The 144,179-nt window shown below is 36.2% G+C and overlaps 1 protein-coding gene across 3 annotated transcripts; it reads left to right on the forward strand.

The window, feature by feature from the left end:
- The first annotated feature begins 19,129 nt into the window (after positions 1-19,129).
- NETO1 (neuropilin and tolloid like 1) lies at positions 19,130-82,212 on the forward strand. Of its 3 annotated transcripts, none has more exons than XM_066561153.1 (11): positions 19,197-20,258; positions 23,841-23,894; positions 25,474-25,611; positions 33,615-33,863; positions 53,631-53,672; positions 53,786-53,913; positions 65,261-65,489; positions 76,259-76,372; positions 78,685-79,243; positions 80,412-80,462; positions 81,696-82,212. In XM_066561153.1, exons 1-10 carry the CDS (start codon positions 20,231-20,233, stop codon positions 80,446-80,448), a joined length of 1,578 nt encoding a protein of 525 aa, XP_066417250.1. In that variant the 5' UTR covers positions 19,197-20,230; the 3' UTR covers positions 80,449-80,462; positions 81,696-82,212. The 3 variants fall into 3 exon arrangements, with proteins under 3 accessions (XP_066417257.1, XP_066417250.1, XP_066417243.1); XM_066561146.1 differs by having other exon boundaries at positions 19,200-20,258; positions 80,388-80,462; XM_066561160.1 differs by lacking the exons at positions 65,261-65,489; positions 76,259-76,372; positions 78,685-79,243; positions 80,412-80,462; positions 81,696-82,212 and having other exon boundaries at positions 19,130-20,258; positions 53,755-53,851.
- Positions 82,213-144,179: the final 61,967 nt, after the last annotated feature.

Below are 144,179 nucleotides of genomic sequence, written 5' to 3' on the forward strand. Positions count from 1 at the left end.
AGGACTTCTTTTGTGTTTCAACTCACCTTGCACAATATCATGAAATAATTTTTGCAATTACTGCAGTGCATCTGGAAATAGGATACTGAATTCTTACAGGCTGAAAATCTGCTAAAACAAAATGCATTGAAATTGCAGTGAAACTAAGCAATACATCAAATATATATTTGGGTAATTGAACTTTGAATGCTCATGGCAGATGATTTGTCTGGATATTAGAAACCTGTTCCACATAGCACTGAGACAATTTTTCTCATTCCCCTTTGCAATCAAAAAATTCCTGCCTGCCTACAATTTAAGGAATTGACTTGTCTGTCTTGTCTATTTAAGTATGCTCTCTGGAAAATCTTAACGAAAGGTTTATTCTTTCTATGTATTTAATGGCTTATGAGTCATTTTCAGGTGTCCAATCTGCATGCAATTGTTGGGAAGATATTAGTTCTGCTTTTCTAACACCATAATTTGGACATCCCTAACTGGGAGACCGTAAGGTCACAAATGTACTTGGAATTTTGAAGAAAAGGGTCACTGTGGATAAACATGGTAAAATGAAAAAATTAGGATAGTGAGGCGAAGAAAGGCTTTATTTTAGTGCCTTTTTATATATTTCTGTTCATGTAAGAACTTCATTCATTCACTTCTCTGAACCTGTGATGTTGAGACCTGCTGATAAGTTCAGAAATCCACTTTGTCACTGAAAAATTACTGGACATTGTCTTGGACATAATCCCTATTCATTCTTCCAGTCTGTCATGGAACAGACATAGTAAGATAGCTCAATAATTTCTTTTAGGGCCTCAACATGAATATTTGCACAACCTTGTATCTTTCTGAAACTAGAAAAACTACCATAAAATGTTAAACAACTTCTAGGGATGTATTTCTTTAGCAGGATAATCATCTGCCTTGAATTAATACCGATTTTACCTTGAGAATTCAATTATCCAGATGGTAAATACAGAATTGTCTCTTTAGTTATTCCTCAGCTTAAATGTATAGAGATTCTTCCAAATGGTCTGTGATTATTCACAAGTCTGAGAAAATTGAGTTTTGGAAGATCAGAGAGAAGATAACTCCTAATGTATCCACCTGTTATCTCTCAAAGTGTTTCAAAATAGAACCTCATGCATGGGTAATAATTCTTATATGAGTGCAAATGGTGCACAGAGCAATGCAAGGTGGGTGTGCTGATATTGCCTGGTAGCTTGAGCTCCTGCAGGAAATTTTTGTGTTCAGATTTGCTGTGCTATAATTTGCTCATGTAAGACATTTTTCTGGTCATAAGCACATATGATCATAAATGTTTCAGTAAATGTTTTGAGAATATGAGTAAGGTAGATTATATAGCTGTTTCTTGGATCGTAACAAGTTTAATTTATGTACTTATGCAATTCAGTGTACTGATTGTCTAAAATTGAAATGAATGGAAATGTAACACCCTGCTGACAGTAAATATGATCAGACTTTTTTCTCTATGGACTATTAAACCATATGACAAAGAACTCTTGCTTTAATGCATTTGAAAGAAAAAACGTCTGGCTGTAACTTTTAGAGGTCTTCTGAAAGTGTTTTGATAAAAATAGATCAGAGTGGAGACTGAGACAAAAATGTGCTCAGAAAGAAGTAACTGTGACCTCATCTTATGTCAGAACATTTTTGTTGTATTGCATTGTTTCCCTGTGTTGGTGAAAACATTATCACAGGCTGATTGCTCAAGGTCATGACCTGAAGTTAAAAGGTATTTTGAGTGAGATTTTTTCAGTGCAGACAACAAACAGTTTTGAATCTTATCATCCAAGTGAATATCCTAAACTTTACTCTTAAAAGCACACACGTAAAGTGAACAAAGTTTTCTATTTTATTTTCATCAAAAAATAAAATAAATTGTAATAAGAATCAGATTATTATCTTCTGCTGTTCTGTTTACAGATCTTGTAGCTTAAGGCAAGGATCTATATCAGCTTTACAGAGGATTACAGCAGTCACTTGGTAGTTCATAAGACACCAGAAGCTCAAGTGGTTGCTTATTTTCAACTTGCAACAAGAAAAGGGCCAAGGACTTGCTATTAATATCACTTTATCATTCATGTCACTATTACTAGGCTGCCTTTATCAACATTCTAAGTGCCATTTACCCATGAACTGGTACTTGAACAGCTTGTGTAGTGAATCTCTCAAAAATAAATCACTATCAAAGCTTTCATATCCCCAGAGACATGACCATACTCTTAGGAATATCTGTTTTCCTTCATGATATTTTTTGATATTTTCAGAATTGTCTTATTATTCTCTGCCATCAGCACTTGACACCATTTGAAAAACCCCAAAATGAGTGTATGCAGGTGTAAATGCTAAATGAAATCTTGTTTGACTTTTCATTACCTTCTGAAGGAGCTATGTTCTCTTTTTGCTATGACTATCCTCTGGAAATAGTAGAATATCTGTTCAAGGGTATTTTGCAGAGAGAAAGGCATTTTTTGCACAGAGTACTTTTACATTATGGAATACCCTGCTGATTTTGAAACACTAATGTTATGCTAATTTATCTGACAATGTAAGACACCCTTGTGAACACATGAACTCTAGTCAAAACCCTAAATATATCTGATCACCTAATTTTTTCAAGCTACTAAAGATTGCAGAGATGAATTTTCACACATTGCCACAAGGACAGTCAAAGGTAGGTGCCAAAGCAGAGAAGACTAATTAGTCACCTTTCAGCACTTCAGGGCCAGAAGAATAGGTTTCTGTAGCTTGCATAAATGGATCATCTACGCTTTCTTATGACAGACTGTCCCTCTCTGTTTTCCCCACCCATTAACCTTTTTAAGGGAACCCATGGGCAAAAGACTGAGATACTGAGAACTTATTTTTGCAAAGTGCTTTGTTCATCATCAAATCTTTGTGTAATACATTATTTTCTTCATGGGATCAATTGACCTTGGCTGTATTTTGGTAAGTGTGTAGCCTGCTATTTAAGTCTGTTTATCCTCACATGTATAGACATGTATTTTACATCTTTTTAATGCATGTCAGGATTCTGAAATTTTAAAGCTTAAAACCATCTTTTACTTTTATATGTTTAATGTACATGTGTTGTAAATGACTGTCCATCCTCGTTCAAACTTTCTTCTTATGATGTCTTTGAAATAGCTTAACGCTACATGAATGCAGAAGATAAATTCTTCATAGTTCTAACACAGTGAGTTGATTGTTCATTAATAGCTGTTTGGAATTTCGCTGAGTGTAAGCCAGTCAAAATTATTTTCTATAAAGTATACTATCACATTTTTAATAATTCATTATTTATTTAGCCATTGCTATTACTCAAGTGAAGAATTCACAATTTAATAAATTTTGAAAAATCTCACTATACTCTTGTAACTGGTAACACACAATTGCAATGCAGAGGCATAAATTCTTTTCTAAATAAGTTTATTTTATTTGTGAAAGTAACACAATTCTTCAAGCCCAGCCATTCAAATCAGATCCTTCACATCCATAGTATACTTTGAGAAGGGCATATTATATGGATATGATAGATTTTCAAGAGAGTTTTTCTTTTGTGTTGTAGGAGAATGAAAGCAAAGTTGCAACAGATGCTCCAGAAAGACTTCTGCTTATTCTGAAATATGGCCAAATCTTATTAATGCAGTTCTTAAAAATGTTGGGTTCATCAAGAAGCAAACACTCTCTTTCATCTATGACATCCATAGGGCACATAATAGAATAAACTTATGAGCTGATGTCCTCATCATGCTTTTATTTTGATTTTCATTATGATCTCTCTTCATTTAGTCAGTCATAAAAAATCAGAATACTTGCTCCCCTGAACAGCCGTTTCCAAACCTAAAGCTGCTTAAAGATGAATCCAGTTAGTCTGTAATTAAACACGGGGGAAAATATGAACATCAGTTATGGGTCCATGTTAAATTAGGAAAATAAAGGAAATTCTGAGTGTGATTAAGGATGAGAGACTGACTTTGAAATGAAGAATTTAAATAGGATTTTTTTTTTTCCTAACATATAGCTTAGAGTATTGGATTGTATGTTGTAGCTATAGCAAGATTTTGGGAGTAGCATTCATTCAATGCATTCATAATACATTTAAATGCAGAGTACATTGAGGACTAAGGAACAGCAAAACTTATGAATGATTTGCATTTCTTTCCTTTCACACATTGAGTCATACTAAGCAAGAGAATTTCATTCTTTCTCCTTTAAATGTGCTATTAAATGTGGCATTATGAAAAAAAGACAAAAAATAAGCAAGCTCTAGTTTACTTAGAATTATGAAATGCAGAAAAGATTTGATTCAAGGCGCAACTTTTATTATAGCCAAGCTGCTAACTTTTCTGTAAAGTTCTGTTAAATGAATGTTGATCTGTTGGGTTCTATGGGTTCTGTTTGGTTGGCTAAGTTTCTTTTGTTCTTCACAACAGTATGTAACACACCTGAGTAGTTGAACTAACAGTTTGATCTGTATATTGATGAAATTTAAGCTGAGATTTTGTCCCTGGGAATGTAAATGAATCAGAACAAATAACAGAGTGTATATTTCAAGGACTAAAGTCGTGTATCCCACTACAGGCTTTTACTCAAACTGTAGAATAAGCATAGGCTGTGGGATGTTACTGGTGTATTGACAGTTAGTCTGGAAGTCAGGATTTCCAGACTCTGTAGATACTCAGTGTTAAAACAGGGACTCCAGAAATCCCAGGAAGGGTGTTTGGCCAAGAAAAACCTTCCTGCTAACTCTGGAGTAAGAAGAAAACTGAAAACTCCAGACTCTTAAGCTCACTCCAGGAAGACAAGGAGCCCTCGGGACTTAAGAAGGCGAAGAGCCCTTGAGACTCCGAAGAGTCTCAGGGAGCCTTGAATATTACAAGAGCTTTTTGGTCACCAAGGTAGGAGATTGCTTGTCAAGACTCCCTTGGAGCTTAAGAATCTGAGTATCTTCAAGCCCTTTTGAGCTCGTTGAGGGAACAGAGAGGAAAAAAGAATAATTCAGGTCTTTTATATGAGTTTGTTCAACTTAACAGACAGAAAAACAGCTTTGAAAGAGCCAGGATCACCCAAGGGAAGTGCAGTACTTGGACAGTGATACGCAATATGAACAGGTCCAGGTAAAAATTTCCTTCTTTTTAAGGTTTTTTATAGACATTGCAAATAATATTTTGGTGTTCTTTAATTTATTTTTTTTAAACAGCACATGAAAAGCGTGCTAATAAGAGAATTTTAAAATATTATGCATTGCATCAAACCAACATCTCATTCAATGTCTTGTCCCTCACAATCATCAAGAACACATTATTAAAAAAAAAGAAATAGGAATCGTACTCTAGATTTCCCAATTCACCCACTTAATTTCACTAATAATTCTGTGGGCCGTCCATCTTCTGTCAGTAACCTCTCTCCAAATCTATAGAAGGTATTCCATTTCTCTCAACACACTTTCTGTATTTTGATCCATATTTTTTTAAAGTTGTTTTTTTTAAATGGAATGAACAGGAATGCAGGCAGCACGGAAGAATATGCATTCTAACCAAGTTCTTATTTGTTCTTTTTTTATATTCCTGAATAGTTAACATTTATTTTGCCTTTTTGACAGCTGAAAATTCTATATGATATTTTAAAGAGCTACCTGCAGAAATATTAGGAGCTCTTTCACATCATAAAAAAGCAGAATCTTTTATTTTGTCACTGGTTGACTTTTTAAAAATTAATTACCTTGTATTATTTCATTTGAGTTAATTTGCCACTTTATCTTCCATTATTTTGATGCTTCATTCAAATATTATAAGGTCCTTTTGTTATGCTTCACATTCAGCTTTGACCCTTCTGCCTGATTTTGTATTCATAGAGAACTATATGACATCATTGCTCCAATAATTTTCAGGTTTATTTGTAAACATATTTGACAACAGAGAAAAACCAAAAATGTCTCTCTGACAAGTCCCTGTAGTTGTGAAAATTGACCATTAATTCCCATGTTTTCCTTATTACCATGACTGAATCTTCAATTGTATTTCTGACAGTTTATTTAGAAACTTTAGTTCAGAATGTACTGAAAAGCCAAGAATACTTTATTAACCAAATTGCCTTTCATTTTCTCATTTATTGCTGTCTTGGAGAACTCTTGTGGATGTGTCAGACATGGTTTTTCTCTACAAAAGCTGTGTTGATTCTTTGTAGCACCAGTATTTATCCTCTTGTTTCTACCATTTGTCCACTGTGGATAATGGTGCTGATCTATGGTTATCCAGATCATTATCCAGCTCTCTTTCACAAGCTGGAATTGCTACAGCCACAATTTATTCTCCTAACACCAACTCCAGTTTAAGCAGTACTTTGAACTCACCCATAAAGAATAGTTCCAGAGAGACAAAATATTCATCTCCTTTGTAAGCAAAACCAATAAATGGGATTCATCGTCTTCTTTTTCTGATAAAACTTTAGTGTTCTCACATATTCTATTTATTGCCTGTATCTGCCTTATATATCTGATTTGTCAGGTTTTCATTAAACTATGAAGCAACGAAAACTGAATGAACATATTCCCTTTTCCTCTACATCATGTATTTCACATTTTGAAAGCAGTGTGAAATCCAATATTAATCCTATTAAAATTTTCATCTTGTAACTCAGAATGTGAATGTGACTCGTGGTGGCTTATTTTGGGAAATGCAGCATTTCATTAAGTGAAATGAGTGAGATTATGATTTCATTCAGACCTACTGTGGAAATTAAACCTCTTCAGTAGGACTTTTAAAATTGAAATAATTTATTTTGCAAGGGTAAAGACAACGTAGTGATGAATTTAGGTTCACTTTTTAAAATGCATTTCCAAGAGCATTTAAGGGCAGTATACAGATATAATGTGGAAAAAAAACCAAAACAACCAACCAACCAAAAAAAAAACCAAAAAAAAAACCAAAAAAAAAAACAAACAAGAAAACCCACCAGCACTCTATGACTTAAATTATTCTTAAATTATTTCTAAATCATCTCAGAAATTGTATCACCTGTAATATCCCATCCACAAACAGCATAAGTGGTGTAACTTAGCTAAAACTAAAATACTTTTCATAGACCACTGAGAAATCACTTAGAGTATCCCACACAGAAGCTTGCAGAGGCAGTAGTTTGAAAACTGTTCATCTGCAGGTAATTTAGAGGGAAGGACTGAGTGTTAAACCTGCAGTTGATGTCTTGGGATACCTCTGTTTTTGTACTTTTCTTTTGTGATCTCAGAGCCAAATACTAGACTGATCGTAATGTTAAAGTGCAAAATCCAGTTCCCTTCATGGAAAAGTAAGCTTCAACTGATCAGCGTCACTACACCCTGAGTAATGTGAACCTGGAGTCTCTTGTTGCTTAAACATGTCCAGCTGACCTGTGTCATTTTGTCAGTATGTGGTGGATTTGCATCAGAAAGATTCAGTCAAATATTAGCAATGATAGGGTTACTGAAGCATGGAAAGAAACCACCCATTGAGACTTTGTTATCTCCTTCAATAGAGAATTTAAGGACAGGCTACATAAGCATGTATCAGGAACGACAAATATATAACTCATCAAGCCTTGTGCCAGAGAACTTAGTGACCTCCTAAAGGCTCTTTCATTTTTATTTCCCTATGATTCCATGAAGATTTGAAAATAAATACAATAAAAGCTTTGAGATGCAGTAAAGGAGCAATATAATGTTTTGAATAGATGACACCAAGGCTGTCTTCCTGGGACTTTTGCCAGGTAAGTGATTTTAAACAACAGCTTTTCTGAACACTTATACTACTGAATCCCTCAATTTATTTTCATTGAAGTCTTCATTCTTAAATCCACATAAAGAAATTAGGCATCTGAACAGAGGGGAAACACATTCTGATTTTTTAGAACTGAGCAGTATGCTACAAATATTAATAAATGTAAATACCTGTATAAAGAACATTTCTGTAATAAATATCTTTTTCTATTCTCAATTTGATCTGGTGAGCAGGTCATCTGATTAGTAGTATGTACTTGCAAGTCTCAGGGACTTTTATGAGTCTTTCAAGCCTTTTAATACTGCCAGCAGAAAAATGGTAGTTTTCTGTGGGCAAATTCTCATTTTGGTATAAATATTAAAGATAAAATCAAGCGATACTATTAATTGATGCAGTGTAATTCAGATATGACAATATATACAAAATTGAAAATTACCTTGAAAGGTACTTGAAAACATAAATATATCATACACTTAGAAGTTAGGGATGCCAATGTGTGAGATTATTTTATATCCTGATAATGTCTCTCACTTGTACAACAATAATATAGATCTTAATTAATTTATCAAAATCTATTTTCTTCTAAAAAGATTTTTTTCACACAAGAGCAAAGCAATAGCACCATCTAGAAGAATCCTACTTTCAGTTATTTGTTAGTCCTTTCATATCTAACTTTTTTCCTCCTTCTTTTTTTACTGGCTAGAAGAGCCCTTTTGTATTTCCAATTTGGTGAAATTTATATAGCGTTTTAATACTGTAATTATTTGCATGAAGTATTAAAAATTTAAATAAATTTTCTTCTGTGTAAAGAAAGGTCTCTAAAAACATTTCAGATAAAGAATTAATTAGCAGAATTTTATTTCTTTATATTAGACTGAGAAATTATTCAACCATTCTTGAAATTTTTACAAAGTATAAAGACAGAATCAGATACTTGACAGAGAAAAAGCTTATACAGGTGGATAAAACTTATAAAAGTATAAGAAACTGAGAATAGAACATAAAACCAAAAATGTTAAAACATTTGAGATAAGCCTTAATAGTTGATACTCCTTCCAGAATTTTTTCTCATATTGATAATACTGGACCAATATTAATGTGCCATGTGGCCATAGTGCAGATGAAAAAAAAAAAATTGTCTCATATAATGCCATGATAATTCAGATTAAATTTTCTGCCACAAGAAAAAAAAACCACAAAAACCCCCCAAAACAAACAAACAAACAAACAAAAAAAACACCAAAAAAAACCCACCAAAAAAAAAGCCCCAAAAAACCCCAAAAAAACCAATACTGACATAAAATTTTTGTCTGGAGGCAGCAAAGAACAGTGGCTCAAGTGTTGAGAGCACCAAAAGGATTCTGATATCCAGCACTCAATTTTCCAGGAAATTTAAATATATAATACAAAACCCCATGGTCAACCTCTCGATAATTATTTAGAATGCAGCACCTCTAATTTAAATCAGTAGACTAAATCAGAAAAAGAAAAACCAAAAACGCTTGAATCAGAATTTCACAGATTTCAGATACAGCTTTTCTTTCCAAATCTTTAAAAGTTTAAGAGAAGGTAAGGTCAAAATGCTGAACCTTGTAGCTGGGAAGAAAGGGGAGTATTTTTTTGTCATTTCCTTCACAGTGATGACAAAATTTTGCATCGGTTACTTAAATTTTACAAGATGCTCTTGCAGGCTAGACATATAATCTGTGATAAAATTTTAGGTTTTGTTTTGGGTAAGTTTTTTCTGTTTTGTTTTGTGGAGGTTTTTTGTTTGTTTGTTTTGCTTTTTTTGTTTTGTTTTTAACTAGATGATTAAGCTTGTAGTCTGTGTCTTCCTTACCAACATTTGAATTGATCTTTTAGTTTTCTTGGGTTCCTGGCCATAAAGTAACAACTTAATAAGAAATTATAGAGAAAGTCAAGTATTGTGGAGAGGGAAGGACAAACATAGTCTGTCTTTGTCAATCATCTTGCACAAGCTGGAATTTTCTCCACATGTCATTGTGGTGACAAGTATTGCATCACTGCAGTTAAGCTCTGAGGCGAGATAAGCATCATAAGCAATGGAAAATTAGTGAAATAAGAATTAGTTGAACTTTCCAATTAACCCTTCTAAGATTCCTCACTACAGACACAAGCAGTGAGGCAGAATTGTGTTGAGCAAAGATCTGTGCATGGATGTCTGAGCTAGCCCCAGGCCATGCTGGCACCACCATGCGGTACACACAGCACTCATGTGGAACTCTTCTGTTCCAGACAATCAACCCTGATTGCATGGGTGCCTTGTAGCTCAAGCTTCTTCAGGCCATGGTGATGATGATCCTGATGGAGATTTCTGTCAGGCAGTGAAGGAATCAGTGCTAGTTTAGGACCAGCCACGCTGTGCTCTGTGGCAAACTGCAGACATGCCTGCAGAGTTCAACTGCTCCATGAGGAGAGAGGCCCACCAAAGATGTGAGACTGTAAAGTTGTAGTAAAAACCAAACCGCCTAAAAGTCTTATTTCACAGAATCACAAAATTACGAGGGTTGGAAGGGACCTCTGAAGGTCATCTGAGCCCACTGCTAAAGCAGGTTCACCTGCAGCACATTGCACAGGATCACATCCAGGAGGGATTTGAATATTTCCAGAGGAGGAGAGCTCACCACCTCTCTGTGCAGCCTGTACTAGTGCTCTGAACAGTGCTTCTTCTCATGCAAATTGCCTTCCCTGTGTATAATTTAAAGACTGCACAAGATGGAAGTTGTGAATCTGCAGGGCATAGAAAGCACTTCATGGCTTCAAAAGAGAACCTCGCATCTTCTGTGTTTTGGAGCTCACATCTTCTGTGGGCTTATAGGTGGCAATAGTCACAGCTGCACAGCTGAGGTCTGGCATCCTACACTGTGCAAATATGGTGCAACTGTTGATATTCCTACTCAGCACAGACTGGAAGAGAATCAATAAAAAAATGGCACAACATAACCAATAAATACGGCATATAATCTTTTTTGAGTCAGCTTATAAGGAGCAGGAACAGGACATGTGCCTTTCATGTATTTCAACTTGCATTTAAAATGTATTAAATGTAAGTGATTTAGACTTTTTTATTTCATGTTCTAAATACAAAGAATCAGGACATTAGTATTTAGTGTTCTTTTAATTAAAATAGCAGTTTACTCTAAGCCCTGGAATTAATTACTTTTTGAACTGCTTCTCTGCTCTGCTAATAATGTTTGACAGTTTTAAAATAGAGTAGCTAGACTTGAGGCTATTCAGTTTAGTAGGCTGATGCAGAATACACTGAGAAAGATGAACTTTAATTTAAAAAACTGTCATGTGCAAGATCATACTATTCATTTAATGATGAAGACCTCTGTCAAAATTTGCATATGCACACTGTGAATAAAAGGCCATTCAGAAGATGGAAACTGAAAGTAATTTTAGCATTATTGACTTAATGATACTAAATTTTGTCCTAGCTATGACTTTAAAAAGAGCTATGACGTTAAAAATGCTGGGTTCAACATATTTTTGTTAATTATGAAAAAGTGTTACAGGACCTAAATGACAGGACATGCATTTTAAACTAGAAACAGAAAATTTTTAACCTGTAAAATCTTGTTCATGTAAATAATAGTCAAAGAAGGACTCCATATTTTTAGTTACCTTCTTGGAAAAATTGCAACTTTAGTGCTTACTAACATATTGCCCCAAAGCATAATGCAATCATTTTGTCTTATTTAGAATATTTTGATGCCAGTTCCCTGAAAGCACAACCCCATGTATACAGATTCCTATGTCTGTTAGTGTTTGTAATGAATCAATTTTACCTGAGAAAAGTCTTCAGTATTATCCATTAATATCCAAGTGTCTCCATTAGGGCTATACCTACTCGCCTTTTGTATGTACTCTTTCCATCTTCTGCCAACCTTCCCCTTTGTCCCCCATCTCAAGATTAAGAGAAAGAAAATACAATAAATGTCTAAATTATGTGTTAGTCTTGAAGCTAATCTTTTAAAATAAGACTTTACTTGGACTGACAAATATGTATCCAGCATCTTCAGTGAAATTTTATTGATTTACAACTGCCGATCAAGCCAGGCTTTTCCTTCTAATTCAGTGCTCCCAAATAACTCTTCCCACACTGCCTTCATCTCAGTCTAGTTTGGAGTCCATTATTTATTTACTTGTAGCTTTGCTGCTTGCACTATGTGTATAACTCATGTGCTGGATGTAGCAAAGATGCTGACTTGGAAATTAGAAACTTGCATGGAGCTTTCAAATTCCTTTCCCACAAGAGATTATAAATAAATGCTTTTTTTGAACCAGGTCTACAGTAATTAGTAATTTCATAGTATCTTGCAATAACTAATTTAAATTCAAAATATATGATTTGCCACCACCTCTGCTACTTTCTTGCAAGAATGAAATGTTTGGCAAGACAGCAAGATTCATCCACTTCTTTCCATGGCACAATATTATAAGTGTTCCACTTAAATAATAAATATGACTCACCCTGCCTCCCTAGTGTAAAAATGACTATTTGTCTTAAATGGTATAGTGAGCCCTATTAACAATTCCCTGGAAAAATACATTTAATTACAGCATTCCAATGGGACATTAATGAAATAAGAATTAGTTGAACTTTCCAATTAACCCTTCCAAGATTCCTCACTACTATGTAGGAGAAATGGTGCTGCTTCATCTTATTAAGGAGGTAATTTCTTTTGTCAGTACTAAAGAGAATATTTCAGGAAAACATCCAGATATCTATATAACTGAATTATACTTTCTCTTAAGTACTCTTCTTCATTCTTACAATGAAAAAGAGGTTCATACAGTCCATATATATGTCACATTATTTCTAAATACAGTTTTCAGATGGGACCCCCATTGAGTATTTGGGTTTATTTACCCTAAATAGAGATATAGGAAAAAAGAGTGCAGTAAAAGCTGCAATGGAATGGCTCAGAGGTAAGTGCAGATGAATTAGCTAATAAAAAACTAGTAATTTTTTGTTAATTTTTTATTATGTAGTAATCATAGTAGTTTTGTAAGGAACTAATTATCTATTTTAAAGCTAATTTTAACTTCTACGATTTCAGGTTTTAGTTTTAAATTGTGCAGATTCCCATGGTTTACCTTCCACTGTTGTCTTCAAATTCTTAACCTGTGATAGATGACTCAGAATAAAATCTTGGGAAGATTTGCCATGAGTCTCATGTGCTTTTACAGTTGTTTCTTTGAAAAATGATTATTTATAATTTTTTTCTCATTCTTTTGCTTATTTTTGGGAGGTTTTATTTGATGTTAGTTATTTTAGCCAGAGAGTAGTAATCACAAAATTCTTACTAGATGACTTGGAAAAGTGAAAATTTTTTTTAGTCTTCCTGTCCAACAGCTTTCTTCCAGACTTTGCCAATAACATGTATGGAATTTCTTGAGCTCTTTTATATAGCAACATGTCTGTGTTTAATTCATAAACCAAATCATCAACGTGTGAATGAAAAAAAAAAAACAATACAGCTAACAAAACAAACCCAAACAACCCCCCAGCCCACCCCACCTTCTGAACTGCCCTTGCTCTGGAAATGGTAGAATTAAAAGTTCTTGAAAACCTTAATTCAAGTGACAAATTTATCTCTTAAATGTGGAATCTGAGCTAGCACTTTTGCAAATGCCATTTGCTTCAGAGGGGATAGCTGGCAGAACTTTAGTTTTCTTCAAACTTTTTCTGGTAGGAAACCCCTATTAGTAAGAAATTGAAACTCCTATTAGTAAGAAATTTTTAAGCATGTGGCCCAATACATGTTTATTTATTTATTTATAAAATACAAAAATACAAACACTGACTACTGTACTAATTCATTGTATTTATTAAACCACATACAAAAAACAAAAATTAAGAAGGATGAGATAAGGATGAGCTAACAAACATTTTTTAAAAAATAGTTTTGTTTTGTTTTATTTCATTTATTAATGATGTAAAAAAAAAGTTCTTTCTGCACCCTAAAAGGTTGTATTATACACTCTACTAGTCCACAATTTCCCTCCATTTTGGAGACCACTGTTCTAAATAAAGAAAGAGAACTGAGTACAGTAGGCAACCTTGCCAATTCCTGTATGACCCCAAATAATTACTTTTTTATTCATTCCATTTCAGAGTTACACTAGTCAAACAGGATAAAAGAAAAAAAAAAAGAAGAAGAAACAAAAGTGTCCTGTAGAAGAGAAGTCTTTTATCCATTGAAATTGTGTGGTGTCATGTAAATCCAAGTTGCACTTATTAAATGCAAGAATTATGAAAATTATGAAAAACTGCAGTTGAAAAGTGTCAGATTTTTCTTCATTCCTTGTTTAAACTGCTTTCTTCTTATATTTAAGCGTTATCCCCCAGACTGGTTTGCAGAACAGAAAAGCACTTCAATTTTCAAGAAAACTGTGTCAGAAGAGATGTTCTAAATGTGTCATATTCAGGAGCACGTTTGTTGGAAGAGTGCAGACCCAAAGTCCTTCTGCACTTACAAGAGACAGTCTGTGAATGACCAGGAAATGGATAAGAGGAAAGATGTTATTTTAAGGGACTAAAAGGTTCCATTATCGTGATATCACACAGGAAGGTATATGTTATGCCTCTCTGTAAGTATTTCATCACAAAAGAATGGAATATATTTCAGTTTTTCGTGTTTCAGCCGCTGGCACTGAAAGCAATACTGACTAAGTCCATATTAATGTGCAATTCAGGGAAAAAAGGAGCCTGTCTGGAAGGTGAAATGGTTGGTACTGAGCTCTCCATGCCTGCTCTGTCCCTGTATTTATTTAGCACTAGTTTTACTCTGCTCCTGTGGGGCTGCATGCCCTTTAGAAGTTGGAAAACAGACTGCTCTAGGAACACATCACTCAGCTCAGTTTCATCTGTAAGAAAAACAGCTCACACACTCAGAGTCTGCTCCAATTTGCAATCCAAAATGCAGTAAGTGAGGGCAATTGGGAGATCCATTTTAGAACCACACTTTTTATCTGAGCTAAACCATGAATGTAGATGTGCTGATCAGCTTGATGATTCATTTCAGTGTTTCCAAATGTCACACTGTGTATGTTATACTGAGCCTGTAGTTTGGATTTGCTACATACTCGCAAAAAAATAAAAAATCATTCACAAAGAAATTGTGGCAAACAGTGCGTCTGTGATTACACATGACAGCATAGAATCCAAAATGTTTTTAAAGAAGGCATAAAGAAGAGAAATACTACTCTTGTATTTCTTCCTTCCCACTCTCAGAAGCATAGATTGCTTTCCATAAATAAGGAAGCCGGTGCCTTCTCCATTTCATAACTGTGCTGTTTCTTCCAGTTCAAGGAATGTTTGGTTGAAAATGTGGGAGAAACTGGTGGCAATTTTGAATCCTTTCAGTCTTTTGTCTACACAAAGAGGAATTAATTCCCTTAGTTTTTATAGGCTATAGTTAGAACAGTTATCAATGGCAGAGTTGGGGTAAGACAAGACTATTCAAAGCAGCCAAGAAAGGATGGACAAATGCTGGACAGGTTTTGTTTTCACAAGAAAGAATTTAATTGAGAAAGGTATGGAGTAATTTACCTAAGATTCCTCCGTGCTGGGGAATTTTTAAGTGTGAATAACTTACCATTTTAACAGAGATTGAATAATCTCTGGTTCAAGGAGAAAATAATGGAGATATATTATCTTACACACTAAACTGAAAGTAAGCCAAGTCTGTGCTGAATGTTAAGGAGTTTCTTTTTCTCTCTGAAACTGTTCCCCCACTTTATGATCCATTGTCACCCACTGTTTACAGACTCAAAGCATCACAGAGTGTTTGAGGTGGGAAGGGACTTCTGGAGATTGTCTTTTCCAACCCCCTGCCTGGACAGGGCCACTTAGAGCCAGTTGCCCAGGACTTCTGCTTTTGACATACATATAGGCTAACCACAGAAGGGAAGGACAGCAAAGCAGAATTTTTATTTTCTTTTCCTGACATTGAAACACCAGCATAACACAATTCAGAGGCAAAAGCTTTTTTTTCTATCTGTTGAAGAAAACTGTCCAGTGCTTCACATAGATCTCAATAGGAGATTGTACACTACTGTTGCGGACAAAACTGTGAGATATTTTCATGCTTATTTACCTTTTTCCATCTTGTAATCTCAATTTGGAAATGTTTCACAGTGCTTAAACTGGTCTATAAATGAGTGATCTCCTTTCTACCAAACCAACCATCTTCAAGCTGATCAGTGTCTTAAGTTTGCCCAAAGATGTCAGACAACAGGAAGGAAGTGCTTCATGTCTTGCTGAATAAAATATTCTGAGTTCAAACATATTGCTCTAAAAATCAATAGAAAAATTCAGCTGTGAATGTGAAAGAGAGAGGCCAACAAAATGCACCATATAAAGAGATTGCAGTGTTTAAAACTACAAAGAATAGCATTGTATGTACTGAATCAAGGAACATAATTGTGTTGGGTTTTCTTGCTTATTTTTAAAAACAAGATTCAGCTGACAACCAATATAGAACTAATAAAAGTACATTTCTAATCTAAAAGTGTAGTTGTCATTCCATATAATAAAATAAGCCAATGTTGTTACTCTAAGAAAAATGCAAAATCTAAAAAAACCCTTAAACTCATTTAAAAATCAATAGGACTTTTACCAAGCAAATCCAAAGACTTCCTAACACTACTAAGATGCCATTTGACACAATTGATTTTGGTTGTTAGGCTTTCCCATTTTTTTAAAACATTTCATGTTTTATTAAATGTCAGTCCTTTTCTTCCTTTTTAAATTTACTGCCTAGTAGAAATGTGAGGTTCTGGCAATTGTCTAGTTAGAGATGTAAAAATACATGCTAATTTTATAAAAGTTTAGCTGTAGAATTCCATAGTAATGGAAGATGTGCCCCCCTAAGAGCATGAGCTACTAGTTTACTGGTAGGAGCATTTACCAAAACTCACATAAAGAGATTTTGCAACAAAATGAGACATAAAGCCAAAAAAAGATGGTGGTGAACATTTCAGTAGTTGTATGAAGTTCAAAATTTCAAACTCTCTACAGAAGTGATATCTACTGGAGCAGAAAGCAATTTTGAACAATCTCTAAATTGCAAACCCTGGGTACTTGCTCATAAACACTTGCATAAGCTTTTTACATTCAATGGTGTAGATCCTGAGATATCTCCTTAAGGTCTCATTGCTAATGAGAACACTCAGTGGCCATTTTGGTCATGCCTCATTTATTTTGTGGATGTCTCCCTCCATAATGATGGTTACTGATTACATTTTGGCATAAACACACTTGGTATGTTCTACTTTCTGTTTCTCCATACTATTGCATTGGTGTCCTTAAAATTATGAGTGACAATAAAAGATCTAGGAATTTTAAAACTGGAAACATCCTATTTCAGAAAAGGAAAAATGTAAAGCTCACTGTTATATTATGTGACACAGCACATTTCCCAGAACAGCAAAATCAGCTGTTTTGTGCCTACTTGTTCTATTACCTTTTTTTTAAGTAACTATAACTTGAAACTTAGCCATATGGATGTCTGCATCATCCTGCAGAAGAAACATCTGACTGTCTGTAAACATTTGTATGACTATTTTCAACACAACCCTTTTTCTCTTACTCTACTGTTCCCTAAGATAGACTGCACATCTGTATAGAAGTTGATCCTATGGATAAATCAGCTGTCTTTCAATTACTCTACGAATAAAGTTCTGTAACTCATTGTGGATGAGAATAAGGAAGGTCAGAGAAAGTGCTGAGAGGGTTAGAAAGCAGAGTAGGGACAGTTTATTGAGATTAACAGCTGCAAACTTGATATTGCTCATGGCAAGATGGATTACACAAAACACGTGAATGCCTTCACAAAGTCTTACATCTTCTATATTCCTTATTATAAGGAGCTTACTCACAGCCCTGTAGCAGAACCCTGCGCCCTGCTCACCCTGCAGGATTTTTAAGAGCTCAGTCAGGCTGGCTGGGCTGATGGCTGGCTGGCTGGTTGAGTGGGTGAATCCTGCTAGCCAAGATCACCTCTGACTTACCCTAATGTGTACGCTGTTATTGCTGACTGCCTGCAGTCCTAAACATTGATAACAGATACAGTCTTCATTCCAGAGTATGGGGCAGACCATCCACAGGCTGAAAAAAAACCAAAAAACGCCGAGGCTTTTTATTAAAACATGGCTTTTTACTGGGAAAAATAAATAAATAAATACATGCATAAATAAATATCCAGGCTTCCTCATCATGCATCTTCCAGAATAGCTGCTGTGCTGCTCAGTGCTGTCCCAAAGGCAGCAAGGGTACCCACCTCATTAAAAGGTGCCTTGAAGACAGCAGGCCTCCCGCCTACGCTAACACAGCCCCAGCCCGCCGGCAGACCCCGGGATGCGGGACAGACCCGTCCGCCCTCAGCGGGCAGCCCGGCTCCGCGGAGCCGCGGGCACGCAGCCACCGCTGCCCTCCGACCTGCGCTCACCCCCCTCCTCCGTGCTTCTCCGCACCCGCGCAAAGCAGGATGCCGGGCTGTATTTCATGTGTAGTTGACTTACAGCCTCCTTCCCAACACCCCCCCTCCTCTCCCTGCCCCGGCTGCTCTTCCAGACACACTTTTCTTGTTGCAAACGGCGTGAGCATCAGGTGCGGGCAAGGAGGAGCGGCGCCGACCCCGCCTCCGAGATGCTGCTGCGGCGTGGGGAGCCCGGGGCAGGGACTGCGGGTATCCCGGGTGCCCTGGCTCTGCCCCCATCCCCGCGGGGGTCGGCGGCGTTCCCGCAGCCTGGCCGCCGCAACAGCGGTGCAGAGGAGCCGGAGGATGCCATCCTGTTCCCCTTGCACTTCTGTGACACAAATCTTCCCTTCTCCTCGTGCCTCCCCGCCGCCCCAGCCGTGCGCTTCGCTCCCTGTCCTTTCTTGGCGCCCTCTCCTCTCCCGGGCCGGGAGCGCCGGGGCCGCGGCGCTGCGGGAGTCAGAGGTGCGGGCTGCCGCGGCTCTGCAGGGCCGGCTCCCGGGGCCGAGAGGGGACACAGCCCTTTCTGCTCATCCGCTCGTCCTCCCCTCTTGTTTTCCATTGAGACCATTTCAGGCCCTCTCAATACTCTTATTATTAATATGTTTTCTCTACTAGATTCTGCCCCCTGTCCCTCCCGCCCTGACCACTAGCGCTCCGCAATCTCGTCAAAAGGATGGGTGTTTGGGGTGGGTTGTAGCTGGGGAGGAAGATAAGTCCTAGATGCGGGGGGAGGGCGGGAGAGAAAGGGAGAGATTTTGCAGTCGTCTCTGGGCTGATTGGAAGAGGTAATCATTGTATCTGCGGCCGGAGGATTAGCAGATAAACTTTTATTGCTCCCTTTTGTGCGTGTGTGTGCGTGTCTTTGTGCGTGCGTGGGTGTGGGTGTGTAGAGGAAGAAGTCTCTCAAAGGGGAAAATCTTTTCAATTTCCCTTTGGCAGGTGCAGGTCAAGGAGGAACTCATGAGCATTTTGTCTGATCCATGAACTGATTAGGAGAGGGGAAGCGATCCCTCTCCTCTTACCCTTCCTTTCCCAGTTTTGAAATCATTCCTTCCCCACCACTGCCGCCCTCCCGTCCTTCCCCTCCTCTTTCCCTTCCCCTTCCCCTCCACTGAATGAATGCAAGAGTCTCCACGGTTTTCTTCTGTTTCTCACCCTGGACTGGAGAAGTGAGGGGGCATCTATCTATCTTCATCCATCTCTTTCTCGCTCCATCCATTCTCAAGGGGATTTCAGACCGTGCAATGTGTTTTCAGCCTCTTGCCGCTGCTACCACTTGATACTGTGTTATGCGCAGGGAGAGGGTTTTGCAAAAATGGATTTATTCTATTTTAAAGGATTTCTTCTCTAATAAGGTTCTCATTGCACACAAATATGACTAAATCCCCTATTTGGTAAATCTTTCTCTACCCCACCCCTCCTCTTTGGGTTCCCTCCCGCCCGCCCCCACCCCTTCAGAGGAGCAAGCACAGGGAGCTGATGACGGACCCATTAATCCCTTCTTCAATGCATCAAAAGAAGCCGAAGGGCTGGAAGTCGCTGGGCTCGGAGTCCTGCAGGAAATGCTTCGATCTGCTTTTGGTTCTGTATGAAACTGGTGACTAGGGGCTCGGCTCGCTCCGCCGCCGCCGCCCGCCGGCACCTGGATGCGCGGGCCGCCGCCGCCGCCTTGCCCGCCGCCGCCGCCGCCGCCGCGATGCACCGCTCGTGGCGGTGCTGGTGATCGCTCGGGTGTGATGGGATTGAGCCGGCGGTGATCATTTGAAGGCGGTGAGGGAGAGCGAGGGTGAGGAAAGGCTGCTCGGCTCTGCTGTGTGTGTGGGCTTTTTTTTTTTCTCCTTTTTTTTCTTCTTCTTCTTCTTTTCCTACTTCCATCCTCTCCCCGCCACTGGAAGTCCTCCCGTATCTAAATGGAATTAGTGGAGACCGAAGCCCCTTGTGTAAGGAACAGACATGACCCATGGGCGCAGCTTCTTTCGCAGTGAGTATCAATCTCCCCCTTCCCACCCCCGACCGAGCTCCGCTGCCGCGCACGGGCTCCTGCCCTCCGCTGCTCCACACCTGGCTGGCTAACGGGACGCCCAGGCTCCCTGGGCCAAGGGGCGAACTCCCCCCACGCACACACAGCATCCTCTCCCCCACCACGCTGCGGAGCACCGGAGGAGAGCCGGTGTCTGCCAGCGCCGTGGGGCGGGCGGCGGGGCACGCTCCCGGGGCTGGAGGCTTTCACCTGGGCACGACAGGTTTGGTGGCTTTTGCCGCGCCGGCAGAGAGCGGGGGGAGCTGCCGCCGCCGTGGGGCCCCGGCCGTGGCTCGAAGCGGCCGCCGAGGGTGAGGGGGCGCGGGGCAGCGGCGGGGGCGGGGGCGGCCGCACCGGGCACGGATCCCGGAGAGCTGCGGGGCGGGGGCGGCGCTTTCGGCTGAAATCCACCAGGATTAGCAAGGAGGCACCGAAAGATATCACCTACTCTTCCAAGACCTTAGGGGCCTCAAGGCGCGAGGTGGGACTCCCTCTCCCGCCTCTGCTTTGCGGAGGGTCCGCTGTTCTGAAGGGGCTTGACTGGCCCCAGTTCCTCCCAGCACTTCTCTGTGCGCCCACACCTGTACAATAGCGCTATGACCAGGTATTGCTTGTCCAACAACTCTTCGCCAGGCTAAGCCACGTCTGTGCCAAATCACAGCCTCCTAAATGCCTGGCCAAGAGATAAATCACTTAATGTACAGCTTGTAATGAAAAAAATGCACAGATCCAAAAAAGATGGAAAGATGCGTAATCAGAGTGGCACTAGAAAGCACGATTATAATTACACCCGTGATTAAGAGGGAAAGGGGGAGGAGGAAGACCGTGAGAATGCAACAAGAAATTCTGTGGAAACTTCTTTAAAATAATTCCAAAACCGAGATAATGACAATATTGTTGCTATGCTGCCAACACTTCCCAAGTGACAATTTTCAAAGAGTGAAGGTTCCATGGTTGGTCCCTTTGGGGTCTTGTTTTTTCTCCCCCCTCTCTGAAAAGCACTGTTATTTTTCTGTGGCTTGAGAAAGAAAAAGGCATGAGAAATTCAAACCTGAAATTGGGTATCAGGGGTGCATTTGTGCAGAGGGATCATAGAATAAAATGGTCTGCCTTGTCTGCTTGAATAATATGTATTTGTGTTGGCTTTTCCCAAGAAGATCACAATTTTAATTACTTTCTGGCAACTTGCATATTTTGGTGCTGCTGTTAATAACACTAAAACAAGAGCCTTTTTCTTTTTTCTTTTTTCTTTTTTTTTTTAACATGGGAGAAGTGTTTCACTTTATCTATCCAAATGTTAGATATTAGATGTGTAGAATAAAGCCAAAACCCTCAAACACCTAGTTTCTACGTCTCTGCTTGTCTATTAGATTTATTATCAAGATTATTTTGACTGCTTATCACTAGCAAATACTGATATAATGACATTTAAGTAAAGCTCTATGCTTTAGGAAAACAGCTTGGTTTGGAAACCTCTTTTCTAGCAGTTACAGCTGGAACTGAAAAGATCTGTGGGGCTTTTGTCATCTTGATAATGATATATCTGTGACTTGGACCAACTTTCTTTACTTCTCTGAACTTCACTTTTTTCTGTATAGAAAATGAGGGGAGATCTAATAGATAAAGATGTTTGAAACGAACATGTAAGAATCATATATGCATTGTTATTAATTGCCTAAAAGAAACTCTTCTCACATGGAGTTTGGTTATCGTGTGTCCTATTCTGGCTTCCACAAATTTATGGGCAGAAGGAACACTGGCAGCTGATTCCACATTTGAACACCAATCCACTTTACACTATTGAGAAATTAGGTGTAGGCTGGTGAAGATTACAAGTGTAGATGCATTATGACCACTGCATGAAACACAGCTATAGGAAATGAGCAACTCAGTAAAGGGGTGACTCCTGCCTTGCCTTTGGATTTTGACAGAGTTGGCAGGCAGAGTCCGAGCTGGCCTGTATTTCCAGAATTCATCCCTGAGGAGAGTAAAGGCATGAATGGCTAGGTAGCATTCAGATGTGAGCAGAAGGTGTAGTGTTCTCACTGAATGCCTGTGACACACAAGAGTTTTAACTATCAGTGCTGCCAACATCTATCCCTAGGGGCTGTGAGCCTGACCAAGAAATAGTGAATTTGCTGCCAAGCCTTCATTTTCCCAGAATTTCAATCTTACCCTGCTTAATAGGGCAGCCATCATCCATGCCTCAAACCCTCTGTCACATGGGAAAGGTCAAAGACATAGAAAAAAGGATCTCAATGCCATCAGAATACTGGAAATATGGATACTGCCTTCTTTTGGAGTGAAAATTGCACATCAATTGTGATAAAAAAGGTGAAAATGTTGAAAGCACCATCTTGGAATGGATCATAGTTACTAGCCCATGGTGGCTTTTAGTGTCTCTTAGGGAAAATAAGAAGAAAGTATGCCATTCAATTACTTTTATTAATTGATCAGTTCCTCGTCATAGTCATCAACAAAATGGTAGCTGACTGATCCAAAATGCTCTGAATAAGCATGCAGCTACATTTCCACCTTAAGGTCAGTGCAGCCTGGGCACTGTGTTTGGGCCTAATGCCAAGCTAGTCGGGGCAAAGCCCTAAGCACTCCAAGAACCGATGGATCTGTTCTCTTCTGCACTTGCTATTCCACTTTCTCTGAGAGCCAAAGAAGATATGAATGATGACAAGAAAATCAGTGTGTGATTTCTTCATCAGGTAGCTAGCTAGTGACTTTGATCTTCCAAATGAGTCTCATTATGACTCTACAAAGTGTTTGCCTCTTATCCTTTTCTAGTCAAACTGTTACATTTGGAAATTCCCAGAAGCCCAGTCATTATCTTCAGGTCAAAGTCCCTTTCAGAAAGGTTGCATTTGTTTCCAAGAGGCATAGTTGTCCTATCACAGTTGGAGACAGCAGATACCTGTTTACAAAGTGGGCTGCAGATTCACTGCAGCAAAAAGCAACACCCTCTCAACAAGTCAAACTAGATTAATGAGATTGTTAAGCACACACAATAATTTACTTCACTAGAGATTTGCAAATGCTTGATGGATGTGAAGAACCCAACCTCTAACTTCTTTCCTACTCCCAGTACTCATTTTCAAATTTTATTATGCCACAGTGAGAGACATTTAGTACATACAGTGGCACTGAAATTTAGTCTCCCTCTGTTAAAAGCAGCCACTTTTCCACTACTGACATGAACTATTATTATATAAATAGGTATTGGTAAAAATGTTTTTCTCTAATATTAAAGAAAAAGGAAAAAAAAAGGATGAGAACATCAGTGCCTGTGGATTTTGTTTTAAACCCAAAGATTTCCTCTTTATTTGCATACATTTGCAAAGATAAGTACTTACAAGAACAGGCCATGAAGAAACTTGCTTATACAATATGTGCAATTAAAAGATGCAAGTAAAAATGAAACTTTTTCTTTACAGCAATGCTATTTCATTTGTATTCTTGTGAGATATATGAGTACAAGTCATTTGATTGCAGAAACTATCACTCTGTGATATTTAATGCATATTTCTCTTTCAGTTGTAGCAAGTCTAATCATCCTACATTTGTCTGGGGCAACCAAAAAAGGAACAGGTATGTAAACATGAAACATTTTTGTTAGACAATTTATTAGAGACCAAAATATGGATTTGAGTTTTAGTTTAGTTTTTGAAATTTTCATAGCCCATTTACTTCCAGTGTCTGCCCTTTGTCCATTTGTTTGGAGTATTCACATGGCTGTACACACACAAAAAATGCAGGGGTGCTCATCAGGTTCAGCCTGACTCTAACTAAAGACGATAAAATACTCCCACTTTCAAATTGGGAAGTCCAGTTTGGGCACTCAGCTACCTACACTTAAAACTTTTTTCTTGTTGAAGTATAATTAAAAACCTGAAATTTGGTATCATGGGTGCATTTGTACAGGGGGAGTAGAGAAAGAGATTCTTGAAAGCCTTGGATTCTCAGTGTGAGGAGAGCCTAGCAGGGAATGCTGCTAAGCACATGTGTGTCTGAACCTGTGTCTGAATGCACAGTCCTTGCAGGCTGGAATTCATTGCAGGAAATTAGGTTCCATGTCATACTCTGCCTGGATATGCACCAGGGTGAAAAAGAAATGTAAAGAAAATACGTAGTATATAAAGAAAAACAGAGTGTAAGTCGGATCTCAGATGGTTATTATCATCCTTGGAAAGTGCTTGTTTTCATCCATTGATCCTAAGAGGGAGCCTCAAACACCTTTACTCTATGCAAAAGGGGCTTAAGCTATAGGGACAACTCATTGATTATTAAATACCTCATTCAGAGCAACATCAGTCTAGAACCTACTATCTTTCCTTTTAATAGCAGCCTAGATATATTTCCTTCTGAAGAATCCATCTCATTTTAGCCTACTTGTCAAAGCAAGATGCTTAGGAAAGGATCCCTGATTTTCTGCAGCTTGAGCTGGCCCAAACCTTTGACTCCAGTCTCTCTGCCAGAGAGCAGAAAGAAATGCAAGAGATTCAGGGCTAGGAAGAAAGCAGACAAGACTCTTGCTCTCTGAAGATTCACTTAGGAGGAGGAAAGTTCTGGACTGTGATTCCTGGCCTCAGAGCTAGGAATTTATTAATTTTACAGCAAACAGTGAGATAAAAATAATCCATGAACCGGATTCCAGGAATTCCCCTGTCTACCTCTGTCCAGTGAATATAGACAAAATATGCTGCAGATTTAAAACAACTTATATATATTATCATAATTTTCTGGGTTATTTCCTCAATTTTGTGGCTGATATATTCCTGTATTATGGCATGAAGATTGCTGACAGAGCACATGCTTGAGCTTTTTGAGAGATATGAGTGGGAAATTCATGCCTTCCAATTCTCAAGCATGTGCTTTCCTTAGACTGTTATTATTTTAAAAGCAATGCAAATTTATTTTCCCCTGGACACTCAAACCTCTCATCTGCTTTGAAAAACATATTTTGAGTAAGAATTTTATGTTTGTACCCCTAAAAAACAGACTTCTTTTCCCCTAGATCAATTATCATACTCAGACTCAACAGATAAAAGTCTGAGGCCACTGACAGAAAAGAGGCTGTTGTATTTATCCTGTTAGAGAGTTCTAAGTGTCACATGTACATGATAATTTTGGGGCTAATTATATAATGCTTAATGTCATCATTTCACAGAAAAGCAAACTGTTTCCGAAGGACAGAGACCAGTGCAGTGTGGAACTTGGACAAAATATGCAGAAGGAGGCATCTTCACTTCTCCAAATTACCCCAACAAGTATCCTCCGGACAGAGAGTGTGTCTACATTATAGAAGGTGACCAAAAGAAGAATCTTTATATTTTACCATCACTTGTATTGAAAAGAATACTTTTTATTATATGTGAAGAGTAGGTGAAGTCGTGATAACAAATACTTTCAAGACAAAAGATTCAGAGAACTTCTTGATTTCTGTTTTGATATAACTCATAAATTAGTTAAGCTGGTACATATGTAAGACTCAGTAATAAACAGTACTTCAGGAATTTATTTCAGGATATTTCAAAAATGAATAGAACCTAAAATGCAATGTAACAGAAGAAAGGACATTTTAAAATGAGAAGTAAAAGTAAACATGGGAAACAAAAATGCTTTTTACTTTCATGCAGACATTTTAAACTTACTGTAACTGAACCAGGGATGACAAGCTTAGTACAGTAAAAGAAGTCATACAGAAAATATCCATGTAGTGAGTGTTAAAGTTATTTTCCATCCAGTTGTTCATAAGAAATGAAAATGAAACAAACAACCTACAAAATAAAACTAGAGGAGACAAAGCATCTCTAAAACTTAATTTTTAAAAAGTATACAATTGCAGGCATGGAAGTGATTTAGGAAAGGCTAAAGGTGTATTACAAACTATGTGGTTTCTTTTCATTAGTCTTAGTACAATGCATGTTGGAGAGATTGTTGTGATAATGAATCTGTGGAAGGTAATAGAGGTTAGATCCTCTCAGAGCTCAGAAAAGATGAATCATGTACTGTGTAGTAAATCCCTGGAATCAAAAAAAATCTTTCATGAGTTGTGAATGCATGTAGAATAAAACAGTTATGGTCTTCTATCCATGCTTCATTTAGAAAATTATTAATGAATTAATGATGGAGTGAGGAACTACAGAAATCATTATTTTACAAAAGACGCAGGTAGCACCAAGATATATTTCCAAAGATATATAGCTGATTTAAATTGAATGAACTGTTCTAGACCCACACACACTCTGTACTTTTAGAAAGTCAAAAGTCACAACAAAATGACTGACTTTCACTTTGGTGCTAGATTACTTGACTGAGGTAAGTCAGAAGAGGTGATTATAAATAATGTAGACAAACTCTTAAAATAAAATTTAAGGTAGTCTGTACATGTCTGAAATTTAAACAGACATATGTTAAATATTTAAATTCCTACATAGTTTAGTAATTGGTTTAAAATACTAAGTTTTTTTAAGAAGAAAAACGTATAGGTTCAAAATGTACAACTTAGCACTATTTTTTTTCCAATTACACTTATGTTGCTAGAACTGGGTCTTTTTGCATCTATTGATCAAATTATCTAACACACCTGTGAGACTGGGGAAAACTAAGCCTGTTTTATTTTCAAAGATATGAAACACAGGATGTTTTGTCATTAAAGTGAAGTGTGTAGAAAATAACCCACCATTTTTGTAAAATTTAGTCCCACGCCTCAGGTTATGAGATGCTCTTCCTCACAGTAAGAAGGTGCTTGAAAGTCCAATATAGTAAAAACTTTTATCTTTATAATAGTAATTAAGTACTTACAAAAACATATATGCTGAAGGACTGCAAAAATACACTGTTGAAATTTTGTGATCTAATATATCTAAAAACGGAAATGCCAAAGAACAATTTAAGAAAGAAAGATTTAATCAACCAACTTCTATGACACAGATGAAATTCCACATTGACAAGTTTAGAGCAATGTATAAGGAAAAGAGTAAACTCAACAGACATCTTCTTATAATCTATCAGAAAGCTCAATCTTGTAAAGTCCAGTTGAAAACAATTTTTCTATGTCATGGGTATTTTCTTCTTCCCATCCAGCCTAATAGCAGCTTGGATTGCAGCTGGTCATTTTAAAACCCACAATGAACCATAGGCATTGCACAACATTTTCAGCTCTGATCTCCCCATGTCTATTTCTGCCTTCTATAAAAAATCAGAAGTAGTCATGTCTGTCTGGAAAATATCACCAAAATACGCAGAGATATAGGAAGATATCTGAGCAATAATACTTTAAAATGTGTCAGATTTCAAAAAAAAGGCAAAAGAACTACTGAAGGTCAACAAAAAACTTTTTTGTAATTAGAATAAATAATTTGTCCATATTTATTCTTTTTGCAAAATAACAGAAAATGATAAAGAAGTCTAGCAAGTATCAAATTTTCCCCACATCTTTTATATTCCATGAAACTCATTGTCATAAGACACTGATATTAAAGGATTTATAAAACACTTATAGCAATGTATTTGAAATCAGATAACAATCTACAGAAATTGTCGATAATCCTGACTAATGGAGGAAATAAATATTTTAGAGTAAGACAGAAACATCTCTTTATGCATTTCATTTCTATATTTAGAATTGAAATTTCCATATGCTTGAACAGCTTCTGAATCTTGTTGAATGCCAAGTACCAAACTAGGGGGACTGTTGATATGGTCTATAATATCATCCCCCTCATCACTATCTCCCTGTTGTATGTTTCAGGGAATTCAGCCTACCAGGACTGTATATAACATACTGAAAGCTGTATGATGTGAGCATAAATGCATATATGAATCACTAAGTTCTTTCCTGGATGCTTGCATTCATTCCTTCATTTAGTCTTGGGGCAAATTCAAACACAGTTCTTCGTGCCTTTAGTGGTCTTTACTGAGTACTCCGGCTTGTAGTGTGTTGCAAACAGTTGAATTTCATCTCAATTTTTTTCTTCCCCATTGTAGCTCAATGGGGAGGAAAACATCCTTTTGTCATGTCAAAATTATTTTGGTGATGCTGGCAAAAGTTGCCATGATCATAGACTGTGAATTTCTGAAAGAAAAGGAGATTCCTGACTGCAGATGCTTTTATCCTAGCAAAGACATAAGCAAGTCTAACAGTTGGAAGTTTCTTAGATTATTCTGCTTTTTCTTTTTTTTTTTTTTTTTTTTTTTTTTAATTCTGATTTAGTAATAGTGATAATGAACTCTTAGAACAACTAAGAGTTGTTCCAAGAGTTCATTATCACTGGAATTTTAAAGTCCAGGTTGAATGCCTTTTTAAAGGAAATCCTTTAAGTCATCTAGAAATCATGGCCTCTGTACAAAAATTGTTATGCTACAGAGAAGTGTCATAAGTGAGGCTTGGAGGAGGGCTGATACAACTCCCCAAGGAGCTTCTGATGAATCCCATCTGCCTTTCAAAATACAGTGAGAATTTTTTCTTTTTGTTTGGTTTTTTTCTTTTTTTCTTTCTTTTTTTTCTTTCAATCTTAGTTGGCATATAGAAAACATAGAAAATGAGCTGAGAAAATTGGCCAAATTTCACCCTTATTTTGCATATTCATGATTCTAACCTGACAAAATTCACAGCTGCCCAGAACAATCACAGCAGTGACAGCAATAGCCTTTGCCAGACTGCAGAACATTTGGCATGTGTGCTATAAAAAGAAATTTGCACAGGAGATTTTGCAGGAGCAAAGGCTTTTTTTATTTGTGTTAAAATATTTGGGGAGTGGGATAGTCATACTATACACATTATAACTTAAGAATGGGTTTAACAATCCCATAAGTGAAAAACCTGTAAAATTGTAACCACTCTTCTGCTTTTAATAATTAAGTGCTTGTTTATAAATACAGCTATGGACCAGAATTGCTCTATGGAGATATAAAATATATCTTCCACTATACAAGTTTGTGAGCATACAGAGTTCTCAATCTCGAAAATTTCATGTCTTCACAAAAGACCATTAAACTCTTTCATGATATTTCACAAGTGTTAGAAAATTGTCATGTTATCACCAAGTGAAAAACCTCTGCTCAAAGTCCTTTTGTATTTCACAGTGATTTTTGTGTTGAAAAAATTTTCACCAAAACAATGGAAGAACCCTATTTTCAAATGAAGATAAATGTGGTTTCCTTATCAATAATAGCAGGATAACTGGAAGGAATGAAGATTATTGAAACTATTAGTAGGGTAACAGCTCATAGAGACGGCAGTAGGTGTTGAGTTGTTTCTCATTTCCATAAAGTGTGGCAAATTGAAACAGATTTTTTCACTTAACTTCAGCTGTCACTACACAGACTTAGAGGTTGATCAGAATTAAAACCTTAATTGTGCACTTTTGCTGCAACTGTTCTACTGCAAGCTGGAACCCAATGACTCTTTTTTTCCATTGGATTTAAAATCTTAAGACAGCACTTGTGTAAGATAATTAGATGAAAAATATGACAAGACATGCAAGCATTAAGTAGGCCTTTCCATGGTTCTAAACATTTTTTGAAGAAATATAATTGGAAATTAAATATGGAAGTTGTATCATTTGAAATCAAGTCATTTTATGATACATTATTCAATATATTTCATTTGGAGAGGGCAACAACTGCCTGACATCATAGACACAGAAGAAGGTCTGAAGACATGAATGGACTTTACCTGTTAATTAGGATACCAGAAATAACCACTCCATCCCTCCTTTTCTGATTAGATGGCTAGTCTGGAAGATTTGCATATTCTGGATTTTTTTTTTGTTTGTTTTATTTTTCTGTAGGAACACATACACTATTATTAGTAACTATTCTGGACTTGTCCCCAGTTTATTTCTGTGACCTCATTTACACACACTTTGTTGCAAAGGGTGTGGCACAAGATGTGTGTTTAAACAATAGCTGCTTCTTCTGCCTTGTGTTGGGTAAAGAAACCCGTCATTAAAGCCAGAGCATAAATGTGAAATTATACCATTTTTACTTAAAAGAACTTAAGGTGGAGAATTTGAATTATGTGTTTTCATCACTTATGGTCATATCTAGCAAGTTTTGATTAATTTATATATAGATTACTGCAAACAAAACATTTTACCATTAACTAAATATGAAGCACAAGAAGAAAAACAAAAGTGCTTTTAAAAACACCTCATGAAAAGGTCATGGATGTGTGTTTTGTACCCTGGAGTTATACAAAGTTACAGAAATATGAAGTGTTCCTAGTGGCATGGCCAAAATGGTGCCAGAACATGACTTTACATTTAAGGAGTGTGAACTGGGCAGTGATCCAACCCTCAAACTCAATCCCCAGCTTTGTTTTATCCCCAGTGGAGAAGTGCTGCTAATGAATATTCAATGCTCCATTCTTAAAGTGAAGTAGCCTCTACTCACAGGGCCTTCAGGGAAAAGTGGAAACCTGAGCTCTCCTTGAGCTGATGTGATTCTCTCTGATCCTATAGCAAGATCTGAGCTTCACTAGGAAAAGCCTCATCTTGACTTTGTCAAAAAATAGATAAAAGCAGAATTGTGTAAACTATAGCAATATTCTCGTCATAAAACTGGTTAGCAGTGAGTTATCTCTATCTGGTGAGATTCAGAAAGCTACATGGAGATTGGGTTTGGAAATTTTTTTTTTCTCAGGTCATTCATTCACCCAGCCAATAGCACTCATGTGTAACTCTGTAGGCCTGTTTTTTATTTATCTACAATCTCTCCTTTTACTTCAGAGCCTCCTATAAGGAGGCTGTAGTTGGGTCTAGGGTTCCTTTTCAACACCAAAAATCATGTCAAATGACTGAATTTGTTGTGGCCATTTTTGACGTTACATGAGTCTTGGATACAGAGAAGACTTGTTAAGGATTTAGCTATGGGCCAGCCCTTGTAACCCTCTCCTTGGTATCAAACAAGGCAGCAGAAAAGAAAGTTTTTAAAGGATAAATGTGTTATGATAATGGCATGAGCCATTTTTGAAGCAATCACTTTGTGGCTATGGGAAGCACAGCAGCTATGCTGCTGTATGTCAGCATATCTGACAGTCAGTAGTAGGAGAATCGATCTTCATATCTAGTTTGTGACATTAAAACATAATAATACAGCTCTAGACAGGTTAATAGCATAATATTGGAGTCATGAATGTGTAAGATTTTCAAGCCATGATGAGCATTCTTAAGATTACCTAAAGTGTTTTCAAGATAGTTTCTGATACCTGACTCTGTGGTCCTTAGATGGATGATGAACAGCTCTCAACAAATCTCCTTAAATGGAATAAGAACATGCAGCATATGATCCCAAATTGAAAGTCACTGATTGCTCTCTTCTGTCCTAGTATTGCTTAGTTGAGTTTAAATCAGTAATTTTTATAAAAGTGTAAAGTCAAGGATAGAAACTTCTGAATAAAATTAATCTATGATGTCTTCCAGGTATTTAATCTTTTACTATAATCTAAAAAGATTTACTTTGGTTTTCAAACCTCACCAAGGATAACATCATTATGATCTCCTTTACAAGCTTTATCATCTGACCTTACTTTTATAAACTTTTTGTACTTTCAAAGTAACTTCTTTCTCATAGACTGTGAATTTGGTGCAATTATATGTAAAACACAGACCTCTGCTTTTTCTATTGAATTTGTATGGGCATGAAGATCACAAATTTCCCGTAAATTGATATAAATAATGACAAGTCACTACTATTTCCCTGAATGTGAATGTCTTCAGATTGAGAACAGTAGAAAATGTTTCTTTCTTATGTTAAATTAAATGTTTCAGTAAATATCAATCATCCAATTATATTAACATTTTAAGTAAAGCTGTTAAAATAATCTTCCTTTTCTAATAAGATGTTTTATTAACTTACTTCTTAAATGTTTCTTATAAAATGAGGCTGTATTTATCTACATGAATAGTTGTAAGAGGGATCTGACTATGTGCTGTTATGTAAAGATTTCAAAATTTACCTGATATCTTCTTACTCAATTAATTTTAAACAATCTCTCGTCTTATGTGAGTAATGAGTTCATATCAAAAGATTAAAATTTAAAAGCATTTCAGAATCCAAACAAGATCTTTGTTCTTGTAACACTGACAGTTTTCTTATTATTCTTGAGGAAATAAATGTAGAGATACTGACTCCTGGAGTGGCAGCAGTTTCCATGCTAATAACTCGGCATGCAGTTTGCTCTTGCATATTTTCATGTGAAAAGAATGGTAACTCTGGCAAAACTCATGGTAATACAAACCTCTTTTGATATGTGTAAAGTGTAGGACATGATCCCATGAGAGGCACAGCAGGCAATGACACAACAAATCCTTGTCTTAGCAGAAGGCTTTGTCAGCAAAAGGCTCCAATGCACCATGCTCTAGACACAGAAGGCGGACAGTTTTTGCTATGGCCAGGACTGAGCATAGAAAACAGTGCACCTCTAAAAGGTTGCCTCTGATAGAATGTATCAATTAAACCATGATTTTTGCCCTCCTTATAAGAATATACTATATTTCTACCAGTTACTTTTTTTTTGCTTTATACAGGAGATCCCAGGAAATATTTGTTTCAGAAATAATTCAGAATGTCTCAAGACTTAAGACCTATCATTAAAGATGGATTTTTTTAAAATGTCTAATTAAATTGCCACTATGAATTTCCTTCAAGGTTTTCAGTATATCATTTGCTCTTCTATTATCATCCTTATCCAGGATCCTTATCATTCTTTCTTAAGTGAGAATTCACTGCATTTGTTCTTATGTTTCCAATGAGAAGTAATTCTGAGTATAAGCAATTACACTCCAGTTTGTCATTGACTGCAATACATGTAGGAAGATAATCTGTCTTTACTGTAGCACAGTTCTGATCAGCCTTTTTTTATCATCTTTCTCAGTACTAGGTATAAAAAAAAGTATTCTGATTAACACCCCTCCCCAAAATATAAGAGAAAAAATAAATTCTTCTAAATATGTAAGTTTCTTAGAAACATTTTATATTTTACATTTGAAGAAATTGTTCCTGGCTATATTTTTCTGTTCATCATGGATATTTCTCTCTTAGCTTTACTAAGCACTGCTGTCAAAACTACTTTTTTTAAAAGGAGAACAGCAGACAAATAATCTGACAGTGTGAAATCTATAAAAATATAGATGTACTAATTTCTAATTAAAAAAATATAGATGTTCCAATTTTTGCACAAGTTTTTAAACAAAATTTTAGAATCCATACAAAATTATAAATTTGATTTTCTTCAGTTTTGCTTTAGTTTTGAAAGGGTCTTGGGTTATAAAATAATAAGATAACTTTCTTTTTTGTCTCTAGCTGCTCCTAGACAATGCATTGAACTACACTTTGATGAAAAATATTCCATAGAGCCTTCTTGGGAGTGTAAATTTGACCACATAGAAGTACGAGATGGACCTTTTGGCTTTTCCCCAATCCTTGGACGTTTCTGTGGACAGCAAAATCCACCTATGATAAAATCCAGTGGCAGATTCCTGTGGATTAAATTTTTTGCTGATGCTGAACTGGAATCTATTGGGTTTTCTGCTCGGTATAATTTTACACCTGGTAAGTCCAAACCATCACATTTTTAATAGAAAAAGCTTATCATTGTAACTTTTCTAATGATGTATAATCTTGCTGTTGAATAATATCTTTAGCTGGGGCTTAGTTTATTGTCAAGGAAGGTATTAATAGGTAGGAAATTGATAAAAGTCATACGTATCTTTTGCATAACAAGTGATGCTTATTCAAGGGAAAGATTTTCAGATTCTGCAGTTTTTAAAAGTATTATTTTCAAGTGAATGCTACTACAGAAGGTCATTCAAAATGTTTCATGGGAAGTTTAGTGTTTTATGCTTGGCTGTTACGCTGGACAGCTTTTCTTTCAAAAAGATCATTGATAAAGTATTCTAATAAAAAATGTAATTATCTCAGAAAATTCCATCATTGCTTTTCCACTTCACCAATCATTTCCCCAGATGAGAAGTGGAATAGTTCTCCTTCCTCAATAAAGCAAACTATTACAAGTATTACCAGAGGATGTGTGAGGTTCAAATAGTAACATGTATTAAATATTTTTCTTCAAAGGCTGTAAATCTTAATTGCAATTGTACCAGTATTCCTTGTCTCTGTTTAATTTATTAAAGTAAAACAAAATTTATAGTCATACTTTCCATTAAATCCCCCACTCCCCCACTTGTTAACAAAAGATTGCTGATTTTAAATTTCTTCTTTGGCAGCAGCTCCACTATACTGCACTGCAACTGCACTGCTGGATGTGACGTAGTTCTGTGACTTCTTATGTATTGAGTGATGAGTCATGCTTTAGTATAGCTGACTCTAAAGCACTGTAATTATTATGTAATTTTGTCAATTATGTCACTATTTTTTCCGCTAAATTGTTGTATTAGGTTGAACAATGTTCTCTAGAGTACTGCCTAAAATTAGCAGACCCAAAATTCTTCCTTAATTATTCCAGTAGCATCATAGAAGATGGCAGGTCTACAGGCTCTGTGCTCTTCTTCTTTCTGGTTTTCTTTCATTAATTCAAAGAAAATACTTATAAAACTAACCAGCACAGTAAAATTTTCTTTCAAGTCCATGATACTGTTTTTCACTGGCTAAAAATATCTAGAAGGTTCAGACTTGAACAGTAGGGAGAATTTCTGTAGCAAATAATCTGATAGCCAGGTATATGTATCTGCTGTAAATTCAAAGACAATAGACAAAATTTTGTTACAACCATGCATATGCACTCTGAAAAGAGAGTTAAATTTTTATCTCTCATTTAACATGGGTCTGTGGGCTTTTGCCATTTCCTTCCCCTGTGCCATAAGTCCTTTTCTTTAGATTTCTTTGCTTTTTTTTCCAAATGTATGTGCATTCTAGTTGAAAAGATATTAATAGCAAAATCTGCAACTTAGTCTGTCTAAAAACTCTGATGTAAAAGACAATTTCATGGACCATGTTTTATTGTTATTCCTTTTCTACTGATGTAAGGAGAATTTCTACACAAAGATCAATGCTGGTAAATTAGTACAGCAGCATAAATTATTCTAGACTTCAGATGGAATAGCTATATCTTTTTTCTTCCTTGATTCTTTCCTTTTTCCCCCTCCATACATTTCAAAAGAAGCTCTACAAGCAGTGGAGAATTTCTAGGAATATTGGCCAAAATGAGAATATGATTAATCTGACAATTGCAAAACAGCACTGCTGCCTCCTTGATCCCTGCTAAGAGGAAGAACTTCACATTCCACATTATTACTTGGACAGTCTTTTATCATGCAGACATGGATAAGGCATGACATTTTGAGATCTATTGTCCATAGGTGTGCACTGGGAGGGGTTCCTGCCAACTCATAAAGCAGAATTATGGCTTTTGAGATTGTATAAGAGAGTAACAGAGAGAGGATTCCACTCCAGAGTATAACAGAGTAGCATAGAGAGGACTTCAATACAGAAATGATCACCTGAACCACCTAGAACCAGCTTCGGTAGTGACAACTTAAAAAATTAAATTATGAGCAATGGACAGATCAGAAGAAAATTTTCAGCTAACTTCTCTTTAAAGAACTTGAAGAAAGTGATCCAAAGCAAAGACTCATTTGGAAGCTGTTGCTGTCTCAAGCAGCTGAAAGCTCATGGGAGATGTGGTTTTTGTTGCCACTTATCTCACTTGTCAAAAGCAGGACACTCTTCCTAACTGCCAACCTGCTGAGGAGGCTTTTTTCATCCAGACACAATGCAGTTATTTCTTGAGTATCAGCAATCTTTGAGGGTCCCCACCCCTGGCCCTGACGTGTTTCTCATCTGCCTCTTTTGCATTTGAGATCTTAATGGAGAATAAAGAGACGTGGTGTTAAACATGTGGGTGTGTGCCAGGATTTAAAAAATAGAAAGTAAATTTGGCTAAATTGAAGCTGCAACTGTTTATTGTTATTTGAATGGTACCTGGAGAAACAGGGAAAGAAATTATTTACTATGTCTCCAGGGTGTATAAAAACAGATAACTGGATGAAGTTGAAAAAAAGATCAGTTAGGATATAATGAAAAATGCTGAAATGAATATCTATTAGTTTGTGCAAATGGAAAGAGTCCTGCACCTAAGGCATTTAAAATCTAGTTTGGACTAAGTCCTATAAAGAGAAATTAAATATAAAAATCCTAAGGGATAGACTAATAATTTATGATTATGGCAACTTTTCAGTTCAATAGTTTCTTTGACTCCTTGGTACTGAAATGGTTGGAAATCCATCCACCAAGACAAAAGTCCAGTAGGAACTGTGTTTCAGAAACAAATGTAACTCTTTTGCCATACATTCTTTTCCTTTTAAATAAACCTTTTTTCAGAGGTCTTTTCAGTACTCTAAAAAGAGAGATCTTGCAGAAGAAAAAACTTTAGCAACAAAACCAGAGATACACACATAGCCAAAATGAACACACTCAGAAACTGGTAAAACTACTAAAGGTTTTGCAAAAAGTTCCTTATTAAGAGAATAATTTAGGCTTTTGTTTTTGTCATTCCTAAATTATAGTGTTAAGCGACACTATAATGAAGTGGATGAATGAAGTTGTGCGTACAGTATAATAAACTATTTTCAATGTCAAAACTCTAAACTAAGGGAAAAAGTATTCATCTTTTGCATAATTACAGCTAATATCAGTAATAATCAGATGCATTTGAAGGTAAATTTTCAACCATTTTGCATACATGAGAGTTTATAAACAAATGAAAGCTTCTTTAATTTTGATGTACTATTATAATTTAACCATGTTCATTTCAAAATGGAACTATTGAACCTATTGAAACTTCATAAATGTATAGAAACTTTTTTGTTGTGTTACTTCTTTTTCAGGAAATCTGATGTATAAGAGAAACACATATCAGGTTGCAATATTTTCAGGTCCTGCTAGTTCATTTTGAATACAATATTGATTGGCTAGGGAAAAAACCATGACACAAGGACATTTCATGCTTGCTTTTGTTTTGTCATTCTTTGAGCCACTGGAAGGCCTACACCTGAAATTTCATTTCACAGCTCTGGGTTCTTTGACTCAATCTATTGCATTTATTTTTTCTAAAAAGTTTCATCTCAAGACTGTCTTCCAAAGTGGTGTTGAATCACTGTTTTGTGTAGAAAAATTCGAGTACTACTTCAAACTATTGACAATTCTTCTTTAAAAAGAATCTTTTTTTTCTTTTTTTTAGTACAGAGAAGAATTCAGGCAGAGAGAGGCTGTGTTTATCTGGGCTTTCTTGCTCAGCTAAAATAATCAGATTTCTGTTTATCCTGGTCCCTGATTTTGCAGGACAGTGGCTTAAGATAGCACATCATTACTTTCAGTTCCTTCACTTAGTAGAAGCCATCTGTGTTTTTATTTAGCCTCATTAATATAAACGTCAGTCAGTAACGTTTTCTATTCAACTGCCTGGTAATGGAAAACAAAAAAAGATCTATACTCTTGTGTCCCAAAAAGTGGAATATGAAACACTTTCTAACTGGAGTAAAAGTACTTTTACATTCCCATTACAGTGAATGTCAGAGTAATAGAATAATTATGTTAGCTATCTTGAGGGAAAAAAATAAAAAACAACCCAAATTCCTCCTAGTTGGGGAATTTGTATATTTTAGAACTCATGAAAAATTTAATGAGAATTTATTAAATTCAATCACAATTCTAAAAAAACTTAGCTAAAATATTATCAAATTATTTTGCCATCTAACATCAATCTTCTGCCTTGAATTGCAAGGGATATTTCCCAGGCATCTGGAATAGCTGAATATCCATGTGAGCTAGGTCACTTGTACTTTTTTGTTTACTCTTCTGAACCTGGTCTGATTACTTCTGATTTAGTATCAGCAATGACAATCACTTTTTAGCAACTTGAAATCCAGTTAAGCTTTTTGAGAACAAACAAACAATGCCAGAGTCATGTAACTTTAAACCAGACAATGTTTTTCTTTTGGATTCAGAGTTGGTTTGGAAGATGAGAAATGACTCATTATAACTTCATTTAAACTTTTGAGACAGAACCATGTGATGTCAAAAAAGCCTGGAAAGTGTGAATCTGTTTTATTTATTGAGATATAACTTCCCAGCACTTCAAATTGCAATAAGCAGCTTCCTGGTGTTATGAACTTTTATTGTGTTTCTACAAGTGCACTTTATAAGAGTCAGACACTTCAATGCTGTTTACAACGCATTAGGGCATCTGGTCTTGGGAAAGGGAAGGAATTTCTCTCAAGTAGGATGATGCATTACATTGAAAATCATGATCACAGGTTTCTATTAAATTTCAAGTGAAAAATAATACCTTATGTGGAGCAAATGAGTATCTAAAAAGTCTCATGGGGTTCTCAGATCCCATATTATGTCTTGCCATCACATAGTTATATGTTTCTTTCAACAATACGCAAAAGGCAAATACAGAACTTCCTAGTTTAGAAAGCTCTGTGTGCTGGGAGTTTCATATTACCAACAGAAGGAAGTTGAACACTGAAATCCCAACACCATTGAACTTTGATGTAAAAACAGAGCAAGAGAAATATAAGATACAGTTTTAAGTATTTCTAGCACTGGAGTAAAGAAAAGTGCCAACTAAACTAGGACACTTACTGCTTCCCCTGCCATCAGTGCACCCTGTTCTCTACAAAAATCCCTTGCCTGTATTCATTCCATAATAAGCTGGACATGGACTTCTAGAGAAGGTTTACTAGGATACTCTACAGCAGTACAGATACAAATAATTCTATTCCACTATTCCACCTCCACAGGAAATACCTTTCTTCATTTGTAGGTGACCTCACCAATAATGGTGATTATGGTGTTGCAATGATAGATATTCTTTTCAGAGGAGCCTCATTTCTCTGACAAGACATCAGTGTTTTTTGAGTACCTGTGAGGGATCTTCAGGAAGCCTAGATGTACATTAAAAATTAGTCCTAGAACACTAACATTTTTAGAGTTAGCTGCATTTTTATAATACCGTTGTCATTCTATAAATAGTTTATATTATTACTTGTTACAAAACAATTAAATCTAAATCTTAGAAGCATCAGAGGATTTTCCTTAAATGTGGTCTTTTTCTTATCCTCTTTTCCCTAAGGATAAACTTTTGACTTTATGTAAATACTATGCTGAGTTAGCCTAACCTTAGGTCTGATATAAAGTGACTACCCTTTGCTTTGAACACTTACAAAATGAGGAACTAACCAGTGGGCCCTGAAAATTTGTTTTCCCTATTAATCCTTGATTTCTCTGCAACGTTTGTAAAGCACTTGGAAATGGCAGATCAGGGAGGATAATATGGAATTTGTGCTGAACAGAAAGTCTGGGTAGTTGTCTTCCACGAGTGTTTAATCCAACTTATTTACAATGAAAATTTTCACTACCCACATTCAGCACCTCCAAAGCCTGTTGTTGTGTTACTTGGTAGTTCTCTTTCAAACATTATAGCACTTACTTCTTCAGGGGAAAAATTGGAAACTTCTTGTCTCATATGTAATGAATAAGAAATTTTTGATTACTCTTCAAAGGTTTTCCAGGTCATCTGATTTTCTCATCTGGCAGATTTTCTAATATCTCATATTGGGATGCACTCCAGGGTGGTTGTATTGTGGTCTCCTCCTGACAACTCTGTTGTCTGTAATAGTTTCTCTTAGGGACCTTGGAAGTGTGGATATCTGGAGACAGTCTGCTGACATTGAAGGAATTCTTTTTCTTCACTAATACTTTTCCTAATTTGTTCAAATTTCATCTTTATGCATTGTATCTACAGGTTTATAAGATATTACTGGTATAGCCAATAAATCTTAGCAATCACCCCAGAGCTTTTGTCTAATCAGTCTGAGAATGCCCCATCTGTCGGGTCAGAAAAACTTTTTTAGTATGGCCATTCAGTTGTGACAGGTTTGATTCTTTAGCTGTCAGTATATATTAGGTAAAACCCATGTTTATTTAATTTCTTTTCAGTCATATTTTTGCATAGGTTCAAGCAACTGTGATTGTAGATAGTTCTAGCTATTGTCTAATTTATTTCATGGACTGTTTCTCAATTCTAGCAGCAAAAAATAGTGATCTTTATTGAGATATTTATCTTTCCTTAACAGATTTTTTTACTGTTTGTATAGTGCTTCTAGCTAATTGTCCTTAAAGAAATATACACAAACTGTTAGAAGTCACTCAGTTCCCTATAACTAATAAACAGGCTTCTTGCCCCATAATTAGTAGCTTTGCAAACTTAAGTCTTTGTAAAACTGAATCATGTTTCTTTTTCTAGAACTGAATATTTTGGCAGTATGCAATGTTTTAGTAAATGATGAAATGTGTCAGAAGTAAAGAAACAAGGAAGCAAATCCTCTGTCACCATTTGTTATGTACACTCATCTATTGTCTAGTATTGGCTCATTTTCAGAGGGTAGTACTCATATTTTTTTAAAGAGGGCAATCCAGAGAATCTCTTTTGCCTACCAGTACTGAGGTGACTGCCATTGAATATTATTTGCATATTTGTAGTTCTAGTAGGTGTTTGTTGTCATCTTAATATCTTTTTCCATATTGATGGCTGAGACCTATCTTGATTTGTTTATTGTCTTGTTGAGTAATGCAGGCTGTGTAATATATTTATTTCAGATATCACATTTGAGCTTCTTTGATGATCAGATCTAAAAATCATGCTTCATTCAACTTTGACACAAATTTTGTTTTTAATATTTTGCAAATAAAGTTACCTTGCCCATTAGAACATCTATGCCTCTCATCCATCTTCTCTTTTTCCCCTATTATGCACTAAGATTTTGAAGAGCCTGTGATATTTAGTATCATACTTCTGTCAGGGGGTAGGGAAATAATATAATGTAAAGTCTTTTTCATGTGAGAAACAGATCATACAATGATTTCTGTGAGAAGTAGGTGTCATGTCTATGGTTAAATCTGACCAATATATCTATTGCTAGACACAAAACTCCTGGAAAATCAGGACTGTGAATCAAGCTTATGAACATTCTGACTTAGTCTGATTTGTTTTTTCCTCTTTTTTTTTTACTTTCTCTCTCTTTCTGTACAATTATAGTCTATCTCAACCTTCTGACAACTTCCTTTCACCATATATACTTTTATCCTATACATACACTGAGGAGATACAAACAAACCTCCTATCAAAACACTGACTGATGACATCTGTACAACAAGGTGTGCTGTCCTAAAAACGATCATGACAAATTGAGGTAGAGAGGAGCTAATTTTTTTAAAGTCTTATTTTAAAAGGATTCAATTTTCACTATAGTTGGGTTCATGCAAGAGCCACCTGCTCATTTGTGGGTGTTGTTTAATATTTGTGAATACTGAATAGATTAGGCAAGTTTTTTGTTTTTTTTCCTTATACTACTAATTCACATTGGATAGAGATATACTTAATCTTTTGTTTGCGAAAATCAACATTTTTTTTTTTCTGTGACAAATCCAAATGCTAGGTGTCCTGATTTTTTTCTCTGCAAAACCTGTTCATTTCATAAAGGTCCTCAGGCCAAATAAAAATAACAGCTACCATAATTTAACACTGTAATCCATCAAAAATCTCTGAAATTACTTTCTGATATGCCCAAGGATAATTCCAAAGAACAGTTGCTTAAGCTTACTATACTCAAATGCTGCACTGACAAGCCACTAAATCTAGTCTCAATTTAGCAAAGAATTTCAGGAAGCCTACATATAAGCATGTGCCTAAATCCAGGCAATCTCTAGGTTTGGGTTCTTACTTAAAAGTAAGTATGTTTAAAGACTGTCCTCTACCTTTCTATCCAGGGAAATAAGTAAAAATTAAATATCTGTTGGTTTTGGAGAGCAAAACTACCATTTCTTCAACTCTTTTAATGAATTAAAACTAGTTTTCTACCTTCACACAAATTATGTGGTAGATCTATATCAATTCAGCATTTCTCCATTTGATCAGTATCAAATTAATATAGCCTTAAATAGGTTCAACTTACTCACTCAGTTTTTCTTTTCTTTTTTTTTTTTAATATTCTGTTACAGTAAGCTGAGCTTTTGTTGGAATTAGAAAACGATGATTAATGATTTTTCTGTCTTCCTGTACTATTCTTCCTCTAGATACCCTTGTCCCTAAAAAAGCTACCCTGGAATTGTCTGAAATGAAATTATTTTCTTCAATTATCTTCTGCTTAGAACATAATTAATTCAGATAAGCTTTTTTGGTTCAGTTCAGTTGGTCAGTCAGATTTACAAGTTGTAAAATGAAGTGATACAACTTCTGCAATCATTTGCAGTGAGTACTGGTTTCACTCCTTGGATTTAAAATTTGAAACATAAAATAAATTTCCATTGCATTTTTTACCACATTTCCACTACAACTTTAGTTCATGCACCCACTGTCAAAGGGTCTTTTTAAAATAAAAATGGAGCAGTACTTATGGAGAGTTTTTAGAAAGAGAAAATAATATTATTATATAATAATAATAATAATAATCATACTATTATTCTTTCTCTGAAAAATCTTCTTGATTATTTCAAATGCATTTTTAAAATATTTTTAAATTTTAAAATTTACATGATCACAGCATAGTCTGCAATTCACTAGGGAGATGAATGCTTGAAATTGTGGTTTCCTCAATTAGGTTTGTTGAGGTGGTTTTAACTTCAGTGACAAAAAAAATGTTTTGGAATACACATTGTAAAATGTATTTCAAATTAATCTTTGTCTTTTAATATATAGGGTGATGAGATTTACCAAATAATTGAGGATGCCATTGAAAGAAATAAATTCATTTATTCCTTTCAATTCATTGTAAAATTGTGAAAATAAGTAAGCAAATACTTTTGATCAACACTTCAAAAATATTGCTCCAGAGGTCACTACAAATTAGAGATGCAAAAAGTTTATTTGAATACTTGGATGTCAAAAGTCTACGTAATATCCAGCAATTTCTGTCAAGAAAGTTTTTTTGAGTCATGAATAAGATGATAAAAAAGGAATTGCAAAATATTTTTTGAGAATTCATAAATAAATAAACTCGTTTTTGTGACACATCCATTGTTAAAATTTTGTGCTAGCATGACTGAAGCAGGCAGTGTGAAATGTGTTATTCCAGTCACATATCAGTCCCCTAGATGACACTGAGAAGCCAGAAGATGTTGTGTAACAGGACTTACATACATCATTTGCCAGATGTTATCTGATAGTTGAAGCTCAAGAGACAATGTTATCAAATCTGCTGGTTGCAGTATGTGGGTTAACAAAAGTTTGTATTATACTCCTCTTGTTTCCTTTTGGGTTTTTTTTCTCTTTCTTTTCTTTTCCTGTAGCTCATTTCTCAAGTCTATGTGAAAACTAATATTAAAAGAGAATGCAGAAAATACTTCCTAAAAAGATTTTATTCCTAAATGTTTATTTCATTATGAAGTTTAGACAATTGGTTATTAACTGCTACTAACTATGAATTCCATACTGAAATTCTACAAAATAATTTTATAATTTTTTTAAACAAATAACATACTGGCCTAGGATTTTAAAAATCAGATTTGGTAGTTCGGATCTCTTTAATTTTATGTGCATCCTCCATACAAATCATTTTTAGCAATAAAACAGTTATTTGTATTCTAGAATGTTGCATATTAGTGATATTTCAGTACAAATATAGATCAATTATTTACCAAGTACTTTTAAGTGAAAGATTTAATTTATATTTTACTTTTTTTTTTTATTTTTATCTCTAGAACTTTAAATGACTCTTTTAAATCAAGCTAGGAAAAATCCTGCTGTTTGGCAGTCAAAAACTTGATCTGGTCAAATGAAATTTAATTATTGTCTACTTGTTGGGTAAGCGGCTGACCCCTACTTAACAATCCTGAGAGCTGTGACTGGCCATCATGTTTTGACCTGCTTCTGCTGCAAGTCAAAACTCTCTTGAGACCTCATTCCTGCTAAATATTACCACATCAATGGTAGAACTAGACAATCTCTAATCAGCACCCACTTTGCAGTTCTTTTCCCTGTCTCTTCAGCCACTTACATAGCAATATGGGGTATTGTGTAAAGCAGATGTGAGGACTTATGAACACTGCCTTTCTAAAATGTGATTCAATGAATCACAAAGTCTTTTTCATTAATGTGATGCAGAGGATCACTATTTGTTCTCTATATTAGGCTGAACCAGTCAGTTAGTGTAGGACTCAATCAATTGCTAAATTCAGTTCAGATTGAGGGCCTCAACTGGCTTCTTTTAGAATCAGTATTAAAATTAGGAATAAATCCAGTGAAAAGAAAATTACTTCCTCAGACCAGTAGATATTGATCAGAGGAGGAAAAAATGTAAATCAGTTAAATTCCATGTAAACAATAATTTTTACACCTAAAAATCTAAAGTCATGATAATAGAACTAAAAATTTACTAATCTATACTTAAGATAATCACAGCTTAGGGATAGCAGAATCTGGAGTTTCTGGGGTAAGGAAAAGTCAGAGGCAAAAGAGTTTTATAGACATGAATGTAACTCTGCTCAAATTCTAGGCTGCAAATCTCCACTTACTCACAGACTCACTTGTTTGTGATGTTCTTGACAAACCATTTTGAGGTCATTTTGTGAACACAGAGCATGTGGCATAAATGCTACTTAGAGAGGACTGAGGATCCACTGGAAGAATGTTAAAAGAAAAAGTAAAAAAGATTGAAGACAATATCCCCTGGTTTAGAATTTATTTCCATGTTGAATTTTTCCTACAGGCATGCAGTAAAACATATGTTAGTGTTGTTTATGAGAAACAATCTTTAGTTGTTAATTTCAGTGGAAAAGTTTGGGGCTAGAGTTGGTATGAATTGTGCTTGGTTTACATAGTAAAGCATACATTAGGACTTTTCTCATCAAAATAATAGCAGTCACAGTTGACCTCTGTCTTGTTTCTAACAGTTTATGTCAACTCTAGGTCAGTATAAGAAATTAAGTGTGGTTTGAACTTTCTCTGGCACTTTTAATTGCATGAAATTGGAGAAAAAGTATCAATTTGAACAAAATTGAATGTTGTTTTCATGAAGTTGTAACCAACAGGAAACAAATTAACTGAAAGCCAAAAAAAACTGTCTGTAAAGTCTAGATTAGCCAAAAATTGTCTAAACTTTTTCCTCCCATAACCTCTGGGGAAGCCGAATGGCATAATGCTGGAAAAGGGGGAGTGATTATTGCTTACATCCAATGTATTATTTATGTCCTTTTAATATCTGAATGCTACCTTGTATAATAAAATGTAAAATTCATGTTTGTGGGTAATGTGAGTGGGTAATTATGTAGGGAATTCACAGTTAACACAGAGCTATGTTCTTTCTGAAACATTTCCTCAGAGAGAGCTGCTGCCCTATGCAGTTAAAAAGATGAAGAAGCAAAAGTGTTAGAATGTCTCCGAAGATCCTCCCCAATATATTCTGTGGCTAAAGTTCTTAAAAACATATCTTCTCATTCTGTGCAGGGGAAACTGCTGAGGTCAACAGCTCAGTGTTCCCTAAAAGGACAGTTTCTAGCCAGAAAACCTCCTAAGAGTAGCAGAAGAAAAAGGAAAGATCTGGTGTCACTGAAATTTGTACTGCTATGAATTCTAAAATGAGAGGACAGAAAACTTACTCTTTCCACAGTTGTTTTTGGGACTTGGTGTTAATATGCTTTTCTCAGCAACTCACTGAGCTGTGTGGCTTTTATAATTCCCCTTCTTGTTCACTGAAAGTGTCTGTGGTGAGCATATATAATTACAATTGGAGGTGACAATTTGGTTTCAAAAATGAATTTCACTTTTCCTTTGATATATGCTACTTTTTCATTCTAATTTTTTCCTTTAGAAAGAGAACATTCAGGTTCCAGTGGGGATGAAAACCTAGATTTTTTCCCTTTGATCCTAAAGATTTCTACTGTGGATACAGAATATATTTTAAAAGCATCCTGTGACATTGACTTTTTGAATCATACAATGACTTTGTTACAGGAGAGTAGTAGAATATAATTCATTCAACAACTTTCAAAAATCTAGCAGTTGCACAGTAAACTAATGAATGGGGTTTTTTCAGTCTATGGCTATTTCACTTTTTTCTACTCTAAGAATCCTATTTTCTGTAGCATTTTGTCTGTTTCATCTCTTTCTGATATATGGTGAAACAATTAAGAAAGTAGTTGTTTTTACAAACACAATTCAGCTCCCTTTGGTGCTCTTTAACACAATTCCTCACTTTAGCAAAAGATCACCTGGTGCTTTGCTTGTCTGTAATGGAAAAAAATGGAGGCAGTGTCTGAATTTGCTTGTTAAAGTGGAAAGTGAGTTATTACACATGGAAACTATAGGAGATATTTGAGTTTCTCATGTGAGAGGCAGTTATCTTCAAAAAGATGCCATCACTGGCAAGGCCAGCTACAGCAGGAGAATATTAGTAGGTGTAAACACTGTGTTGTATTTCTTTTTTAATTGGAAATGTGCCAAAATGTGCAGTGAACAACAGGTTATATAGTGCTACTTGAAGCAGCCCAAGTAGTATATTCTGTTAACTATAAGAGGTCTAAAATATGTAGCTATTCAAAAGAACACTACAGTGAATGCATTCATTCTGTTAAATGTTCTGAGGTAAAACTAGGAGAAAACATTTCTCCTATGAAAACAACAAAGGCTATTTTAAATCACAAAGTTATTCTCATAAGATCCTTCTGTCCTGAGAAATTCACCCAGCAGACTGGTACGGCATAAATATCCTGAAAAGGATGTGCAGATTCTGCATTCAGTGGTAGCAAGAAATAACCATGTGTAAATAGGTTCAATCTGCAGAAGTAATGCCTGGTACTCAGTTGTGGCTAAACATTTGGGCTCATTTTTTCCCCTAGTCATCTGACATGAACTTAAAGTGTTATTTCCTTGGACTGGGCCAGGAGTCATCTATTAAAAAAATGATGAGACAAATCCTGAGCCTTTAGTAGTATCCTGCTGAAATTGCATGACTAGGAATCCTCAGAATTTCACATTATTCAGGAAAACCACTATAGCGTTGCACATCTCTCTTCCTAGTCCAGTTAAGAGGCCATTAGTCAATTACAGGAAGCCTCCAGGATATTATCTTGGGGAGACACAGACAAGGTGCTGCCCTTGACTGATAGTCGGTCCTGGCGGTCAAGTCAGCTGCACTGTCACAGCAAGGCTGCATTACTCAGATAAAGTGGACTCCTGAGCTCTTTCAGTCTTGTTTCAATATTTTCAGGCAACCAGCAGGTGAAGGTATATGCAGCCCTTGAAATATTCATCATGGCATCATTTTTTCCCTGCATTTCCACACAGAGTGTGCTGCATAAAGGGAATATAATGACTAAACAGAGTGCTCAGCTGCTTGTGTAAATATTGAACATAATAAAAATGATCCCACACACAGCAAGGCTCCAGGACCTCCTCTTTCCACTCATCAGCCTGAGTATGACATTGTTGCTAATTCTTGCTCTCCTTTGTCACTAGGACAGTTCCAAAAAGCGCTTCTCACTTCTGGGATTTTGGAGCACATATTGAAGGGTTGAAACACCCTTTCAGGATGAGACCTGGAATCTCATGTGACTTTTTGTTTTCTGACATCCATAACAAAATTTACACAGGAGAAAGGCCCTATTTTTTAAAGGGTTTGCAGAAAAGACAACAGAGACAAGCAGGCTAAAATCTCAAAGCCTGCCATTGTGTGCATGAAAACAGAAATTTAACAGCAACTTCTGTTATCATGTGCTCTGCTCCAGTGGAATTTATTCAGGTGCTTCTTGTCCGCTCAGTTTGACCAATCTTAGCAAAAAGTTACTCAAAAAGTCATGGATTTTGTTTTAATTTTTTCTTTCCAGTGTTGTCTTTTTTATTTCTAAATAGATTGCAATGAAACACAGAAACCCCTAATTTTGGCATAGAAATGTGCAACTATTGCTAACACTTGCAGTATAGCTTGTTTTACTGAGGTCACCATAGCAATACAATATATATTAATTACACTAAACAAATACTTTGTAGGTATGAGGTGAGAGTAGTAAATTGACAAATGAAAAAAAATAAAAAAGAAAGTAAGTATTGTAGAAATCAAACTTTTGGATAATAGTTTGTGTTATTTCAACAATATTGGCCTTCATATGACTTTTTACTGATTTAATGATAGGTAGATATTCAAGGTGAAGTAGCAGGAGTTATATTCATTGCTACATTTGCACTTATAAGCTTTCTGTTCTTTCATCACTATGTTAATAAAGGAAAAAATTTGAGAAGCATTATTTTAAGTTACAAATATGTATTTTTCAAAAGAGCTGCAATTGATCACAATATTGTTCTCAAAAAGAAAACATAAAAATAGAGAGCAAATACAGATCATAATATTGCCAACTATAATTACTACAGAACTTTCCACAGTGTCTAGCAAACTAGAGGCTTTCTTTGAACACCTTTTGGTATCATTAGTACAAATATAGAAATATATATGGAAGTTTCAAGAAGACTACAAATATGAAAGGAGCCATCAGAACAAATTTCATTTTAGGCTAATAAGAAATAATTTATGGGGTTTTGCATAGCAATTTAGCTTCATTTTTTTTTTCTTACTACTTTTTCTTTACTCTCCCCAGCAGAATAGCAAAATTTCCTTTCAACACCACAAAAAAAATGTTTGTGTACAGAAATTATTTTCTATTTTAGAACTATATTAGTGATTCCTTGAGAAGATTTTTATGTTTTTAAAATCTTTTGGCCATATTCTTCCATTACTTTTACCCTATCATCAAATACTATGAGGCAATGACATAAAATACCTTAGAATAATCATGTTTTTCTGTAATGAGCTGTGCAAGTTCTGCTTTTATAGAGAACTATACCTCACCCCCAAGAGGACAAGGCTGGTTTAGGCTCCCAGAAATCACTGTAAAACAACTTGACTTAGTAAACTTACAGATAAATAAGTAGTGGCTTGCTGTATAGTGCAATTCTCTTTACTTTTCTATGAGTATTTACATGTCAAATCAGGTCTCTAATAAGTTATCTGACAGACAAGCATGTGCACGTGCTAAAATTACTTAAATATTGATGGATAGGAGTTGAATACCTATTTCTAGTCAGAGACAGAAGTGAAAAGATATATGTACAGCTGTCTGATCATTGAATAAAAGCGGACAGCTTCCCTACTTCTGATTAGGAAATAGGGATTCAAACTATTGTGACTACTTTCTGTATGTATCCATTTAAAAGGAGGTTTTTGTATTCACAAATGGCAAAAACCTCCTTAGGTTTTAAACATCAACTCTTTGTAATGTATTGATTATTCAAATAGTTCAAATAATTCTTCCACATGTCATTTATGGAAGAAAAGAGAAAAATACTTCAAAAGTTATTCAGCACCAGAATTTTTGTATTGCACATTTCCTTCCTCTTGACTTTTAACTGTACAGCAATTGCTCGTGTTCTTTACTGTATGTATTTCACTTCAGATATTAAAAAGTAAAATTGTATAATTAAGTATACTGTAGTCCAGACATGATCAGGAACACATAAACTCAATCTTCCATTTTTAAAAGAGATATTAAAATTTTGACTTGTATCTTTTGACTTCCAGAGTGAGATATCTATTATTTTTTATCAGTGAAAGCAGCGGGTTTGAAGTTTTCTGGGTAAGAAAGTGCCCAGATGAATTTTACATGAAAAGCTAAGGAAAGATGAATAAAATGTGAGAGATGTACTTGGAAATTTTGCCTTTTTAACAGTAAAAATACTCTAATTTTTCTGTATTACAACATTACTTTTAAAAGCATTGTGCCATCTCTCTTTGAAGACAAGTTGAATGATCTTTTTATGTGTGGGATTTTTAATTCGACATATGATCTTTTAGAATTGATTTACAATAATACTTACCAGCAGAACATCATGTTGCTAGTAATTAGTTGGAACTTTATGCATTTCTCCTATGTCTTACAGAAATTATTCAAGCAATATAATTTTAAACAATTTCACTTTCTGTGTAAGTAAGTGACATGGCGTGAGGTGTTGCATGTGTATGTGCATGCATGGATGGGTAAATGTATTTCTGTGTGGATATGCCTCAGCTGGGCAATCCCATAAGATGCTGCAGTGTACTTGTAAACAAGGTCATTTACATACTTTTTGAAGACTTAATTGAGTTGATGTGCAATGCCTTTCTACTTTACAATTTTCTTCATTTCATAAGATTTTTGAGCAATCAGGTACCTTAACTCCTTACAATTGGCCTCCTGTTTTTCTATTTAAATTCCATGTTTGCCAGCTGCTTAGAAGAGCCAGACTTCCTGCATAGAAACAGTGAAATGACAAATAAAGATATGTAGAAAGTATATATGTAGAAGTATGGAAAGTATAGATTCCAAAGCTAGCATCTGAAATCTTGTTAGCCTCCCATGAAGAACTAGTGAGCTTTTTTAAACCAGGCCTGTATATGTTCCTGCACCTCAGAGCAAAGTCCACAAAACTAAATCTGCATTGTGATAGAGATTTGTGTAACTTCTGCTGCTACCTCAGAGAACAGGTCTAGACTTTTGATTGGCTATTTCACTATTATCCAATTCTATTGTTTAGTTATTGCAAAATCAGAGGATCAGAAGATGGCTGGTCTCAGAAGGTATCTCTGGAGGTTGACTTGTCCAACCCCCTTTTCAAGCAGGGTCACCTCAAGCCATTTGCCTAGGATCGTGTCTAGACAGCAATGAATATCCTTGAATATCTCCAAGGATAGAGACTCCACAACCTCTTGGCTACCTTGCTAGTCCTGAGTCACCTCATACTGGAGAAGTGTTTCCTGATATTCAGATGGAGCCTCCTGTGATTCAATGTGTGCTCATTGCATCTTGTTCTGTCACCACAAACCACTGAAAAGAGCCTGACTTCAATCACTTTGTGCCCCTCCATTAGGTTTTTGTACACATTAGTGGGATCACCTCTTACCTTTCCCTTCTCCAGACTGACCTATCCCAACTCTATCAGCCTCTCCTTATATGTCCCTTAAAAAAATTAATGACCCTCTGTTGGATTGTCTCTAGCAGCTCCATATTACTTCTTATTTTTTTTTCCTCTGTTTTTTTTTTCCTCTACTTATAGGTGATCCATCTTATTTTTCACAGAAAAGTTTTCCAGTCTTGTGTGTTTTCCTCACAGGAGCATGATTTTGATCTATTGGAAAATCTGGCCAGTCAGTGTTTATATAACATTAATGTTTTGACCCAGCCAGACTGAGAATAACAATTTGATTGAATTACATACAGAGGAGCTTCTAAAATCTAATCCATTTAATGGGACACTATTTGAAAAGCAAATATTTGCTAGTTAAATATGCTCATACATGGGTGAATTTTAAGCATGTGTGATAATACCTTATTTACAGATTTTGTTTTTATTACAGTAGTGTTGGTATAATAGCAATATTTAATGAAGGGTTATCACCTCAGATGTCATAGATTTTATTTCCCTTTCAGTCTTGAAACTCTTGCAAGTTGAGAACTTGCAAAAATTTATATTTTAAAACTGAGCAGGTCTATCATATTTCTAGAATGTTAACAGAATGTGCATTTCTGTACGTGTTGTTCCAATGTTACTCTATTGTTAAATGATAACATATTTTCAGAGATGTTTTGTGGGTGAAATGATATGGTCTAGATTGTACTTCAGCCTGGATTCCTGATACTAACATTGTTTTATATGAAGACTCTCATATGGGGAAAATTCTGGCAAGACAGTTTTTGCTTTCTTTCCTCATATGTACTTTACTAATGTGGTGGAGTGTTTTCAGTAAATCAGAGTAATCTTTGCAAACTCAGTAAAAGGAAGAAATGCAATAGTTACATGAGATATTGGGATGGTAATTCAAACCATAAGTAAAAGTAGATTTCCTTTCAGTATCTCACTTTCAGAGCTAGATATAAGTATCCAAAGTACATTAGCTGAAATATTTTATTACCTTTAGTGTTGTTGGTAATCATATCTATCAACTGATCTCTAAAAATATGCAACAATTATTACTAATTGCCTACTCAGCTAGATTTGCAGTCCTGTAAGTTCAAGAGTATTTACTCATGATTTATGTTGTGCAACTGTAAAAGAAATTTGGGAAGAACAGCAGCCTGGTTGTAGAGGGGCAATCTAAAAAGCAGTCTTACAACTCTAGTTTTTTAAGTCAACTCATTTTGACCGTTTAGATTAAAATGGCTGATCTTGCTTATATAGTACTAAATTACTTTGTTATATTATCTGGTTATGATTCTTACTGTTCCTAATTGACTAAGGCTAGAGGGAAAGAGCAGTTCTTGTGGCTTGGTTGTGAATTTAATTTTTTTTCATTTGATATATCTCCTTCTTCCAAAGCTTCTCTTCATTTTTTGTATTGGTAATTCTTTCTACACTGACCCAGTTCTGAAACAAGATCAGTTTCATGTGTAAATGAGAAAAGCAGTGCACAACATTAATTTTAGGTAGAAAAGCAGTGCGAGTGATAAAAATTTCCCAGATAAGACCAGTCTATTTTAAGACATCACTTTTTGAGTTGCTTTAGCCTCCCATATTTCTGGTTTTGGGCAGTATCTTCAAACCGAGCCAAATTTTGTGAAATGATGATTTGTCTGTGGATGGTTGTCTGTTGAAACACATCCATCTAAGACCAACTCATTTCATCTCTGTATTACACCTGACTCTAAAGGCATGATACAAGCTCTCTCAGATAGTAAATATAATAATATTTATCTGATGGAAAATAGCACACATATTAGACTTATTAACTTGTTCATACAATGACTTCTAATGGTAATTCTTATGGTATTTTTTTTCCAGTAAGACCAAAAGGATGCTTCTGACAAAAAAAGTGTCTCCTTTTGGTCAGTAGGGATGGCAGAGTACTCATAAACACAGAATTAAGTTTGGATTTCTCCAATTAAGTTGAGTGTTATTTGTCAAAATGCAAAATAGGCAAAAAGATTCTGAATGGATCTGTAAATATATCTTCTTTCACTACACTGATGTATTAAAATGTCATGTGGTTAGCTATGTGATGTTCTCACTTGCTAATATATGCAGAAATATTTTTGTACCCTTCTGAAACAGAGAGACAGAAAAAAGCAGGATTTCATAACAGAAAAAAATGACTTGATATGATGGTATCAATAATTTCTGCATTAATAATTATTGTGTTGCCATAGTTTTGAAACAGTTCCCATTTCCAATAAGTATATGTATAATTATATAACTAAAGTACATTATAAAATTTGAACATATTAGCATAACATCCTAGATATTGAATAAAACTAACTTTGTCTTTCTCTATTTTTAAGATCCAGATTTTAAGGACCTTGGCGTTTTGAAGCCATTGCCAGGTTGGTATGATGTTTTTGGGGTTTTTTCTAACTTGGAGGGCTTTATACTCTGCTGTAGAAAACATTTTTGTTTGCTGTTCAGGTTTCATTTTTTCTGGTGTTTTGTTATTCAGTTTGTGAGTTTGAGATGGGAGGACCTGAAGGAATTGTGGAATCTGTACAAATTGTTAAAGAAGGAAAAGCTTCTGAAACTGAAGCAGTAGACTGTAAATGGTACATCCGAGCACCACCCCGATCCAAGGTCAGTCCTTCATCCACTTGCTGATTTGCCATTTAATTTAAGAAATTGCCTTTTCTAATATATTGTGCATTTCTTAGTACAGTCAGATCTTGTTTAATAACTTTACAGCTTGAACTGTAAACTATTTTTTCCTTCTCCTGTGGAAGGGTAATTTGTCATCTCAGCCAAAATAACCACCTTTCTTCATAAATGATTATTTGGGCAATACTAATGTGTTTTTTGTGCCATATGTAATTTTCTTAAATTAATCTTTAATTTTGCTCATATTTTTAAAGAATCAATATATGTTTTAAAGTGGGAAGTAATCTTATAATTTTAATTTTCATTGTATTTCAAACACCTAACATAGAGAACAACTAAGGGGGCACTGCTGGCTCCCTGAGGTCATCATTGTTTCTCATCTGGGACTGTGAAAATGGACATAAAGTAAATTAATGTTTCTCCATATGAAGCCTTTAGTTCCTTTGGTTTAGAGACACAGACAAAAAGAGTATTCTCATTTCTTTTCCTCCACAGTCAGCAAGCCAGGGCTTTGTAAGAAACATGAGAGGGCTGCAATGAATTCAAAAATACTTTTCTTGGATTCCCCTTGATTTTCTCTCTTATCCATAACTTATCAGTTATGATATGCATTAATTATTGCTGGCTACACTACCACTTCTCCCCTCTCTGCAACAGGAACAGCTTTATGCCTCCCACCTTCTCGCATTCACTGTGTAAAAGACACCCCACAGTATATTTTTTCTAGATGTATTTTATTGGACAGGAAAGGTTTTAGAAAGTAGGATTTATATATGCACTACTCTCTGCTGCCTTTAAACTGATAAGGGCTTTTTTTGTATAACCTCAGTGAGGAGACTGTACTGAATATGTAATTGTTTCATCATCAGAATGACACATGGATGAATGTTGAAGGGTTCTCTTCAGGAAAGATTTTCAGAAGAGAAAAAATCATTAGTATCAGCATTTTTCTGTTGGGAAAGTATAGGAAAGGAGTTGGCTCATAAAGACGACAGATAAATGATTTCCAGAATATACTTTCATTTTATAACATTTTTTTTTTACTTTTGGATAAAATTAATATTGATAGAGGCTTTCAATTAAGTAGATGAGCTTCCCATTTCGCTGCACTAAGTAGTGATATGAAATTATTGGACTGATGAATGATTATTCCATGTGTTATAGGCAGTTTATATTCATTCAGCGCAAATCCCAGTATCGATGCAAACTTCAGGAAGAACAGATGGAGGGCAGCCCTGTTGATAAGGTTTTGGGGATTCTGGTGGATAAGAGGCTGAACATGCCCCACAAATGTACACATCCAGCCCAGAAAGCCAATTGTGTCCTGGGCTGCATCAAAAGCAACATGGCCAGCAGGGTAAGGAAGGAGATTCTGCGCTTCTGCTCTGGTGAGACCCCCCCCTGCAGTGCTGCATCCAGCTCTGGGGTCCTCAGCACAAAAATACATTGACCTCTTGGCCAATGTCTCCAGAGGAGAGCCACAAAAATAGTCAGAGCAATGGAGAACCTCTCCTGTGAGGAAAAGCTAAGAGATGAGAGTTTGTTCTGTCCAAAGAAGAGAAGACTGGGAAGACCTTATAGCAGCCTTCCAGTACTAAGGGGGAGCCTGTAAGGAAAAAGAGGACAAGTATTTTATCAGTAGTGGTAAGACAAGGTGTTTTAACCTAGAAGAGGGGAGATTTGGACTAGATATGAGGGAGACATTTTTACAATGAGGGTTGTGAAATGCTGGATCATGTTGCTCTGGGAGTTGGTCGATGACCATCCCTGGAAATATTCAAAGCCAGGTTGGATGGGGCTCTGAGTAACTGGATTTAGTTGAAAACATCCTTACTTATGACAGGGAAGTTGGACCAGTTGATCTTTATACAACCCTACAAATTTAAACTGTTCTATGATGTATTTAGGTATTAGTAGAAGGAAAGCAGATAAACACAGAATTATTGTTAAAATCAGCACAGTTAATTAAGCCAATAGCATTTCCATTTCCCTATAGTCTAAATTCAAGTTTATGGTTGATTATATAATGTAATTGTGATATTCTTACTTGGTCTGACTCTGAACTTCTATATGATTCAAAGCCCTGCTAAAAATCTCAATTTTACCTACCTGTAGTATTTATTCATACTTCAGTTCTGATGTAAAACTCCAAACTAGGTATTTATGTAACTGAAAATACATTGTGTATCAGAAGAATACTAAACTACTACTCTGAGTAGAGGGCTAAAAATTAAAGTTCATTAATTCTTCATAAACTTCCATATCTGCATTTAGTTTTGTTGCATTCTAAGAAGTGTATCCTAGCTGAAGGGCATCTGGAATGGAGAGCAACAAGAAAGTTTTAGAAAAATGAAGTAATACTGAATGTTATTTAATGTCATCTAGAAAATTGTGTGAAGGAGAGTTATACAATGCAATAACAGGCTCTTACAAGGAGGAAGGAATGCTGTGATGCCCATGACTGTATAACTTAGAGTCCCACACTCTGGAAGAAAGTTTCAGGTTAAATATGAAGGAAGAAAATTCGAACATCAGGGAGGGCTGATTGGTTCAGCTGCCATTGTTAGTGGTCTGAAAGTGCAGGTTAGATAACAACCTGTGAAAAATGAGAGAAACATTAATAATCCTACCTTTAGGCAGAGGGCTGGACTGGGTCATCTCTTGATGGATCCTGCTTTTCCCATCTTACAGAATTACCTGCTTAGAGAGATTGAGCAATATAAAAGTATATAAATCAGTATATCCTAATGTGGAGTTGAAAGGTTTCACAGCAAGCTAGGATAAAAAAAAAGATTTTTTAAGGCTATATCCATCTTTGGAGGGTAAGTCCAATTCAGCATTTGAACTTAGTGTGGTTTTTCAAACAGATATATTTATGTACACACAGACAAGTATATACATGCATAGATGCACACATAGTTGTGGTTTCATCACACTGGGAAAAGTTGAAAAATATACAGATATTGAGGAAGGAGGGACAAGTGGAAAAATTTTTAAGAACTTTGTATGAAGTAAGGATTATGATAAGATTGTTTATGGGTCTGATTCAATTGAATTAGAATCTACTGTCCATTTTTTACAGTCAGCTTCCTTTGTCCCTATCCAACCTTGAATTAATGGCATATTCAGTACAGTGACTTAATGACATCATTTTAATTTATGTCAGATTGCACCTATGAAAACAAGCTCTCCTGCTAAGAACAGTGAGAACTACGCAGACATTTTTAAACCCACATGTTCCTGTACTCTGGGCTGCACAGTTTGTTACTGGGAATTATGCCTAAAAGGCAAGAGTTTCTCAGAGAGAATTTGCGTTGGATTTTTTCATCTTTAGTTTCTTAATTAAACTGTGCCAGAATGTGAGTTGCTTGCAATTTCATTTGGCGTAAGCTCATCCAGTCTAAACTGTCTGCAGAAGCAAGATGCAAGTGCTTCCCTTGGTTTCCAATTCCAGATTCCAGCCAAGTCTGAGCTCAATATATGAGCAATGAGATCAGCCAGGAAGTGTGTACTTGAGGTCTCCAAGCCTGAGCTTCAAACTGGCAGTCTGGGTCAAATGCTTCTATCCTCAGTGCTCTGGAATGGGACAGAGAGCAGAAAATTTGTTGCACACACTTAAAATAGAGACATCATTGATTACCTTATATCACACATGCACACACATACACCCTGACACAGACACACACACAGCAAAAAATAAATCTGAAATGCATGCAGAACCCAAACATTCTCTAAGTGCAGAAGGCAGTCTGAACACAACTTTTATGCAGAGGTAGAGTCTCATACAGTGAAAGTGACTAGTTGTAAAGTCTGTGTTTCTTGTAATCATTCAAAGTCAGTTCCTGCTGAGTAAGATAGCTGTGAGTTTTGAGTGGAGTAACATTGCGATTCTGCACTTCATGTAGAATGTGACTGCAATTTGTATTCAGAGCAAGAATGGGAAATTAAGAAGAGAGCTGCTGACTGAAAGTGATAACCAATCCAGAACAATAAAGTTCTGGAGGGATCTCCTGATCTGAAAATTCTTCAGTGTAGAACAAAGCCCAAAGAAGGAGGTGTATAAGCTCATTGCACAGTGATTTGAAAAATTTCTGGGACATCATTCGCTGCAAACAGTGGATGCACAAAGATTTTTTATTTAGAACTAGAAAATAAGAAAATGAATAGAATTGTAGTTTTCTTACCTTCTGTTAAGGGCAAAGTATTGGAGGATAATATCAACAAGTGTTTTTCTATGTTGTATGGGTCAGCATAGTTTGACAAAGCCCCCAGGAAGACAGAACCACGTTTGTGCTCGCTTTGGTGGGCAACCTTCCTAGCAAGGTACTTTTGTGCCATGCCTGTTTTTTGAGATGCTCGGTAGAAAAAACAACACAGCAGAACTTGATAGTTAGAGTAATAAAATATTTACAAATACGATATTCCTATGCTGGGAATAAAACAGTAAGAAGTGACACCATTTAGAAACACCATTTATTATCAGATGGTCTGGGCACCTCAGGAAACAGCATCAAAACAGGAATTAATTTGAATGTAGTCTAGTGAAAATAATCTGCTCTGGAGGAGTAAACAATAAGTACATTTAGGCTGAACAAATAGTGGGAGTAGCCTCTTTATTTGCACCATGAGAAATAAAACAAAGTTACAAGGTAGTTAGGCAAAATGACGTCTAATTCTCTTGCCCAACCTAAACAGGATACTGGACAAAGGTTATAGCACACAAGACTTAACACAAGACATTAAGGAAACCCAAAGCATCAATTAATGAGTGTCTAGATTTGGCACATCATGGCAGCATCCTTAACCCTGAGCTGCCAGGGAGTGGTGGTATCTGTTTCAAGCAGAGCCATTGGAGCAGTGGGAAGGGGATACCCAGCACATGGGAGGGGGCCAGGATGAGGGAGGCCATAGTGCCAGGACATGACAAATGAGACTGGGACAGGCCTGGCCATGGTGGCTGGGTTTGCCCAGGCAGTGGGGCTGGCCCAAGCACAAGCTGGCCAATAGCTTGGCAGGGCTGGGAAGGAATGAGGCTGGGAGTGGGGCAGTGGGACCCAGTGTGATCAAGACACTTGCATGTTTACTAAGGGTTTGCGCTGCTGCCGGGCATGCTCCTGACCAAATGGAGGAATGACTCTTTGATTCCAGGTGCCTGCCTTCATAGGGAGTGCAGTCTGGAGAGAGACTGGGCTGTTGTACGGGCATTTCCTAGGCAGTCAGGAAGAAACATCGGTGAAGAAAATTGCAGAGCTCTGAATGAGTCTGTTTGAACTGATCTGACTAAACCAAAACATTTTCTGCTCTCCCATGTGAAGTGGAAATTTGTGCTCTTAGATGAGGCTAGTAAGAAAAGCAGTTTAAGCTGTTGGCACTGGAAGACTAAGATGCACTAATTTTTTGGAGGCTTCTTAATCAGTTATAGAACAGAAGCTTTAAGTGGTGCACTAAAACTTAATAGGAGCGATTTGAGTGGTGATTCTTGAAATGTTAGAGAAAAATAAAATTTAAAGGCTGAATAACCTAACAGCCAGAGATACTTTCGCAATCTTCAGATGATCTACTTCTTTGAAGAAGCTCTGAAGCTTACTAGCATACAGATAATGCAAAAAATATTATAATAATAACTTTAAAAAGTACAGCATATGTACTTTTGTCCAATATGGTGAGTACAAGGTGAACAAATTATGTTTAAACAAGTAGAAAATATTGTTTACCTACATTAAACTAATAAAATCTCTTATGTGAAATAGTTTTCTGAGATGAAGGTGCAAGACAAGTACATGTTTGGAATCATGTATATATCTCTACTATGAAGGCATGTCAATTCACATGCCAGAGTAACACTGTCAAAAGCCCCACTTTTAAGTTACCATTAATCTATTCCATTCAGGTATAGAAATATAATGAAACTCAGCATCCTCAAACCAAATAGCCATTAATAAATGCAATTTAAAAAAGCTATTAAAGAAAGTAATAAAATGTCTGTCAAAGAGAACAGCAGAATCAGGATGTGATTTCCAGTTTTCAGTGTTAAAAAGCAGGATAGTACCAAGGAGTTGTAAATATTGCTCACTTGGGAGCATTTTTGGACTGTAAAAGAAAAAAAATGAGGATGACTTGACAGAGTAAGTGTCAACTATTGGATAGTCAGAGAAGTTTGAAGAAACAAATAGGACAAAGCAAAGAAATCCAGAGTTTTACCTGTCTAGAAAAACTGGTGTTCCAATATGTGAGCCTTGGCTGTGAATCACAGTATCTTAGAAGTACCATATAAAATTGTCATCTTTGACAGACAATATTCTCCAAGCTCCAGAACAGAAGAAAATACGAAGTATGGAGCTCTCTGTTTGCACAACATTGTCCCAGACTAGTAACAGAAAGACCAAAAATGTAGAATAATCCCCCAAAATAACAAACAAAAATGCAACAGATTTGTTATTAACACTTTTGCATTGAAGTAATGCTGATTGAAAAAAAAAAAAGATAACATCCGAGCAAGAGGACAGAGCATTTCAGATGACAAATACAAGCCTCATTGGTAACATGCTTTTTAGACTGGTGTACTTGGTGTCTGGTTTCCTTGAAGGAGTTCAATTAGTGTTGCACAATCTGCTTTAAAAAAACTGGGTTTCCCAGGCCTAAATACTGGAGGCATCATCTTGAAAGTACTGTGTTAATCACACAGAGCTGAAAAAGATGTAGAATAAAACAGGTGCTGTAACTTATCACTGAGGAACAGGACAACTTAACCCAGTCCTGTGATTACAAGTGAATTAACTGAACCCAGAAGGAGAGTATGTGAAATCTGGACATTACACTTGGATGAAGAGGAGGTTTTTCTCTTATGTTTAAATTACTTTTGGCAGCTGAATGATGGCTTTTTGTTTGGTTTGGTTTAAGGCAACCGAGTGTCTCTGCAAATATATTAAGTCTGATATGCTGGGATATGGTTTGAAGCTTTTCCTGACTGGCCTGATCAATCATGTTGTCATCCCTAACCTTCAGTGATTGATTAAAAAGCAGAACTCATCAGAAGTGATTCACTATGAGGAGATTATAATCTGACTATTTTACTGAGGTGATATATTATTCGTAGTTTACAATAATTTTGCGGGATTTTTTTCTAGTATGTTCAGTCAAAGATTTTTGTTGTTTTCAAATTTAAATCAAAAGAAATAGCAAAACTTTCCAATCATTTCCTTTTTTAATTACTATTTATGGTGGCCATACTTACAGGTGACAAGAGAATTATTTAAAATATTATGTGACTGAGTGTAATATGCTACAGTTGCAGTGAAGCTTTATCAGTTTTGTTGCTAATGACATTGGCATTTGCAGTGACATCTCAAAACTCAGTTAATCTAATACTTGAGCAGCCCCCTCTCCTAAGTAATGTGGAGCTGATGACTTGACAAAAGTGACTTATTAAAACTTTGCAGTAAAAATGTGAAAGAAGAAGATATGGCAGTTATGCTTCTTTCAAATAAGATGTTCTCTTCAGCAAGAATGCCTCGACTATGCTAATATACTGTGTCAGTATCTATGGAAATGTTCATTCCAAAAGCTCCTATTGGCATCAATGAAAAATGGTTAATGAAGGCAGATGATGGTGTTTGAGTCTGTGACCTCTGCTTTAGTTCATTTTCTTTCAGGGGAACAAAGTTTCTTATCCACTGATGGCAGAAGTAGTGGCTAAAATCTCTGTAAATGAAATAACCAGTAATATTGATAATTTTTCTCTTACTTTCTGATACATTTGTTTTAGTGACATCCACATATCAGCAAAAGCAATGAGAATATTTCCCTGATTTCAAAAAAGCTATGTACAGGGAACATTTTGCATTAAATAAGGGTTTGTCATAAAATCAGTTTTATTCTTTCCCTGGGGAACTCAATTTATTATTAGTCATTTTCTTCTGCCAGTGTGGGTCTTACAGCCAGTGACAGGAACAATGGCAAATATATAGCAATGAAACCATACAAGTTGGCAGAGGCGTGCAGATGCAATTAAATTATTCCAGCTCTTTAAAATAAAATCTGATCCAATATCAGGTTGTCTGTTCGTGTAATCAGTTTCCAGTTTTTAAAAATACACTGCAGTCTTAAGCTAAAGGTCTGATTCAAAAAAATAGATTGAAATAAACCCCCTGATTTCAGGGTGTGTTGTACAAAGTCCTCAATATTTTATATAAAATTCTGGGAGTAGTCATCTCCAAAGACAATTACGAAAATGAAGCTCCAACTCACCTCAGAATATCAGCAGCTTATTTTATCTAATTTATGAAACTTCATGGCACTGGAGAAAGTGGCATCTTTCTTCTACAGGATAGACATAGATTTCTAAGTCAAAATTCTTCTAGTGGTTCCATTACCTATCAGGTCTATATAATTACAGTGTGGGCTGAATTTCCCACACAGAGGAATGAACAGGTATGACTGACAGCAGAATTCAGGCTTGGGAAAAACTGAAGGTTTTGGCTTCTTCCCCTGGAAGACTCAAAACAAAATGCTGAGTTTTTATTCTCTTGATTCCTTTTCAGTATTTATGACTGCTACTCTAAGAAATATTTTACTATTTTATAAGGCTGGTATGCCTCCAGAAGCTAAAGAATGTCAAATGATAAGCCCATAGAAATAAGATTTTGTCTGTGCTGCTATATGAACAGTGTCTTTGAACAGATCAGGAATAATTGATGAATGCTGGAAATTGCTGGGAGAGCTGATATTTTGTAACCACAGTGAGGATTAGTGCACATTTCTTGTAAGAATGAAAACTCATAAAAATTACATCTCCATACTGAAATGGGATACCCTTTAAAAGAAATACATATATATATGCACATGCAATTGTACATATAAATGCATATAAAAAAGGAAGCAGGATAGAAATAGAGAACATGTGAACAGGTTTGCTAGGCCTTTCACCCAGTAGGTATAGTTTTATGATTGTTCTGCCATCAGATTAATGCAATCTTTTTTCTGGAGTAAATATGAGCTTTTTTGAAGAGGGGAATAGACAAAAATGTGATGTGGTATATTGCATTATAACTTTGTGGTCTATCATATATATATATATATGTATATATATGGCATATAAATATAAATGGTGTACATATAATAGGCATATGCAGACAGTAAAAGTAATGATTCATGACAAAGCATGTTGCAAGCCCTCTGTTCTTTGTGAACCATCTATCTGACACATTTCTCTTCCTGGGAAACAGTCACATGTATGCAATATTGCCTATAATCATCTGCAGGAAAATTTCATTGCATTTCCTGTGGCAAGGCTGGCAGGCACTGGGACACCCATCTGAAGCAGAGTTAAGTGAGAAAAGAAAATCAAGGGGCACGCTTAGTTCCCTAAGTAATGCAGAGATGTATTATGGACTGTCTCAGCAGCTTCCCAGGAGAGGCTGGGTGCCAGGGCTGCACAGCGCCTGTTGCACCCTTCCTTGAGAAGCAGCTCTCTGGTGTGTCCCAAATGTGGTCAGTTGCTGGGTGTTTGTATCATGGCTCTGCCTCTTCCCATACCTCCCTCCCCCAAGTGGGATCCCCCCATGTGGGATCTCTCTCTGTCAGCACAGTAGTGTGGATCATGTCACTGTTTTACTGAACGACCAGTAAAGGAAGTGAAAAACACTGTAAAGACTATACCTTGATATAAGATATTTCCATCTCAATATGTCTTTGTATATTTCTGTTAGTTGCTCCATTAAGGAATCTGCTGTTGGTCTCAGTAGAGACCAATAGCAGATTCCTTAATTTTTGGTATGTAAACTCCAGGATATATGGTGAAATTAAAGTACACTTAACTGCACTTTAATTGAAATATATTCCTATGAACTCTTCAGAAAGATGGAAATGATGGAGTATGAGTAAGAGTCACTGTAAGAATGACAGATTATAAAAAAGATATGCCTTTGGTATACCTAATTTCATTTGCTAGTAAAAATTTTTCACAAATATTCTTTTCAGAGGGACACTCATGCAAATCATAACAAGAAATGAAAATATACAATAACACAATACCTGAAAAGGCCCATTAAAAAATCTGAGCTATTATTAAACTGTAGCAGAGTGCTTGAGAGTACATAATTCTAAAACCATAAGAATTTTAATATATTAATGAGGTGAAATTATGAGGCTTGTTGCTACTAGGATATGCACTGCTTGTGAACTTTTTGCAAAAGCAGAAGAGCTTATAAAACATTTGTTCTGTGCATAAAAAAAATACCTGAAGTCAATAACATTGTTTGGAAATAAGTATATTTGATGTCTAATACAGTGGGGTTTCTTTTTTTTAGTAATTTTTTCAAGTGAAGATGCATACAGCTCTATGCTGTGTATGCTGACTGCCTTTTTATAAAATTTCTGTCCTAATTCACCTTTCTGTATCATTCTCCTGAAATCTCAGGAGTCCCGTTGGCAGTTTGATTATGTATCATCTATTGAAAATAGTACTTGCATTCTCTGTGAATTGAATATTTGATGTTGCTTTTATAATCAATTGCTTTTAAAATTGGTGGTTTACCCTAAAGTCCTTATACACTTGAATATGAAATAACAGTCTTTTATCCTCACCCCTCCTTCTTTTTAAGTAGATTTTAAGAGTTCTTTGCAAAGGGCAATGTATCTTTTACATTGTGAGACAATTAACTTGTATGCAAGAGACATAGGTTACTAGGAGTTTACACAAAATCTGCTTGATTTCAAGCCACTTAAATTATAAAATGTATACCACAATGCTTTGTTTAGAAGAGCTGAGATGGTGGCCAGATCCTTGAGGAAACATAAAAAGATTAATGATGGTGTTCTGCCTGGCTCTTAGAGTCTCACTTCCTGAATCAGTGTAGCAGAAACGTATAAGATGACACATTGACTCTGGGGAGGGAGCAGCAATGATTTGCCTTATTATTTCACATGTCAGTCATGTAATAGAGCAATATTATGCCAAGCAGTAAAAAAAGAAATTTCTATCTTATCTGTCCTTCAGCTTGAAGAATCATTGCACATACTTCTGAAAAAAAAAGTATGTATTTCCAAATTAGGACCTTACTGTAGGTAAGAACAAATAAATATCTAGATCCTCTGAGACATTCTACTTGGAAGCAAGACAAAATACCAGGAAGTAGAAACAGTGCTCAGTTTGCACATTAATGGCCTTCTGAGGAAGTGCCCTATGGATCACCAGCTCCAGAAAAAATGTTTTGATGGAATTGCTGTGTACTCTTTCTCCCGCAATGTAGAGAAAAGTTGCTTGATGTTTTTTCAGTCATTCTCAAATGTCTGTACATGCTCCCTTTGTTGTTTGATTAATTTATAGATCTATTTGCGATTTTTGGACTACGAGATGCAGAATTCCAACGAATGCAAAAGGAATTTTGTAGCAGTGTATGATGGAAGCAGCTCGGTGGAAGATTTGAAGGCAAAGTTTTGCAGCACAGTTGCTAATGATGTGATGCTGAGGACAGGCCTGGGTGTAATCCGCATGTGGGCAGATGAAGGCAGTCGAAACAGCCGATTCCAGATGCTCTTCACATCTTTCCAAGAACGTAAGACCCTAATCAATGCACCTTCCTTTAAGTTTATTCAATGATACAAGTTCCAGAATCTGTTAATATTTTCTTCATGCAGAGCAATCACTGAAGTATGTTGCCAAACAAGCTATATAAATATTCAACCAGTTTTTATTCCAAGCATTTGTAGTGAGTAATATTTTTAATGCAGCAGACAGACCACAAGATTCAAAACCAAGAAAGCAGGTACAAGTGGTCATGACCTGTCCAGTCATATAACTGTGACTTTTGTCTGATCCCCAAGCTACATGAAAGTTTTTCCTTACACAACATGGAAAATAATACAACTCTGAAAGTTTTTATCAAGTCAGATCATTTTCTCTGAATTTGGTTTTTTAGATCTCATTATGATATGCATTTGAAGAATACCTTATGATTATTTTAGCACAAGTAGTGGGTGTGTGCGTATAACAGTGAACATATGTGTCAGATATTGTTAAGCAAAGAGTTTAGGCTTTTTTTGTAGCAACAAAAGCTTTCTAAAATCCTTTCATATTTTGGTTAATATTCTCTTTATGTGCCTTACTTGTGTTTATATTTTGTATGACATCTGGACTCAGATAATAAGCAATATAGCCTGTAAAAGAAACAAAATATAGTTCTAGCCAGTTTAAGAAAAGAAACAATCAAAAACATCACAAAAATCCCTCAACAAAACCCAGTAGCTCAAATCACTGAAAACTATTGACCCAGATAATCCTGTGAAAGACCTGTGAAAGATATCTATTTGTGTTCTTTGATAGGAATAATACATATTTGGCCTCTTTAGAAAAGTGCATTTATTTTCATGTGCTGGTTCATGTTAATTTTTTATGTGTTTTTGGTTTCTGTATCGTGTGTCTGACAGAAAGAAAGATTTCTTTGTGACTCTCAGTGGTTGGAATGAAGGCTCAACCCACCAAACACATTCTTCATCTGTATTCTGTGTGTGTGTACCCTGCAATGAGGCAAAGAGTCTCTGTTGAGAACAGCCTCCGTAATTCCTTAATTATGGCTCTGATTAAAAAATTTCTGACATTTTACATGCCTGAAACTGCATGCACCGCTGTACTCTCACACTCACAGCCTTAGGGTGGATTATATTATTCTTGCCTGCAAACCAGGCTAGGGTCTAAAAGACATTGAGAACCTTTGGTTGAGATGATATTGCCCTTTTCTCATCTCTGCAACTGGAGATGTCTTGAATATTCAAGGTCTGATTCATTTTTTTCACAAGGCATCTTGATCTGTTACCTTAGAAACAACTGCATAGACACTGGAGGTTCACAGCATATAAAGAGCTGGAGAGTGAAGCACTATGATGACTAACTTGAAATGAAGGTTTGAATAAGTGTATGCTTGCAAAGCTCTCATATTTTAAAGGATAATAAGGAAAAATGTGGTGGTTTTTTATCTCTTACAATATTCCTAATATATTTACCTGGCATGCTACATCTTATAAGCTACTCCTTTCTTGTAAGCAGATGATAGTTTATACTGAAAAATATTCTGACTGAGAAATTCAAAATACTAACAAAATGTGCTTTCTGTAAATTTGCTCTGAAGAGTCATTGCTCACTAAAAGCAGAAAGTTTATTAAAGGCTAAATAATACTTTGAAATATGTCTACATAGCCTGCTCATAAATAGTAGAAGATAATGCATCTGTGATTTTTATGCTGGGAATTACCTTTAAAGATTTAAAGGTGATGCAGATGGTATTTTCTGTGTCTTGTCAGTTGTCCCTAAGTGCTTCCCTATGCCACACACTGGTGCTGGCTGTCAGGAGCTGGCTAGAGCAGATGTCAGTGAGACACACTGAGACACAGCTCGTGGCATGTAAACTGCAACGCCTTTCAGCAGCGTGTGGGAATAATTAGATCATCTGCATGGAAGAGAAGGAATGTCAGATCTCATTCAGTGAGATGTGCATCAGGGAACAGACACCTGTGTGTCTATTCAGGGACAAAGAAAGAGGAAAAAAAATTTCTATTTTGTTCATATAGAGCTGAGAAAGGAACAAAACAGAAGATTACATTTATGTTGCAGTAATGTGCATGGTAAAGAGTGGCGAAGTATTTTCTGTTCCTGTGGGAATGACCAGGAGGTGTTGTGATCTGTTGTTCCTATAGTTCCTCTCCTCATTGTGGAGTTAGGCTGTTGAGACTGTGAGTTTTCCCTTACAGAAGGCTCTGTGTACTGGAAGTGGTATCTTGTGGAAACAAGCTACTAAAGCCTGAACATTGTTTTCTTTCAGTGTAAGTCTATTCAGTGTTTATTCCAGTTGCAGACCCATTTCTTGGGAACTTGACATTTGTACAGAACAGAGAAATTTTAAAGAGATTTCTTCTATGATTGTTTTTATATGTTTCAATTAGTGCGTTCCAAATCCATTTTAAATATGTATGCATTTTTTGTTGGCATCTAAAAAGTGCTCTTACAAGTTCCCAAACCTCTCACAGTGATGCTTTCAGAGCAGCAGTGCTGTAAATATGTCTTAAGGAAAGGCATACAATGCATGAGGTGGTTGAATTTCCTGCACCAGAAAATCAGGAATGATTCTCATCGTCATCAAAATAGTAGTTAGCTCTAAGTAACTCTTAATAACTGATTAATTCTTAATAGATGATAATTTATAGTGATGCTCTGATATTTCTTGTCAGCATTATTATATATTCCAACTGTCATTTTGGGGTTTGACTCTTTTTGTGTCCTTATTTTTTTATTTTTTAAGATATCTTCTAACCATGATCATATTTTTGTGCATGGGATTCACTATTATACTAGATTTTAAATATCCAACACATTAATATAAAAATCAGTAAAAGGTAAACAAAAATCTGATATAATCAGAAGGTGTCTGTTCATCTGATAAGAAGACTTGACAAATGAGTCTTTGTTTTCTCACCCACTGACTAAATGTTCATTTCATTTTCCATGATTGAAGAGTGATCTCCAGCCTGATTAATGACAGACATGCTACACCTACAGCTTCTTCAAAGAGCTGCTCCTCAGCAGACACACCTACGCTTTAGCCTAAAAGCAGATTTGTAGAACCAGGGCATATGGCATAAGAGAAAAACCCTCTGTATGCACAGCAGACAAGATGTTCACTTTCTCACCTCTGACTGCCCTTTGGTAGCACGACTTCTGTGCCCAAAAACCTGCACCAGAAACCCCAGACCAGAAAGACTTCATTCCTTCTCTTATTGTCCCTTCGAGCTCAAAGTCTGTTTTTAGAGCCCTGTCACACACAACTTTCCTGATGAAGCACAAGTTCTATCATTCTTATTTTGTTGTTATGAACAAAACTCATATTTGGACAGAAGTCTAAGGCCATGCTTAGAAGAATAGTGCCCAGTTTGATCAACTAACAGCACCTAAGTCCTTGTTTACAGACTTGCAGAGGATCACCCAGCATGGGCAGCATTTAATGAGGAAGAGGGACTGCAGGTATGCAGTGCTAGAGACTGTGTTTTTGTGGCAAATCTAAGGGAAGTACTGAAAAAGTGAACAGCAAGCTGTTTAGTGAAACCTGTGAAGAAGCAGTTTCTCTTTGCAAGGACTTAGACATGTAAACAGATTGCAGCTTTGCTGGTTTTGCTCTCTGCTTCCACACTAATATTTTGAAAGGAAACCATTGGGATTGCCTTGTTACTGGTGAGCACTCATCTGTGGTTTTCTTCCCTTCTGTGCTATTTGCAGCTATCTCTAGTGAAAAGCCCTCACTGGCTAAGCATCCCAGTGACTCTCTGACCCTGAACAAAATAATTCTTTGTGGTGCCCAGAGTGTATTAACAGAACACAGGCTGGAGCTCTGAGCACAGGCTCCTAACCTGCCATTCTCTGGTGTGTTTGTTTGTCAAAAAAAAAAAAAAATCCTGAACAAAAAACCATGAAACCACATATAGGTGTTTTTGAAAGACTAGATCATTGATCTGCATATGGTATCAACTACCTGTAAAAGTTACATTTATCTTTCACAGAGCTGTCTGAAGGTGACTGAGAAAGCATCAGTATTAAGCCCATCTCATTTTCAAGTTTCTAATAGCTGTATTTTAACAAGCCTTTTGTTTTATTAGTGGCAAATCATATTCTTGTAGTGCACAGTACTATAACACTAATTTTATAATTTTAATAAGGCAAGTGAAACTGTCTCTCAATAAATATTTTTCCTTGAAGAGACTGATAGAAAACTTCTTTTTCTGTTTCAAAGATGGTTCAAGGAACATTTGAAGAATTTAAATTTTCCTTCTCTTATGGAGGAAAGAAAGTCTTATTTTTCATTTAAGAACAATGGGAAAATCCAAATGATCTGTACTTAAAGAATTTGTGTGTGCAGAGCATGATGCAATGAGCTATCTTGAGGAGAGGAGGAGTAGGTGTGAAATTTCCAACAACTTCAGAGTAAAATGTTTCTCACATCTAACCATTGTTAAGATTTCAGAGTTTTCCCATTCACCCTTAGGAGGAAGCGAGACCTTTCAAAGATGTTATGACAAGAAAGGAAAGGGAGAAAGGAGGGAGAGAGATAGACCTAAAAATAACAAGTAGGGTAGGACATTTGTCTAAGATTATCCCATCCTGGCCTGAAATCCCTGCCTTGAAACAGGCCCAAAGGGTAAATCCACACAGTTCAATGAAGTACAGCATAGACACCCAAGCTGCCTGGCTCAGCTATTTCTCACCCTAGAAGCAAAGGAGCTGCACTAACTGTGGATGGTGCTGAGGAATAGTGAGAAATACACAGGAGAAAGCACTGCACTGAAGAGGAGCAGCCAGGCTGCACACCAGTTCCATAACAGATCTGCTTTTAGCTCCATCAAAAAATATTTTGGCCTGCCCATGACTGCAGTTGATATCCAGAGTATCCTGTAATGCCCAACACAATGATTCTTAATGCACAGATGTAGTGTGTTTTCTTACTTATGTAATAATATCACAATGATATAATAATTATTAATAACATGGAATATTTAATTTCTGTGCTGCTTTACAAATTCTGTAATTTAAAGTATAAATTGGAATGCCTTACTTGTGACTATTTTGTTGTCTGAGTGAAACTACTATAACTTTTTTAAAATATAAATTATGACTGCTTTTATTTCATGTATCTTTGTACAAATGGAATATGGAAGAACTATTAATAAATTTTATATTTCTCTGTCTTAGGGCTATTCAGGATTGCAATATAAGGTTTTTTTTATTAAAAGTGTAGATTACATGCATTTCTAAAACCTTCCTATAGTAAGAAAATATAGGCTACTACATTGTTTCAGTTTTTAAGAATTTTGAAAGCAGTAGTAGGAATTTAAGAATTTTTGAAAGCTTCATATACGAAACAGAAGCTTTTTTGAATACTGTGGTGGAAACCTTCTGGAAATATGAATAATATAACAGTATCCTAATTTGTGTTAGAAACAGAAGATATTTACATTCTTGGTAACAGAGATAGAGTTATTATTGTTACAGTTGAGGTTTTTAAACATAGGTTTCCTATACCTGAAAAAGACGGATAGCATGTCTATTCCTGTTAACATACTTGCTTATATATCTTCTAGGATAAGAGCACCCTCTTGTGTTCAGTGTAAAGAGCTGTTGCAAAGCAGGAAATGTTGCATTATAATGAATTCAAGAACTATAAAATTTGTTTGTATATTAAGATACAGGGTATTCTTACACATAGCACTCACATCCATAAAAAGAAAATATAATCATTAAAATAATGCAGAATGAATTTTTTTATATTTTTAATACTGTATATATTATTTTATAAAAAACTATTATTTTATAAAAAATAATTATTGGTTCAATTACAAATTAGAAAAAGAACCTTTCATAACATTTTTCTTTAATTAGTTATTTATTTAGAATATAGTATTTTCGTGCTGTAAAAATCAAAGAATTTATTAGAGACTTTATCAAAATATATCAAGTATAATTATATGTGTAGTTCTAATTTTCTCAGTTGTTTTAAAATTATTGCAAATTGTTCATCGTGCTGAATATGCTATCTCACTTCTAGGCCAGTACCTTGGTAGAGCTTGACTTAACGCAGCTTTGAGACACAGGAGAAATAAGACAATTGTGTATTCCCAGCTGTTACTTTTAATCTAAATATGAAGTCAGGGCTTTTTTAAAGAGCCATGGAAGGACTGGAAGGGACTCCAGGATATGGTCTAGTCCAATCCTTTTGCCCTAAGCAGGGTCAGCTACAGCAGGTGGTTCAGGGCTGTGCCCAGCTGGGTTTTGAATATCTTTAGTGATGGAATCACCACAACCTCACTTGGCAAACCAGCTCTTGCACAGTGTTTGACCAGCCTCAAAGTAAAAATTATTTCCTGCGTTTAAAGGGAATTTTCTATATTTCTTTTAATGCTCATAGCTTCCTGTCTTGTCACTGGGCATTGCTGAGAAGAGCCTGGCTCTGTGTTCTTCACTCCCTCCCAGTGGGTGTTTGGATGCATTGACAAGAGCCTGCTCAAAACAGTCCCAGCTTTCTCAGCCTCTCCTCTCACCTCCAATATCTCAAGCCTTTAAAGGCCTTCATGGCCTCTTGCTGGGCTCACTGCAGATATCTGTGTCCCTTGTGTGCAGAGGAGTCCAGAACCTGACACAACACTGCAGATGTGGTCTGTACAGTGCTAAATAGAAGGGAAGCATCAAACCTCTCAGCCTGCTGACAATTCTGTTCTTAATGCAGCCCAGGAGAATGGTGGCTTTCTTGGCCACCAGGGCACATTGCTGGCTCAAGGTGATTTTCAAGGTGACCTTATTGCATATCAAAACCTTTTCTGCAACCTTGCTTTCTAGTCAGTCAGTCCCCAGCACGTACCAGTGCATGAAATTTTCCTCCCAAGGCACAGGACTTTACCTTTCCTTTTGTTGATCTGCTTGAAGATCCTGTTTGCCCAGCCCACTGAGGCCTCAATCAGTGGGACTTTTCAGAGTTAGTCAAGAGTGGCTTCACAGTGATGTGAGTCACCTACTGGGGGCATCACAATAGAACCTGGGAGTTCATGTCTGTCCAGTTGACTGAACCTTCCCTAACCTCAGCTCCTTCCACTCAGAGAAGTCATATTTCTGCTGGGATCATGTTGCCCTCCAGATATTCAACTGCTGAACTTGGAGGAGAAGATCTTACAGAATCAACCAACTCTCCTTGAACTTGTATCTTTCCAGGACCACCTCCCATGGCCTTTGTCCCCCCCATACCCCTCAACAGTGAACTTTTGCTCTTCTGAGGCCCAGAATTACGGTTGTGCTTTTTGGTTTGTTCCTTCTTTGAAGCATCCCAAACTCCATCATCTCGTGCTCCTGACATTCACCTTCCCAACTGATTCTTGCTTATAAAAGTATGAGGAACAGCAGAGCTACCCTCATCAACTCTGTGATTAGCTGTGTCAGGAAGTTATCAATTCACTCTGGAAACTTCCTGGCTTGTTTGTACCCTGCTGTGTTGCCCTCCACAGATATCACATGGTTCAAATCCCCATTAGGACCAGGGCCTGTGATTGTGAGGCTTCTTCCATCTGCCTGAAGAAGATTTCATTGACTGCTTGTTGCTCATCAAGTAGTCCAGACACAAATTACAATATTGGTAGCTTTCCACTGGGCTTTCCACTAATCATGACCAAAAAATTACTAATTTCCTCACCTGGGTGAGCTCTCTGCATTCCTGCTCTCCTCTCTTATAAAGGGGAGCATTTATATAGTGATGGGGAAGACCATGGAATGATAGAGGACAGCTTCTGGTGTGTGGAGAGGTTTGTGCTGCTTTATCTAGTTGAAGTTAATGATAGTAGTAATTTCCTTTTGTGAAAACATCTCCAAGCTTGATGTCACATACTTCTTGATTCCACTGTCATGCTGGGTTCTGTAACAGCTTTAAGACTGCATAAGGACCAGATCCATCTTGCTGTGAAAGAATCTGGTTTACCATCAATTCATTTATCTTTTTTGTATTACTAGAATGTCCTTGATGTAGCATCCCAAGACTCTTTTGCTGAGCCTTTTTTTTGGGCAAGAAAGCAAATTTTTCCAATGTGTAACAGGACTGACAAGTTTTCAGTTACCCTTTATACTTTTATTCATTTCGACAAAATACCTTAATTAGAGTAGGGAAAACATATTGACTTCTTGTCCAGTTTAATCACTCTGCGTTCATGAGACCACAGAGAGAACCTGGCTATTTTAATTTTACAAACATGAACAAGGGGGGGCTGTTTGTCATTAGTTTTCTGAATCTTACATTTGGGTTTTTCTCATGCTAAGTTTGCTGTACTGGTTCTGAAATTGCTTTGCTTCTCTATTCATCTTGTTTTGACATTTATTCACATGCCATTTTTTTTTCCTCCACCATTCAATAGCACAATTTAAGAAGACTTAAATTTTCATTCTTTTTTCCTCCTTTCTCTTGCTTTTTGTTTCCAGATGTCCCTGTCACCTTTTTGCAATTATTAATTCTTAAATCTGAAAAAAGGTCTTTTTTATTCCTCTTTATTTTTCTCTCATCTATGAAACATTTTCTAATATTTTTTCATTTGATAGAAAATCTCGCTATTTCTTTTAGTGCAGAATAAAATAACCAATTTACATTGTTTTTTCCGGTTGATGCCTCTCTTTCTTTGTCTTATTTTCACTTCCTTTAGTTCTTCTTTTCCACTTATCACCACTATACTTCTGAATTTAGACAGCACTATGTCCTTCTGACTTCACTTTTAAGATTCTTCATTCCACTCTGAAGGTTTTTTGGCATTTTCGTCGGGGTTTTTTTTGTTTGTTTGCTTGGTTGTTTGGTTTTTTTTCTTTGTGGGCTTTATTGTATAACCTATCTTAGTCCTGCAAATGTTTATTTGTTTGTTTTTGTTTTTAATATTTCCCCATTTTTCCGGTGTCACTCCTTAAAGTTTCTGTTTGATATTTGGGTCTTTTTTTTTTGGTACACTTTGTATTTTGAATGGATGCCTCTTTAGATCATCTTAGGTTTCTCACTTCTTTTTACTCAGAGTAGGCAGTGAGACTGTTTCTGCATGTGGGAAACATCCTAAAAGATCCTCACCTTGCCTGGAAACAGGGACTGCAGCTAGAGTGTGAAAGGACAATTATGCCTTTGATGTGTTATCTACGTGATGTGTCACATCAGGATGTGGCACAGCATCCTCCAGGCTCAGCCTTCATTGTCCCCATATGACAGCAACAGATAGATAAGGACTGGCCCTAAATATCCTCCCTTTCTAACATTCACATTGCTCTTCTGATCTGCCCAGCATAAAGTAGAATCCTTTCTGTAACAAACTTAAAATGTGATCAGGCTCCCTGCACTTCAAGAGATGGTATACCAGATTTGAAAACAAAAACTGAACAGTGGACAGGCTGCTTGATGTTTTCTGGCTAAGAGATACAGTATATGTATAGTGTTTTATCTGAGTGAGTGGTTGCATATTTGGGGTGTGCTTTTTGATTTTGATGGCATTTATTCTTTGCTTAACACATCATAACTGCTCCAAATATGCCAGTTATGGATATCGTAACTTAAACACTTATTGGTAAGTAGATTTATTGACATGATCTATTGAGTCATACAAATCCTTTGTTTTGTCCTTCGTTTGCAAGCCATTAAACGATTCTCTCTGCTATTCATTTATGTTGTCATAGGAACTGCTTCTAAAGTTGCAGAGGAGAGCAATTTCCATGAAGTATCAAACTCGAAGTATCAGTAATATCAGTAATAGGAGCATCATAACTGCTTTCTGATTAGCTAGGATCTTAATTTATTATTTATCTCTCCCTTAAAAATAATTATAATAACACTTTTGGGTTGTTTGAAATAAAAAAAAAAAAAGGAGTTCGTTTTTGATAATTTAACACTGACAAAGTTTGTAGCTCTTCTAAGTTACAGAAGTCTTTCTTGTTTAAAGAGAGATATGAGGAGTAATTTATCTCTACTATATTATGCACTTTTGGATCAATAGCTGCACAGCCCCAACACCTAATGATATCCCAATACTTCCATAAACATCACAGTTTAGCAGCATCTTCAGTACCTTCCAAAGGCTTTCAGGCAGCTTCTTCACAGTAATAATACATGGCTATCAGTAACACCATTTTTCTGCATCTTTAATCTGCATGATTCTTCTAGGCCATGGGCTTCAGGGACACTGAAGACTGTTGTGCTTCTTTATCTTCATACTTGTGATCAAAAAGGTGCTTCTTAACTGTAGCCTTTTTTATGACTAAAAGGTTTTTAAAATAATTTTACTTTCTCTGTGTATAAATGGTCAGACACCATTGATATGTGCCGTCAAGTACATCTCTTCTTTGAGTCACAAAAGTTTTCTTATAAAATTGAGGTTTCAGCAAAAACTTTAGAAGATGTCACTCATTGGATCAGTCTGGGGTACAGTTAACTCTTTTCATAGCAGCCCATAGGATGATATGTTTTGGATTTGTGGTTAAAAACTGTTGATAACACATCGGTGACTTCCCAACAATATTTAGAATCCAGCCTGCTACATGCAGGAGAGTCATATTAGGGGAATGTTCAGTCATTTTAGGCAAAACTGAGAACCTCCTGCCACAGAATAATAAAGAGTTTATGGCTTGACTGCTCTACATGCTGCATGTCAAATATTTAATATACACAAGGAATACATGTTGTATAGCTTTGTCCTATTATAGAATATGTGTCCACTCCTAGATATGTTTGTAGAGGAAAGCTGAATGGTTTACTAATTTAATATCATTTATAATTTATTTCATTTTTAGCCCCTTGTGAAGCCAACACATTCTTTTGCCACAGTAATATGTGTATAAATAATACACTGGTCTGCAATGGACTCCAGAATTGTGTGTATCCCTGGGATGAAAACCACTGCAAAGGTAACATGTAAAATTGAAAAAGTTGTCATTTGCACTGCATGAGATACAGCATATAATCTTCAGTTTCTTGTTAAGTATGTGCCAAATGGGTGAAGTCTCAGAAGAGTAATTCGGAGAGAGCATATATTAAGCAATAGAGGAAATGAAGGAAGGTAAAAAATGCCAGTGGATTTTACTTTCAGTGTTTTCATTTTTTTTTCTCTGATGTTGCATTGGTTGTGTCCTGCTGTTGGTTTATGGACTTCTGGGAGGCTTTCTGATCATTTGGTCTCTGCTTTCCATACAATCTAAAGTATAATTAAATGTAATATTTTGGTCCCTGTGCCATAGTTGCCTTTGTAGTGGAGTAATATATGACTAGCAGGTGTCTTTTAGCTGCATGCTATGCCCATAATAGTAGTCTTATAAAGGAAGGTGAAATTAACACTGTAAGAAAGCAACCAAATCTACCTATAATCTAGTGACATTGAAGTGTAAGGAACAAGCTTGTAAATACTACATCTGGGAATCAGATGTAATTTCTATTTCATAGGCAGGGAGTGATGTTCCTATCCATGTACTGACAATGGTTTCTAAATATTTCTGTGGTTCTGTTACAAAAAACACACAAACAAGCCCCAAAACAGCATCTGTGTTGTCTTCAGGGAAAAGAGCTTAGCAAACTTATATTGCAGGCTAGGGAGACAGTTCACTTCTGTCTTGTATCGCCCTGTCTCCCCCCTACTGCAGATTTGTTCCTGAAAGCATGGGATATGCCAAATTTAGGAACCAATCAAGAAAAAAATTCAGAATGAAGTGGATTAGCAGTCAGCCCATAAATCTACTGAAGCCTGTAGAATCCTGACAAGTAGTGAAATAGGGTAAAACACAAATGAAAACACACACTTCAAAAGAACACAGCTAAACTGTGGCATAGCGTAATATTCTTCAAAGAAACTAAACAGACAATTGGGAAATTATTATTCATTCTCTTCACAATAGAGGAAAACAGAAAACCTTCATCACTCTTCAATTTCCAGAATGATTTTTATCTTTCCTTTGTCAAGTATCTTTTATCAGGTCTTGTGCATTTATCCTCTCTTGTTTTTCTGACTACAAAAAAGAGGTTTGCTGATTCCAGCAAAAATGTTGTTTGCTGCAGTGTTGCTTTTCCTAACTCTGCTTTTTCTCCAGAGTCTGTGTCAGTCAATTAGAGAAACACTGAGTGAATCTGCAAGCTTAGACAATGATCTACTGAAGAGTTAAGTTTTGGTAACTAGGAGATTTTGAAGAGATGAATGCTACTGTTTTGGTGCCAATAATTTCCATTTCAAAGGCTTTTTCTTAATTCCTTTTATATGTCTTGGGTTGCCAGGAAAAATTACACTAAACTGGTTGTTGAAACTTAACCACAGTTGTCTTGCCATGCCTGAGAGAGACTGACGCTCTTTCAACTTGAACAACACTTTCAACTTGAATTTCTACAAGGCTCAGTCACCATCTTGTACCTGCAGCCTGGTGAAAGCCAATCACAGAGAAAGATGCACAAGAGGAGGGGGAAACTGGTTTTATTTTATTATTTTACTGCATTTTTCTGCCTTATTCACAATGCAGAATTTGCTGACTAACTTATTAGAGGCTCCTGAGCAAAGGGTAGTAGATATGATCTACTACCTATGATCTTTTGGATTTTTATGCCTATTTAGAAAGGTTTTGGTAATTAATGGGGGAGGGGGGAACAGAAGTAACTTGCACAAATTTGTTTTTTTTTTCCTTTCTGAAATCTAAATTTGAATAACTTTTCTATTTTCTCCTGATTTAGCTTTTTCATTGATTGCTGCCAAAATTCCCACTCAGCTCACAAATATTAGACTTAAATCCTGTAAAATCTTGTTCTTTCATGGGATCTAATGTCCTAGCTGCATATATTTACTGGGAGAGAGAGAAAATAATGAAGAGAACATCTGTAAAAGTCTTGGGGGCTTTAGCAGCCAAATGGAGTTCAGAGGTGACACTGAAGCCATCTGCTTGTTATGGTGGCTGTTTTTTATAAAAAATTAAAAGAATTATTTTGTTTGATTAAACTTGCAAGATACCCTGCATAAATAAGTTTCCAAGAGAATAGGCACATAAAGGATTTATGTATTGCTTATTTGGCTTTCACAAATATCTGATTTCTTCCCCTTTTCTTTTTTGTTGGTGAGATTGATTAAGTGAGCTCAGAAATAGACTAAGCTCAGCCTTGCAATAATCTGTGAAACCATCATAGTTGTTTTTATTCTTGAACTGCAATTAATGCCGTGCTTTTTTTTTTTTTATTCCCTGTCGCACAGAAAAAAGAAAAGCAAACCTATTGGACCAACTTACCAATACCAGTGGGACTATAATTGGGGTGACTTCTTGCATTGTGATCATCCTCATTGTTATCTCTATTATAGTACAGATCAAGCAGCCTCGTAAAAAATTTGTCCAAAGGAAAGCAGACTTTGATCAAACAGTTTTCCAGGAGGTGTTTGAGCCTCCTCATTATGAGTTATGCACCCTTAGAGGGACAGGGACTACAGCTGACCTTGCTGACGTTGCAGATGACTTTGAAAATTATCATAAACTGCGGAGATCCTCTTCAAAATGCATTCATGACCATCACTGTGGATCACAAGTGTCTAGTATTAAGGGCAGCCGTAGTAACCTCAGCACAAGAGATGCTTCTGTCTTGACAGAAATACAACCCCAGCCTGTAAAACCACTTGTTCAGCCCATGAACAGGAGAAACATCCTTGTCATGAAGCATAGCTACTCACAAGATGCTGCTGATGCGTGCGAGATAGACGAAATTGAAGAGGTGCCAACCACAAGTCACAGGCTGTCCAGACATGATAAAGCTGTTCAGCGGTCAGTATCAATAGATTTTTGATGAAGACTAACTATTGTGTAAGGACTTGATTGCCCAAACATACTCACTCTTTGATCATTAAAGACATATTTTCTTTCTTCTTTATTTATTGTTTAAATTTCTGTTCCCTGATAGCACATGCCATTATATTATCTCTTTCTGTCTCTCTTTCTCATCTCTGCTCCTCTTTCCTGAAGAATTCTGTATCTCTGTTTTACCGTTCAACTTTCTTTCTTTCTTTTTCTTTTACTGTTTTACATATAACTCTAAGCATACACACACAGGTCAACAGAGAGCAGGTACCATTTTTAAAAACCAAAGAAGATTGTGTGAATTTATATTTTTGGAACAGCCACATTATATTTCCTTGTAACTGAGGTGGCCTTGAATATCACCCACTGTTGGTCTAACCATCTTTAAATAAATTCATCAATAAATAAAAGATACTTGTATCCATTTTAATGCATGACACAAGAATGAGGAACATAGTCCTGGGGCAAGGAAACCCCTTTCCTCATGGCACATTATCTTTTCTATAATGAATGACAGTGTTTCCAAAACTTTACTGTATCTGTTCCATTACTGATCACAGTATTTTTGTTTGTCAAATAAACATGGATAGACAGATTAGAACATGAGACAACATAATGAACACATATATATTTACATATAAAAATGAATTAAAGGGATATTTCTAATCAATAAAAAAGAAAAATCAAGCATAATATTTTTAATGAAAGAGCTATTTCTTCTGTATATTGCAATTTGAATCACTGTAAATATGAATGATTAAAAGTTTACAAGTAAAAGAAAAAGAAAACCAAAAAATTTATGAACAATTTATTTGAAAAAGAATGCATAACTCTTTTTTAATATATTTGTGTTTTCTCTTGCATGCATTATTTATGCATTTCTTGTTTTAGTTTACATGCCCTCCATATTTTCTTTGCACATTAAGGCATTTCTTTAAAAAAAAAAGACAGATTTTCGGTTATTTTAATCCAATTGCATGTCTATGTAAGTTACTTCCTGAATATCTATCAGATTATCAAAGTGTACTGTTTATAAAGTATCTATATGCATATATTTCTTTTCTTCTATGCAAACACTATTATTTTGAATGAAATAGCCATAACATTCCAGGTTCTGCCTCATTGGGTCTCTAAGCAAACATGAGTCTGAGTACAACACAACTAGGGTCTAAGAGAAAAACCTGAGGTAAGTAAACATATCTATACAGCAATTGAACCATCTGTTGCTTTCCATTTTATTTGTTACATTGCTAAAATGCATATTAGGTCTCAAATTCTATGTCATCTTGTATGGAAACAGGTTTGAATTTTAAAATACTGAAAGCCAGATGACCACTTTAGCATTGCAAATGAAACAAAATCTGCTAATTCCTTATTCTTGACAGAATTGCAGTCAACCCCTAGCAAGAACTGTCTTAATTCCAGCTTCATAATAGAGTCATGTGCTTTGCATGGCTTTTGCATTTCATTTATTTATTTCTTAATTATTATTTATGGAAATAAAAGGTAGAGCCTCAGCATGTGAAATAGAATGTAAAACCTGGCCATTTAATTCAAGTCAGTAAGATGTGGAACTACGTGTTTTCAATTAATTTTTTTTCATCCCATCTTGTGAAGTGTTGGGGGAAGAGTGTGTGTTAGTACTGATAAATTTAGAGGTTCTGTAGCACTACGGTTAATGTTTCAAATTAAACTTACTTTCTGGAGTATTTTCTTAGACTTTTCATTTTGCATAATTTTTATCAGCACTTAATAAACATAATTTCAGATGTTTATAATGGAGTTATGGATAACTGCTAGTCTGGCAGTTTATATATGTGTATATATAAACATAGATATGTGTATATACATTTTTATGTGTATATATGTATAAAGAAATTTTATAGTGAAATAATCCATTAATGGTTTTATTGCCTGTAGATAGTTTAGGTAAATATTTTCCTGCATTTATTTTTCTTCAGAGAGAGCATATTTTAACTTAGTTTTGATTTCAGAAAACTATTCATGCAGTCATGCAAACTCTGAATGGAAAAATCTATAATGAGCAATCTCAGCTCTCTGAAAGAGTGGACAATTTTCCAATTTAATTTAATTGCCTTCATGCAAACCTAAGAAGTATAGACATATCTGACCTCCTTAGCAAGACATTCCCATTGCACAAAAATATATTTCTTTTTATAATTCGGTTTCTGGCCACAAAGTGCTCCTTAGTTATTGAATATATTTGCAGATATGCTGGAAACTTGAGGAAGAAATTAGTTCCTGAGATTGTCCTTTTGTTTATTTATCTATTTATTTATTTAAAGTCATAGTTTTCTTTAAGTTGATCTCTGTCTGTTATTTACTTCTATGTTGTGTGATATGTGGAAGAAGATTTACATTGAACTTTTGTTATATGTACGTTGTTTTCATTATGTAGACTGCTTGAGAATAGTGCGCTCCTGGGTGATTTTGAACATGCTACAGTGAAATGTGAAACTATCGTCCTTGGAAACACCAGCTAGAGGTTTTATGGACTCTGACCAGCTATTCTGAAAAAATTCAGCAGTGTTGAGTAAAATTACTAGAAGGCAATAAGACTTTGGTTATTATGCTTATCAGTCATTTATCTTTTTGTTTTTCTCTCTTCTTTTTGTTGCAAGTAAAATTCCCAATTTCAGGAACAATTTATTGAAATCAGGTATTTAGCCATTCATAATCACTTCAATAGAAACGTTTGTTGGATGAGCATCTAGCAATATGACTGAATTTGACATTGAGAAATTAATCTGCATGTATGTTACTGAATATTTGAGTTGGCAAAAATCCCTTTATTAGATACATTGCAAAAAGCATGCATTCACAGTTATTGCTGTTACTGTTCCATTTCTGTGTCATATGCTTGCTACTTGTAACTTTTATATAAAATACATAAAATAATGTATAATAATTTCGTACCTTGAGTTTAATGCAATGTTTTCTTTTACCTAATTTACCAATCCTCAGGAGATTATGCTCAAAGTGTAGTTTCTAGGAAGTTGAAACACAGAGCAGAGAAACAACTGTCTCTCATCCCTCAATTACTGAACAGAATACATTAATTTTTAAAGATTTAAATGAATTCATAATATGTTGATCACCTAATTTCAGTTAAAAGGTTTGTGATAATCTATGTATTCCATTCTGTACTCTTAACTAATTTATTTCCATGGCAATTATTAGGAAGTTTGCTTCAGTACAGTAGAGTAGCAGATTTTTATCAGTTACACAAATCTTATGGTTGGGTTCCAACTTTAGAAATACAGTCATAAACCGTTTCCTTATGCAAGATGAAATTATGTTTGTAATTCAAGCTGTAAGTATTAATAACCAACACCAAAATCAAAATTGAGAGGTTACTTTTTTATAGAATTACTATAGGTGGAAGAGCCGCTAGGATGTAAAGTTGAGAGCCTCCTCATCTAAGAACTCAATAGCCATGCACAAAATCATCGTTTCATTATCTATTTAAAGTCCATCTTTCAAGTTCTCTTCCAAAACAAAGCTCAGCTCCTTCTGAATTATCTTGTGTCACTCATGGTTGTTAGGTTTTTCTGCATAAAAATATTGCTAGATTTACTAGAAAAATTATAAAGAATTCCATCTATGTTCCTAAACTATAAGTACATGGGGAAAAAAGAAAACCTAAAAGACTGACATAAAAAAAAGATGATCTATATGAGCTATTTAAACATATTATATAATACATAATTTGCATAATTAAAATACAGAAAATCTGATTTCTAAAACTGTGACATGATAGTGACATGAGAAGAAGGGTTTCAGGTATTTGACTACTTTTATATTTACAAGGTATTTTACAACTATTTTTTTACCTTGAATGATTTGTTTGTTTTCACATATTAGCTGAAAAACAGTCCTCGGTCTTCTGCAGTCTTTGAGAGTCATTGAGTCATCCCTCAGTTACATGGGTTTGCAGCATGCACTAATAGTTCATTTCCAGAGCAGTATCTCTTCACAAGTTCATACGATTTATCACTGTTTTTTTCCTTAACCTTTCCAAGTCCTAGCTTATCATCCCTTTTTTAAGTATACATTAAGATATCTGCCACATCCATGATTAAAATGGATGCACCCATGCATCCCTTATAAAATAAAAGTAGAATTAAAGGCTTGCTAAAAGAAATCCAAATACATGCAGACACTTGTATGTACATTTATAGATATTTAGTATTGGAGATAGTGTATAGAATAAGGAAAAATCTAAATATTAATTTAGTTTTGAGTGAATTATATTGTTCACACATAAAAATGCTGAACTTGTTTTTTAAAGTTGCTGTATTATTATATCTAAGTGCCTAAGTCTCACTGTAACACAGAGTTTGTCTAGTCCCTCCTAGACAAGTACACAATAAAATTAATTTTAAGATTTTTCCGGTGAAGTGTTAACTGAAAGAACTGAACTGGACTGGAGAAGACATGGATATTAATAATTATATAGCATGCACACCCTTGCTTTCTTTTTAAAATATCTAATTGTGCCACAGAAAAAGGAGGGAGAAACATAAAATGCTGTGTAAATGGAACAAGTCAAGCAAAGTGAGAATGTTAATTCTTGATCCTGGAAACTGCTTTAGAAACATAGTGCCTAATAGCTAGGTATATCCTAAAACAAAAAACATTGTAAGTGCAAAATACATGTATATTGGTGTAACAGGGTCAAATTATATCTATTAAAATATAAACAAGAATGAATTCAAACACAGATAAAATGCTATAATTAAAATATTTAATTTACAGTAATTGAATTCTTTGTATAGTCAGTGTGAAGAATAGCCTAGTCCACTATATGGCAAACAGTAAAGATAATATTTGCTTCTTATCACACAATAGTAGGATATCTTAATGTGATCTATGAAACTCAAAATATTAATATAAAAGGGGTTGTTGCTGGGAGTAAACAGTTTTCCTTTCCTATCAGTATTTTTCATTATTATAAATCCACTTGTTTAAAACCAGAAGGAAGTTCAAACAAGTTTTAAATTTTATGGAAAGGAAGTTTGGGTTAAATTTATGCAGCTGTATGTGTTAATATGGTATAACCCAGTAAATTACTGTGGATTAGCTGAGCTGCTAGTCCTAGCTTCACGCATTTTACCTCATGTTTGCCTTAAACTAAAACAAAGAATTATATTTTCTAGATATTTTTGGTTTGACTGGTGCAATGAGTGTGATCTACAGCTATGTTGACAGTATGGTTATTTCTTACATACTTTTTAAAAATGAGGTTTTGTTATCATAGTGCATTGAAATATTGTTTATAGTTTTGTGGTCTGTTTTTTTTTTTCCTCTCCATGGATACAGTATTATGGATATACTTTTCTTTTTGCATGATAGTTGAACAGCCACATCCAACCTTTTTTCTCTGCTCTGGGAAATATGGTCTTTGCAATTTTTCAAGGACTCTCTGCAGCATCATTTAAAAAACTCAGGAAGTTCATATTGTAAGTCATCCTCACTTAAACTTTTTCTTTCTTCAAAATTCTAAAACAGCTTGGAAAAAAAATACTCTGATAAATGTTTGCACCTCATCCTTCAATTTTTCTCAAGTTTTATGCTGGAGATATTCTCTTGAACTTATCAACAATGTAGCCAGTGAGAGAGAATAAGAGAAAGTAGGAAGATTTCTTGTTAAAGAGAAATTGTTAGCCCCCACACCCTCCCACACCCCTCAAAAAAATCAGACAAAGAAAAGAAACACAGAAAGGTAGTATAATTAGAAGAAGAATATAAAGGACTTTTGCTCATACCTATTCCCAAATTTGCAAATATTTTTAGGAGAGATAAATTCTTTAACCACCAAATAAAAGCATTCTGTTCATGTCCAGGTCTAAAAGACATAATTAATACTTCACAGAACACTGTCCTACAAACAAAATTTGGGTTTTTTTGGTGTGTCTTCTACTTTATGTGTTAATCTCCCTGATACCACAAAGATATTTTAGCTGAGAGAGCACAGCTGAAGTATACAGGCTTATACAAAGGATAAAAGCTGCACCATTCAAAACTCTTTTGAACATAGAAGTCTATATCTGATCTGAAAATATCTCCTCATTTGTGGCTCAGCATTTGATGTGAAGTCTTACATTCACAACTCCACTGCTCCTCATCATTACCTTAGGATCATCTCTCTACTCTTTGATGATCACTTTACATCTTTATCACTTGCTGCCTTTCATTTCTGTCCACAGTGAGTTAAGTTCCAGTTTAGTTCTGTTCCCATCTCACCTCAAAATTCACTGAAAATGCTGGAGTCCTACCAGTTCTCTGCCTTTGTGTTACCCTTGAATCCACCACTTCTTTTCCCATCTGTCACTTTAGAGCCATCTTAATCGTACCTTGTCTGCAAACAGCAAAACAAAAACATGAGATCTCAGCATATCCTAATCACCCTCACTTTATGTAAAACCAGAAAAGCTATGAGGGTGCACTGGAATGGACAGGAGGGTGGGCTCATTAGGGTGTACTGGGTCTGCATTTTAATGACTGTGCATCAGTGTTGTCTGGGCTGTCTACTTCCATGTGTTGGCATGACTGCTCCTGTGATAGCCATACCTCAGTTTTCATCCACCATTTTTCTTCTCCCAGTTAACACCATTGTCAAACCATGTCCAGCACTTCTAATTTTTCTTCTGTGCTGTATTTATATTAGTATGTATCTCCACACAACATAAATCTATGTCCTTGCCTCCTTCACATACCTATTAAAACAGTGCACAGCCTGGCAAACACCTGCCGATGGTGTGGCAGAGGTAAGGTAAGAACAGCAAGGTAAGAACATCAGCTACCAGAAGAAGCAGGAGTTGCTGCTTCCATCCATTTTCTTTCCCAGGAAAAAGAATTGTGCTGATCCACAATCTCCAAACAAGGTCACTATGGGAAAAAAAGGGAAGCTGCTATCCCCTTCAAGCAATGGATCCTAGCTGGGAGAAGAGACCTAATTTAAGATGCCCATGATGAAAAAATGGAAAGAATAAGACTGCTTAGATTTCTCAACCAAAGTAACAGGCCTGATCAACTCTGTGCAGCATCATTTCACCCCTTCATTCTCAGATAAAGGAAAACTGTGTTTCAAGTCTTTATCCCAAGGAGAAGGATGCTACAACTGTGAGTACCAATCATATTCAGACCTCTGGAAGGACTTAAAGGCTTCTTTCATAAATGTAGGCAGACAAAGACTTACTGGGCCTATGAGGGTAGTCTTGTGCTGCTACATGCAGCATCTGTAACATCGAGTTATTTAGATCTTTTAAGTATTCCATTCTTCAGTCAGTCCCGCAGAAAGGTACACAATAAACAGACTAAGCTACTTAAAAAATGTTGGCTTTACAGGAAAGCAATTACTTGGTATTTAGTTTAGTTGGATGTAAAAATACTTGTGTGAAAAAGGTCAGCAGCTATTGTGAAAAAAATAGGTGCTTTTCTTTTTCAAAGATGCTAGATTAATGTATCTGGTTAAATGAACCATTCAGTTGGATCAACTGCATCACTAAATGAAAACCCTTTTCATCTGAGATTTTAATTGTAAAACTGCAGTGTCTGATTCATACTTTAGTCATATCCTTCTTCTAGATCCAGTTTTTTTCTGAGTTCAGTGAAAGTTTTAGTTAGGAAAAATCAGTTTGCTGAAAGTTAATGATTTCCACTATCTTTAGTGAAGACAAAAATTTGATTTATACTGGGTAAGGAGAGCTGCATTCTCATTTCTCTGTGCTAGAGGAGTTTTTAATACAAGTCATCTACTCTTTCTCTTTGTTTTAAAAATCAGTAATTTAAAGAAAATTTAATGTTCCATACTTAGGCTACCCATATAAGTTTGAAAAGAGAAGTAAACAATGAAAGGGAAGATTAGAAATATAAAGTAAGCCTATTTTCCCAATGATCAAAGCAAAAATAATATTTTCAGAAGTTACAGTTGAACCCTTGGTTCAACTGTATATACAAGCCCAATCCTAGCTTTCATTTTTAAAATAAATTTCATATAATCATAAGATAAAATTCAGCTCAGGAATATGAGTGATTTTATATTTGTATACCAATTTAAAATTAAAAATTTAACATTTAAAAATATGTAAGGTACTGATATCCTTTATTTTAAGCACAACTTATTTTGCTGGTCAGAAAGAATTACTGTCTTTCTTTTTTTTTCAGGGACAAGTCTCTGCATTTTGAGTTTTCCTTGCCAAATGGAAGACATTTTTAATTTCTTTCCAACATTTTCACTCCCACCTTCCACTGACTAGTTTTGGTGCAGAAAACACCCATGGGGTGATTTTGTTTGATATTCTGAGCATATCTGGCACCACTTTAGTAATGAAACAGTACATTGCAGCTCTGCCTGCAGGAAGAATTTCTTCAACTGTTATCTAAGTTTCATGGCCAAGATCCAGGCCCAGAGACTTGTGCTGTCATTTGAGAATAACTTCAGTGACATAAAGTATCTTGTTAACTTTTAGTATCTTGGTAGAAAGTCTACACTAATCTTGGCAAATATTATTTCACTGGAAATAATTTAAATCTTACATTTTTAAAATGTCAACATGAAATCTCCATTTGTTCATATCACCAGCTCTTTGATGATTGAAAAAGAGAGTGATGTTAACATGGAAAACTTTTAGTTCATAGCAGAAGGCAGCAAGGATTTTGTGACATTTTTATTAAATATGCAACAGTTTTCAGATTTAGGATTTTTTTTTCCTTTAATTCAGCTAGGATTCTTAGTTTTACTTCTCACTTTTGTGATGCAAACTTCGTAGCCTTTATGTGTCTATCAGATTATCATCTCTTTTGCAATTCAGTAGCTTACAGGGACTCAAAAAGAAAAAAATTCCTATGCTGGCATATAGTATACAGATTTATAAAAAAGTCTATCAAATGTCATTAGAGTTTATCTGGATCACAATGTGCTGCTAGAAAATTATTAGATTAGAGATGCATAAAAATAAAAATAGGAAACTACTCTAGAAGTTCTGCACAATTTTAGTTTTGTAAGATTTTATTATTCAACTGGATTTGGTCAAAAGAGAAATCTCAACAGGCATAAACTTTTATGGAAATCTCAACAGGGACATAAGCTTTATATAGCATGAAGTTTTAAACACACATCTGTTTGGAGTATATGGAGTAAAAAGTAAGAGAACATTTAGAAACTTTTTTAATGCTTGAGAAAATGAGTCCTTCTTCCATCTCAGTATTAATCAAACAGATTTTCCAAAAGCTCCTTTCTATACAGTCTGTGCATGGTGATGAAAAATCCATTTAAATGGGAGGTATAAAAAGCAATATTTAAGAAGGAACAGAAGTAGATCATGGCAGGGAAAATGTTTAGAAGTATGGTGTGTGATTCTGAACCTAGCAAATACACCTTGAAATACTGCAAAATTAATCCCTTTGGTTTCCTTACTATAAGGTATACGATTTAAAGCTGTGACATACCAAGGGCATAAAGCCAATTAAGTAAATAGGAAATTTCTCTCTTAGAGTTCCTGAATCAGAATCTTGTCATTCGGCCTCTGAGGCTCAGCACCCTCTGCTGCTGGTGGCACTAAATGAGCTGATAGTTCAAAAGGCTCTTTCTGACAGACTCTTGTCATTTTTGTTAGGACTATAAAACCCACCTCCAGCTATGATGGTGATAACAGAAGTTAGTGGGTGATGAAAAATTTGGTTCAGATAACCTTTAGCATAGCTGTATTGCATTTTATTTGTCTTTACATTTTACCTAATTAAAGTCGAAATGAGAGGGTAGCTAATTTAATTTGAAATACATTCTATCACTCTGGATTTTCTTTAGTATTCTTGAAATCTGTTCACTTGATAAACACCTATTAAATGTTTCTTATTTTATTCCATGGCTCAAATGACATTTCGCTTGAGAATTAAGTTCTGAAGATTTAAATTTTGTTGTCTCACCTCGCCTCTTGACATTTATTAACATTTCAAAGCTCTCCAGCCTCTCAGGATCTGCTATCCAGTTTGAAGCTGATTTTTGTCAGTGCTGAATACCAGCCGTATCAGAAGAAAGGAGAAAAACTTTTCATCAGAAGATTACCAATCCATTTTCTCAATGAGAAGAACAATCTGCGTACTAGAGCCATGTGGGGCCTTCTACTGCTAGGTGGAAAAAACCCCTAACATTTCAATTCACCAGACTGTATTTTTGCTATGTGAAAACAGTCTTTCTCTTCAATTTCAAAGCTTATTGAGGACAAAGTAGAAGTCAAAGAGGATGATAAGGGGAAAAAAAAAAAGCAAAACCCCAGCAATGGTAAGTAAATAAATAATTGTACACTTGCGCTTAAAATTAATGTACAACATAAAATTGGAGTGGAGCCACTTCTGTTTCTTTTGGATAATTTGCAAATCTTCTAATGAGTTTATGGGGAGTGTTTTTTGACCTGGATCAGGCATTGTCTGCTAACACTTTAGTTATGTTGTCTTCATCTACTTCTAAGATTTATGGACTCTCTACATTCCTAAATGCTGTTTAAAGGTGTTAGAAAGACAGTTCTGACAATTTCCACTACTTCACTTATTTTATAAATCATATCTAGATCATATATAGATCACAGGAACTACGATATGGGACTCCTGTTGAGCCTGGAAAAACATTACATAGCTATGGCATCTAGTCAGTATTGTAATCATAGAGCATTGTTTCAAAAATGGGGCAAAATACAACGCTGTTTTATAATGTCACATTCAAGGATGCAATCCACAAAACACTAGAAAAGGACCTTTTAGAGAAAAGGCAGTACAGAGTCACCTCTAAGGAGCTTTCCTTTGTCCTTTTTCATATGCTGATTTCTACAATAATAGCAAACGTGAAGGAGAAAGGGAGAACAAAAGCATAAAAGAGATTTTTTCTTTTATGATAATAGTAACACATATCTCTGCATCTACTGCTTGGGTAATGTATTGTTTGGGGAGAATCCTGTGCTGATATAGACTTTCAATCATAACATGCAAGGATGATGCTTATGAGAGCCTTCCCCAAGATCGTTATTGAAGTTTCATAAAATTCATAAATGCAATAAACATGAAATGACAATATTGCAGCATTTTGACTTTGTTGGTTTCAGCAGGAAATTCATTCTAGATTAAAAAATCTGAAGAAAGCTCAAGTTTGAACAAAAGTCATGAATCTCTCCCCACTCCAAGTCATGCATATTGTGGAGTTTAATACTGACTAATTTGTTAAAATGTGGTGCTTATGCTGACATACGCAATCAATTTTCTATTGTGACATGCTTTCCATCACTTATTATGCACTAATGAGAAATGGGAAATGAGGGAAATGAGATGATGAATAAGGGGTATGAGAGCAAACATGGGTATTGTATTACAAACACAGGAGTTTGTATGTCCCCAGACATCAGCTTGCTGAAAACTGCAAATGTGCCCAAGCTAATGCTGCAAGTATTTGGACTGATATTACACAAAGAAGTTGGACAGAGAAATACAAAGAAAGCCTTTCCTCTGTTTCCGGAATATTTTATGCTTGGCATTACAAAACGTATTTCAATTTATATGATGATGAACATACATTAAAAACACTTCTCTGTTCACTTTCTGAAGGTGCTGGTAGTGTTTTATTCTGGGGGAAAAATGATGCAGCTAAAATATCATGATGTTTAGGAAATATCTGTTCAACCAGCTCATAACTAAGGAAATTCCACCCTAACTTTATTTGTATTTTGTTACTGATTTCTGTGTCTTAAATCCCTCTTCATGAAAGTTAGTCAAAAGTATTTATTATCTCAAAGCTGAATCTTGGTTGAAATCTTGGAGACTTGAACATTTTCTGGCTTAAGCACAACAGAAGCCAAAGGAAAGATGGGTACTTGCCATTTCCCCAAGTTTGTGCCACTGCAGGGAGACTCAGGAAGGAAACAGCCTCATCTGAAAAACTTCAGGAGTTTTTTAGACTCTTCAGCCTATCAGAAACCAAAGTACTGTAAATAAAGTCCCGCTTCTGTAAAATGCTTTTTTTACTGTCTTTAAAAAAAACCCAAAAAAACATGAGAGGCATGTTAAGGCTGTCTGACATTCTTCTAATTTATTAGTAGGTGATTGCTCATCTGCATTCATTTTCATGAAACTCTGAAACTGATCTGGGAAGTTTCAAGCTTAGCCTGCCACATGAAAGAAAATGGTCTCTAACCAATGGGCCAAGGAATGGGACGCCTCTTTGCTCCTTTCATTTTCCCTATTAATATAATGAATGTTTGTCTTTAAAAAGAAAAGGAATAATTCCCACATGAGTTATTTAACAGAGAATTATACAAGAACAACTACAGTGTTGTGCTTCAGGCAATTAGTTTTAGAATTTTTTTCCATTAAGCTGAATTCACAGCTTCAGGTAGCAGTATCTGAAATCTTACCATTGAAGGCACTTTCTGATACTGCTTTTGTCTTTCCATGTTTAAATTCTGCTATTCCAATAGAATTTGGGAGCTCCTACTTCTGAGGGCTGTAAGAAAATCCCTAGAGAAAAAGAGATGCTTCACAACACATGCCTTACACAGCAGCCACCCCTCCTCTCCATGCAGTCTCTCTCACAGATGACCAAGGTCACAGAGGTAGTAGTAACCAGCAGCAGTTGGAGGAAAAAGACCCTGAGGGGGTGTTGGAAAAGGGAAACTGAGGTCTTTTCCTAGTGTATTATTGCTGCTGCTTTAACAGTAACAACTGATAAGTCAATTTGCAAACAGTAAAAGGGAGAGAAATTTTCATTCGTCAGGCCCTCCTTATATGAACTTACACCTTATCTGAGCTTACAGCAAATGCTGACTGGCAGAGGGGATTATAAACATAGTAATGGTCCTTTCCTATCAACTAATCTTGCATTTTCACTTATATTTTAGAGGACAGTTCCATATTTTTTGTGTTTAAATAGACCTACCCTGTCTCCAAGGTTTTTAGACACCTCAGGTTTTAGTGCAGGACAGGTTTTAAACACTTCAGTTGAGTAGTCAGTTTCTACTGGAAAGCTCAGTGTCCAGTATTGTTATTTAAATGAATTTATAGTCAAAACTACTCTCCTCATGAATACTTATTTCTTTTGATCCAGGTCAAAACAAACTCAATTGACTGCCTCTGTGGCGAATTTCAATAAATCTTTCTTATTTCTTTTGGCTAAAATGGGAAGATGAAGGAAAGAAGGTAGCATACTTTATCTGAAGTCAGTTTGTAATTCAATTAGAGCTTCATCTTGGCCCCATTGAACTCACTGGGCTTTTTGCCACTGAATTTAATAAGGTTAGAATCAGACTCATAACATGCAGTTTCTTATTTCTTCCAGATAACCAATTAAAATATTAAATATCTCAGGGTGAACATTTCCTTCTCGTCCACATGTTCTTTGATATTGTGTTATTGGTTTTTTCTCTGTCCTTCTGTAACTTTTAATTAAGAGTTCCTTTGTGTGTAGGCAAAGGGAGGATGCTTTATTTTAAAACTTTTTGGATATGCTTTAGTTTTGATGGTTTCTAAAGAGAAAAAAAGCAGGAACATTATTTTTTTCCTAGTGGAGGTTTAATCTACCAAATGTGCTTGCTTGAGGATGAATTGGGAAATGAGATGATGAATAAGGGGTATGAGAGCAAACATACACTTTCTCTCCTCTTTTAATTTAATAAAGAAAAAAAGGGAAAAATGTATTTGATTATTAAGAATCCTTGTTCATCAGACTCTCCAGAAAAAATAAACCTCCATTATATTTAACAAAATGTTCATTGTGAAAACTAGATTATTATTACTGATAGTTGGATTAATTTCTGAAGCCTTATTACATTTATCCATTCATTCTTTTTAAATCTATCAGATCAGTGCTTACACCAGGGATAACTGAAAATAAGGCCTTTTGATTCAATTTTTTGTCATTGGTTGCTATCCCTGACAATACAGGTAAAAGGAATGTGATATCAGGGACTCAAGATTCAGATAAGAGCTTGTAGCAGGAGGTGTGGGCAAAGCAACACCTCTAAAACATTCCTGAATGTTGATCTATTACACAAAGGAAGATATGTCAGTGGTGGAGAGAAGAAGGGAAAGGGAATGTGGAGGCTGAGGGGGGACCCCACTGCTCTCTAAAACTACCTGAAAGGAGGTTCTGGTAATGTGGGAGTCAGTCACTTCTGCTATTTTTTAGTTAAAAGAATGTGAAGAAATGGCCTTAAGTTGTGCAAGGGAAATATTGGATAATATCTATCCAATTAGATATTATAAAAACATTTAGCACTGAGAATGATGGTTAATCACTGAAATAAGTTGCCCAGGGACGTTGTGGAGTCACCCTCTCTGGAAGTGTTCAAGAGGAGTCCAGGTTTCTCACTTGGGGATATGGTTTAGGGGTGATTATGGTGGTGTGAGGCTGATGGCTGGACTAGATGATCTTGGAAGTCTCTGACAATATTTATGATTCTGTGTGACTCTGGCTTGATTTTCCTTCAGATTTGTTCTGGTGACCATGTACTTGTTGGGTGGCAGAGTATGTATCAGTAGCACTGCCTGGCTAATACTAGAACAAAGATTTATTACCCTCCATTCAGGCAAATATTTGAAAATCCTAACTTTGCTCTAAGCAAAGGTTTTGCACTACAGTTATTGGTTTGGGCCTTAGTTGCAAGGCCAAAAATATGCTAGTTATCACTTTTCTGTGCACATTCACTCAGCATATTGGTATATGCAAGATGGTAACTGAAGGCCTTTCTAGAGCATCTGAAATTAAGGAAAATTTAAATTTTTACTTTGGTTTAATAACATAGCAAGGGGATAGAAAGGAAGAAAGTAAAATTCCACCCAAAATATTGATGTGCCAAGTCAGGAAAACATTATTTTTAATTGTGCGATTAAGTCTATTTTTTTATTCTAAAACCTAAATTAAAGAGTGTAGGGTGATGGATGCATGAGGGCAATTCCCACTCCTTTTAAGAATTAAACTATTGACTACTTACAAGGTTTTCTAATGACAAAATTGTCTTGCAAATTCATTATGGCCTTGTTTATTGATTTAACTAGGTCTCTAAGGAATATTACAGACTGATCTGAAATGCCTGTCTCATGTATATCGAAAAGACTTAAAACTGCTGAAAACAACCTATTGGATGTCTGAATAACCTTTTCTATTGTTGACTTTATATTGGATGCTACCATGTCATTACCTTTTCTCTCTGATGAGGGTTCTTGAGTGTTTTCCTACACATTCTAAATTCCTTGCTCTAAACACAGAAGGGCAAGAAAGAACCTTTCTCAATTCAGCCTTTTGCTCTGAAGACCTCTCCAGTAAAGCATTTCCTCTTGACTGATATTTTTTTCTTTTGTCTGGAAATCAATGTACAGTCTTTTCTATGCATTGTACATCCTGGACAGCTTCCAGGTTTTGAAATCTTGCCAATGTCACTGTAAGACAGGAATGTAATATTTGTTTAGTTAAATCAAATGGGAACCACAGATCAAGATATTATTTATAATCCAATGGCACAGGCTAATTTTAGTAGCCGAGCTATATATGTGTTAAGGAAGTAGTTGCTAAACCTTGCTTAGAGAGCTTTGATGTCTATTGATCTTCCTGATTGTAGCCACACCTTTCATATGAAAGTGATAAATGGATAGATTGAAAACCACATGAAAACAAATTAATGCCTTTTATTTAAACAAATAGATGGGAAATTATTTTGTCTATATTAGCTCCAGAAAACAGCATTTAAACTGTGCTAATTTTCTCTCTTTTTTCACCTGATCCAGGTGGTGGGATCCTTTCATTTTCTCTTTCAGACTATGGCTTGGATGAAGCAATATTGAATAAAATTAATTTCAACAAGAATGAAGGGATGGAAAAAAGACACTGAGTTAAACTGAAAAGAGTCCTTGGATTTGTTCAACAGAGTTGCAATTGGGGTAGTTTCTGTGCTACTAAATACTATATTCTAAGCTAAAGTAGTGTATCTGGCCAGAATTTTTAGATGGAGGAGAAAAAGGACTTAGGAGGACATGTTAGACTCTATTCAGGTGTTCCTTGATATTGGTCAATGACTCTGTGAGTTTCAGATGTCATTAAAGTTACCTTGTATTACAAGCAAACTTTCCTTTGGCAAAAACTAGCAAGATTTGAAAAATTGCATGTTTATTTTCCAGCAAAGTAATAAGATTACTTTTATTTTCAATTCATCTAGACAAAGAAAGAGGTAAAAATGACATCATTTTATTAAAATATTCAGATATTTTGGAGAGAAATATACGAGTCTATGATGATTCATACTGTGGATCCAAACAGGAGTTTTTTCTGTATTTTGGGAGAGTCCTTGGCTGAGCAAGTTTTTATTTATATATATGCAAAATAAACTTATTCCTCTGGAAAACTGATGTATTTTGATGTGAAGATTTAAGATCTCCTTCCATTATCTCTAAAATTATTAAGTATAAGATCTGTCAGCAGGCTTTTAAATTGCTTAAAACTAAATGTGAGTGGTCAAAGAGTATTGAAAAAATGTCACTGAAAAAAAGAAGTAAAACTGAAAGCACAAAACCTTAACATTTCACTGGCTTATTGGGAGGATGGTGACATGTTTGTAAGAATTTATAGATCAATAAATGTACTTATATTTTAATAGCAAATACTATTGAAATTATGGCAAAATTCCATTGATTTCTTAAGACCTAGAATAAAACTTTATAAATATCCTTATCATAAGGTACATGGCAACTTGGATGTTACTATTTAGCAGAACAATTAGTAATTGGGTTAAAAAACATGCTTCAACTTTTGAGCCATTTTTGTCAGTATGAATAATTGTAAAATAATAAATAATGCTAATGGCAATTTAATGAAATGTGAATAGTGAATAGCACTAGAGATCTTTTGGAATGGCTGATCTATCCATCACTTTATCAGAAATGCAATTTTTAAATAGTAATATAATAAACTGTGTTTGTTTCAGATTTTTATTTTTATGTAAAATGGATCCTATTACAGATATCTTTTATATCTGATTTAATAACACTATTCTTATTCTATCCACTTACTGTCTGTCTGTCTTTCTGTCTGTCAAAGTTTGTACTAGTATAACATTCACAATTCATATCTGCAAGTTCAGAAAACTTAGTGGTACTATTGCTATTTGTAATGTCTTTCTATCCCTCTTCATTATTGATGAACTGATGGTGCTTTGTTGTGCAAACTGAGAAAACACTTTGAAAAATGTCATGTCTCTCCTTATCTGTTAATTTTAAAAAGTACAGCAAAAACTTTATATATTTAAGTATGTTATAATTTTTTAATTTGCTCTTTGTAATCAGGCTCCACACTGATCTCTCCAAAAGCATCAACATTCATTGGTCAAACCAGAGTCAACACTGTATTTCTGAAGTGTGCCCTGAAAAACGTAAATTTCTTTGGCTCCATTTGCTCTTCCTGTTTTCTCATTAGGATGCCCAAGGATTTTCAATGAACTGGTGGGATTGACTATAACCAGGAACTGAAAATGCCTCAATTTAAAGTTTTCTTCTCACTGAAAAAGACCAAGACTTCATATTTCAAATTCCAAGTGGAATGACAATCTAAAGTGAACTCCTTCAGCTGAAATTTCTGGGATCTTAGGCACTCCAAGCTACTGGAAAGACATCCTGTTATTAATCCTGGATTAAAGAAGAGGATGGACTTAGGGCATGATCCAGAGCCCATTGTAGTCAATGGGAGACTTTTTCCATTGACTTCATCGGGGTTTGGATCAGGCCTTTACTACCTAAAATGAACAAACTCCCAGCAAAATCTGCTATAAGCAAGTGGCATCCTTTCCTGAGACCTTAGAAGATTCTGAAGACAATAAGACCCATACCTCACCCATGACTATGGCTGTGTGTGTGGCTCACTGCTCATGGGGAGCACCCAGTGTAGCTTAAAAGCAAAGAAAACCCTTTAAAGTCTAAGCATTGCTGGTCACATTCAGAATATTTGGTCTAGGAAATAGGGATTTATGTTCATAAAATAAATTGTTAAATTACAATTAACAATGCTGATACATTTCTGAATATTTCTTAGTTTCTAGGGAAAAGGGGATTATTTAAGTTTAAAACTCCCAGAACTCTAGTATGTGAATTCTTGATGTTCAGAAGTAAAAACAATAATGTCCACAGAGACTTTACTTTCTGTCACCAAACCTGTAATGATAGTACTAACACAAAATCATCAACTAGTCTATGAAGAGTGATGATTTTCAAGGGTCTCTAAAGAATATTAATATGGTACAAAATTGAAGGCAAATAAAGGATGTATTTAAAATAAAAAAAAAAAAATAGAAGGGATTTGCAAAGTTCTTGTTTAGTACTGGTTGTTGTGAGTTTCTTAGAAAAAAAATCTCCCCTAACTCTTGAACCTGTGTATTTTCCAAATAAAAAGTGCTAATTAAGTAATGTAAATGTCTGAAATCCTGAATTCCTGATAATACAGGCAAAGCAATGGCTTCAGGGCTTTTGGCTTCATAGTCTTGATTAGTTACATGACATCTGACTTGGACATCTGCAGGACTGTCTCTGTCTGAGATGCTTCTAAAGATAACACTTTTGTAGCAGAAATCTTGTCACGCTACTGCAGTTGTTCAATATTGATCTGATTGTGTCCCAAAATTACGTCTATCTCTATATCTGGTTATGAAAGAAACAAATATGGCAACTAAAAACCACTTTATATATTTGAGCACATATTTGCTTTCTCCTCCATCCTCATGACACAAACTGAGAACCTTAAAACACTGCAATCAGCACCAACCAAAATCCAGAGGTTGAACAGTGAAGTGGTTGATACAGCCTTTGGACTTCCAGAAATCCTTCTTGCAGCAGTAGAGAGAACTTAGACACTGCCAATTGTAATTTTCACAACTTCCAAGCAAGTGATTTACAAAGGGAAGAAGAGCTTGAAAGATTTTTGAAAGATGTTCTTAAATCCAGACACCCTTGATACATTCTTCTCCTTTTCCTCCTATGTGAAGGTGTTAATATTTTCCATTTCTTGCCAACACTCTGAAGTGATTGCTGCCTTGTACTAGTAGAAAGTTCTGTCAAAAACTGACATTTTTTAACAGACCATTTTGTTCCTCATTTCCTTTTTGTTTTATACGGCACATTTGAAAGAGTTATTTGTAATGTTTAGTTAATTTTTTCTTTCTTTTTTACTTTTTTTTTTTATCAAAACAAATAAATAACATGGGACAGATTGTTGGTGCTTCTGAGGTAATTACATCTTTTACAGTAATTCCATAAGGACAGAGTTTCTTGGTTGACTGAAAGAGAACTTAAGTGGAAATAGACCTGCTTGAAAAATCTGTTTGGGAGATATAATGATACTCCTCAAGAATTTTTGCTGTTACATTTAATCCAGCTTTCTTTTCCCATTAGAAATTAAATGCATTGATCTTGCTGGTTTACCCAAATTTTGGGGAAACATTACGATCAAAGCATGTATTGTAATTGGGATTATTATTTCACCCTATAATTTGTTTTCTTATAAGAAGTTCAATGCCTTACTAGGTGACTCTTGTCACGGTTTGTATCTCCCCTGATTGATGTGATCCTATTTGATCCCATTTTTGCAACTTAAAATGCTGTATAGGTCAAAAATTCTATTTGAACACTGGAAAGATTCACCATTATATTTTCAATTTTCCACTTATAGTCTATAAGTCTAATTGATATGACTGTAGATGATAATGCAATTATACTGTAAATGTCTATATGAGAATTTTAGATACAGTTTTGAGGTTGACTTTCGGCCATTGGTTTTTGAAATTTATATTGGATATTTATATCCAATCTATTATATTGGATAATTTTAAAATTAATGTTAAGATTGTTCTTTTATATAATCTCTTCCCTTCATTGTACTATTTTCTTATTGCTAGTTCTTAGTTTTCAGCAATAACACTGATTAAAACTATTTATAGATTTCCCTCTGTAATTAATCTGTGTTCCTAACTTGCACAAGAATGTTTATAATATGCATCTTTATATTCTTGAAAAAGTTCTATGATAATACTGCCAAAATATTTTGGAATTGTTTTCCTTTAAGCTCTGTAAATTATTTCTGTCATTTATGTTAATATATTTTAATTCAATAAAAATAAGCTAACAAACTGTGAAGAGCACAAACTATAAAGTTCTCAACAGCTTTGACAAGCAAGAAAAGTCATGAGAAAAATAGGAATGGGGATTTGGAGGATCTGTTCTCTGAGTGAATGATGCTATAAAATAAGGACTTTATGGATGATGAGTTGCATCTCCAGCTTGAAAAAGAATCTGCATGTGTTTTTCAGAGCATAAATTCAAAGTGACCAAATTACATGGCTGTCACTAAACTTTCTTTTCAGTTGTCTATCTAAGACAAATCTCCTTTTTCCTTTACATCTGGTTTGGTTTTGAGGTTTTTTAAAGCACACAGAAACATGAAATGCAAGAATTCATTCAAGCATGTCACTGTGGTGTGGCAAATTGCTTATTATCCTGGTTCAGACAGTGCTCTGCAGAAAATTTATGTGTTATATCTACAAATTTGTATTATCTACAGACCACCTAAGACCTGCACTCTTAAGAATCTTTGACATGATGTTAGCTCTGTAGTTATCTATGAAATTATCATTGTTTCAAATATATCTGGAATACCTTATTGCTAGTTTCTCTTTTCAAAATAATGTGTATGCATTAGCTCAGAAGAGAGGTGAAATGGTTGAACATTAGAAAACCACGCTGATGGGCAAGATGGCATAGAAAATGAACAGAAAATTATAGGGAAGTGAATATTTATGTAGGTTTGTCTCATTGGTTAAGGTTTATTTGCTACTGAAAGTCACAAGCACACAGGAAAATAATTCCCCTCATGTACAAAAAGAGAGCAAATGGATTCTGATATGAAAATTAGTTACTTCAGCAGCTATTACATACAAGGTTATTGAACGAAGCATTGTTGTTGACAAGTGGTTTTGATTTTTTTATACATCATGTAATGGTTGAAGTAAGGGTACAAAACAATCCATTAATGTGTTGTGACATTTTTTATAATTACCAGAGAGAGAGAATTTTGATTTTGTATCAGAGCAGTGCATGTTAGAAGAAAAACCATATCAGGACCTCTTAATCTGACAATTTATACCCAGAAACAGAAAAATTATTTTGATTCACAGCTGAGATTCTCAAATTGATTTGTCCTAGGAAATCAGTTTCATTACTCAGAGCTTATATATTTCAAAGTACAAGCAGGAAATCAACAACACAGGAAATCCTGCATCTTGAGAACTTGAGAGAAAGTCTCAATTGCCATACTCACCTACACAAGGGAAAAATACTGTTCCTGAACTGAGATGTGAAAATCTGCCACACACACACAAAGACATACAGACACTTAAACACCCTCTTCACACACAGTCAATACATTTGCTATTCACTATTTTGATGGCTCAGTTTCAGTACTTCTGGCATATCTTATTTCTGAGAGAATTTTTGAAAGAAAATATTCCATGAATTATAAGAACAACAAATAGAGATACGACACTGGCACATGTAAGAATAAGATTTAGGAACAGCTTCAGTTTCTATAGACTATGGCCTGAGAAGCAGAGCTGTGCCTGAGAAACACAGGCTCTAAGATGGTCTGCAGATGTTGACTGTTCAGCCTTAAAACCTGCTTTATTCAGATCAGAACTACAGTGGATAAACCACCATCTCTTTACCTTGATAGCCACACACTGGGGTGTTTCAACAGTTTCATTGTGTATAAAAACTGCAATTTTTTTGTGCTTACAGTGGGCCTCTCCTGTTATTTCTCTAGCTATTGAAATTCTCAAAATTAAATATCTTAATTTTTGCTTTCTTCCATATCCTTAGTAACTGGTTATCACTAATAATCTTTGAAGCTGAATTTCTGTATTGTTTTCAACTCATGTAAGCTACCAAGTGAAGTTGACAATTTTAAATGTCATGTGAACATGGTGTTGGAGAAGACAATTACTGCAATTACCAATTTAAATTTAAAATTCTCTTTTTTCAGTAGGCACTTAATCTCTCAGATGGAGACTGAGAGTGTGATGTTATTGAATTATTTTTAATAGAGAATAACCTGCCCATACATTTTTTAGGGTGTATTAGCTTGAAAACAAAGATGATGAAAGGCAGTTTAAGTTTTGATGGATGGACTAGAACATTTTCATTTTGGTCCCTACAGCATGAAAATTCCAACCCCCCCAAACTTCTAAGGGCCAGAAAAGAGAAACTGTTGACATTATTTATTTATTTTGAATCCACTTCTACATACCAAACACTGAAAATACAGAATATAATTTTTTAAGGAGATATGACAGCTGAGTTATCAACTTTCCTTTATAATCTTATCAGGTAAAAAGGAAGCAAAGTTTTCAACACATGTCCTTCATCTTCTCAGGTATTCATCTCTTTAAACTTGTGTGTGTTCTCTTTAAACTTCCTTTGTGAAGTTTATGGCACTCTCTTTTCCAGACTTCTCATCTATTTATTTTCCAGATTTGGCACAGAGGAAAAACATCAAGATAGATCTGATTTTGCATATTAATTGTTGGAGCACTAACATATAGCATAGGTGTTTCTGTTTTAGTAGGAGATAAATTGCATCCTTTTGGCCTGTGGAAATACTGAAAGTACTGTAAACTTTCATGGTACCAGATGGTTTCTAATTATTAATGTCATTGCCTGGGAGATTGTTTTTAGTCAATGACAAACTCACATTATATTTGCATTTAAATGGCTCTCAGATGTACCCAATAACTTCTCAATACACTGTCAGTAGGGACACAGCTCCGATTCTGTACAACACCTTCACCAAAGCAGCTACTGGCCAGATGTCTGTGCATAAATTGAATGCACTGTGGCTCTAGTGATGTCTGGTTACCTTTTACTTCTTTCACCAAAACAGGGCTTTGTCCCCTCCCCCAGTAAACAAACCTCTGTCTTTAACATGACAGCTTCTTACGTCTCTTTCATTATAGTTTTCCTTGGGCTAATGCATCCTTCCCTAATGAAGCGAATTACTTCCAAGTACTACAGGTGCTGTGCCTAAATATCTACGTAAAACAGAAAAAAATCCATTTGTTTCACTAAAGCTTACATCACAGTACTGCCCAAGCAGAGTCATTATTGCATCTCATCTAAAGTTGACTGAACTGTGGTTTAAAAATAAATTCTAATCAGTGCAGATTGACATCATAGAATAGTGCACAAAACTGCACTTTACTTTAAAGGTGTTTGTGTTGCTGTGTTGTGTTGCTGTGAAACCTGTATAGGCAAAAATTTGGAGGATATGTTTAATGTAGAAGAAAAAGATATATTAAGCATTAGATAACTGTGTTCTCCTCAAACTTGTACACTACTGACCAGTGATATAGGAAAACTTTATTTGAATATTTTTGAATTTGACTATTCTAAGTTTTTTTTTCCTGTTTTCTATGATTTATTGAACATGATAGTATGTTCACATGACTTTATGATATTCATGCAAAAACAATCCTTAAAATTTTCCAAATATAGCAGTTTCATTTGTTTACAAATTTACCGTAAGGGTTTTTTAAGTATATAATTTTATCATTAGAATTCATAAAGATGAGAAAAATATTGTCTTTTCAGTTCCATTATCCCAGATTAATGGCATGTCCTATAAATTTCTGAAAGCTCGTTCTTTTGATTTCTGTTTCAGTGACTGGCCATATATTTGTCTATCTTCTTATAGTTGGCTTTCATATTGTTACTGTTAAATACCTATTGTCTGCAAACAGCAGTGTCGTTTTACCACCACCTCAAATGCAATGGCAAGACATACTGTGAACAGTTTTCATGAACTGCAGAGGAGGTGAGCATGTTCTGATGTTAAAGGAATTGTAACATCGGTACTTAATTATTTGCATATATTTTATTGTTATACTATATGCTTTTAGTTTAGGCTTTTAGCCCACAGAATGGGGAGCTTTTCTGGGACACACTCTCAGTCTTGCTGAAGTCAATGTCAAAAGTCTCACAAAGCTCAGATTTCATCCCAGGTACCTTCATTCACCACAGGTGGAAAGGTAAATTTAGTGACAGGTCTTCTGTATTGCTCTGCTTGTTTTGAGGGTAGGGGTTTGAGATTAGCCAAATATGAATGCAGACAGCTGGGACAGGGCTGTTTTTATGAGTGTATGAGAATGAATCATATTCCGGATGAGGAAAACCAGCTACCAGAACTTCCACCACCCGCACCTTTGAAAGAAATACATACTTTGCAGAGGCACATTATTGTTGTAGGACTGGTGGCAGTAGTCCTACAGCTGTCAGCTCACATGACAAAGGATAGAGGCCCTATTGCAGCTGACAGTGATGGGAAATTTTTTTCCCTAACTTCAATGTGATTCTGGAAATAAATACTGGTCCTACATACAAGTTATCTATTTCGGGTTTTGCTCTGTTCCCCTTGCAGCTTTCAAGAAGGTACAGGCTTCTCTAGAGAGTGACTCATTCCATCCAAAGGCAAAGGTGAAGATGTGAGGGGTGATTCACCTAACTATTTCCTTCCATCCACTTGGAGAAGAACACAAAACCTGACTAATATAGACAAGTCCAATAACCAGATCTTTAATAAATTGCTTAAACAGGATCTTCAAAATATCACGTTAAAAAAAATCTTGACATGTCTAAATATAACAGACAAAAATAAGTCTAAATTTAGTTTTAAGGTCAACCTTCAAATTCTCCTCAAATTTTCTAGATGAACAGGAGAGAATGATGAAAATAGTTTTCCTTGTTAAGTCTTGGCTCCTATGTAAGGTGCTTCCTACAGTGCAGGCTGTTTTCTCTTCCAATAACATTTTTAAAACCATCTGTATAAACAGGAGCTGTCAAGGGCAAAACTCTACTGGTGTCGACCAGACAAGCTGGGCAAGCATATGCTCTTTAATGCTGGGGGGATATAAATGCAAGCATTATCCCCCTGCTGTCTGTGAAGCCAACAGGCCTCAGAATATACATAAAATCATGGTTTACTTAACATGTCAGTGTGACTTGTCTGGTTCTAATAAAAAGCAATTTTCTTGTCAGTACTGTGATGGTTGCCTTTAGGGACATACATTTCTATAGCAGTGCTGTAGTAGAAAATACTTGTAATTGATCCAGACTAAAGGCTACACCTAGTTTCCACTGCTGTTGCAAAGACCCTGCCCTGGAAAAGGAGAGGACTTTTTTGTAAGTAAATATGTAACAATGAGTAAATAGAGAAAAGAAAAGCTGCTGTAGACACCAGATCCAGGTCCTGCATGAGGAAAGTATCTCTGTCCAGCAACTTAAATTCCACATACACCTTTCAACTGGAAGGGCTTGGTGCAGGGCTCAGAAGCATTCAGAGGAGTGGAGCAGCTCTTCACTTTGGAACTCACAGCAAAGAAGAGCATTTACCGGGGTTGTGCTGCTGAAAAAGGACCAAAATTAAACAATCCCTTCGATGCATTGTGTCCTGCTGAGGAGCAATTTCATTTGCATTCTGTCCAATGTCAAGTGTGAAGAAGTGTGTAGAAGGTGATGCACTTAAACTATTTCCTTCCATCAACATGGAGCGGAATGAAAAACATGACTAATATAGACAAGTCAAACAATTAGATCTCTAATAAATCTTTTAAATGGGATGTTCTGTAAATTTTTAAAGGGACATTTGAAGGCCCTTTTTTGAGGCATTTAAATGTCCCTTTAAATATTTGAGGCCTTTAAAATTTTGACCATATAAAATCTATTTCCTCTAGAGTATTACTACTGGTCACATCAGACCAATTCAATTAGAAGTTACTTGAATTCATCAGTCATTAGACAACATGCCAGTTAAGCATGAAAGTTTCAGATTTTGAGAACTGTAAAGCATATCTGGGGAAAAATACCCCAAACTTCTGAAAAGTCTTTACCAAACTAAGTCCTGAATTACTTAATCTGAGTTGCATGGACAAGAACAGAAATTTCCCATTTTGTAGGAGTTTGGTTGCTTTGTTGTGTTTTTGTTATTTCCTGCTTATTTGATTTGTCTATTTTCCCAGATGGCTGGTCCATTCCACAGTCTCTGAGCCATTACTTTATAAATTTTGACAGTGTTGACATTTAACCTGTCAAGAACAGCAACACACTGAATGCAACAGAACCTTCAGAGAATTTTTAGCTTAATAATAATTATCTTAAGCCTAGGAAAAAAAAGTCATTTGTATTTAAAAATTAAATTAAAAAATAATGGAAAAGATGGTTGTTATGTCAGCTTTAAGCTCAACTTTTATTAATGACAGACAAAATGAGGGCTAAGGTTCATGTCTTCCTCTCTGCAAAAGTCTACAGACATCTGCTTTTGATACCTTCATATATATTTCTTTCTCATACAGAAAAATGTTACAGAAATATACAGAATATATTTCTAGATTTTTATGAAATGGACCAATATGTGTCAAATTTTTTTGAGGTGTCATATGTTTCTGAAATAACATGACTCTGGCTGCACAGATTTATAGAACCCTAATGTACTTTATGGTAATTTTTTGCCTGTGATCCACATCAGAATATGTAAAGATCTTCAAATTGTCCCTTTAAATATTTGAGAATTGAGAAACTAACTGAGTAGAGAGCTGTTTGAATTGAAGCTTAAAAACAGTGAAAAGACAATCCTGGGCACTACTTGGAGTTGATATAAATTAGATCAAGGAAATGCAGTATGCTCAGTACTCCTGAATATGAGAGCAGTATCAAAATCGCTATGTACAAAATAGCTACAAGAAGTATTTTCCTATTTTATATCAAACTAAGCAATGTTATCAGTGGAATCTATTAATTTCAATTTTATTATGTCAGCCTACCTGAACTTGCTTTTGACATTACTTTTTTTTTTTTTTTTTTTTTACTTATCAGTCAATTCTTTCTGGGAATTTCTGTTAACCAGTGGAGCGATATCAGTTCTCACTTAAATTTCTGTTAACCAGTGGAGTTCTTGAATGAAGAAAGAACTATGTCTCTATACAAAGTGTAAAAGGGCATGACTGGCATGTAAATTGTCCAACAAGCAGACCACAGTCTAATCCATATATTCATTCAAATACCATTGACTTCTGGACTTGTTTTGCATCAGAAACAATTGCTACTGTCTTACATAATTAAAATAATAAATCTTTTTGTATTATAGCATTGTTCAGTAAATCCAAAGCCTCTTTCAAATCTGAAGGATGATTTCATTTGCTGTAAGAAATCTCTTCCCAGCAGAATTTAATATGCATATGTGTGCATACATATTTAAACTAGTTTGTTACTAGTCATAACAACTGCTTTAGTGATATACATGTTTGGGTACAGCACTGTGGCCAGGAGACAAGATAAGAAAACCTTGTTCATATCTGATAAATGTATGGAAAGCTCTCTCAGTATGATTTTTAAAAGCTTATTAAACAAATGAACACTCCCCTGCCCTCAGTAAATTGCATTTGTGTAATAGTGAAATTTAAAATTTTCCACATTTATCAGGTAAAGAAATGGGTTTGCATCTGAAAAACTATGAGCAAAAGTTTTGTCATATAAAGCAACAGCTCCTGGAAGGAATCTATATAATTGAATTTAAACACAGAATTGGAGTAATGTTAATAGAATTCTGAGCAGGTTGGTTTCCTTTAGTTATTAATTTTTCTTTAGATACAGTGTGATCATCTCCAGTAATAAAATCCTGAAAAGAGCTAATAGAGTATGGTCACTGTCATTACTGATAACAGGACTTAAGATAGGACAGTTAAGCATCAATATGTCTCCCTGCTGTTAATTATTTAAAGGTATTGTCTCTATGATGGCCTGTCTATGGATGTGAAGCTATAACATGCAATACTGAACTTCGTTATTGAAAACCATTTTATTACTTGTCTCTTTATGCCTCCTACTGAGGATATAAAGTTAGTCCTTGCCATCTGTAAAGAAACAATTTTATTAGTGGTGGAACTGCCAAGAACATTACAGGGCTCCCTGGAATTCTGTCAAAGAAATGTCAATTTGATCAATACTCTGGAAGTTGAAGGCTCTATGAAAGTAAGGCAAAGCAGGACAAAGCACATTTGCCACATTAAAAAATACCCTGAAGTTTCACGAGCAGTTCTTTTGTGATAAACATCTTCAAATGTGCAAGTTTACAGTTTAGATTCAGCAGTCAAAATCCAGGGTATGTGTAAGTTAGATGAAATTATATAAACTTGTATGCACTAGACTTTCACAAACTTCCTAACACCCTACTCCCAGAGGAATAAATTCACGGGCCATATGTCAATCTACCAGCACCACCATTGTCCTAATTTATCAATTTACATCCATACTTTCAAACAAGTTTAAATATACAAAAAACCCAAATATTATAAAGGGAACCAGAGGAGCCAGATCAGACTACCCAGATTCTGGATTCTATGAGATTATCTTACCACTTGTCTCTGATAATTTTGATAGTAATTTTTGGCTAAATTAACCCAAACTAAATGGCTTACACCTATTACTGACCAATATTCAGCATAGGTACAGAAAGGTAATTGGGCCAGAAGTTAGTTTAGCTCTATTTAAGTAGAATATAATTCATCATGGGTGAGTAATACACAGGGATGTTAAATTAAAACCTGTGATGATTTATAAATTGTATGTTTTCAATGAGATCTGAAAACTCTTAAAAAATAAATGGCATTAATTAAGTGCTCTTTTTATGTTCTATTATTTCAGATTAGCAAAGATAAAAAGAATCAATTTGGTGTTCTAGATGATTAACAAAACTAGCAAAAGTTCCTCACCAAAAGGCCAAATACTTATAGACAATATTTAAAGGATTTCAGATACTTATTATCTGTCAAGAAACACTTGTCTGTTTTCTTGAACCATTCAGGATAAGAAAGAACATTTTGCAGATATTAAAAGCAATGAGATACAATCTTGTAGAAGGGAAATGAAGCATGGCTGGTCTTAATTATAATAGTATAAATAAATTTCCTAAATAATAAACTTGATCATTCAAAGTGTTAAAATTGCATACTATATAGAGGATGTATAATGTTCAGTATTAAAATGAGGAAGCTGTTATAAGGATTCACTCCTTTGTGATTCAGTATTGAACTTCTCAAAGGCAGCTGTCATGTTCATTGGCTGGGCTGTTATTCATGTGCCATGTCCCAGGACAGAAGCATTTCCAGAGCCAAGACCTGTGCTATGACTCACCTCATTGTACCATCATATGGAGAGTAAAAAATGAAGAAGTGCTATGCGGATTTTTCTGGACATCTTTGTAAAAAATCTTTGTCACAAGATCTCTTCTAAGGAGATAGATGCAGACATAGAGATAGATAGAAAGATAGATTAGATAGATAGATAGATAGATAGATAGATAGATAGATAGATAGATAGATAAATATAGATAAATACACATATGCCTGATGATATTTTCATACCACTTCTCTCATTGCTCTGTACAAGATATAATTAGTTCTCCCAAGATGGAAGGGGTTAAGTGAAACTGTGACTCTATGTGTGCTTTAGGTAGGAAATGCTTCTTCCACCATCATGTGGCCCAGAGAAATGAGTTTGCATTTGCCTGGCATGAGGTTCATTAAAAATCTTTTACTGCCTTATCTTTTGAGAACAGCTGGCTTGTAAAAGTTGCATATTGAATTTATTGAACTCATTCATATTTCAAAACATGTTTATATCAATCAGTGAGCAGTTTTGATAACATCCCTCATATTTTACATCAACAGTATTAACTACAATTCATGTTGTTCATTTGCTATTAAAAGCAACAGATGGTACACTAAGCTGTTTTTTCTACAACATAAAGCATCTACTCAGTTGACATTGAAATGTGGTTTTGCTCTGAAAAGTGGCTTTCATAAAATGCACTTTTTGGAATTCACATTTATCACTTCTTGATGAGTCTTGGATGAAATAAATTCTTTTTTATAACTTATATGTTGGATTTTGCAACTGCTTGAAAGTTTGGGTGGTTTGTAAGAATAAACCTGGTTTTAATGGTACCAGAATCCTTAAAGGAAAAACTATTTGCAACAAGGATGTATGTATCAATTTTGTTCATATTATACAGTCAGTCACAGATTCTAGCCCAGTGTCCAGACCTATATTACCTTTACCAAATAAAGGCGCACCAAAATAAAAATGTGCAAACCAGAATATGACTAGATTTCCTCTTATCCCAGCCACCTAAACTCTAGAAGTATTTTTGACAGCTTAATCAATCATGTCTACACCAGCCCACAGCTGGAATTGCTGTCACACTGTCTGTCACTCCTCAGAAAGCACCGTGGGCTGCTGGCCTTTGCTTCAGAGGATCTAATACTTAGGCAGACCATGTGTCTTTGACTAATCTGGCACATGTGGTGTCCTTGTCCCAAGTTAATACAGATTATTATGAAAAACCTCTTGTTTCTTATTGCTACCTATGTCAGGATTATTTTCTAAGATTCCTGTTTTGATTGGGCAGCTTTGATTAATCTCTTATTGCAAAGTAACAGGAGTTGCTTATAGGTGCTATCCTACAGCTCTTTCTGTTTTCTTAACTCCTTTTCTCAAATAGCATGGTGATACAGATGCATCTTTCACGAACTTAGCTGGATGGTTTACATTCTAGAAAACATTGATATTATGGATAGCTGTAATACAGATAAAATAAAATGTGGTATATTTTGATTAGAAAATCAGTCAATAATTACATGATGGCTTAGAGGTTGTGAGGACATAGGGATTCAACAGACAATGGATACCTTATCTTTGTAAGACCTTATCTCTCAATTTTCCTCAACTTGAGCAAGAAGTATACTGGGGGAAGACTTTTTATTGATGCTTTGAATTTTATTTGTAATCTGACAAAGCAGCATTAAGAAATTCCTTACTTCTCTATGTTAAGATGCAACACTGCAGAATTTTTTCTAGTTGTTTTCTTTAAAGATCCCAAATAAAAGCATAAGAGAGAGGGTTAGAAAGAATACTGACTTGTATTAAAGTCAGGAAACATTGAAAAAGTCCTGCGATATATGGTGCTTTACAAAGGATTACAGAGACACCTAACGGCAAAGACAAGGAACTTGTTTAAAAACAATCATGGACAAAACACTTCTTTCTGAGAATTTGGGGTTATGTGAGCCATGCACCAAACCAAATTTTCCTTTTGATATTCTGGTCTGGATGTAATACAAATGAATGAAGAAGGGACAGGAATTTATGCACTGGAAAATAGCTGGTGATAGCTGTTCCCTAATTGTTCATTTCGTTCAAAGTTCTCACCTCCAAGCAATCAATTCTAATTTTAAGATCCTTTTCTTGTCTTCTGTTCAAACATCACAGCAATAATGATTGGTTAGTGGTGAGAGAAATATGTTTTTGATTTATTCAAAAAGAAACACAACCAAAATATAGTGTTTTACCAGAACTTCAACTGCAGTGAATAGGATTGATATAAGCCAAGACAGATAAAAGATGTGAAGAAACATGCTCTGACAGTTTTCTTGAAAAGAAAAGTAGAAAGTTTAAAAGGAATCACCCCTTTCCTCTGTCTCCTTTGTAAAACTGTCATGCAAATGTAAATCAATTGACAACTGAAAATCAGGTTTCTTGTGTCCATTAGGAGACAAAGATCAAATTCAAACAAGCACATCAGCTTTGCTCATAAAGCAGATTTAGACAGTACCTGAAACTTGACACAGCTGGAATACCTGCCTTGCTAAGATACTGCTACTTCGCTGGCATCAAGTGCACCAAAATCACAGTGATACAACTGAGATGAAATGTTGAAATGATGGGATTTCTGGGTATAGTAAAGACAATGGAAATAGGCAAAGACTAACAGTCTACAATCTTTATAAAAATTCCATGGAGTTATAGATTGGCATAAAACATGCTGGACTTTTGTGTTATAAAAGAAGGAGTGCGTGGACAGTCTCCAATGTGTTTAAGTTATTGGGTTGCACAAGAGAAGAAAAACACATAGTTAGCTACTGCTTCCTCAGTAGCCTTACAATGCCTCCTCCTTGCAATGAACTTCACCCAGATAAATCTGATAAATCTCCTATCCAATTTACACAATAGCATCAAGTCCTTTGGTGTTTATCACATGGAAACACCTGAGTCAAGAGGCATTGAGTGCTCCAAATAAAAACTTGAACAGGAAATCTTGCATGGACAGATCCTAAAACTAGACTGGTTTCAGGCATAGTAACCTGTATGAAGTAAACCCTCCTAAACCCAGAGGTGCCTATTAGACTCAATCCTAACCTCATCCCTAACTTTAATCACATCCATGCAGCCCCTGCTAGACCAACACAAATCTGGCTTCCCTTTCAGATTCTTGCCTTAAATATATTTTAGTGTCCATCCATCAAAATGCTATAGCTATAAATTATCAGATGTCTGGAACAAAGAGATCAAAACCCAAAACCTCTTACTCATATAACATATGGTGGAAAGAGATTGAACTAGGCTGGGATCATTATATTCTTGCCATGGAACTTTACAAGACGTTAGATAGGCTTTGAGGAGAAGGTAAAATAGTTGGGTTGACCTGGTGGATCTTCCAGAAAATGACTTGTACATCTCTATTCCTTAGAAGAATATTCCTACAAAAACATAAACAAAACAAAGGAATCCCATGTCCAAAGACCCCAGGGGAGAGAGAGTGAGCAAGTGCCATGCATGGCATACAATGCCTTATGTTCAAATATTTATGTTAACTCTATTTTGTTCTAGATCTGTCAGCTGGATTGAAATTTACTGTATTCATAGGTGTGCAAAAACAGGTTTCATCTGAAAAAGATTCTATGTTTTCTTTTGTATGTGTGGATGCTTTTATTTTTTATCTTTGTCTTCTCTATACTCAAAATTAAATTCAGTAGATAATTGCTGACATGATGGAAAAGAATAATTTCTAAATGACTGTTGTAACTAGCAGCTGAGATCTGCATTCATTATAAATAGTATGCACAACCCTGAGGAAAATGCAGAATAGAAAGTAAAATCAAAACTTACAAACAGCACACTAAATTTTCCTTACCTGATAAAGCAAAATAGACATGTATATTCATGGGAGAGAATGAGGGAGGAAAGACCTGAGGACGACTAACAGACATTAGTAAAGAATATTACCAACCTTGAAAGGTCTTAGCTGACAGTTCCAGAATTCTCCCTCTCAACTTAATTGAATCTAAAGACCATATACTGTATGAAGAGACTTTAAAATTCATGTTCTGAGGCAAATTCAAACCACTGCTGTAGTAAGCTGAAGTGCAGAGCACGTGAAATCTTCCCAGAATAATATATATCTGTTGCAGTGCGTTTTTATACTTTGTAATACTTTGAAGTAGTTTTGTTTTGTATTCCCATATTTTTCCCAAATGGTTTATCGCAGACTGTACCCCCCTCCCTTAACCTGTGCAATTCCTCTTCCGGGATGAGATCATCCCCAAACCCCCACCCTGGCTCTCTGTCAATCACTCAGCATCCCATCCCTCCATCCAGAAGTTTCGGTCCAGGTCGTCGAGTGATTAGCCAGAAGCTAGGGGTCAGCCCCCCAAGCCTTGCCCCATACGCTGTCCTATATGAATGTCCCCCAGTACCCATCCCTTAGAGTTACTTATTGGTTGGTAAAATGTTATCTACTTTGGGTTTCCACCTCCCTTTAAATGTGACTTTGGCACATCTCCCAGGGCTCTCGGCAGGAGGCCCCCTGAGGCGCAGGAGCTCCTTTGGGATCCTAATAAAACCATGGATTAACCCCTGCTAAGAGTCGGCCCTTTCTCTTCTACCGATGTCTCTGGTGTCTCTTGTGCTGCAAAGGCGACCAGCCCAGGTGCCCTCAGCACCCTCGGGGCACACACAGAGAGTGTCTCCCTGCCAGCCCAGGTGCCCTCAGTACCCTCGGGGCACAGAGAGTGTCTGCCCCCAGCCCAGGTGCCCTCAGTACCCTCGGGGCACACACAGAGAGTGTCTCCCTGCTGTCAGCCCAGGTGCCCTCAGCACCCTCGGGGCACACACAGAGAGTGTCTCCCTGCTGCCAGCCCAGGTGCCCTCAGTACCCTCGGGGCACAGAGAGTGTCTCCCTGCTGTCAGCCCAGGTGCCCTCAGCACCCTCGGGGCACAGAGAGTGTCTCCCTGCCAGCCCAGGTGCCCTCAGCACCCTCGGGGCACAGAGAGTGTCTCCCTGCCAGCCCAGGTGCCCTCAGCACCCTCGGGGCACAGAGAGTGTCTGTCCCCAGCCCAGGTGCCCTCAGTACCCTCGGGGCACACACAGAGAGTGTCTCCCTGCCAGCCCAGGTGCCCTCAGCACCCTCGGGGCACAGAGAGTGTCTGCCCCCAGCCCAGGTGCCCTCAGTACCCTCGGGGCACACACAGAGAGTGTCTCCCTGCCAGCCCAGGTGCCCTCAGTACCCTCGGGGCACACACAGTGTCTCCCCGCTGTCGGCCGTGTCGGGGCTGCCCTCCCCGGTGTCTGCCGACTCGGGACTGGCGCAGGGTTCCTGAGAGGCTTGCAGAGAGACAGAGACATATATCGATGTAAACACAAAATGAATATTGCATAGTATTTAATGCTGCCAAAGATGAAATTATATGGTAAATATTTAAATGAAGAGCAATTTTTTAGATTTAGTTTTAACTAGAATTGGGGAATTTTTAGAAATATGATCATCCTTAAACTGATCAATCAGCAGCTAAATTATTACCTTGCTAAATAAATAGGCTGTTTTCCAATTCCCCTTTGTACTGAGAAGGATGGCAACAAAATTAAAATCTCGACCTTAAATTCTGTACTTTTAGCCACCATGAAGGCTAGCACAATCTTTGTAAATAAAATTTGGAGAGCTTATCTGGTGTCAGAGAGGGCTTAGGGTAAATGAGGACATTCTATCATCAGGTTAAGAAGAAGATGTTGTTTCTTTTCCACCAGCAGAAATAAAGCATTTTTCAGGTATACCTGATCCATACAGTAGTGCTGGCTATATAGATCCAGTAGTGCTGGCTTTTCCAGGACATGTTCTGAGCAACCTTGTCGGTGTTCCCTTATTGGGTGCCGCTACTGGAAGAGAGAATGAAGACAAAACTGAGGAATAACCCCAGCCCTCAAAAGTGATAAATAATGAGGCGTGAGATCAAAACCCTGAACTTTGCAAGACCAATCTTTCAGCTGTTTAAGGAGTTGGGAAACTGTCCTTAAGGACAAAAGGCTGGCTGCTCTTTAAGGCCACTTTTCTTAGAGCACAAGAGGTCTGTGTCCTGATGTGTAGGAAATGGAGCGAGGCAGGCCTGAAACTGTCATGGCTGGGCAAGGATCTGCTCCTCAAACTGAGCAGTAAGAAATGCACAGACAGTGGAAGCAGAAGGAGGTGGCCTGGGTAGAGTACAGGGATATGTTTTGAATATATAGGGATGTAGTTAGGAAAGCCAAGGCAAAGCTAGAGCAGGACTAGACAAGTGACATGAAGAATTTTAAAAAGGGATTCTAAAAGTACACAAGTCAGAAAAGAAAAGACAATGTACCCCTCTGAGAAACAAGAAGGGTAAACTGGTGGCAACTAATAGGAATGCTGAAGCACTCAATGAATTCTTTCCTCAATCTTCACTGATGTCAGGCTTTCTACTCTCAAGTTCCTGTTTCTCTGCATGGGTGTGAGGGGAGTGAAATCCCTACCACTATAAGCAAGTAGCAAGTTCAGGATCACTAGATAGTGTTAAACAGCCACAAACTATGGGACCTGATGATATTGACTGTGGGATCAAGTGCACACCCAGAAAGTTTGCACATAACATAAAGCTGAATGAGCAGTGCAGGCAACAACATTTGACACAACAGAAGGATGGGATGCCATCTGGGAACCTGGAAAAGCTTAAAGAGTAGGCCCAGGAGACTTCCATGAAATTCAACAAGTTCACTTGGGTCATGGAAATCTTATTGAAAGAATTCCTGCGGAGGAGGATTTGGGGGTTCTTGCAGATAAACAACTGGACATGAGCCATCCAGACAACCATCCAGCAGGCAAAGTACATCCGAGACTGTGTAAGACAAGATGTGGCCAGCAGGTCAGGAAAGATGATTCTGCCCCTTTATTTAGATGTTGTGAGACCCAACCTGGAGCACTTGGTCCAGCTCTGGGATTCCCAAAACATGAAAGATATGGACCTGTTAGAGAGGATCCAGAGGAGGCCATGAAAAAGGTCAGAGGTATGGGGCACCTCTGCTATGAAGACAAGATGAGACAGCAAGGGTGGTTAAGCCTGGAGAAGAAAAGGCCTGGCTGCTCCAGTGGTAGGTCCTTTCTCCATGGACCTGTCATGGGTTCACAGCCTCCTCTCGGGCATCCACCTGCTCTGGTGTGGGACTTCTCCATGGGCTTCAGGTGGATCTCTGCTTCCCCATGGACTTCCATAGGCTGCAGAGACACAGCTACTTCATCATGGCCTTCGCCACAGGCTGCAGAGGAATTCTAGCTCCAGTGCCAGGAGCTCCTCCTCCCCCTCCTTTTCCACTGACCTTGGTCAGTGGTCTCACTCCGCTCTTCTCTGGCTCCAATTACAACTGTGCAATAACTTTATTTTCCTTCTTAAATATGTTATCAACAGAGACATCACCATCACTTCTAATTGGCCCAGACTTGACCAGCAGCAAGTCCACCTTTGGAGCAGCCAGGGATTATCTCTGTTGGATGTGAAGGAAGCTTCTAGCAGCTCCTCACAGAAGTCACCTGTGTAACCTTGCCACTATCAAAGCTTGGCTGTGCAAACCCAATAAATTAAGTTATCTTGCAGATCCTAGTTTCAGTTTCACTATATATGAGGTAGAGAGAGAGAGAGACAATAATCTCCTCTTCATAATGATGATCATCAAGGACGATTACGGAAAAACTCAAGAGTATTGCCCCTCTCTACCAGCCTACTTCTAACATAAGCAAACTGGGTCCAAAACATGGTGGATCCCTCTGCTACTGGATCTCCTTAAGAGAAAGTGCTTCCTTTCTTAAGAGAAAAGGCATGCTCTGAATTTCCATGAAAACAGCTACAAGGCTCTGTTGCCATTATGGAAAATACCGTGTTTTTTCATTAGGAAAAGATGATGTAGATAATTCTTTCCATTGAACATTTCCAATTATTAGCTGGCAGCTGAAATGGCTGTTGGAGCAGCTTTGAACAAACTGCAGCTCCCACCTGTACTTCACAAATGTGAATGTGTGTCTGCAAAAGATATGATTTTGAAAAATTGGTAATCTCTTCCTCACTGATTCATGTGCTGTCAGAGTAAGGGCCATGACATTCTCAGTATTGTCAGCAGTAACGCTCCATTGACAAAAAGAAAAAAAAGAATGAGGGCATACACAGCCCGAGGTCTGATAATATTTGCCTTATTGCCCTTCATAACATGACATGTGATGCGTACAGTTCTGTGTGTTGCCCTTTCTATGAACAAGTGCTTTGAGGGAGCTTACATAATCTTCTGCATGACAAGGTAGGCACCAGTAAAGCAGCTTCCTTCTTCCTACCTGTCAGTCAAACCAATCTGAAATTTGATTTAGATTAGCTCTGTCAGTGAAATTTTACTTTGCTATTGTAAAACATAAAAAAAAAAAACCCAAATGAACAACCACAACCAAAAAAACCCCAACAAACAAGACTAAAAAAGTTGAATTTAATTCTAGTATAACGTTTCCTGTAGGAAGAGACACACACACACACCTGGAAAAGTTACTGCAAGTTTCATAGTCCTGGTATCTTTCCTGCTTGACTCCATTTTAATTTTCTATGATGTGTTTGTAAACTTTCAGCATCTTAAACCAAATAAAATATTAAAGTGCAGGCTGGTTTGGGGTTGTCTGTTTTTTCAAATGTGTAGGGACTGAGAAAAGGAATGGCTTCTTCTTGTTTTTTACTTTTTACAGCATGGTGGTTTGATATCTGAGCAGCTGAATGGAGTTGAGTCTGCTTTCAGAACTGAGCAGTGTTTTTTCCCAGGGCTTGTTGGTGATTTTGTCATCACTGCAGAGATCGGTACCACACTTTTGGTGCTGCTTATGGCATCTGGGGAGAGCTGTCAAGCAGTAGGAGCCACACACCACCAGAGGGTGCCAACTACTTCCATAAGCAGGGAAATAAAATTTGTCAGGTAATCTCTGGAATAAATATCAGGGAAATGCTACATTATTTACTGAGTATCCACTCAGTAAATAATGTAGCATTTCCCTGACATTTATTCCAGAGATTACCTGCCAAGTGTAGGAATGTTCAGAAGGTTGTGTTGGGCATTATACTGACCATCAAAAGCCTCTGTGTGACCTCTGTCATTAGCATTAAGCCATGTGTGCCAAAGCTCTGGGATCAGGGCCAGTGTGGCAAATGCCTCTGGGTGCAATTACAGAGACAAGATGAGGTGCATGCTTTGCATGACTGCCTACCAGAGCTATTTTAAAACATAATTTGCTCTACAGCCAGGAAATCTGCAGGCAAACAGGTGAGTAACAAGGTGTGAGGACTCAAGGATGTGTTAGGTGGTTTACTTGCAGAGCAGGCAGCAAACACACACAAGTAGAATTTTAACAGTGATATGTGGAAAATTTGATTATCTTTGTATGCACTCACCTCTGCATGGATGAAATTTAAGAGTGTGGTGGCACAGGAGGTCTCTGTGTTAAAGAGCAATGAACTTGATAAGGATCTTCCCTAACCATTTCCTCTCTGCCACTGTTACTTTTTTATCCTTTCTGCAAATGCTCCCATTATAAACAGCTTTAGTGCTTCTCTGAGCCCCCAAGGAATCCACTAGCAAGAAATGGAGAGAAAGTCAGACAGGATTGTGGGTAATCATATTGAGGAACAATTATGAATTATGAGCATTTTAACAGGCTAGCAATCAGAGTTGTACAATATTAAACCAGCCTGTGTTCCAGCAATTTGGATTTTTGTTCTGTTTACACAAGATGTACTCTGGGCTGAACAAATATGCAGTGCTCAAGCAGAGTGAAAAACAGAGTGGTGCTCCTATTTTGTTTCTTTTTCCCTTTTTTTTTTTTTTTTTTTTTTTGGGTGGGGGGGCAGGTGGGCTGGCCATGGCTGGCTGCCAGATGCCCACCTAGCTTCTCTCTCCCTCTCCACCTACTCAACAAGACAAGTAGAAAATAGGATGGAAAAGCTCAAGGGGTGACATAAATAACAGGTAAACTGCTTATTGATTAATATTACTGGTAAAACTGACTCACCTTGGGAAAGATTAATTTATTTCAAATTAAGAATAGAATAGGATAATGAGAAATGAAGACAAAAACCAAAACACCTTCCTTTCATCCCTCCTCCCTGCCAGCATCAAATTCACTCCTTCACTCCTTACTCCAAACTTCCTCCCCCACAGTGGTGCAGGGTGATGGGAAATGGGGTTATAGTTAATCCATAACAGCTCCTCTCTTCTGCTCCTTCCTCCTCATGCTGTTCTCCTGCTTCAACAGGGGTCTTTTACGCTGGCTGCATTTTCCTTCAGGGCATGTACATCTGCTCCAGTGTGGTACCCTCCCCAGTAAGAATATCTGCTTCATCACGGTCCTCTCTGGGGGTTGCAAAGAAATCTCTCTGCTCCAGTGCCTGGAGCACCCTATCTCCCTCCTTCTTCTCTCACCTTGGTATTTGTAGGACTGTTTCTCACACATTTTTCTCGCTTCTCTCTCTCAACTGCTTGCAGCATTATTTACCCTTTCTTAAACACACATTCTCAGATACACCACACCCATGCCTGAGGTGCTCAACTGTGTCCTGGAAGTGGGTGGGTTGGAACAAATTGTGTTCCTCGTGGGAGGCCACCCTTGGCAGCCCTCCCCAGCCAGGCCAGTGCCTGGGCACCTGTACCCAATACAAGGACTTAGGGATAAACTACAGTATTTAAGATGAAGGGGGAAATAGAGAAAAGACTGAAGGAGGAGGGGGCATCTATGGAGTTAACCAAGAGGTTGAGGTTTCATGGCTGAAAGAGGGAGCTGCAGGCAATATGGCAGGGCATTTGGGTCCAGCAGGGCACCAGACAGGTTGTGCTGTAGCCAGAGCTCTGGAAGAGTTTGCGAAAGGAGAGAGGATTGACCAACAAATGAAAACACTTTTTAGGCAGAATAATGAAAAACAAACATTATTTCATTTACTCTGAGGCATTCTTCTCCCAAAAGAAATATCAGAACCAGCTTAGAAGGAAGATAAAGCAAGAACAAGTAGAAATGAATTTAAATCAAAACTTCACAATGTCCAGTGGCATCCTATCCTTGCAGAAATTTGCTAGTTAGTTTCACCATGAGATACTTTAGTGTTTTACCTGAAAGCATATAAATTAATTTATGTGCCCACTCACATCCCATGCCAAGCCACTGTCTGACCCAAGATAATGTTATTGGCATCTTCACTTTCCAGCAATTTAGTTTCTTCCTAGACAACAATGATAAATCAATTAATAGTCTAGTGATTTAGTTTTAGAAAGGTTAAGAGCTGCAGGAAGCCAAACGTGTCTGTGATAAGTAGGTAAAGTCATTCTTGGGATGAAAAGTCTACTGGGATTGTTAGTGAGTAGCTTTGACAGTAACCAATATACAGCAGGGAATGTTGTTCACTGTTGCCCACTACAGTGAGCCATCCATCACTGTTTTAGCTGTGAAATTTGCCCTATTTTAAATGTGATAGGACATCTTACTGGATTAAAGTTAAGGCACAGTCCTCTGCTAAATCTAGGTCAAAATGAGGATGGGAAGGCACTTGCCATCACTGATGTGTTTGTGCCACCTTCCTCTCTGCCTCCAGCTCTGCAGGAGGTATGGGGCATCCCCACGCAGCTGCCTCTGCTCAGAGCTGAGCTCTGACCAAGCAGACAGAGGAAACACATTAGAAAACAATTGTCTCTATGTGGGGAAATGTTAACTCTTCTGTCTTTCCAAAGTGTTATAAGTGCTCATTAGTGAGGAAGTTAAGGAGTCAGTTTTTCACTGCAGTTGTTGTGTAGCAGACTTTGTAATGTGACCCATCCCTCATTTCCTCCTAAGTCCGTATCAGATCTGGAGTTCATGTGCTTGGAAATGTTATCAGGAAAGATATAGGAGACAACATCTGCAAAAGCAGTGACTCATTTGGCTGTCCTGAACCTTCATATTCTCTAGGTCCGGGATTTCAGAATCTGCACATTTTACAACTATAATAGTGGCTGTTTTTACAGGAGTTTCATTCTGTTTCTATTATACATTAAAATATTAATTTTCAGCTGTTCTTTATTGTCTTTGGTATGATGCAAATTTGTTTAGGCTACTAGGAATTGACAGAATGAATCAGACAGATTTTGGCAGAAAATTGCCTGTCTGGCTTTGCATTGCACTCCCAAGGCACTGAGTGTAGGTTCATTCACATCACACAAAACTTTGCCTTTGAGGCAAGGAGGCCACATGAGAGACCTGAGGGAAACTCCAAAATTATCTTTGATGTCAGTGGGGTATGTAAGGGATCATGGAGATCTTTTGGGGGATGGAAAGTGATTTTAAGTGTATCACCCATGACTTCTGACCTGACAAGACTGTTCAAAATGTTGTATGGAGGAGTTCAGACTGATTTCAAGAGATTGTCAGATCAGTCGTGGGTGGGATTACACATGGAAAAGCATGCCATCCTCCAGTGTTAATGAAATTCCTCTGGTGTTTGTGGAAAATATGGATATTAGTGAAAGGCAGTATCTGATCACTATTTGTTATCTTGATTTCTATCTCTGATGCCATTTTAATATAAATAGTTCAACTTAGTAGGCCATCAGGAGAGGTAATATGTGTCTTTTTCCTCCTTATACATATTTAGATTATGTTCATTCCTTAAATACTGTGTCAGGCAGAGCCACTTGAAAGTACGATTGATCCTTACCATCTGTGACTACTGATCCTGGTCAAATGCAGAAGAGAAAAGAAACTGTAAGGAATGTTGGGAAGAGCTGGAGGAAAGGCAGTTTGAACAGCATGATTGCTAGACTGCTCAGAGGAGAAGGGAGATGTCAATTTTGATGAAGAAGGAAGGGCTTCTAAAAAACTCAGTTTCTAAGCTGTGCAGAGTTTGCTGCCACACAGAAGGTTACTGAGGGACTCAAACCAAGCCTGGAAGCAAGATACTCTTACAAAGACGTAAGAGGCAATGGGGTGAGTTGGGTATAACCCCTTTTTATCCACATTGTGATTGCCCAAGTCACTTTGATTTTTTTCTGTTAAAATTTGCTATTTTGATTTATAGTCTAATAAATTGGTGCTTTCAAAACTTGTTCCTTATAGGGAACCCTCTATATAAGATGATCTGGACACAAGAACTTCTGAGAGGTCTCACCAGCTCAGAGGTCCACCATAGGCTCTTAGGACAATTATTGTTTATGATCTTTCCCTGTGTGTACCTGAGCTTTGACTGTGTTTTTTCTATGTAGCTTTCATATCCACTTCCTTCTTTTCATTAAAATGGCCATGAAATTGTTCCTGATGATGTCACATATGAACTGTCAATTACTTTGTCATCATACATCCAGTTGATAGCATGGACTACAATGAGATGCTTTCATCTACTTTTTCTAATGTAGCACTTGAAACTTAATAACTCGTATTTAAGGCAAATTGCAAAAAAAATCCTAATGCACTAGTATTTCTGTGTTGGTCTGTTGACTTGTTTGAAAACTCAAGACAGTGTTCTGTATACAACTACATTTACTTCCTTGTGATTAAGATATCCCTTTATTAATAAATAAATAAATAAATAAATATAAAATGTAAACTTTGAAGATCTGCAGTATTGTGCCAACCAGGCATAATTTTCTAAAAACCTGAATCCATGTGAGCTCAGCCACAAGTGACAAGTGGATACAGACTATCATATTTAATTATTATTCCTCTCCATGTATTTAGGTAATTCTGAAACCAAAATATTTATTTTCATTTACAGAATTAAACCTATCTGAAGGTACTTAATCAAAAGTTTTCGTGAAGAAAAAAATAGGCATAAAGATTAAATGTTAAATGAGTTTTTTGCCATTTTTTTACTATTTATTTCAAAGCAAAGCAATAAAATACAACCACAAAAATTGCAATTACCTCTAGAAATAAGTTAGAAAGATTGCAGAGTTTTTGCTTTATATAAAAGTAACTGTAATTATCCAAAGGCCTTGATTTCAAAAAAAGATAATATAAAGTTTCAAACTCCAGAGATGCATTTTAGGCCAAATGCAAAAAATGTGGCACAGAATGTAAATATATTTATGTAATGTGCTCATAAATGATTCAGTGTTTAGACACCAATCTAATTTTGTTTAAACTGTACCACTTTATTGTAGGCTACAAAATTTTGAAGTCTGAATTAAATTAATGGGCAATATAGATATAGCTTCTGGGTGAGTTTTGTTTTCTTAGTTTTGGTTTCTGTTATTTTTCATTTGTGGGGAAAAGCTTATCTTTTGGGGGAGGAAAAAGTAAAAAGGAAGAGAGAAAGATGTTCCTGAATAAATCTCTGTTCCTGAATTTCTCTCTATATGACAATCTATAATTATGATGATAATTCCCCATGTAAAGCAGATGTTCGAGCATATCTCTTTGGTCTTTTTCATATACTTAGCATTTTTTGGGGCAGGGAATATTATCCTTTAGCAAGTTATCCTTGAGATCTTGACAGACTGGATCGATGGGCTGAGGACAACCACATGAGGTTCAATAAGGTGAAGGTTTCTGTCCTGCACTTGGGTCAAAAACACCCCCTGCAGCACTACAGGCTGGGACAGGAATGACGGGAAAACTGCCCGGTGAAAAGGGACCTGAAGGTGCTGGTTGACAGCCTGCTGAACATGATCCAGCAATGTGCCCAGCTGGCCAACAAGGCCAAAGGCATGCTGGCCTGTATCTGGAATAGTGTGGCCAGCAGGAGCAGAGCAGTGATGGTGCCCCAGTGCTCTGCACCAGCGATGCCACACCTCAGGTACTGTGATAGATTCAGGACCCCTCACCTCAAAAAGGACATTGAAGTGCTAGAGCGAGTCCAGAGAAGGGCAACAAAGCTGGTGAAGGGTCTAGAAAGCATGAACTAGGAGCTGCTGAGGGACCTGTGAGTCTGAGAAGCTAAACTTCTCAAAGTACTATCCAAAGAGATGTGATAGTAATGAAAATAAATGATGAATGTATTTCTATTGATGCAGTGGTTCTCTGTAGGTAAGTATGATCTGCCACTTGTTTGCCTGTATACCAGTCTCAGGGCTGCCCAAGATTTTGGAGGGACACATTTTGCAAATCTCCTCCAAACAGAGGAAGCTAAATGCCTGGTTGCATGTCTTTCCTTGCGTAATAGAAAATTTCCACTTTTGGAAAGAGAAGTTTTCTCATTTTTTAATAGAAAAAATAGGCTTCAACGGAAAGATATGGAAAGGTTTCCCATCCCTAGAAAAAAATGGACCTCAATAAAAAAGAAAACAACTTCCAAGGACTGAACTCTCAAATTAACAAGAAAGAAACTCAGTACAAAACCCCCAATCATTTTTAAAATAAGTGTTTGGGTTTTTTTGGTTTGTGTTACAGGGAAGGATTTTGGGTTCTGGTGTTGGGTTTGGGGTCCATTCTTGCCATAAAATAAAAGCCTCTAGATTCTTAAAATGGATTAAGATGTGAGCAAAATTAAGTGATCAGCATATGATCAAAAGAAAAATGCCAGTGATATGCAGCATGAGTTACTAGATGTCACTGACTTTTTTATGCTCAGAAGGGGAAAAAGAAACACAGAAAAATAATCTGATATAATGTTTGAGACAGAACAAACAGCCAGAGGAGTAGCCAACAGAAAGATCATAACACATGGCAGATCATAAATGGCAGATTGTGGATGACACAATCATCTCCATATGGGAGCCACCCTTAATGGCCATTTGGGTTAAAAGTTCCTGTAGAGAACTTTTTTTTGACCTTCAGCGTGGTAGCAAAATGCCTGAAATTTTACAGCCTTCAAGGAAGAGCCAATTATAGCAGGTTCTCTGCAGCTGGGCTGTCAGAATATGGGCAATAAATTTTGAAATGGGTAAGAACTTGGTAGTGAGAAGGAGCCCTGTGTGTCTACTTCTCCAGTCATGCACAACAGGAGAGTGAAGGTCAGGATTACTGGGGGATGATTCTATTAGCTAATCATATTTGATTTTTTCTGCTTGATGTAGTCATATTCCCTTTATCTCTATTCACAAATCCTGTCTGATTGAACATAGTTGTCATTGGGAAGGAAGAACTGATAATTTCTGAGCAACCAAATTAAGAGGTACAGATACGTTTCTTTACTGAATCACAACTAATTTTGGGCATGATTTTCCAGCTAATAATTGAATCTAATAGAGGTCAGCCATAATTACTTTCATGCCTTTAATAATGTACCAACATAAATATCTGGAGATGATATGCATGTTCTGAAAAAAAAAATGGTAGATAGGGGAGGAACATATTTGGAAGTCTTGTTTTGTGCTAAGGAATACTGCTGGAATGAGAGAAAATGGGTATGATAGGCCTCAGGAACCACTGGAGTATTGAGGTTGTTGCCCCTAGTAAAAGTTCCGCAAAATACAGTGAATCTAACTAAATTTTAGATGAAAGAGAATACATTTATAAAAGTAAAGCAACAGTGCCATTAGCTCCCTGTTATGATTAGAAAACACCTGAAATGTCCCTTTGTCTTACATGTTGAAACTTGGTTTATTTATATTTTGTCTTTTCAACTGGTTTTCTATTTGGTATCATTGAGTTCTTGGCAGATTACTTCTGTTGAAATGTCTTGACTCTTTTTCAGTTTTATTAGCTATTTTTTTTTTCATTCTCTTCTAAAATACATGGCATTGTGTTCTATAAAAAATGTAATTTAGTGTTTGGTGATCCATTGGATATTCTTGTTGCTGTTTTCTTCAACATAAAGAAATGCCTGTTCCCACAATCCTGCTAATTTTCAGATTTGACTCCAAAGAGTCAATATTTTCTATGTTTTGGAATATGACATTTTTCTGTCAATAAAAGGGGATCATTTTGGAATTTGTAAGAAAATATTTTATTGCACTGTAGAGTAACATTCCTGCCTTCCTTTTCACTGTAAAGCTGTCTCATGCTTCAGAAGTGGCTCTCCAATATTTCTGAAAACTGTAGGGTCAGCTGTGACTTGACTCTGAAAGTTACAGAAAAGCTTCTAATGTTTTCAAAAGCACTTATATTTCACTTTTTTATTTTTAATGTGCAAAGTGTAGTTTATTTAATTCAATATATAATCTTGGTTTAATTCATTTTAAGGGCCTGCTTGTTTCTTGAAATCATCTCAAGAAAAGGCTATGCTGCTCAATAGTATTCTTTTTGCTTAATGTACATGTTGGAGAGAGCCTTTAAAACATATTTAATGGTCAAGCATCTATCATCATGTGAAGGTTTCAATCTATTCAATATTCTAAATACCTTGATGTGCAACTGCAAAACAGGGGTTGAAGAAAATGTTCTGCTACAGCATTCACTACAGTAATGTTTTCTGTGTAATTAAGTCCCCATAATGGCACAGGAATTTACATAGGATATTATAGTTAAAATATAAGAAGTATCATGCAGATAATATTTTATTATTAACAACTTAGCTGTCCAAGGGTTTGTTATTTCAAGCTGTCAGCATTTTATATTTGTATTGCAATACTGTAAATGTTTCTGAATGAAAAGAGAAAATCTCAGCAAGTATTATGATTTCATCTGCAGGTTCTATCCATCTAGCTAAAGAGGTTTCATCATATAAAATAGGTTGCCTGAAGTGCCTCCCTACTCCTGTCCCAGCTTGAGCTCCCTGTGTACTCAGAGCTGTATGGAGTATTTCACTGGTGATTCCACAAGAGCTTCGTGCATGGCTGTGCTTCTTCCCTATTCCTACTCTGAATATTGTTTTTGTTTTCTTTCCTTTTTTTCTCCCTTTTAGCTGACCAAAGGAAAGGTTCTTTGTGATTTCAGTCATTCTGAACCAAATGACAATAGCTTTGTAGTTCTCTTCTGTAGATCTGTTTTGCTGAATTCAGTCTTGAAGTCTTTTAAGACCACCTCTGACAGTGTAAAGCATTTCATAAGGGAAAGTTTTTGTTCTTCTATGTTACTGCTGCTCTTTGTGCTCCTAGCATTTTAATTAGTTAGATTATTACTTTTCCTGTTTTTCCCCCAAACTAAATCTGGAACAAAAAATAATTGGAAGAATGATAAATCTAAAAAGGAACTGAAACTGAGGTGCGGATCTTTTGCTTCTTTTTCTCTGCAGACTCTTAAATCTGATAGCAACTTCAGACATTAGCATCTGACTAGACTGAATACTCCTGACATTTAAAGACATCATAAATATCCATTTAACTTTATAGGCCATAAAGATTTGAACAATTCCTAAGTAAATTCTCTGTGTGTCAAAACTGAGTGTGGTGGCTTCACTCATTTTCTCAGGCTTCTTCTAAAATATAATTTCGATTTCAACTTCAGACTTAGAGACACATAATACTTACCATGAGAAAATATTGAAAGCAATTTCTTGGAAGAGGGTGGACATGTACCATTGAAGTGACTGGGAAATGAGTTGAGCATTATGACCTTGCATAAGGTCTAATACTTCAGAAATAGTTGGGATAGCTGGAAAGCTTGTGGTCTGGCAGTCTTTAGCAGTTGTGTTAGGCTGTGTTTTCTTTAATTTCTTGCAGCATGAAGTTAGCTTTTTCTTTTTTGAACAAGCAGTGGGTAAACATTTGTCACTGTTAATGAACCTTGTCATATAATTATCTAAAGCCCTATTGCACTTCTGCCATTTAAAAAAATCTCCTCTCATGATCAAAACAAGAGTTTCTGGAAGAGCTATAAAAAGAAGATAAATTGCAGATTAGCAATGTCAGTTTGGGAAAGATATGCTTTATTACCATAAATACCAAAAGAAATAAACATTTTGCACAGTCTTTAATTAACACAATTGCTTTTAAATGTTGGTAGTTAGAATTAATTATGGTGGTTATAAAGTGCCATTTCTTTCTGCCACAGATATAGTATGAAGTTTAGAAACTGAGCATTGGTGTGCTGACCTTAGTTTTCCCCAGGGCAAAATAAAACATTATTCCGACTCAGGCTCCTTCTATCTTCATGCCAGAATGACATAGATATTAATGTTTTAGTTTTGCCTTTGTTTGTTTATTTTCTTCTTGGCCTAATTTAGTGTGTAAATTTCCATTATTTAAGTTTGTGCTGCTTTCAGCTACAGTATCTTAACATTAAGTTTACAATCATTGTTGAATTTTAGTGCATTGGATAAGACAATAAAAAATTGGAGAAGACACAGAGGAAAAGAAATTGTCCACATAACTCATGGTAATTAGGAGTCTTATTAGACTGCGTTCCAGTGACCACTTAGTACTTTCTGAAGACAGAAGAGTAAAGCATATGGAAGAGATTTCTTCAAACTACTCTAAACTATGGAGCCCTTAATATGTTTCTTATGTTCATTCTCCATAGTGTTCAGTCTATAAACTCCTATTGAAAATGGAGGGAGAGGTATTACGAGCTAAAAGTTCTGGTTTCTTGCTTTCCGCACCTTTAAAAATGGTACACAAGAAGAAAATGAGAGCAAAACCACTTCAGCCTTTTCAAGTGCACGGCTTCATCCTTTATTATATCTATTTTGTGAATACTGCATTGAAAGGTTCAGGCACGAAAGTGGCAAAATGCCACTTACTTCATAATATTTCTTCTGAAGGTATCAAATCCATTCTTATCTGCAAAGTGTGAGGGCTAACCCAACAAAATGTGATAACTTTACAAGGATGTGTTAGAGGTATTCATTGATGTCAGTCTCTTGGGTTTTCTCAGTATCTTAGTCTTGAAGTTAGGGACACTTATGTTGTCCACTCTATATTGCTCATGTAAGCTCTGCAGGGGTAGATACATAATTCATAAGTTAAAAAGTATAAACTCTCTGCCCTGGTTATTCATAGAATTAACTCTCCATTTTTGATAAGCATTTTAAATTAATAATGTAAAAATCTATTGATTTTATTTATGTGATTCATTTAATATACAGGAATATTTGTTGGGGCATTTATGGAATAGTAAAAATAACTCAAAGAAAGAGATGATAAATTTAAAATTTGCACTGAAGAGTATATTGGATGGTTGTGATTTTAAATTATTATTGCATCTTTTGAACTTCAAGGCACGGTTACATACAGATACTTGGGAGTACTTTAAGTCTTGTACCAAGTTAACATCATTAAGTTTTTTCTGCTAGTGAGTTACCATACCACAGACAATCTAGACCTTACAGTATGAGATACAATAGAACACAACAGATGCTGTTGTCAGTTTTTTTGAAATCTGTAAGTCCTGTGGCTGTTTTCTTTAAATATTGATTATAGGAATCAAGTGTTTCTGAAGAAAACCAGAACCAGTTTTATTCTAAGTCAAAGAGCAGCTACACATTACTCCATATTCCAAAAAAACCCACCACACATTATTAGATTATTATAAACAGGAATGTTGTTCTGCCTTCATTGGTCATGTGATCTACAAGAACATCTATGAGCCAAAATGATCTGTCAGCTTTTTTGGCTTGTGTGATACATACTCATCTACTGACCCATTTTCCATTGAACCTCAGGGCTGATATATTGTAAGAGTTAGTGCAGCATTCTGTGTACTGCAAATGGAGCAAATTTTAAGCTGTGTTGCTGTTCTAATTATGCTTTTGAAAATATGCAATCTTTATGATGAGTCTTTATTTTGCAAGAAATTACTGAGCAAATAAATTAGCTCCACAGTGAGTGCGTTCAAGATAATAATTAATATGGTCCATTTCTGCTATTGCTGAATGATTTTTATTGCCTTATGACCTCCCTTACTCCTTTACAAGCCATTCAGCTTGAGTCCTAAGAAGTTTCAAATGCAATTGCTAGCACTTTTTACGGACTAATCTCAAACTAAGGGTAAAACTTGTGTATTAAACTAAGAACTCTGTGGAGAAAAAAAAAAGAAAAGGTAGCTCAAGAGATCATTTATAATAATTTATTTGCATCAGTACATACTTAATATGCACTGTGACATTAATTTGCAGACAGTAATAATGACTGCTAGTGGCCCATAATGGTGTTCTGTCCAAATTCTACAACAAACTAAAGCTAGTTGCACCTTTTTATTTTCTGAAATCTTTAGAAGTTTTTTTCAGCTTTTATCCCTTTCATCAATGTAAATTCAACCATTAAAGTACAGAAGAAGGCACTAAAAATGTTTTAGTTTCAAATGGTAGTGAGATACACATGGCTTCACTGGGTTCCTTTCCCTTTTCCTTCCTCATGATGGATCTCATGTTACTTTTCCTGTGCATGAGGTTAGATGCTTCCATTCTTAACTGTGAATCTAGGGAGACTTTAGTAAAAGTAAAACTAAAGGTAAATTTATTTTCACATTTGAAATATCTAAATACCTCTTTTTAGTCAAGCTTTTATCTGGGGTTTGTGTGCATGGAGGGAAAAGTTGTTTATTTTTATGTTATGCCTTCTCAAGCAAATTTTATAATATGCTTAGATGTGTCAGAAAATGCACTTCAAGCATTACTAGCCTGATTCTTAGAATGGTATAGCCAAAGACTCTCAGGTAATCAATAAGGTTCTTCTAGAAGGATTCACATAAAGTATCTTGCTGATTTCTTTAGATTCGTAATGTAAAAATCTATTTCTAATTTCCTTTGCTGATGCTAAATTAGATGCTTTGAAAAGCATTTTAATCTTGCAGTGATAAATACATTATACATCAATGTATGTGGAATGACTACCAAGGGGAAGACTTTCAGTATCTTATTTTTAAGCAGTATAAATTTTGATACTTCTGATACTTATGAGGGAATCAAATGAAATATTTCTATTTCCAAGTGCACCGATTCTACATGTTTGGGTGTATATGGGCTCTGTTGATGTTACAGGTAAGACAACATTATCCCATCCTAAGCATTGGAAATAGCAAGCCTAATTTCACTCTTTCTAATTAATATTGAAGTAATAACACTGGATGTTTTGTTTCATTTATGTTACATTGTCTAAAAACAATTTCACTCCAGCAGGAGGTTCTTGAGTCAGTTCTAGGGCAGAGAGAGGTTAAGACAGAATCTCTGAGATGTAGGTATTTGTTATGTGTCCTAGCACTCACTGTAATTTGAACTGTGTACTTTTTTAGAAATTAGGTCTATCAATATGCTGGTTTTGGCTGGGATAGAGTTAATTTTCTTCACAGTGGCTTGTATGGGGCTCTGTTTTGTTTATGATTGTGCTGAACATAGTGATAATATTTTGTTATTGCTGAGCAGAGCTTACACAAAGCCAAAGCATTTTCTGCTTTTTGTACTGCCATGTTGGTGAGGAAGTTAAGGATGTATAGGAATTTGGCATGACACAGAGCCAGGACAGGTGTCCCCAACTGACCAAAGGGATATTCCTTACCCTGTGGCATCACACTCAGTATATAAAGTGGAGGAAAGAAGGAGGAATCAGGGCGCACTTGGAGTTTTGGTGTTTGTCTTCCCAAGTCACCATTACATGTGATGGGGCCCTGCTCTGCCTGAGATGGCTGAACAGCTTCTGTCCCATGGGAAGAAGTGAGTTAATTCCTTGTTTTCCTTTGCTTGTGTGCACAGCTTTTGGATTTTTCTTTCCCTGTTAAGCTGTCTTTATCTCAACACATGAGTTTTTCAGCTTTTGCCCTTCTGATTCTCTCCCCAGACCCACTGATGGGCAGTGAGCAAGTGGGGTAGGATTTGGCTGCTGGCTGGGATTAAACTGGGAAAATTGACAGTGCTAAATAGCAGGCCTTTTTTTTTTTTTTGTGTTATTTTTTGTTGTTGGTTTTTGGTTTTGTTGTTGTTGTTGTTGTTGTTGTTTTTTACTATTTTCCCCCTAGAGCCTGTGATCGATATACAAAATGTTGAGCTATCCAGAAAGAAAACTATGTGTTAATGACTTTAGTCAATTCTGCCTGTTATGGTTCTTGGACTTTGTTTGCTACCCTGTATGTACTCTGTCCTTTCAGGACATCTAAAAATCTTGATTTATTTTGGTTGCACAGTCTCTCATAACCATATATATTTTAAAAGGAATCAGGCTCCCATCTTGATCTTTCTTATTTTATCTATCCTACTTTGTTCTTTTGCTTGTTTGCTTGTTTAATCAGTTTTGTTCTTTTTTTATCTCTGCGAAGGTGATCAGTTCAATATAGAAACCCATGATATTGAGCTAAAGGCTATACAGTATATAATGTCATTCTTAATGTTATGTTTCAGCTTATCTGGTCTTTTCCTGACCTTTCTCCAAGGTAAAAACAAATCTAACTGCAAAACAGTTGATCAAGCCTTCCATAAAATTATTTTCCCCCTCCCACTGTAGCTTTCAGGCCATTCGTAGTTTTCAGAATGAATTTTATCTAGCAATTAAATTAATTTTCTTCATAATTATTGATCTGCCTCTGAGAAAATACTGAAAGTCTCAAGTAGTTTTAGAACAGATGAAGAGCTTTAATTATCAATAATCATGCAGGAGAGTGAAGTGCTGAGATAGTTATTTGTCAATTTCCACCTTTTTCAGACAGATGTGGAAACGTTTCTAATATGCCTTTCATCTGAGGAAAGTACTGACAGGCTATCTTTCTCTAGTGGCTGCAATATTTATTGACAGCTTAATTAATTATATTGCAGGGTAGCTACAAAAGTCCATTACAAACAGAAGAAATAAAAATTCCAACCTGGGATTTCCCTGTGATCTTCTCCAACAAAACACTGTCAGATAGAATATGCACGATTGTCAGATAGACAGGAAACTTACTAATTTAATTGGAAGGAAAAAGAAAAACCTGAGTTGCACTTTTCAGGACCTTTCAGGCTCAGTGCATGCTCATAATAATTTGCCCTACCTTGCTTTTTGATTTAGAGTGCAAGCTGGTAGGGTTTTCCTGATACACCTTCTTTTTGCTGGAGACAGAAAATGCTAAATGGGTCTCAGAAATAATGACTTTCATAGAAAAAGAATCATTCCTAGGATAGCAATGCTAAGAGCAGTTGAGGACAGAGAAAAGTTTGAGCTGAACTTTTTCACATTATGGTCATTATTGGTAGCACAAAGCTGTAACAAGATAGTGAGCTTTTCACTCCATTAATGTTCAGAGTTTTTTATAATGGCAAAAAAAAGAAAAGGAACTAAGGTGAAAAGCAGCTCCAAATACTGTTTTGGTCAAAGGAAACAATTTAGAACTAGTTCCTGGTCATGTGTAGTTTCCAGTTATTGAAGCTATGGCTGGGCACAAAAAAGCAAGGAAAAGTGGGAAAATGCAGAACAAATTTCCCAAGGACGAATGTGCTTAGCCAACATGATTGCCTTCTGCTGAAGGGATTACTGGCACTCTCCAAGAGCAGAGCTCTGAATGCTGACTTTGATTTCTTCGAGGCTTTTGACATGTTCTTCCATAGTCTACTTATGGGCAAACTGAGGAGATGTGGATGAAATACATAAAAAAGAAGCCTGAAGGAAAATTGTGGGAACCCAGGAAATTCCTCTGGCTGCCATGGAGGACTCGAGACCCTGTCAGGGGGCTCAGAGACCCTGGCACAGAGCCCAAGACCCCTGTGCCTTTGATTTAGCCCTTGGAAAAAACAATTACCCACCTTGTATAAAGAATTACAAGCCACAAAAGTTTAAGTAGAATGATAGTGAATTTATCACGGGGTGAAAAATAGATTTTTTGGAGTTTTTACAACAGGGGTTCAGGGGGAAAGATGGAGGAATTGGGGTGTGACCAGCCTTTCTCCTTCTTCTTCCTAGCCTCCATCTTCTGGGTGATGTTGGCGCTTTTAGATTGGTTTTGAGTAGAAGCTCACTGTCTAACATAGCTAATAGGTATTGGAAAGTAATTGTAAATATTGTACACGTAGTTTTTAGTATAAAAAGATAACACTGCCCGGAGGTGGGCAGAGTGCCTGGACTGTCTTGCTAAATGAACCTCAGCTGGACAGGAGAAAATATTTTATAGATAAGATGCAATAAACAACCTTGAGACCGAGAACTGAAGAGCTCTGACTCCTTCTTCAAGTGCCGGGCTGGGAAAAGAGACTTTCTAACATTTTCTCAAGGTCACTCTGATCAGCAAGAAGCCCCAAGAGAAAATTCTCAGAAGCCCTGGGCTGAAAAAGTTGGGATCAAAGCTACTAAGTCCATGTTGGAATTGGTTACAGGAGGCATTTTTCACTGTGCTTCAAAACCAAACTGAGGACAGTGTTCAATACTTTGGAGTGCAGAGTTGCTGTTCAGAGGCATATCAAATGAAGAAGTGGGCAGACAATAATCTCAAGCACTTCAACAAAAGGAGATGAAAAATCCTACACCTGAAAAATGTGCAGGAAGAATCCAACACCTATCCATACCACCATATAGACTGGGGCATAGAGCAGCTTTGCAGAAAAAGATCTTGGGTACCCAGGTGGCCCACAAGCTAAACATGAGTTAGCAGAGTGTCCTTGTGGTGACATATTTTCTAGGTGCACTCTGGGCTGTAATAGCAAAAATTTAACCAGCAGGCTAGAAGTAATTATTCTCCACTAGCCGATACTTTTGTGTCTGGAGCCCTGTGCCCAGTCTGGGGCTCTCCAGATGAAGAAGGACAATGTTGGACATTTTTGGAGAGGACTCATAAGGCCTGAAAGAGCTCAAGGCAGTGCAACACAAGAAGTTCAGGAAAAGGCTGAGAGATCTGGTTTTGTTCATTCCTAAAAAGAGAAGGCTAAGTTATCTAGTTGCTGTCTTCGAAGATACCCTGATAAAAGATATAAACTTATCCTAGAAGGGCTCAGTGACAGGTTGAGAAGTAAGACACACAATCTATAACATGTAAAGTTCCAATTATATATTAGGAAAATGGTTTAATGTGACACAGTACAGTACAGATGATTAGTTGCCTGTTCTAAATTTTCCCTGCTGTGAGAAGAAAGTTGAACCTAATAACCTCCAGAGGTCACTCCAACCTAAATTATGCAGTGATTGCATGCTAAAACATGTTTTCCCTTTTCTCGCTATTAAATAATATTCAAAGTCATTAAGATAGTCTTGTGTTAGATGATAACATCTGGGTATTTATTAGTACAGGTTTGTTTATTTAGGCAGAAGATGCAGACAGAATGTACAATTTCTTTGGACCTATCAGGGACAAATGCCAGAAGGCTCACCTCCATCGTTTAGATTTTCTTTTCTATCCACCTCTGATAAAAAAATCTCCATCTTCCTTGTGCTTATGATGCTACAATACCTCTTCAACCAATTTATCTAGGATTTTTTTTTTGTATTCAGCACACTCCAGCTGATGTGTCACTCTTGCTTTCCCAACCCCTTCCAAAGAAACCAAGAGTTTGAGCTGGCTCTTGCTCCAGTTTTCATGTGCTATGTAGAGTGGCCTATCTTATATCACATAATCCCTATAAGTGGCTTGGGTATGTTCAAAGTTTTATCTTGTCTGTTTGGAATGTTGTCATTTTTGTTTGTTTATTTGTTGAGGAGTTGGGTTTGGGGTTTTTTAAATTATTTTTTTAGGCAAAAAGAAAGTCAAGTGATATTTGCAACACAACTGCCTGTCTAAAAACATAACTTTTTTTCAAAAATGGGTGCAATAGAAATTATCATAATTCAGATGAAACTTCAAGCCTTGACATTTCATAACTGCATGATTTCCTTATGGAAAAATTGACATTCTCGCTGGAAGATGTGAAAATAATAAATGCCCTTCAGACTGGGAGTTGACTTACCATTGTGTCAAAATTATTTCACAACATGGAAATTTCACTGTGGATGTGTTTGCTTATTGTGATAAGCATATTTAAAACATAAATTCATATTTATTCCAGACATAACATCAACGAGTTCTGTCAAAATCTGTAGTGCTCAGAAATGAAAGATATGATTGTGTAAAGTCATCAAGAACCTCTATAACAATGCAATAGAAATATAGCTCTGTACTTCAGTAAGAAGTTGTGTTTGTTAGTTTGGGTTTTTCTCTGGCATCATTTGTTTTAAAATGCACTAGCTTTCAGAATTTAGTGACACAAAAAACCCACCAAGGAAACATTTAGGTGTTTCTTTCTTATTTTAAGATATAAACAATTTCTTTGTAGACAGACTGTTTGTAAAGCCACCATAAAATAAGGAGCAGTTAGATTAATCTTACAGTTTTCTTACTTTTTAATGGTATACTTATGCATACTCTAAAAATTAAAGAAAACCCAAACAGGTGAACTGAAACAATTTTAGCTACATTTCTCTTTGCTTTCTGGCATATAGTTCCAAATATGATAATTATTTAGAGTCTAATTTAGAGTGTAATATACTTTAATAGACATAATTTACTGAGCATTTTTAAATATCAATGGTGTATAACTATACATTTCCCCTTTTTTAATGTGGTTCATTGCTCTCTGTTCATACTTGAATGTCTGATTCATATTCTGCAATAAAACTGTATTAGGTAGGAATCTCCTAGTTGGACTGTAAAGGCTGGAAAACTTACTGCATCTCAAACACTTTTATGACATGTACATACACCTCTTGTTAGCTGCTCTTGTGCTCCAGCACTTGGTGGCTCCTCCAGTTAGAGCTATTAACACTAAAATCTACCTTCCTTTTTTTGAATGACAAGTCCTTTTCTCACTCAAAATGGACTGCATCCTGACATAAAAATGAGGTGGGAGACAAAAGTTCTCGGCTGAATTTTTCCTTTTGAGGAACAATAGCTTCATCAAAATTTAATCACTCAGTGGCGTACAGAGTGGTAGGTATATTGCAAGGTTATTGCAGAAGAGAAATTGGGGTTGGAGAAAGATTTTCTGGTTCTACATTCCACACTGTTTTGAAGAAATATATCATTGCTGATTGTTGTTAGTTTTGGGGTTTTTTTTACATTATATCTGAACATTACTCATAGACTGAATGTTTTTAGATATATGTGTTCCTATAGGCAAGGTATATAGACTTCATATGCTCATGAGCTTTTTTTTTCTTTTGCAATAGAAAGAGTAGTCATTCAGTTATGACAAGATTTGCATTTGGTCAAGAACACAATTTATTATTTTTAAGTATTCCAGGAGCATGTTACAGATAGATCCTTAGTATATATGTGGAAATAAGTATTTCTCTTCTGATACAAACTTTTGAAACAGAATAGTTCGTCTTCAACCTTGATATTGTGAGTGTAAGCTTTGACTTTGGTGGAGTCAGCTTTGACTTTGGGAATTTCATTCCCAGAGGTAAAATATTGAAGAACTTTCTCAATGTCGCCTCAAAATGCTTTTTCAGAAGAATATTTAGGCAGAAATATTTTAGTTATGCAAATGATACCTCATTTCAAAACATTAAAGAAAAATCCCAGGTCATCTCCTTGCACTTTCACAGGGGAAAAAACTGCTTTCAGGCGTGATATCTGTGTTCTGCTTGTTATAGTCTAATAGAGCAGAAGTTTTGCACAGGAAAATAAGGCACAGGTGGTTATAGGATTATTTTCACATGCTTCTTGAGGCATAAAATATTCCCTGGTTTCATATTATAAATTTCCTTTGATATCACTTGTGGATATTTATGAAGAGCAGAAATAGAAATATATTCAGAAACACTGAAATAAATACAGAATGGTATTTCTTGGTAAAACTGTCTTCATTGATGAGCTAAAAAACATAAGTAGCAACATTTTGAAAAGTATTAAGCTCTTAGAAAGTACTAACCTCCCAAGACAGGGTATTCAGTCTGCAATGGATTTTGTTTTCACCTCAAGTCCTCTGTGCAGTTTTGGTCACCACAGCATAAAAAAGACCTTAAGTAACTAGAAATCATCCAAAGGAGGGCCACAAGGATGGTGAAGGGCCTTGAGGGGAAGCTGTGTGAGGAGAGGCTGAGGTCACTTGGTCTGTTCAGCCTGGAGGAGACTGAGGACAGACCTCAGTGCAGTCTTCAGCATCCTCACGAGGGGAAGAGGGGGGACAGGCACTGATCTCTTCTCTCTGGTGACCAATGGCAGCACCAGAGTGAATGGCTTGAAGTTGTGTCAGGAGAGGTTCAGCCTGGATATGAGAAAAATGTTTTTTGCCTGGTTGATAGTTAGGGATTGGAACAGGCAGTGGTCAAAGCACCAAGTCGGACAGAGTGCAAGAAGAGTTTGAACAATGCTCTCAGGCACACAGTGTGATTCTTAGATTGTTGGGTTATCCTGTGCTGGGCCAGGAGTTAGACTTTTGATCTTTGTGGTTCCCTTCCAAATCAGGATATTTTGTGGAAATCATGTTTTTCCTCAAAGTAACACTGCAGTGACACTTTGGGTATCTTACATCAGCTAGGTTCATCGACATTACAATTTTAGTTGGAAGAGCTGTGCTTAGGCTGTTTGAAAGCTGTGCTTTTTGACCATGAGCTCTATTTCTTTCAAATTAATATATTCAGGATTATGCTTTCTAGGAACACATTGAATGCCATCCAACAGCTACTGGGAAATCAAGCCACAGCCACTGATAACTTAAATCTAATGTAGGTACTTGGATAAGGATTTATATACATATGTACATTTCCTTTATGAGTACGTCTGTTTTACAAGTGTTATTCTAGCTTCTGAGTCTTCTGTGGTATGTGGAGGGACAATAAATCAGATCTGATGAGTGTAAAGTGTTGAAAATAACTCTGTGTGATGCCTACCTAAGTACATGCATTTCTTCCTATGGAACGATGGCTTTTTCTTCTTGCCTTTTCTTATTACCATAATATGAGACACTGTTTATGATAATAATGGGTACAGAAAACTAAAAAATAATAAAAAAATGAAAAAAACAACATAAAAAGTATGACTTAAAATTGACATTAGGATTTTATGTAATATCATTTGCTTCTACAAAAAATGCAGAAATAACTTTACTCTTTCATTTATGTGTCAGATTCCCAGATGCCTGCTTCAAGGGCTGTTTTTTTTTTTAAATACTAATTCATAACATCCCTGTTACATGTGCATACTTTGAGATGAAAAAATAAATCCTAACTCCCAAAACCAAGACAGATTTTTTTTGATGCAAATAGAGCTTAGAAATAACTTTGCCAAACTAAGGTTACATGTTTCCATGTTTGCTCAGCCTCTTAGCAGTCATGTACTCTAGGATCATAACAAGTGGATGGTCATTTTGTGTGTGGAGCAGTGATATAGTCTGAAAACCAATGGGGCAGGAACACTTTTTTAAACATTTATGAACTGTTTCATACCCTGGAGTGGTGGTGTGTCTGTATAGACTATAACTCTAGATTTTATGTGTTGTAAAACTAGTTAGCTGATTACCATGAAATGTGGGGAAAAAAAGGTTGGAATGATAAAAAAAAATGTGATTTGTCCATGATCATAAATATTGCAGGTTTTTATATATAAACAGAATTTTAGGAAGGGGGTAGATTACTCAAAAAGCAACTATGTTTCTACATGGAAATTAGCTTAACGCTTGCCATTGAGTTAGTTCCTTGCTATTTTCCCAGCATATTAACCTAAATATTTAGCTGAACTTATCATGTAAGTGGACTCAGATTATCTGGTTCTTACCATTTTTCCTTTAGCACAACATTTTTTGGTGTTATAGTCCTTCTCTGAAAATTATCAAAATGCTTATTTGACTTGAAAAGATCACTCAGCTTAGCCCACAAATATCAAGATTTTCTTGTGTTGGGATGGGTGACAGAAACTGCTTGGTTAGTGCGTGAATGTATAAAATGAAAAATGTTATCAAAACCGCTGGATTTTTTAATGAGAATTGAATGTTAGTAAGCACTTCTCAAACTGATTCTATCTGTCCCTGAGAACTGGTTATTTGCTATCTCCTTTTTAGATGAAGAATTGTGTATTATGAGGTCAATAACAGCACATAATTGGTGTCCATCATCTGGTAGGAGTGGCCATCACTATAGGGTTAATTAATCTTATCTATTTTCCATGCTTCCAAGTTCTCAGGGTTTACTCTTTTTATTAATATATCCTATTACATTTGAGTATCCCTTGCTCATTATATGCAGATATTGGCAGGGCTGTTTTTCCTCCTTAATTTTTAAGGTTTGGGGTTGGGTTTGGGTTTTCTGGGGATGTTTTTGTTGGTTTGTTCTTTGGGGTTTTTTGAGGGCAGTGGAGTTTGTTTTGGGCTTTTGGTTGGTTTTGTTGTTTGTTTTAACCCTTAAAGTATTGCTAATAGGATATGTAATAGTTGATCACCATTTTTAATAACTGTTTATTACTAGCTCAAAAAGTATTAGTAGGGACAATATTATTATTTTAATATATAAAATTTTATAGTAAATCAACATTCTTGCATGCGTTTTTTAAAAGTCAAGTTAAAGAAAAAAATTTAGCATTTCCAAATTTTATTTTGCTATAAGTGACATTTTCCTGTGAAAAAATATGGTTTATTTGCAACTGTAATTGGGAAAATTATACTAATAATTTCTGTGATAGTCTTTTCTAAATTTAATGGTAGTTCAAGAGATTTACTTCTCACTCAGAACTTGTTATTCACAACAAGTATTATTCCTCTTAATATTTTTATAGGAAAATGTAAATATACAAGTATTTTAAGCAACAGAAAACACACTACCAAGTGTTTCTAACTTAACATAACTGTTAGTTCACCTAAATAGAATGGCCTACTTATCATCCTCTGTCCCCCTCATCTGGCTTCTCCTGGGATCCTAGGTAGGGAGATCTTCAAACTATTTTGAAGTTTACAGGAGAATTTTTGAAAGCTCCTATTTTGGGATAAATTGTCTTTCGCTGAAGCCTTTATTTTCCATTGCAACACATCTGAAAAGGAAAATGCCTAAGGTTTGTTGGTTTTTTCTAAGCTCTTGATCCAGTATGACAAGATAAAATTCAAGGAGTGTCAGAGATACTGAAATGACAAGTAGCTTAGAAAGTTCAAGGCACTTCAGAAAGCAGAAGAAGCTGCAAAAGCTTCAATGTTTTCAGTTATTTTACAGAGGAAAAGCAGCTGCAACTAGAGATGACAACAAAATGCTATTTTGCTCACAGTTGCATGATATGGAGTAAAAGTGCAGAATATAAGAATAGGAAAATCTTTTAGCACAAGAAAATTATCTATCTGCTAGATTTTGCCTTGAACAAGCCCTTTAGGAAACAAGCCCCTCCTCTGGGATGAGATTGAAACTGCCAGTGAGAGTTATAGAATGGCCAGCATTGGAAAGGACTTGAAGTTCCTCTAGTTCCATTCCCTCATATGAGCAGGGATGCCAAACACTAGCGCAGGATGCTCAGTCCCCATCCAATTGGAATTTGAGTGTTTCCAGGGATGGAGCATCCACATATTCTCTGCGCAACTTGTTGCAGTGCCTCCCCACGCCCACAGCAAAGAATTTATTCTTACATATAATCTAAACCTACCTCCTTTCAGTTAAAAGCAGTACTCTCTTGTCCTCTCACTCTCTGCCCATGTACAAAGTTGCTCTTCCTCTTTTTATGAGCCTTCTTTAAGTACTGGAAGGCCACAAGGAGGCCTCCCTAAAACCTTCTCTTCTTGAGACTGAACAACCCACACTTATCTCAGCCTGTCTTTGCAGAACAGATGTTCCAGTCCTTTGGTCATTTCTATGTCCTACTCTGAAGCAGCTCCAACAGATCCATGTCTTTCTTGTGATGAGGACAGCACAGAAAATGGTGTCCAATGCTGGACATGGTTATTATTCTAGTGGTGGATAGTGCTAGGGCTGAGCAGAATCACCTCCTTTGTTCTACTGGCCACTTTGTTTTTGGTATAGCCCAGGATGTGCTTCCCAATGAGATAATTTTGAAGAAATGGGCTCTTGCTATCTTCAACTGTGTCTTTCTATTATTGCCACTTTTTCTCCCATTGTAACAAGACCAAAAAACTGTTTCAGAATGTGCCCAAGTATTGTTGCTGATTTTAGCATACAGTGCAAATCCTTTCCTCTGTTAAGTTGCTGTACATAAATGTTGTTTTCAGAAATAACTGGCAATGTATTCAGTTTCTCCTTTCAGTCTCTATAAAACATAGTATTATGCCCATAGACAGAGCAATAAGCAAGTGAAAAAAACAGCTTAAGGGTATTTGATGTCCTTAATAAGAGTATCTATTAAAAAAATTTGTTCTGAAATAGATGGCTCAGAAGATATTTTACACAATAGTGATATCCTATTAATCTATGGCTTACTGATGCCTGCCAACTGCCAAATAACTCCTGATATCCTGTAAGTTGATAAATAATTTACTTGTTGTTAATAGATCTAAAATCTGATGTTCCTGTTGTAGAACTACATTGTGCCAAGTCCTCCAGACTTGGTAATGAAAAAGGCAAAAAAGTCATGTTGAGTTACAATCCTTTATGTTTACTCAGTGTCCTTGGACTCTCTGTCATAAGCACTTATTTCTCAGTGAATACTGTAAATCTGACTTAAATAGTCACTTAATAACATTTTTCTTTTAAATAATATTTTTCCCAAATAATTCCTAATGTCTTCGAATCATACTGCTGCAAAAGATATTTGCAATGCCATGCTTATAATAATAATATGTAATAAACAGGAAAGAGACACAATGATCCTTATGGATCCCTTCCAGCTCAAGATAGTCTATGATTATATGACTGAGGAAGAAAGCACCTGGCTTGAACCCTTGACTACATTTCCCCTTGCAACTGTTCTCATTTACATAGCTGGAGATGCACTGTTAGCAAAAAGAGGCAACATCCAATAGAACCTCATTTTCATTCTTCCACCCTCTGTTCCCACAGTGTGTTTATTTTGGAGCTGAAATGCTATATGTTCTAAATTAGTAAACAGCCAGACACAGTCTTCCTTCAAAAGAAGGCAGCCTAGAACCAATTTGTCAAAAGAGCAAAATTAGGAATATGTTTAACTAGACCATGAGTATGTTTAAAAAAAAAAAATGGAAGACCTGTGCTGAAGTAGAATTCTATTAAACAAAAGGATTTTTCTGCAGCTTCTCCTCCAGCCTCCTTCTTATTTACAGAAAGGTACATTTCTTTATGGACATGTGAAATGTGATTGGTATACACTAATTTGTTCAACACTAATATAACACAAGTTGATTGCACAGCCGAAACAATGACTAGGAGCCAGAAAAGGTTTAACAATTTTATTACAAAGTTTTTAACACAATTTTAACACAAGCAAATAAAGATAGCAGTTAGAAGGTAAAATAGTATGATTTTTTTTCTCCATCAATATTATAGAAATGCATTGAAATAAGAATTTGTAAAGGAGATCAAATAAATTGACATTCAATACCTAATTAGCTTGTGTTGAATTTTATTACCCAGGTTCACCAGGCTCTAGAATTAGGTTACTAATGTATAATTACATAATTTTTGTGGGAATTAAAAACAAATTAATGTAATTTAAACTCATCTATAGTTTACTGCTAGAAAGGTCAGGAACTGCACAATAAACATTAACAAATATCGTGTAATGAACCGAACAAATTACTATCTTTTAGCCCAGGTTTACTGCTTAAATCATAGATCTTTGCTTTTTTTCCTCTAGCCACATTCCAATTTTTTTATTCCTTCTATAACCCACACAAAATTTATTTTCAAAATTTCTTTTATCTGTCATGCCATGTAAAATGTGCTTTAGAAGTCTAAACAAAATAATGCCAACTACCTCCCTTTTTCCCTTTATTATCCCCAGAAAAGTCAAATATATTTGTTTAACTAGACCTGCTGTCCCTGAATTCCTATATATCTGGAGTCTAATGATTTCCTCCTTCAAAATAACTTCCTTAAAGTACAAATTACACTTCAGTTAGCTTCAAATGATAAGTCCTAGAAAAGGAAGGGGTGTTTTCAAATACTGAATACTGCACAAATTTATACGAGAAATAACTAACTCATACAAACCTAGAGCACAATAAATAGTAGACCAATTCTCACTGTCTCTTCTTTTAAAGCCTCTTGAGATTTCTGGTTTTACAAGTGTATTTGCTCTACAAAGAATATTCAAATTAAAAATCAATCACAGTATTGCAATTTTGAAGTGTTGTAATTAAATTATAAATGAAAGAAAAGCAAACCTGAGTAGAGAAAAGTTAAGGACACAATAATGTTAATCTCAGTCAGAATACCTTTTCTATATTCTTCTATTAGAGAATTTGGACAATGATAAATATCTTTGAAATCATCATGGTGAAGCTCTCCATCCACAAATCCAAAGTATATTCTTTGCAGAATTAGAAGTCAATTCTCCTTGAATATGTCATCAATAGGTCAAGAGTTTTCATTGTACATGTAGTCAATTTTGTAGGACTTTATAGTATCTTTTTATACACTATTTAAATAACAATGCTTTTCAAAACAAAGAAAAATTTTAAGCTCCTGATGATCTTATCTTAAAACAGATAAACTGGTAGAAATTAGAGATCTCAATTTCAGATAAATGCGACTATTTCTGTCTATTCACAAGGAAATATCATCTCTAGAATTTGAAATTTAAACAGTAAAACCCTGTAAGATTGGGAGTTGCTGCCTTTTAAATAACAAAAGGATTTAAGCATCCATTTAGAGAATGACAAAACTATTTTCATGACATTTCCTTTGTATTATCTTCACACAGTAGAATTGAAGCCATATGGTGTTATGTACTTGGTTGGGGTGGAGGGATGTTTAGAAACAAAATTAAGTGTCAGAGACAGAAGCGCTACAGAAACTGGAAGAAGAATATATCACAGTTTACATCAGAATGGGTCAGTTTCCTCTACAATCAATGTTTTT

The sequence above is a fragment of the Molothrus aeneus genome, chromosome 1, assembly GCF_037042795.1.
Source record: "Molothrus aeneus isolate 106 chromosome 1, BPBGC_Maene_1.0, whole genome shotgun sequence".
Lineage (NCBI taxonomy): Eukaryota > Metazoa > Chordata > Aves > Passeriformes > Icteridae > Molothrus > Molothrus aeneus.

Bases quoted from the DNA above. Each gene is read 5' to 3' on its own strand.
- NETO1 (XM_066561146.1), top strand. From the start codon at position 20,231: ATGACCCATGGGCGCAGCTTCTTTCGCA. The intron at 53,914-65,260 runs GTCAGTCCTTCA...ATTAATTTATAG, and splicing joins GAGCACCACCCCGATCCAAG to ATCTATTTGCGATTTTTGGA. The intron at 65,490-76,258 runs GTAAGACCCTAA...TTTCATTTTTAG, and splicing joins CTTCACATCTTTCCAAGAAC to CCCCTTGTGAAGCCAACACA.